Raw genomic sequence first — 129,778 nt, 5'->3', positions numbered from 1 at the left:
TATAGCAAATCAAAGAAAGTCTAATAGAACATGCAAACACCACACAAAAAAGCCAAGGGTGGACTAGGGTTCAGAAGACTGCCTATCTGCTGGTGGAGCAGTGTTAACCTCTAAGCCACCATACAACTGAACAATGAAAGTTGAAACCAGTAATAGCACAGTATGTCAAAAAAAGCCATTTAAAAGTCATAGTATTGCATGTTGAAAAACGTTATAAAATTCATTGTATGGTATATCGAAAAAAGTAATGAAAAAGTCATTGTACAGTATGTCGAAAAAAAGAAATAAAAAAGTCATAGTATAGTATGTCAAAAAAAGTGATAAAAAAGTCATAGTATAGTATGTCGAAAAAGTCATAGTATAGCATGTCGAAAAAAGTGCTAAAAAGTCATAGTATAGGATGTCGAAAATAGTGATAAAAATTCATAGTATATTATGTCGAAAAAAAGTAATAAAAAGTAATAGTATATTATGCCGTAAAAACTTACATTATAGAATGTTGAAAAAAGTGATAAAAAACGCCATAGTATAGCATGTCGAAAAAAGGAGATAAAAAAGTCATAGTATGTAAAAAAAAAAGTCACAGCATAGCATGTCGAAAATAGTCGATTGATGAAAAAGTCATAGTACAGTATGTCAAAAGAAGTCATAGGATATGATGTCGAAAATAGTAATAAAAAGTCATAGTATAGCATGTGAAAAAATGTAATTAAAAAGTCATAGTGTAGTATGTTGAAAAAAAGTAATAAAAAAGTCATAGTATATTATGTCGAAAAAACACATAGTATAGCAAGTCGAAAAAAGTCATATTATAGTATGTCAAAAAAGTGATGAAAAAGGCATAGTATAGTATGTGGAAAATAGTGATAAAAAGTCATAGTATAGTATGTTGAAAATAGTGATAAAAAGTCATAGTATAGTATGTTGAAAAAACACATAGTATAGCAAGTCGAAAAAAGTCATATAATAGTATGTCAAAAAAGTGATGAATAAGGCCTAGTATAGCATGTCGAAAAAAGGAGATAAAAAAGTCATAGTATATAAAAAAAAGTCACAGCATAGCATGTCAAAAATAGTAATAAAAAATCATAGTATAGCATGTTAAAAAAAGTAATAAAAAAGTCATAGTGTAGTATGTCGAAAAAAGTAATAAAAAAGTCATAGTATAGTATGTCGAAAAAACACATAGTACAGCAAGTCGAAAAAAGTCATAGTATGTCAAAAAAGTGATGAATAAGGCATAGTATAGTAGGTCGAAAGAAGTCATAGTATAGCATGTGGAAAATAGTGATAAAAAGTCATATTATAGTATGTCAAAAAAGTGATAAAAAAGTCACAGTATAGTATGTCGAAAGAAGTCCTAGTATAGTATGTCATAAAAGTAATAAAAAAGTCATAGTATAGTATGTCGAAAAAGTGATAAAAAAAAGTCATAAAATAGTATGTAGAAAGAAGTCATAGTATAGTAAGTCCAAAAATTCATAAAATAAATCATAGTACAGTATATTGAAAAAAATGCTAAAAAGTCATATAGGATGTCGAAAATAGTGATCAAAATTCATAGTATATTATGTCGAAAAAAAGTAATAAAGAAGTCATAGTATATTATGTTGTAAAAACTCACATTATAGAATTTTGAAAAAACTGATAAAAAACGTCATAGTATAGTATGTCGAAAAAACTCATAGTATAGCATATCGAAAAAAAGTGATAAAAAAAGTCATAGTCTAGTATGTAAAAAGAAGTCACAGTATAGCATGTCGAAAATAGTCATATTATAGTATGTCAAAAAATTGATGAAAAAGTCATAGTATAGTATGACGAAAGAAGTCATAGTATAGGATATTGAAAAAAGTGCTAAAAGTCATGGTATAGAATGTCGAAAATAGTGATAAAAATTCATAGTATAGTATGTCGAAAAAATGAAAAAAAAAAGTCATAAAATAGCATGTAGAAAGAAGTCATAGTATAGTATGTCTAAAAATTGATAAAAAAAATCATAGTATAAGGATGTCGAAAAAAATGATAAAAAAGTCATAGTCTAGTATGTAAAAAAAATTCACAGTATAGCATGTCGAAAATAGACATATTATAATATATCAAAAAATAGATGAAAAAGTCGTAGTATAGTATGTCGAAAGAAGTCATAGTATAGGATGTCGAAAGAAGTCATGGTATAGGATGTCGAAAAAGTAATAAAAAAAACCGCCATAACAGAAGTCAGAGTATAGTTTGTCCAAAAATTGATAAAAAAGTCGTAGTATAGTATGTTGAAAAAAGTCATACTATAGTATGTTGAAAAACTTGATTAAAAAAAATCATAGCATCGCATGTCGAAACAAAGTGATTAAAAAAGTCATAGTATAGTATGTCAAATAAAGTGATAAAAAAGCAAATAGTATAGTACGTCCAAAAAGTCATAGTATAGCATGTCGAAAAAAGTCATACTATAGTATGTCAAAAAAGTGATGAAACAGTCATAGTCTAGTATGTCGAAAGAAGTCATAGTATAACATGTCGAAAAAAGTGATCAAAAAGTCATAGTATAGTATGTCGAAAAAAGTAATAAAAAAGTCATAGTATAACATGTCGAAAAAAGTCATATCATAGTATGTCAAAAGAGTGATGAAAAAGTCATAGTATAGTATGTTGAAAGAAATCATTGTATAGCATGTCGAAAATGGTGATACGAAGTCATAGTATAGTATGTCGAAAAAAAGTGATAAAAAAACGATATTATAGCAAATCAAAGAAAGTCTAATAGAACATGCAAACACCACACAAAAAACCTAAGAGTGGACAAGGGATTGAACCAGGGTTCAGAAGACTGCCTATCTGCTGGTGGAGCAGTGTTAACCTCTAAGCCCCCATACAACTGAACCATATAGGTTGAAACCAGTAATAGCACAGTATTTCAACAAAAGCCATTTAAATGTCATAGTATTGCATGTTGAAAAAAGTTATAAAATTCGTTGTATGGTATATCGAGAAAAGTAATGAAAAAGTCATTGTACAGTATGTCGAAAAAAATAAATAAAAAACTCATAGTATAGTAGGTCAAAAAAAGTGATAAAAAGTCATAGTATAGTATGTCGAAAAAAGTAATAAAAAAGTCAGTATATGGCGATAAAAGTTATAAAATTCATAGTATGGTATATCGATAAAAATTCTTAAAAGGTCATAGTATAGTATGTCGAAATAACTCATAGTATAGCATTTCGAAAAAAGTCATATCATAGTATGTCAAAAGAGTGATGAAAAAGTCATAGTATAGTATGTCGAAAGAAGTCATTGTATAGCATGTCGAAAATAGTGATACGAAGTCATAGTATAGTATGTCAAAAAAAAGTAATAAAAAAGACATTGTAGTATGTTGAAAAAACTCATAGTATAGCATGTCGAAAAAAAGTGATAAAAAAAACGATATTATAGCAAATCAAAGAAAGTCTAATAGAACATGCAAACACCACACAAAAAAGCCAAGGGTGGACCAGGGTTCAGAAGACTGCCTATCTGCTGGTGGAGCAGTGTCAACCTCTAAGCCACCATACAACTGAACAATGTAAGTGGAAACCAGTAATAGCATAGTATGTCAAAAAAAGCCATTTAAAAGTCATAGTATTGCATGTTGAAAAAAGTTATAGAATTCATTGTATGGTATATTGAAAAAAGTAATGAAAAAGTCATTGTACAGTATGTCGAAAAAAATAAATAAAAAAGTCATAGTATAGTATGTCAAAAAAAAGTGATAAAAAAATCATAGTATAGTATGTCGAAAAAGTCATAGTATAGCATGTTGAAAAAAGTGATAAAAAAGTCATAGTATATGGCGATAAAAGTTATAAAATTCATAGTATGGTATATCGATAAAAATTATTAAAATGTCATAGTATAGTATGTCGAAATAACTCATAGTATAGCATGTCGAAAAAAGTTCTAAAATTCATTGTATGGTATATCGAAGAAAGTAATGAAAAAGTCATTGTACAGTATGTCGAAAAAAAGAAATAAAAAAGTCATAGTATAGCATGTCGAAAAAAGTGATAAAAAAGTCATAGTATAGTATGTCGAAAAAAGTAATAAAAAAGTCATAGTATATGGCGATAAAAGTTATATAATTCATAGTGTGGTATATCGATAAAAATTATGAAAAGGTCATAGTATAGTATGTCAAAATAACTCATAGTATAGCAATGTCGAAAAAAGTCATATTATAGTATGTCAAAAAAGTGATGAAACAGTCATAGTCTAGTATATCGAAAGAAGTCATAGTATAGTATGTCGAAAAAAGTCATAGTATAGCATGTCGAAATACTGATAAAAAGTCATAGTATAGTATGTCAAAAAAACACAGTATATCATGTCGAAAAAAAGAAATAAAAAAAGTCCTAGTATAGTATGTCAAAAAAGTGATAAAAAAGTCATAGTATAGTATGTCGAAAGAAGTCGTAGTATAGTATGTCAAAAAAGTTATAAAAAGGTCACAGTATAGTATGTCGAAAAAGTGATAAAAAAAGTCATAAAATAGCATGTAGAAAGAAGTCATAGTATAGTATGTCCAAAAATTGATAAAAAAAATCATAGTACAGGATGTTGAAAAAAGTGCTAAAAAGTCATAGTATAGGATGTCGAAAATATTGATAAAAATTAATTGTATATTATGTCGAAAAAAAGTAATAAAGAAGTCATAGTATATTATGTCATAAAAACTCACATTATAGAAAGTTGAAAAAAGTGATAAAAAAGTCATAGTATAGTATGTCGAAAAAAGTCATAGTATAGTATGTTCCAAAATTGATAAAAAGTCATAGTATAGTATGTCGAAATAAGTCATAGTATAGGATGTTGAAAGAAGTGCTAAAAAGTCATAGTATAGGATGTCGAAAATAGTGATAAAAATTCATAGTATATTATGTCGAAAAAAGTAATAAAAATTCATAGTATATTCTGTCGTAAAAACTTACATTATAGAATGTTTAAAAAAGTGATAAAAAAGTCATAGTATGTAAAAAAAAAAGTCACAGCATAGCATGTCGAAAATAGTCATATTATAATATGTCAAAAAATTGATGAAAAAGTCATAGTCATCGTATGTCGAAAGAAGTCATAGGATAGGATGTCGAAAATAGTAATAAAAATTCATAGTATAGCATGTGAAAAAAAGTAATAAAAAAGTCATAGTGTAGTATGTCGAAAAAAGTAATAAAAAAGTCATAGTATATTATGTCGAAAAATCTCATAGTATAGCAAGTCGAAAAAAGTCATATTATAGTATGTCAAAAAAGTGATGAAAAAGGCATAGTATAGTATGTCGAAAGAAGTCATAGTATAGCATGTGGAAAATAGTGATAAAAAGTCATAGTATAGTATAGTATACAAAAAAGTGATAAAAAAAAAACGCCATAACATACCATGTCGAAAGAAGTCAGTGTATAGTGTGTCCAAAAATTGATAAAAAAGTCATAGTATAGTATGTCAAAAAAAGTCTTAAAAAAGCCATAGTATATGGCGATAAAAGTTATAAAATTCATAGTATGGTATATCGATAAAAATTCTTAAAAGGTCATAGTATAGTATGTCGAAATAACTCATAGTGTAGCATTTCGAAAAAAGTCATATCATAGTATGTCAAAAGAGTGATGAAAAAGTCATAGTATAGTATGTCGAAAGAAGTCATTGTATAGCATGTCGAAAATAGTGATACGAAGTCATAGTATAGTATGTCAAAAAAAAGTAATAAAAAAGACATTGTAGTATGTTGAAAAAACTCATAGTATAGCATGTCGAAAAAAAGTGTTAAAAAAACGATATTATAGCAAATCAAAGAAAGTCTAATAGAACATGCAAACACCACACAAAAAAGCCAAGGGTGGACCAGGGTTCAGAAGACTGCCTATCTGCTGGTGGAGCAGTGTCAACCTCTAAGCCACCATACAACTGAACAATGTAAGTGGAAACCAGTAATAGCATAGTATGTCAAAAAAAGCCATTTAAAAGTCATAGTATTGCATGTTGAAAAAAGTTATAGAATTCATTGTATGGTATATTGAAAAAAGTAATGAAAAAGTCATTGTACAGTATGTCGAAAAAAATAAATAAAAAAGTCATAGTATAGTATGTCAAAAAAAGTGATAAGAAAATCATAGTATAGTATGTCGAAAAAGTCATAGTATAGCATGTTGAAAAAAGTGATAAAAAAGTCATAGTATATGGCGATAAAAGTTATAAAATTCATAGTATGGTATATCGATAAAAATTATTAAAATGTCATAGTATAGTATGTCGAAATAACTCATAGTATAGCATGTCAAAAAAAGTTCTAAAATTCATAGTATGGCATATCGATAAAAATTATTAAAATGTCATAGTATAGTATGTCAAAATAACTCATAGTATAGCAATGTCGAAAAAAGTCATATTATAGTATGTCAAAAAAGTGATGAAACAGTCATAGTCTAGTATGTCGAAAGAAGTCATAGTATAGTATGTCGAAAAAAGTCATAGTATGGCATGTCGAAATAGTGATAAAAAGTCATAGTATAGTATGTCAAAAAAACACAGTATATCATGTCGAAAAAAAGAAATAAAAAAAGTCCTAGTATAGTATGTCAAAAAAGTGATAAAAAAGTCATAGTATAGTATGTCGAAAAAGTGATAAAAAAGTCATAAAATAGTATGTAGAAAGAAGTCATAGTATAGTATGTCCAAAAATTGATAAAAAAAAATCATAGTACAGGATGTTGAAAAAAGTGCTAAAAAGTCATAGTATAGGATGTCGAAAATATTGATAAAAATTCATTGTATATTATGTCGGAAAAAAAGTAATAAAAAAGTCATAGTATAGTATGTCGAAAAAAAGTAATAAAAAAGCATAGTATTGTATGTTGAAAAAACACATAGTATAGCAAGTCGAAAAAAGTCATATTATAGTATGTCAAAAAAGTGATGAAAAAGTCATAGTATATGGCGATAAAAGTTATAAAATTCATAGTATGGTATATCGATAAAAATTCTTAAAAGGTCATAGTATAGTATGTCGAAAGAAGTCATAGTATAACATGTCGAAAATAGTCATATCATAGTATGTCACAAAATTGATGAAAAAGTCATAGTATAATATGTCGAAAATAGTGATAAAAATTCATAGTATATTATGTCGAAAAAAGTAATAAAAAAGTCATAGTATATTATGTCGTAAAAATTCACATTATAGAATGTTGAAAAAAGTGATAAAAAACATCATAGTATATTATGTCGAAAAAACTCATAGTATAGCATGTCAAAAAAAAGTGATAAAAAAGTCAGTCTAGTATGCAACAAAAAGTCACAGTATAGCATGTCGAAAATAGTCATATTATTGTTTGTCAAAAAACTCATAGTATAGTATGTCGAAAGAAGTCATAGTATAGCATGTCGAAAATAGTGATAAAAAGTCATAGTATAGTATAGTATGTCGAAAAAAGAAAGAAAAAAGTCATAGTATAGCATGTCGAAAAAAGTCATAGTATTAGCATGTCGAAAAAAAATAATAAAAAAGTCATAGTATAGTATGTCAAAAAAGTGATGAAAAAGGCATAATATAGTATGTCGAAAGAAGTCATAGGATAGAATGTCGAAAATAGTGATAAAAAGTCATGGTTTAGTATGTCAAAAAAAGTAATAAAAAAGTCATAGTATAGTATGTTGAAAAAGTAATAAAAAAGTCATAGTATAGTATGTTGAAAAAGTGATAAAAAAAACGACATGCTATAGCATGTCGAAATAAGTTATAGTATAGTATGTTCCAAAATTGATAAAAAAGTCAAAGTATAGTATGTCGAAAAAAGTCATAGTATAGTATGTTGAAAAAGTTGATTAAAAAAAATCATAGTATAGCATGTCTAAAAAAGTGATAAAAAAGCCATAGTATAGTATGTCGAAAAAAGTCATTCTATAGCATGTCGAAAAAAGTCATTATAGTATGTCAAAAAAGTGATGAAAAAGGCATTGTCTAAACACTCATAGGCTAGTATGTCGAAAGAAGTCATAGTATAGTATGTCGAAAAAAGTCATAGCATAGTATGTCGAAAAAAGTGATAAAAAAGCCATAGTATAGTACGTCGAAAAAGTCATACTATAGTATGTCAAAAAAGTGATGAAACAGTCATAGTCCATTATGTCGAAAGAAGTCAAAGTATAAAATGTCGAAAAAAGTGATAAAAAAACGTCATAGTATTGTATGTCAAAAAGTGCTAAAAAGGCATAGTATAGGATGTCGAAAATAGTGATACAAAATTCAAAGTACAGTACAGTATTCAAAGAAAGAAATCATAGTATAGCATGTTGAAAAAAGTGATAAAAAAAGTCATATTATAGTATGTCAAAAAAGTGATATAAAGTCATAGTATAGTATGTCGAAAGAAGTGATAAAAGTCATAGTATAGTATGTTGAAAAAATTGATTAAAATAATTATAGTATAGCATGTCGAAAAAAGTGATTAAAAAAGTCATAGTATAGTATGTCAAAAAAGTGATGACAAAGCCATAGTATAGTACGTCAAAAAAGTCATAGTATAGCATGTCGAAAAAAGTCATACTATAGTATGTCAAAAAAGTGATGAAACAGTCATAGTCTAGTATGTCGAAAGAAGTCATAGTGTAAAATGTCGAAAAAAGTGATAAAAAACGTCATAGTATTGTACGTCAAAAAAGTGCTAAAAAGGCATAGTATAGGATGTCGAAAATAGTGATACAAAAGTACAGTATATCAAAAAAGGTAATAAAAATGTCATAGTATAGTATGTCTAAAAAAGTGATAAAAAAGTCATAGTATAGTATGTCAAAAAAAGTCACACTACAGTAGGTCGAAAAAAATGATAAAAAGTTATAGTATAGTATGTTGGGAAAATTGATAAAAAAAGTATAGTATGTCGAAAAAACTCATAGTATAGCATGTCGAAAAAAGTCATAGTTTAGTATTTCAAAAGAAGTCATAGTATAGCATTTTGAAAATAGTGATAAAAAGTCATAGTATAGTATGTCGAATAAAGTAATAAAAAAGTCATAGTATAGCATGTCAAAAAAAGTAATACTATAGTATGTCGAAAAAAATCATAAAAACTCACAGTATAGCATGTTGAAATAGTGATACAAAGTCATAGTACAGTATGTCGTAAAAAAATTATAAAAAAGTCATAGTATAGTATCTTGAAAAACGTAATTAAAAAGTCATAGTAAAGCATGTCGAAAAAAGTGATTAAAAATCATAGTATAGCATGTCGAAAAATATGATAAAATAGTCATAGTATAGTATGTTGATAAAAGTTATAAAATTCATAGTATGGTATATCGATAAAAATTATGAAAAAGTCATAGTATAGTATGTCGAAAAAACTCATAGTATAGCATGTCGAAAAAAGTCATCTTATAGTATGTCAAAAAAGTGATGAAAAAGTCATAGTATAGTTTGTTGAAAGAAGTCATAGTATAGGATGTTGAAAATAGTGATAAAAAAGCCATAGTATAGTACGTCGAAAAAGTCATACTATAGTATGTCAAAAAAGTGATGAAACAGTCATAGTCCATTATGTCGAAAGAAGTCAAAGTATAAAATGTCGAAAAAAGTGATAAAAAAACGTCATAGTATTGTATGTCAAAAAGTGCTAAAAAGGCATAGTATAGGATGTCGAAAATAGTGATACAAAATTCAAAGTACAGTACAGTATTCAAAGAAAGAAATCATAGTATAGCATGTTGAAAAAAGTGATAAAAAAAGTCATATTATAGTATGTCAAAAAAGTGATATAAAGTCATAGTATAGTATGTCGAAAGAAGTGATAAAAGTCATAGTATAGTATGTTGAAAAAATTGATTAAAATAATTATAGTATAGCATGTCGAAAAAAGTGATTAAAAAAGTCATAGTATAGTATGTCAAAAAAGTGATGACAAAGCCATAGTATAGTACGTCAAAAAAGTCATAGTATAGCATGTCGAAAAAAGTCATACTATAGTATGTCAAAAAAGTGATGAAACAGTCATAGTCTAGTATGTCGAAAGAAGTCATAGTGTAAAATGTCGAAAAAAGTGATAAAAAACGTCATAGTATTGTACGTCAAAAAAGTGCTAAAAAGGCATAGTATAGGATGTCGAAAATAGTGATACAAAAGTACAGTATATCAAAAAAGGTAATAAAAATGTCATAGTATAGTATGTCTAAAAAAGTGATAAAAAAGTCATAGTATAGTATGTCAAAAAAAGTCACACTACAGTAGGTCGAAAAAAATGATAAAAAGTTATAGTATAGTATGTTGGGAAAATTGATAAAAAAAGTATAGTATGTCGAAAAAACTCATAGTATAGCATGTCGAAAAAGTCATAGTTTAGTATTTCAAAAGAAGTCATAGTATAGCATTTTGAAAATAGTGATAAAAAGTCATAGTATAGTATGTCGAATAAAGTAATAAAAAAGTCATAGTATAGCATGTCAAAAAAAGTAATACTATAGTATGTCGAAAAAAATCATAAAAACTCACAGTATAGCATGTTGAAATAGTGATACAAAGTCATAGTACAGTATGTCGTAAAAAAATTATAAAAAAGTCATAGTATAGTATCTTGAAAAACGTAATTAAAAAGTCATAGTAAAGCATGTCGAAAAAAGTGATTAAAAATCATAGTATAGCATGTCGAAAAATATGATAAAATAGTCATAGTATAGTATGTTGATAAAAGTTATAAAATTCATAGTATGGTATATCGATAAAAATTATGAAAAAGTCATAGTATAGTATGTCGAAAAAACTCATAGTATAGCATGTCGAAAAAAGTCATCTTATAGTATGTCAAAAAAGTGATGAAAAAGTCATAGTATAGTTTGTTGAAAGAAGTCATAGTATAGGATGTTGAAAATAGTGATACAAAATTCATAATACAGTATTTCAAAAAAAGTAAAAATAATGTCATAGTATAACATGGCGAAAAAAGTGATAAAAAAGTCATAGTACTGTATGTCGAAAAAAGTCATAGGATAGGATGTCGAAAATAGTGATAAAAAGTCATAGTATAGTATGTGAAAAAAAGTCATAAAAAAGTCATAGTGTAGTATGTCGAAAAAAAGTAATAAAAAAGTCATAGTATATTATGTCGAAAAATCTCACAGTATAGCAAGTCGAAAAAAGTCATATTATAGTATGTCAAAAAAGTGATAAAAAAAGTCATACTATAGCATGTCGAAAGAAGTCATAGTATGTACTGTATGACCAAAAATTGATAAAAAAGTCATAATATAGTATGTCGAAAAAAGTCATAGTATAGTATATTGAAAAACTTGATTAAAAAAATCATAGTATACCATGTCGAAAAAGTCATACTATAGTATGTCAAAAATAGTGATACAAAATCCATAGTGCAGTATATCAACAAAAGTAATAAAAAATTCATAGTATGTCAAAAAAAAGTGATAGAAAAGTCATAGTATTGTATGTCTAAAAAAGTGATAAAAAAGTCACAGTATTGTATGTCAAAATAAGTCATACTATAGTATGTCGAAAAAAAATGATAAGAAGTTATAGTATAGTATGTTGGGAAAATTGATAAAAAAAAGTCATAGTATAGTATGTCGAAAAAAGTAATAAAAAACTCATAGTATAGTATGTCGAAAAAAATGATAAGAAGTTATAGTATAGTATGTTGGGAAAATTGATAAAAAAAAATGTCATAGTATAACATGGCGAAAAAAAGTGATAAAAAAGTCGTATGTCGAAAAAAGTCATAGGATAGGATGTCGAAAATAGTGATAAAAAGTCATAGTATAGTATGTCAAAAAAAGTAATTAAAAAGTCATAGTATAGTATGTTGAAAAAGTGATAAAAAAACGTCATACTATAGCATGTCGAAAGACCAAAGAATCAGATAACGCTTGGTTACGTTGTAACCTTGGTTCTCTGAGTGAAGAAACTATCTCTCCAGCTGTAGGCCGCTCTGAGACGGTTCCGATCAAACTATTAGTGAGTCCACGCCAGCACAGGTGCTTTATAGGGCGTGGCCGGGCAAGCCAGTGTGGCTTAAAGAAGTATCTACGTACCTGACCTCAGGGGGATCATCCTCGTACATGTGGAATATGTAATGGTGGAGAGATAGTCTCGATACGATAGAGAACAATACTGTGAATGCTGCTGAATCAGAATTCACACAATGAACGGATTTGAGAGGAGAAAAGATCTCTTTGAATCCAACAAATTAAACACAAACAATGCCAGCTGTCAGCTGCAAACTGTTGCACCAGTTCTGCAGTGGGACATACATCAATGTTCATTACTTTATATTTTAAGAATTATTTCCCCAGTGACAGCTTCATATTTCTCAGGCTGATCGGAGGGAAGAATTCAGTGTTCCTGAACATAATTTATGACTACAGTTATTAACCACCAAGTGTGGCGGAAAGTAAATCTGTAACCACACTTAATTTGTTATTGACTTCAGAGGTGGATGGCAGACATAGTTGTCATGCTGAGTAATGCACCCTCCTGCTGAAGCCCCTGTCTCCTGATCTAAGACCATGGAAGCAATCAAACAGGCAAGACATGTGAGGCGCAGGCAGAAGCCTCAGGGTGGCAGGTTGGACAGTCATCAATTAATATACCAGTTTAGGAAGGAAGTTCTTTAGAATGCTCAAAATGATATGACTACACAGTGGTGATTATAGGGTCTGTTGTGGCCCTAGGCAAGTATTCCTAGGGGGCCCTTCAAAACCAGAGTTTGTCACCATTATGTTCTAAACTCTACAAATGCTGCTTATGGACCTTGGCTACGGCAAATGCTGCCACGATGTCCTCCAGATCTTAAGACCTTCCCACGTTTCACTCTATTGAAATGAGACCCAGTCCTGAAAGTCTCTCCTGGGACAGGAGCTAGACGGACCCGCACTCCAGGCTGGAGTCTCCAGTTCCACTAGCTAGGTTAACTCACAAAAAACATGAAAGAATAAACACCTTTAGTCTAACGTTAATGCTGGCTAGCCAAAGTTATTTAATTGTCTCCCCCATAGTTAAGGTTAAATGACATTCAGACTTCAGTTACACAACTCAATCTTCACTATCTGCTCTTCTTACCACTTTCTTGCTTACTTTTCTTCTCATCCTTATTTTTCTCTTTTTTTTCACTCCGAGAAGGATAACTCCTCTTCATCTTCCTTTGACTTTCAATTGGAAAAAATTCTATCATGCTTCGACGGCAATGACAGGGGCCCCTTTAGGTGTCATTGCAAATTCTCATTTGTTTGTTTAACGGGGAGGGAGGTTGCGTTCACTGTGATTGCCACATTTTGAGACATTGCTGTGGATTAGAGTTTGTCAGCCATTGGGGGCCCCCTAACGGCCTGGGGCCCCAAGCGGTTGCCTGGCTTGCCTGTTGACAAGCTGCGGCTCTGTGACTGCACATTATACACCTATGGTGAGCTTTAGAATTCATCCTGATAAACTAGTGGTGTCATTTCTAGAAGTGGTGACATTGAAATGTACACAGACTTTATGACAGGAGATATTTACCCTCAGAGACCGATGGATTTATCAAACTATAATGTTCAGCACATTTTATAATTACATAACACTGATATTGCCATAAATGTAGGTGAGTAAGTGTTTGAAGGGGTCACAGTTTGTGGATATGTAATGTCAGACTAGCTAGCTTTTATAGACCAGCAGGTGGAGCTGGGACATGTCATAGCTGTGTATTTTTTATTTGTTATTCATACATTATTTTGTCACTTTTCCAGTGTGAACACAGACTAAAAAACGTTTAGAATTAATGTGGATTTGGGGCACAGCTCCATATTTCACAACATGTCCCTAGCTGCGTCGCATTTGGTTTTCTGAATCTTTATTGGTAGATTTCTCAGCTTGTGTTGTCCAAACTTGCTCAGTTACTCATTCATTTCCCTGATCTGCTTCTCCTGGGTTAAGCCGGTTGGAGCTTATCCCGAAATGCACTGGGAAAAAAATTATTTGTAAGGGGGGGGGACCCCACCACCAAACAACAAAATGTCCCAGAAATGCATACTGCATCACCCTGTTGTGTTTCTAAAATGTGTTTTCTTTGAATTTGTTAACTTTAAAAAGCCTGATTCATTTAAAGATGAAGATTTTTAAAGATTTTGGATGAAAGTGAATGGAAGAGCATGGATTAGTGAGCAACATAACTCTTTACAACACTGCCACCTGCAGGCATGGAAGCTACAGACTCAGAAGATGATCTGACTGGCCAATATGAAACATTTCTCTTTGCTGAGACATTGCTGACTACCTTTAGGACGTCTCGCTGCTGTCACAATGAAAATAAGGCGAGGATCCGAGGTCTCCACGAGCCAAAAAGCCAGAGAGCAGAGCCCCGGCCTGGCTGTCCGTCCGTCTGCTTCATCTCCCCACCACCATCAGTCACTCATGTCAAACCCGTGGAGAACACTTTGGGGAACAGCCTTTTTATTAATCAAATTTGAACGTTGTGTTAGTTTCTCTTTATTCCAGTGCCACCGTGGTGAACACTCATGTTAAAAATAAAAAGTGACATTTTTTTTTCTTTTCTTCCCGTTAAAATGTATAATCATAATGAAGACAGTTAATCATAGGAACTAATCATAGAAACCGACATAATGACCTCACAGCATTTTGGATCAAACTCCTCTCCCTTCAGGCTAACTCAAAGAAACAGAAAGAACAGAAATGAGCCAGGGTAGACAGGAACAAAAAAAAGAAACAGATTCTTACGTATATCCACATTTTTTTTTTTTTTTTTTTTTTAGATATTTCCCATAGACATTATAGGTTTGGTTTGAAGGGGGGGATTCTGCTGGATTGTCTCACGTTTTGTTTTCCCTGTAGAGGAGCATCACTGCAATGCAGCAACAGTAAATCTACTGAGGAGAGTGAGAGCCCTGAAGACTCTACCTAGTGCACTGAGAGTAAGGGGATCTATCTGGACACACTTGAGTTGGGGTGTTGTGAAGTGCAAACCATTAGTTCTCTTAACCCTCCCTATTCTAGCTAACATCATTTACCACCCTGGCAAACAAGCAGTGGTAAACTACACCTGAATACATAGCTGGATTGTGTCCGGCCCTGTAAGTATACTCACAACATAGTTATTTTTCATCATTACAGTACAGTATAGAGCAATAGTTTTCATATACTTTTCATATCTTTTTTCATATTGCACCATCAGAGAATGGGACACAGAGAAAGATCAACAGAGACTCCATTTCCTAATTAAAACGAGATATGTGCAAACATGACTAAGGACTTTATTAACCAAATCAATTCTTCCCTGTAATATCCACAAATAAAAGTGATTTCTCTTTTTATATATATATTTATAGTAATAAGAATAATAAATCTTCACATTGGATCATTTCATAGTGTGACAAAATGCTCGACTGGGCTGTCCAGCCGCGATCGTAATCCTCATTGTCTTTTTAATTGGTCAGTCCCCATGCATCCATAGGAAATAGATTTTTTTTGTTTTTCTTCAAAAAAAGTAACAATTTGAGAGCAGCTGAAAAGTTTGGACTGGTGTCAATTGCTTTCATTCCAAGATTTCTCCCGAGTTTCATTCAGTGTTTCAGAAGGATATTCCATAGGAAAAAAATGACTCCAAATCGTCATATTCCACTCCAGAAAAAAAAAAAAAAAAAGATGTCGTGGTGAGAATAGATCATTTGGTATTCGATAATTAATGATCATTAATAGCTGACAACTAACAATTAATAATCACTGATTAATTATAAAGAGTTAACAATAATCAAGAATAAATAATGCTCCCTCGTTACTCAATTAGTTTGGCAAAAACTCCGGCTGGAGTCGTTTCCGATGAGTGAATCTTTTTCTCAAGTGAAACAAAACGAAAAGAAAAGAAATACAAAGAAGAGATAAAAGAAAGCTCTAAAATAAATTAAAGGAGATTAGTAAAAGTGACCCCGCCCTTGGAGAGGTGGGGGCTGTATATACAGAACTACGTGGTGAAAGTCAGTTTACTGCACTTGAGTGGTAAGTCCAGTGTTAGAGTGAGTTCTAGTCCCGCCCCAGGTGCCCCTGCTGTTATACCAGCGTGTAGGACTTTGCGTAGGGGTTGCTGCTCTGTTTGAGGTGTCCTCGCGAGTCCAGCAGGGACTCCTGGGAGGTGCTGAGCTTGGCGGCCTGGGCCAGCTCCGAGCCCTCTCTGTGGGGGAGCGTGGCTGCGGAGCCAGGCTGCCACTGGGCCACTGGGTCCCTGCTGGCCTGAGGGGCCTCTGTGGGCGTTGGGGGCGCCATGCGAGAGGGCCGCTTCAGCGAGCGACTCTTCTGGGGCTCCAGACAGGCCTGACCCATGGCCGCTCTCTCCCCACTAGCTGTCCCCCTGGATGAGCCCGAGCAGGACATGCCTCGGTTTAACAGGAAGTCCATGCGCAGGTATGGAGGAAGGTGAACCAACTCGCCCCCTGCAGGACAACACACACAGATCACAGTTAGGTTCAGGAGAAAACACATGCGCACATTCCTGCCCGACATCACCTCAACTCTCCCATATATTTTATTTATTAACGTCAATCTTAACCCTTGTGTGGTGTTCGGGTCTGTGGGACCCATTTTCAATGTTTGCTAAAAGAAAAATGATGCTATTCAAACTCATTGGCCTTGGCTCATTTTCTGGGAAGAACATAAAAAATAACTTATTTTCAATGACTGCACACCCCCCCCTACACATAACTATTACATATGAGGTGTTCGGGTCTACTGGACCCGAATGTATTTAATTGTAGGTGTCTTTCTGCACCTGCTATTCCCACACAAAGTTGATTGTTACATTTACAGTTACATTTCAAGCACGCTCACCTGTTCTGATTACGTTCGAAGAAATAAGCACCAATAATGATCAAAAATCTTGTTTCTATTTTTTTTTACCTTTTTTATAATTGAATTTCCTCGTTTTCTCACAAAAACCTAAACTGATCATAAATGTGATCTCACAGGGGTAAATGGCAAATATGAACCATAAATGATGTATATATCATTGGTAATTGAGCTAAAGTAAACATCTGTTAAGTATTTTTACATACATTGTTATGGCTGTATTGATTTAAAAGCCTAATAATGTGGTGGAACATTGGCTGTGTAACAAAAATATGAACACCTTACAAGGGTTAAATGTATGGGCTGAAGTTTTTCCAGAAAATTTGTGATGTGACAAAAGTTTGTATTTAACCCGACCCTAGGGGTTCTATCAAGATCGCGTAATCAATCATCATGATAAGTGGATATCTGTGGCTTTTGCTGTTGCCAAAAAGCTGATTTTCTTTTGTAAATGGAGAGACAGCAGTGATTCACACATTCAAGACTGGACAGATGCACTGTTGAAAATAGCTAAACTTGAAAATCTTCATGAATATAGGCTCTCTAGATGATCTACTGTATCATTTAAAGTGCTCATATTATACTCATTGTCAGGTCCATAATTTTTCACTTTGTAAACCTATAACGTGCACAAAAAAGATATATAACACAATAAAGGAAAGGGGAAAAGCCAAAAAGCAGAATATGAGCACTCTAAGTAAGTTATCAAATTAAAGTGTTATTTTTCAATGAAACATGTAGTCAGTTCTTTCCATACGTTACGTCATTTTCATTTTTTTCAATCTTAAATGTAACATTTTCAAATAGCATCAAACAGCAGTTAAATCAAGTCGCTGAAACAGGCTAACATTCCACTTGGAGCTGACTCAATGGCTGTGTCTGGAATGAGTCCCTATTCACGTGTTAGGGCGCTATTATGTGTGCAGCCATTTTTTCAGTTTTTTTAGTGTCCGAATTGCAATTCAAATTTGTGCAATACATTTTCCTACATATTATACAAGAATATGCTGGATCTGGACAGTCGATGCTGTACCAAAAATGATTTGTTAGCATCTCTATGAAGTATGGCTCATTTAGGTGTCAAAGCTCAATACTACATGTCGGTAAAAGAAACAAAATATACTTTCTCATTCCGTTTCATCACAGCAGCCGGTTTCCTCCCTTAGATTTGCAAGATTTGAAGTGACTACTCATGACTCTTTAGTTAGTGGTGTGAAATATGAATCATTTAATATTTCCGGATGTCTTATCGTATTTAACTTGGACTGAATTTTGATGTAATGCTTCCCCAGCTTCTCTCTTAAAGACTGTAAGCCTATTTTAACTGAGACAATCATCAACTTGAATGCATGTTGCGGCACTCCAACTGGGTTCACTGTCGGCATTAGAGTCACAGTTAATGGTTGTTAAACAGGAAGTTGAAGTTTTGGCATTAGTGTAATCAGCACCATAATGAGGCCATTTGTAATAAAAGATTAGCGTGCGGTCGGGGGTTCAGGCCCAGACCGTTCTGTGGCCTCACCCGGTCTGTGGGCCTTGGGCACGGCCATGTTCATGACCCGGCTGACGTCCTGAGGCTTGGGCGGGGAAGCAGTGAAGCGGCAGATGCCTGACTCGGACGGTGTGCTGGAGGTCAGGCTGTCGGTGTAGTCGTTGGTGCCGGCCGTCATCTGCTCAGAGGAAGTGTCAGAGATGAAGCACTCCGTGATGGTGAATTTGGCATGGCGCAGCTGCTCCTCCATCTTGGCGTGCTCGTAGGCTCTGGCGAGCTCCTCGTAGGTGGAGGACGCGCTCTCCGTCGACACCATGCTGCTCCGTGCTCGGTCTGGACATGGGCCGGGGTTAGTGGAGGGATTAGTGTCAGGAGTTAATGTGTAACTTTAGCTGTGTTCAAAACCGTTCCCCTATCACGGAAATAGTTCCCTATATAGTGTGTTCGACATTTTGTAGTGGTGTTCAAATTCTCAGCGGATAATTTCATTCACTATATAGTCCACTATAAAATACCCACAATGCACGGCTAATTTGAGCGTACATACGATGTACCCATAGACAGTAAAATAAATGGACCAACAGATCCCGTTGCTCTGGACAGAGACCAGTGAAAGCTATTAGAAGCACTTTTCCGGTGATGGCTAAGTGTTGCTGCGCAGCTGCATATTGAGCTTGCCGACGTAGATGTGACGTGAGCAACCTGTCTGAAAGTTGGAAGTCTTCTGGTAGCTGTGCCAAGAGAAATCTCAATCATTCCCAATCTAGCAGAGACGGAGAGCGTAGGTATATGTAAGGAGATAACATAGGCACAGGCTAATTATTGCTAACTAAAATGCTAGTTAACATTAGTAATTAAACTTAAACAGCGAATGTAAGTCAAACCTGCCTGCAAGCTTCTCCTGTACTATACGGTAAATCCTCTACTGTGCGACAGTAAGTCACGTGATTATGACACAATCGTTAGCCTATTTTTACAAAAAACGTCTGCTACGGAGCCATAACGTGAGGTACAAGGTAATGGAGCCCTTTATACATTGTTGTGTTTCTTTAGAAATAAACAATGGACAAATAGAGTCTTTAAACGCTTCAGATGTAAAGTTATTCTCTGTCAAAGTGACGTCAAAATAAATGGCAGTCAATGGGATGCTAACGGGGGGTGATGGCTTGTAAGCAACAAAATGGCTCCATAGGAGCTACGCTTTGTGGAGGCTGGCTTACCCCCTTGGATGTACCCTACATTTTACTCCTGTATACCACAATGCAACACGGTAGTGTTTTCCCGGAGGAGGAGAAGAAGAAGCAGAAGGACTCACGAAAATGTCAGTGTAGTGTCCAAAATCTCATTTGGTCATTCCCTATATAGTTCACTATTTAATAAACCCCATATAGGGAATAGTGAGTGAGTGAATGAGGAAACAGTTTAGAACACAGCTTTTGTTAAATGTCAGACAGCTGAAACTGATTTGTTGTTAGAGATGAAGGGTACTGTTACACTGTTGAAGCTTTGGGCGATTTAAAGCATCTGTGTCCACATATGTTGCTTACCTGTGTCCTGAGATGGGCTGACGCTGTAGCTGTCACTTTCCTTGTCGACAGAGCCTGCAACTCTGGGGGTGGGCAGCCTCCAGTCAGTGCTGAGAGTGTGGGAGGAGACAGGGGGGTGTGGGCGGTTCAGGGTCCACTGGCTGGCGTAGCGGTTGCGAGCGGCTGGGCCGGCTTTGGCTGTGCGGCGGGCTGTAGGGTCTGAGAACGAGGAGAACGTGGGGTGTTTATGGCAGGGAATAGAATGGAATAGATGTTTATTTCCATTTGCACAGGTACAGGGCCGCACAAGTACATTGGAATTTTTGTGCTTTGCTCTTAGAGTCAGTTCTACAAAAAATATAAGAAGAAATACAGTTAAGAAGATACAATGAAAATATAAAGCTATATATATATATATATAAATAAATAAATAAAATATAAAGTCTGATTGCTCCTAAAAGAACAATATTAAGAGAAAACAGCTGTAAGATAAGTTATAAGTTATAATTGCGAAAGTGCACCGGAAACATACACTGTATAAAAAACTGCTTGTGAATATACAGTGGTGCTTATAAGTTTATGAACCCATGCTAAAGTTGACTAAAAAGAGGAATAAAAAACTTGGAAATTGGAAATTGATCTTAATGCCTTATTTAAAAAAAATGAGGAAAAATCCAACCTTTATTGAATAAATGTGAATGAATAATGTATCGTAAAGAAATAAATCTTCTTCCTTAAAATACAGGGGGCATAAGTATACACACCCCTATGTTAAATTCCCATAGAGGCAGGCAGATTTTTATTTTTAAAGGCCAGTTATTTCATGGATCCAGGATACTATGCATCCTGATAAAGTTCTCTTGGCCTTTGGAATTAAAATAGCCCCACATCATCACATCCCCTTCACCGTACCTAGAGATTGGCATGTTTTTATTTCAGTTAGCCTAATAGCTGTTTTGATTTGTATTGAGAGATGATCTTATGGAAAGTACCCCATGCCAATCTCTAGGTATGGTAGGTATGGATCCATGAAATAACTGGCCTTTAAAAATAAAAGTCTGCCTGCCTCTATAGGAATTTAACATAGGGGTGTACTTACTTATGCCCCCTGTAGTTTAAGGAAGAACATTTATTTATTGACGATACATTATTCATTCACAAAGAAAATTGGTGGTTTTTTTTTATTAAGGCATTAAGATCAATTTCCAAAAGATGATTTTTTTATTCCTCTTTTTAGTCAACTTTAGCATGGGTGTGTAAACTGATGAGCACCACTGTAGATACAATAATTGTACCTAAGATTTTTCAAAGTGTTATTGCACACAGAAAAACATTGTTATGATGGACATGAGTAATGAACTGGTCATAATAGCAATGTTATGTCCCTGCATCTAATATCAGTTGCCACCAAAATGTAAGCTATGCAGCAATGTGCCAGCAAAGTCAGGGAAGATAGAGAAGACTAAAAGCTAGTGAACAATGCAGGATATAAAATAAAACTCAGCTTTACAAATGTTTTATGAGGAACTAAGTTGTTTTCGAAATGTTTGTTTACAAGAAAACTCCACAGGGCACCTTTAAGTACGTGATCCCCAAGGGTGTACATTACAGTGTGAAGAGTATGAGTGTGAGTGTGGTGGTGTCTCCAGTTGCCTGAATTAGCTCGCAGGCTTCGCTTCATTTCGTACCAAAGCAATAAGCATACCAGATGTAAACAAAAGGCACATCAAAGGTGGAAAAATACAAAATAACTAAAGGAAAAAGTGCTTGGCATAGGAACATATCTGAGAAAACAACAGGCACTAAACCACATGTATGTAAACAATAATGTAGAGCGAGCCTGACATTATTGTGGATTAGAACCCCCGACAGGGTGATGCAGGCTTTCAATCAGCCTGAAGGGGTTCAAATTTGCAGTAATGACTCTCAGGCTGTGAGCTAAACAAGGAGCTTACTAAAGTTAGCTCCCTGTTAGCTCTACCCTCTCTCTCCCTTTGTGATCCGCTGATCAGCTGCACGATCTGAAAACAATTTTATTGATTGTCTGCCAGTCTATGATCAGAACTCCGTCCAATGTCCATGGCAACGGTCTGTTGTACAGAAATAGAACCGTGGGATGCCGTGATTGACCAATTAGAATCTAGCTGTGTAATAATATATTTTCGGCCCTATTTTAACAATCTAAGCGCACAGCGTGAAGCGCCTGGCGCAGGTGCGTCCAAATCCACTTTTGCTAGTTTGACGGCGGAAAAAAGGGTCCGTGCGCCGGGCGCATGGTTCAAAAGGGTTGTACTTAGTGTCTTCATTAATTCATAGGTGTGTTTTGGGCGTAACATGCAATAAACCAATCAGAGTGTCATCTCCCATTCCCTTTAAAAGCCAGGCATGTTTGGACCTTGGCGCATTGCTATTATGATGGAGGATTTGCGCCATAATATTTTTTTTTTGTAATCTTTTGCATGTGTGTGTGCTGCTGCGTGTCCCTGTGTGTAACAAGTATAGTGTGCGTGGGCTGTGCACAAGCCTAGGCGCATTTTACTAATTTGCTGTTAAAATAACAATGAAATGCTGCGTTACTGACTTTAGACCAGGTTTTTGTTGGTCAATAGTGCGATCACTTCCTGCTGCTTCAAGATAGCAATACGGCAAGAATGCACCTGAACACACCTCCCTGTAAGACCAGCACGCCCATGGGCGCAAAGATGGGCGCAGGTGCATTTGCTATTTAAACGACGTGGGCGCTGGATGGGAAATTGACAACTGCGTCGGTCTTAAACTAGCAAAGACACTTGCGTCGGGCTTTGCGCTGTGGGTGCAAGATAGGGCCCTTTATGTGTTATGAAGTTAAAAAAAAAACGTCCGTACTGGACTTACTGGTTCCTGGTCTGGCATCAGACACATCTACCAGTGGCCCGGTGGCCTGGGACAGGGACTGGTAGTGGACTGTGTGGGTGACCGTGGACGACTTCTGTTTCTGAGTCTCCCCGAAGTCATTGTCAGTCAGCAACACAGTGGACCTGTCGTCTGTGGGACAGCAACATAAATAAGGTCAGCACCACAGCAACCAGGTTCATTTGCTGTATGCATTACTGTGAAAAAAACAAGTACAGTGTCTCATATGGCCACAACACACACATTGGTGAGCTTACCAACAGTTTCCATGGTGTCTCTCTCCTCGATCAGAAGCTGGGCTCTGGGGATGTCGATGTGCATGCGGAGCGTCTGTTGCTGTTTGTTAATTGGCTCTGCTGGACGTGTGTTTTTACTGGAGAGCACAAAACCAAAATAAAAATTTTTTATCAGAAACTCCTGTCGTAATTAGTCAAAGTGCTGTGTGCATGCTGAGATGGTTGGCACCCATTCTTACCTCATGAGCATCTCAGCCAAACTTTTTGCATCTGGAAAACAAACAGAAAAAAATGATTAATAATAATAATTTTACTTGACACGAGAGAATAGAGGCTAAAATCTGCCATGTTACGGTAGATGACCTCTCTCGTCTCACCTCGGAGCCTCTTAAGCCTCTGCTCCCTCCTCCTCCTCCTCAACACCAGCAACCCGATGAAGATCACAACGATGCCCACCAACACGCAGGAAATGGTCACCATCATCTTCAAACCTTCGCCGCCCCCAGAGTTGTCCTCACTCACATTGGGTGCCTTCACCAAAGGTGCGATGGTACCTGTGCACAAGTCGTAATACGTGTTATGACAGATACTGGTGCTTTAAGACATCATTGACATGGAACAGAACACTTGTCAGTGTTGTTGTAGAAATCCCAACAACAAAACCATGTCATTTGTGCCATTAAATGATAGCTGCTGATCATATTGTGTAAAAGTTGATCATCAGTAGCTTAAGTGTTTATCATTTTATTTCCAAGCGATCACGTACAGTGTTCCAGCACAAGCTGCTGCATTCTGTTAATATCAACACTTGATCTTTTGATGGGCAGTAATGCTGGTTTCCATTCTGCCAAACCGTACTTAAATGCAAATTAACTCTTCCTTCATAAAGAAACGCTCAGCCTGATTATTCTCTCCAGCTCCAGTATGTTAGTAAAGGAGGAAGTGAAGTGGTTGGTCTTGAGAACTGGTAATGGCAGAATACCTCTGAACTTCTGGGTTGAAATATGAGCTGGCAGCATCCTTTGACTACATCTACACTATTACACAAACACAATCTCCGTCCACACAAGAGTTTTAGTTCCAGTAGCAGAACTAATCTCCGTCCATATTAACACGTCTGACAGCACATATCACGTGACCATTGGCACACAGTGGGCATGTGTGTGCCGGTGTAAACAGGAAGCAGATTGTCTGACGTAACACTGCGGTTGAAAATCATGGATGTGTAAGTTGTAAATGCAGAAAAAACTTTGAAGAAAAAACAATAGTGGTGAAAAGTAAGAGCTTGGACCGACAACGAGGTGGAACTGTTACTAAGCCGACCTAACAGATAAAACATGCATCATCGTTTTCGAAGGTTCTCCGTTTGTGCCCGTCCAGACTACAGAGCAACCCTGGAGTTTTCAAACCACATAGGGGTTAGCAGTGTTTCTAACTGTCTCCGTTTTAGGGGTTTGGAAACGCCAGAGTTGTGTGGACGCGAGGCGTAAACGAAGCAAAAGATATTTGTTTATAAGCCAAAATGTAGTAGAGCAGATGTAGCCTGTATCTCAAAGGAGATCATCCAACTTTGTAACTCATGTGGTGGCATTCAGTAGGCTTGTGATGGAGGCTTCAAAGCAGCAACACACAAAGCAGCTACAGCCACTGGAGTCCGCATGAAATGTGTTTTTTATTGCCCAATTCATCAAGGGAGCCTCAATCCCCTCCAGCCTCGAGCACTGCTATTAAAAAAAAAAAAGTGATTTATTCTGCTTTGCCTCAAACTATTTCTGTTAGCCAGACTCAGTATGCTACAGTTACTGGAAACATAGGCGTTTTATTCAAGACTCTGTACTTGTCCAACCGTCAGAGTGTCAGTGTTCCCATTATACTAGCTCTGGAGCAGCCGGTGAATCACCAAGGTACTCTTTCCTGCTACATTCTGCCAGCCATGACAGATATTTCAGTGACTTTGTTCCATGCAAAGAAATGAGTTGGAAACGGTTTGGCCCCCCTGTTATCGTGTCAACTCACTGCCATCGTAGCTGAGTGTTGCGAACTTGACTCTCTTCTCAGCGTAGCCGGCGCTGTTGTAGACTTTCATCTGCAGCTCGTACCAGGTGGCCTCCTGCAGGTCGTACAGGATGTAGCTCTTGGTAAGGGAGGTGCGCTGTGCCGTGGTCCACGTGGGCGAGTCCACGGGCCGATACTCCAAGGTGAAGGAGGTGATGGGGCACCCGCCGTTATTCCAGCCATTCAGGTTGAGCTTGACCCGAGTGGCGTTGATGCCCGTGAACAGCTCCTGCTCTTTAGCATACTGAGGTTCTGTGGAGAGAGGGGACGCCTCAGTGTGTTAAGATAAGATAGAAAGAATGAAAAAACCTACAAAACCAGGAGATTTTAACTGTGTCATGCTCGGGTCAGGTCTAACAAAATGTCAAAACAAATGCCCATCTCAGTCGGAAAGTCTTCAAATAATTTTTTTTGTCTGACCAACAATCCAAAACCCCTTTGACTATCATATAAGACTAAGAAAACCAGCAACGTTTCACATTTGGACCCAAAACTGGCATTTTACTCGAAAAATGGCTTTAACAATAAATTGATTATCAATGTAGTTGCCTAATAATCTTATGATGATTCATTTCATTAATCATTTCAGCTCTAATAAAAACTTAGCTCAAAATTGGTTGAAAATGTAAATGTGATGCAACATGTTACTTTAACAAGTATTACATTTTGCAGTGTCCTGTTCATTGAATAATCAGTTGCATTATTAGGAAAAAAGATAGCAATAAGTGTCTAAATAAAAGACTTTTATTTTCGATTTTTTATATTCATAATTAATTCTCTTTAATTTTTCTTGCCATTTATAAGGATGTTATATCACGTTTTAAACAATGAGTATACTATGCTGTATTGATCACATGATTACAAGCTTACTGAGAAAAAAATCTAAATCAGTTGCATTGTCAAATGTTGAAGTCTGCTTCCACTAGATATATAAATCCTCCACTTGTAAGGATAATAAAATATTGTGATGGTGCAATGACTTTAGTTAAAAAAAATCACTGAAAATATAAATGATCACCTCTAATATTATGTTCCTCTCAAAAGTCAACTTGTTTGTCTATACCTTTCCCATGGGTCTTTGCTTCGATGATCTCACTGATGCGTCCTGGCCCCACTGCATTCTGCGCTGTGAGTGTGAACTTGTACCAGGTTCCACACTTGAGGTTCTCCAGCCGATAGGAGCGCTCACTGGGACTGATGGGAAAGTTACCCCACTGCTCGCTGTTATCCTCAGAGTACTGCAGAATGTAGCCTGGAAAAGAACACGTGGGGAAATGACTGTTAAGGAACAGGAAAAACAACAAGGAACAAAAACATTGAAAAAGAAAAACAGGGTTTTGTCTGTCTGACCTCTAATGGAGCTGCCTCCGTTGTCTCCAGGGATCCAGGAGAGGGTTATCGAGGTGGTGGTTGTCTTGGTCACTGTGAGGCGAGGCTGGTCAGGTGGAACTGAAGGAAAGGCCCAGAAATTAGTGATTGTAAGAGCGAGAAAAAAAATTAACAGCAATCCACAGGTGCAGCAGGCTCATAACATCACCTGTGTGTAGGTGTTATACATTCTGATGGGCACTAGTTTTTAAAGTAATCTTGGAGATTCTCATTAAAATAACTGTCTGTTAAGTCACTATCTATTATGAGGTAACACAATGGGGAGTGGTGGCCTAGAGGTTAAAGAAGCGAGCTTGTGACTGGGAATTCGCCGGTTCAATCCCCAGACCGACAGGATAAAATCTCAGGTCTCAATCGACTTACCTGGATAAACAAAGGTTAAATAAAAATAATAAAACACAATGTTTATTGAGCCTATGGTCCACTGATGAAAGCCACAGTATTACGAACTGTGGCGACATTCTCAAGAAAAATCATAAGACGTGTAAACGGTTACTATGGCCAAACTAAGAAAAGAGGATGACTACAGACTATGAAACTTCAAAACTTCAAGTCCAAAGAATAAGAAAAGACGTGATGTCACAGAAGTGACACTGTTCCGATCTCTGGGAAGTGAGATCTAAAAACACAGCTATATTATATAGCTTGCCGCCAAATAAAACGAAACAGAGATCTTGGAGACCATGGGCACATTTCACCATATGTTTTGGGAGTGTCCCCCCTGTTGGTGGGGACACATGGTTCTGGCAAAATGTTGCCTCAGAACTGACAACATTCGTTTCTGGGACAGTTCCCGCGACAATACCAATTCTGCTGCTGAATGACACTTATTCACTCCAGATTTCTAAATGTCAGAAAAGGATAGTCCTTGCTGGGCTAACAGCTGCAGAGAAAATGGTGGCGGTGCGCTCGAAGCCCCCACACACTTTGACCATTAAGCAGTGGCTTCTGACCTTTCTTGACATAGTTTATATATGGAACTTTCAATAGCCGCATCAATGGAGCTAGACAGGTGAATGTGGATATGTGGCTTTTAGTGGCAGAGACAATAAAAGGCAGACTGTGACTACAGTTGCCAGCCCACGGGGTCCTGGGGAGGGTGGGGTGATATTGTTTTGCGTATGTGTATATATAGGTTTATGACGTGTGTATGTGTGTGTATATATACTCCTTATTTCATTTTAATTCATTAATTAAATGTATTTGTTTCTATTATAATTTTTTATTTTTATTATTAATATTATATTTTTTTTAACCTTTTTTTTTGGGGGGTTACATGTATATTGTGTTACCTGTAACATGCTGCTTATGTGTTTAATAAATAAAAAATGCGGATTTTTTTCACATGTGGTTTGCTTACCTTGAACCTGCAGGTTGAGGACGGTTTTGTCTGACCCAAAGCTGTTACTGGCCACACAAGTGTAGTTCCCAGAATCCTCTGCTTTCACCGTACGAATAACAAGGCTGCCGTTACCATGGACGCTGCGCCGGCTGTCGATCACAACAGGCGCTGGGGTTCCATTGCTGAAACGTAGATGTTGTCAGTGTCACACGGTAACTTTGAAGAGATAAATTGAACTACTGTTGGAGACTGTATACACATGTAGCCATCTATCACGGCACCTACAGCAACACCTTTTACTGAACTCACATCTCCTTCAGCCACTTGATGGTCGGGGATGGATCACCCACTGCTTTACAAGGCAGCACAATGTCCCTCATCCAGGGAGTCGTTACTGTCCTGTTAAAGGTCAGGATCCGAGCCGGAGCTGCAAAAACACACACACACACACACACACACACACACACACACGCTTCATCAGCACACAGGGGAGATGCAGTAACAAACAGATGTGTTGCTGTTTGCTGAATGATTTCAGAAAGAGTTTCTTTCATATCGTTGTCCTTTCATTTACTCTATAACCCTTTGGCTCACTGACCCTTTCACATATGCACTGCAACCCTGAAATAATCTAGACATTGCCCGGCAGAGCTGTATGTGAGAACGCAAATGTCTGAATCAGTTGGGCCGGACATTAAAAACCCTCTACCCTGCCAACTCTCTAGTACAAAGCCTGTTGAGCCCATGTGTGAAAACAGCAGGTCATTGTCCGGAGATTCACAGTGAGCGAGTGGGCGTGTTGAGAGCCATTTCTATCATTTGGCAGTGCGAAACTGGAAGGAACCAAACATCTGAGAGTGAAGATAAAGAGTCATTTACACTAAGATCACAACTAAAATGTCTAACTGGAGAGACTACAAGGTTCGGTCGTCGGTAAGGGTCAACGGTAGACATATTCAAGGAACGGCAAGAGACACGCTTGTTTATGACCAGCGCCACCCCTCATCGGAGTATTTCCATTAAGTGAGAACAAGTCTGACACGGACAAGCTCCTGTTGTGTGCTACGTGTGAGAAAGGGAAACTCTGGACCTTGTCCAGAGTTCTTATGAGGAAACGGCTGGAGTCAGGGATACAGGCTCAGGGGCCACAGTCTGATGGTGTTTCTCTCTCCATCTAAGCGGTGGAGCATCCATCACCTGCTGTAGACCTCAGACAGGTCGTGATAGGAGCTGTGGGTCCTGACTCCAGACACCATGGGGTCTATCAGCATATGCAATCAGCTTATCAGCTCTCAGCAAGCATGTAAAGTGTCGACAGGGCCAAACACAGAGCTATTTACATTCAGCTGATGCTCCCCTACATGTCTTCCTATAAGGAGATACTGGGGATAAGATCATGTTTTTCACACATCCACACAAGTGAAGTTAGTTGTGGCAAGAGGGTAGTCCCCAACAAAGAATCTTGTTTGAATTTTAACTTACTGTGCTGCAGTGAATTTTAAAAATGTTATTAAAAGTAAAAAAAAAATAGACCTACTGTAATATCTTTACATTGTACACTGTGATTTCCTTCCTCATTGCTATTATAGCACTTGTGTTTCGAACTGAGAGTCCAAAAAGAGTCCCAAAACTATGCATCCCATTTTGCACATTATAGTCCCATCAGGCATGTGGACTGGGACACCGTTTGCCTCTTATTCAGACATAAACCTTTAGGAGTTTACTTCTCACGTTATTTACCAGTAAATCAGGCAATCTGCCTATAGATCAAATGTGGAACGCAGTACAGTGCAAGTATTTCATCTTTATTCGGCACTTCAAACTGTACCAAAGCTCAGCTCCACCTACCCTCTGCCATGGGTTTGACAGTGATGATTTCACTGGCGTTTCCACGACCTGCAGCGGTGACAGCCACCACCCAGATACTGTACTGACGGTTCCTGCTCAGGTTGGGGATGCGGTAGAAGAACACATCCGGGGCCGCTTCAAACTCACTGCTCACCTGGCCGAGGGAAGACATTCAGGAACGTCATTCATATCGTCATGTTATCCATCGACATTAAATGTTGACTTAATGTTAAAGGATAAGCCTGGTGACATTCTATATTTCTCTTATTGTCAACACATCCCATAAACACATCAAAACCAACAATGCATGTCTCCTACTAACAAATATTTTGTGTGTATCAAAAGCCTGGTATATCTTTTTCCAAAACTATAAATGAGCTATGTAGTTCTATTATTAGTGAATTGTACATAGCCTTTCCATCCATGATATAAATATTGGTTATAGCTGCTTTAAGTTGCTTTTTAACCAATGTGTGTTCAAAACTAATGTCCACCGATCAAAGGAAAATTTGGTTCCACTTTACTTGAAGGTATCTACATAAGAGTGACATGACACTGTCATGAACGTGTCATAGACATTATAAACAAGTCATAAACGTTTATGACATAACGCTTCTTTTAGTAAGTGTCATTCGGTTTTTGTCATGACAAGTTATGGTTATGGTTAGGGTTAGGGTTCATGTGTCATGACAGTGTCATGTGTTCATGACAGTGTCATGTCACTCTTATGTAGATACCTTCAAGTAAAGTGTTACCGAAAATTCTTTAGCCTCAGAGTTGAGAGCCACAGACAGGGTAGGAAAATCAGAAAGCAGTGAGAGACAGACTAACACATTGTTGATTTGGTCTTTTCATAGAATTTGTTGACAATAAGAAAAGTATAGGATAATGCCAGCCTGCCAAATGCTAACTTGTTCATAGATTTACAGGAACTTTAATTATGGCAAAGTACTGAATGTCTAATTTCATTTTTTATTAAACGTTCCTACCGTGGGGTGTGGGTTGGAACAGAAAACAGTGTATTTTCTGATGATGCCGTTCACTTTGAGAGGAGGAAGCCAGGACACAAACACCACTGAGTTCGATGCAGCTGCTGCCTTCACACCCGCCGGAGGCCCAGGAACTGAAAGGAAAAGATCATCTAGTTGATATATTTTTCCACATTAAGCTAATATTATTCCTCGGTAAGATTTGTACGGTGCTTCTTCCAGTGATTATAAAGCAAGATAACAGATGGCAAAATGTCATATTCCGCAGGACTTCCTGCTACATGTAAGTTAATTACAGCTCTCTACTTAATAAGCATGTTAAAGACCCTACTGCTCCCTAGCCTCTTTTTTTACCACAGGGGTTCATTCACTGCTGAGCAATAGTCTCAACTTGGCAAAGCTGCCATTTCTCCATTTAATGTTAAGAACAGACATGCTGTAATTCCTTGAGGCCCTACAGCAGCGAGTCAAACTCAAGTCTGAGCATCTCTTTGAAACAGCTTGACTGCTGCCCTTGTGATTTGATTTGGAGTGGTGACTTCATCTTCCTACCGTCCTCCTTGGTGCGAGTGTAGATCTGTTCACTGCGAACACCGTCTCCAGCTCTGGTGAAGGCCAACACCTGGATGCTGTAGTTGGTGTACTTCTCCAGTCCATCCAGCTCCAGAGAAGGCTTCGAGGTTGTCACATTCCTGATCTCTCCGAGCTCTGATGGACAAAAAAATAAAGTAACATTTAGTGAGGACACCACAGGTCTTGCTGCTTTTTGGATGCTTTTATATAGGCCTTAGTGGTCCCCTAATACTGTATCTGAAGTCTCTTTTATATAGACCTTAGTGGTCCTCTAATACTGTATCTGAAGTCTCTTTTATATAGGCCTTAGTGGTCCTCTAATACTGTATCTGAAGTTTCTTTTATATAGACCTTAGTGGTCCCCTAATACTGTATCTGAAGTCTCTTTATATAGGCCTTAGTGGTCCCCTAATACTGTATCTGAAGTCTCTTTTATATAGACCTTAGTGGTCCCCTAATACTGTATCTGAAGTTTCTTTTATATAGGCCTTAGTGGTCCCCTAATACTGTATCTGAAGTTTCTTTTATATAGACCTTAGTGGTCCTCTAATACTGTATCTGAAGTTTCTTTTATATAGACCTTAGTGGTCCCCTAATACTGTATCTGAAGTCTCTTTTATATAGGCCTTAGTGGTCCTCTAATACTGTATCTGAAGTCTCTTTTATATAGGCCTTAGTGGTCCCCTAATACTGTATCTGAAGTCTCTTTTATATAGACCTTAGTGGTCCCCTAATACTGTATCTGAAGTCTCTTTTATATAGGCCTTAGTGGTCCCCTAATACTGTATCTGAAGTCTCTTTCCCGAAATTCAGCCTTGGTGCAGAATTACAGCCACTAGAGCCAGTCCCACAATGAGCTTTACTTAGGATGTGCCATTTATGTGTCTGTTGCTTTAAATGCTATTGAGGAGGAGAGACGGGGGGGCAAGGTGGAGGGTGGGGGTGTGGCCTTGACCAGCTTGCGGCCACAGTTGTAGCTCTATTTCCTCATGGGTGGGCCAAATTCTCTGGGCAGCTGTGGGCGGCGGGCAAAGCAGAGAAAGGGGAGGTAACCTTTCCCCTTATGACGTCATAAAGGGAAGATTCCAGATCGGCCCATCTGAGCTTTCATTTTCTCAAAGGCAGAGCAGGATACCCAGGGCTCAGTTTACACCTATCGCCATTTCTAGCCACTGGGGGACCATAGGCAGGCTGGGGAAACTCATATTAATGTTAAAAAACCTCATAAAGTGAAAGTTCCATGCCATGGGACCTTTAAGCTGCCTACTCATGATAGGTGGCAAAACCTCTATGTGCTGGGCTCAAACAATTCCAGAACGTTCCTGCGCTGCGCTTTGCCTCTTTGCTCTGCGCCCTACCTTACGGTTTTGTTGTAGATCATGTGTAGGCAGCTTTAGCCAATGCAGGTTTCTTATTACAAATAAAGCCAGTGATATGACAAGCTGACACTGGTCCAAACATGTGACTAATGTATTATACAGCAGGTCACATTCATAAAAGTAGATGTCAGGTCCAAGGGTGTCATAGCCCAGCCTTGGATATAATGTCATATTCAATCACAAAGTCTAAACAACCCCAGGTCCAAGGTCTACTGTGGTGGCAGGCCTCCACTGGCAACCTGCTACCCTCAGCTACTGGGGTTTGAATTATTGATGTCTCTCTGTGTCACTCCCTGGCCATTTCTCTTCTTAACAATGTTTCTTCTCCCATTTTTTCTCTCTTTTCACTTCTCTCCAGAGATATATGAGCCCAGCTGCATCTCTTCTTGGAATTTTAACAATAAACCTTCACAGATCTTATTCCAAGTGGCAAAGAAAAAGAAGAATTTCAACCAGAAGTGAAAACAAAACCAACTGAGCTGTAAACTTTTATCACGGCTCTTGTTGAGTTTTGTGGGGCTCAGTAGTGCTATATTGATTCGAGACAAAACAAATGTAACTTTTTATTGGTCTTTGTTTTGACTGCAAAACAGAGTCAGTAGCCTGTACGTGTGGCAGTCCATTCAGATGGGATTATTCTGTTACTGTCTAAAATCAACCACTGTGACACTGAGCTGATTCCAACAACACTGGTGCCATAGACTATCTATCACTGGTGCACTGATACAACCGGCACCACTGTTTGTTAGAAAGGGTTTGTATCGCCCTCTGCTGGTCAGTCACATTACATCCTCTCATACTGATGAACTGCTCTGTGATTGATGGTAGAGATAGAATAGTAAATAGAACAGTTTGATTGCAAAAGATACATGTTAAGTGTTAAGTGTTGACCGTCATGGTATATTTACATACAATACAAGCCAAAGCATTTATAAATAATAAAACTGACATTTAGCTTTTAGTGATCTCCCACAGAGCTACGGACTGTTACCATGCAAACTAGTCGTGGCTGTCACGTCTGGAGCATTCATGTTGTATAGGCAGGCCAACATGAAGTGACAGTGCAGGGGTCAAAGGTAATCGTGCTGTCACAACCAATCCCACTGACACAATCCCGGCATGTGACAGTGGCATGGCATGCTGTCTGACTTCCACAGGCCCAGGCAGACTTTTGGCCAGTACTCAATTCAATTTTCAGTTTATTTATGAGTGGAGGTTAGTCAGATACCAAGAATACACTTGGGTAACTCTAAGCTATAGCTTACTCATTAGCATCAATAACTATCCTTATTACTTTATTCATTATATAAACTTAGCACTACACAATTTTTAGCTCATAACCTTTGCATTCAGCAGAGATTACTGGATTGACTCAAGACTGGACATCAGCAGTGAGCAAAGGAAGTAAACAAATTTGATGCAGTATTTATGTTTCCATTTGACCCAATTGATACACCAAGGTCCCTCTCTCTAGTCTCCTCTGTGTGGGAATCTGCAGCAGTTTTCTACATGTATTAGTAATAAAATAATCACTGAATTGCTAGTCACAAAACCATTGCGGGGCGACCTCTAGTAGAGTGTGAGTAGAGTGTGTGCCCCATGTGGGCTGAGTCCTTGGCAGCGGCCTGGGTTCGAATCCAACCAGTGGCCCTTTGCTGCATGTCGTCCTCTCTCTCTCTCCCCCCTTTCCTATCTATGCTATCTAAAAAGAAAATGCACTCCCAAAATAATCTTTAAAAAAGAAAACCATTGGCATTTAAACCATTTTGGGAGAGTAATATATTATCATTCATTCTCTATTCTTCCATCGTTTTCCTATATTTTCATCTTCTATCTAGTAGTTTCAATGATTGGCATAATTTAGGGCTGTCAAAATCGTTTTAGTTCATGGGCCACATGCAGCCCAATTTGATCTTACGTTGGTAGAACCAGTAAAACCATCGCCATGATGAGTCTGATAGTGGTGCCGAAAATTAGATTGCTTGAGCACTGAGAGGTGCTGTGAGCACACTAAGCACACTGGCTTCCCATTTTCCTCTGTGAGGAGATAGGAACTGGTCCACTTTTCTCCTTTTTGGCAAAGACATTTTCCCACCGGTGGCTCCTGCATGAAAAGTAGCCTGGGCTTGACAGTGTTTTGTCACGTAGCCTGTATGTAAGCACTTGGAATCCATAATATTGTTTGGTTTTACTATGCAAAGTCATCCAGTAGGCCAGATTGGACCCTTTCGCGGCCCTAGGGCCGTATGTTTGACACCCCAAATTATCCAAAAAGGAACCAATTTGGCCCTAATTGTTTCCTTTTTGGATAATTTATGTAAATCATGTATTAGATTTTACTAAAACGTTGTGATGTATTAAAATCAATATGTTCTCATATAATAAAAAAATTCTCCAACCCCCCTCCAGTCTGAGAGTAGACTCTTAAAGTGCTCATATTATGCTCATTTTCAGGTTCATAATTGTATTTAGAATTTAGTATCAGAATAGGTTTACATGGTTTAATTTTCACAAAACACCATATATTTTGTTGTACTGCACATTGCTGCAGCTCCTCTTTTCACCCTGTGTGTTGAGCTCTCTGTTTTAGCTACAGAGTGAGACCTCTCACTTCTGTTCTATCTTTATTGGGAGTCGCGAATGCACAGTAGCTAGGTAAGGACTAGTAGCCAGTCAGAAGCAGAGTATGAGGGCGTTCGTCACTGAAGTAAAGACTGAACTACAATAGAGCTGTTTGGAGCAGTTTGTGAACAGTGTTTTCCAAAGTCCCTTTGGGGTGGACTTTGGGCTTTTTCACTTTGTAAACCTATAACGTGCACAATTACAAGTACATTCAGTGTAAGTCAGCAACATGCATTGTGTGTATCCTTGAGGTCTAACAAATGCATCCTACTCGTAGAAAAACATGATTTACCTGATTTAAAATACAATCAAGCAGTTTTTAAATTTTTCCTTGTAAATATGTTAATGACAAAGCGCAGATTCGTGAGGACAAGGTACTGTACATAACAGTTAACATTTTTAGGAAGTGTGCAGATATACATGTGTACCTCCATCAGGCAGGTTGGCCCAGTAGATGACCCTGAAGCCCAGCAGGTTGCCGTTCAGAGCGTCTTTGGGAGGGGTCAGCCAGGATAGAGAGATGACCTCCGGAGACGCGGCTGTGGCCTGGACGTTCTCCGGAGGACGACTGGGCACTGAGGGGAAAGAAGCAGGAGGCAGACTATAAAAACAGTGGACTCACAGTAGAAACCCTAGGACTGACAACATGTAGCAGCACCCTCTGGTCTCCACTAGGCTGTGATATAACCTCACAAATGTCTCCAAAATTAAACCATGCTGTCAGCCTCTTTGAGAACAGGAAATGCACAGTGTTGTGTTGCCATCACCCATGTTAGGAATAGTGATAGACTGGCCGTTTTTTGGCAGTTTGCAGATTATCTGTATCTGCGTTTTATTTGCCTGATAACTGATAAAGTTAATTCATTAAAAAGTGTTCTACTTTGGCTCGGCTACAGCTCTTTGTCTGTCCTTCTGCTTCGGTTTCACTCACCACAGAGTCTGACCACAACACACAACACAACACTATCTGACTATCTTTTACTGTATATTATGTTGAAAGTTTCTAATTTATTAAATAATTGCTTAAGGCAGTTAAACAAAGTTTTGGGTTGGATCAAAAACCTTAATTTTGACTTATAGATTTTCATTTTCACTGTATATGCATATTGGATCCAAATATCTGTATCCGTTTTATTAACTACTAATAACCGGTATCAGTATTGGCCTTAAAAAAACAGTATCTGTCGATGCCTAGATAGGACACAGTTATCATTAATCCAAATATACTGATCACATCTATTATCTTTGAATACTCTGTTGGTTTTTGCTTAGTGTTCCTTTTTAGCAAATATCTTTTTATTATGTTATATCAGACTTTCTTTACTTTAATGCTTTCTTGTTATTCTTAGATTTATTCAGAATATTCTGTCTACCATCACACTTCGGTCTGAGTTTGGTATTGTACTCCTTTCTTACCGTCTTCCAGCGTGGTAGCAGCCACCTCAGTGGACGAGGGCCCTGTCCCAGCGCTGTTGCTGGCTTGCACCACGACTCCATACTGGGTGAACTTCTTCAGGTTGTCCAGCACCAGGCTTTCTGCATTGTCCCCTGTGGTCTCCACGCTGATCACACTGAACTGGTAGTTTCCACCAGAGCTGTATTCCCTGAAGCCCACCTGGTAGCCTCGGATGGCTCCATTCTGGAGGTGCTTCTTGGGCGCCTGACAAGGGAACGACACGGCTTATTTGAGACAATGGGGTTGAACATCTGTGCTCTTTTTTTATTTGAGTGCAAAAGAATCACATTTTACGAGACAAATTAAATGAGTCAGCGACTGAGGAATAAAATAGCATCCTCAGGTCAAGCACAATTTTGGTGGATAAAGAAAACTCTGTTCAGTCGCCTATGAACTTATGAATATATTACATTACGTTCTGATACCAGGAAGCGAGACGCCACACATATGCACAAATACGGTATGGTGTTAGCTAGCAGACACTCACCTAGATATATATACTGTAGACACCCCACAAGAACAAGGCCCACTTTTTAGCTATCTCGTTTGTTTCCCATACGCATATATCAAGAAAATGAGACACCCCCAGACAGCATGGAGCCACTCTCACGTCAAAGAGTGCAAAAAGACCCCTTTGAGTTATCAAACAGATACATTAATAGTGATTCAGCAATTTACATATACACGTCACTAATTTTCTACCACAGAGACTAAAGAGAGAATATTTCAAATGACACCAATTTGCCAAAAACTCTTATAATATACTGTTTGTGCTCTTCCTCTGAGTGCCTTGTATAGTCCAGGTTAGCTACTCTGTTTTGTTTTTTCTCTTATGCCTCTGACAGCATCTTGAATTAATGCGATCACATCTCAAAACACAGCCAACACAATCCTCTTCTCCAGCTGCATGGCTGAGAGAAAATGTGCACTTTTTTTCTCTTAAGTCACGGCTTCCAGAATGAGAGAGAGGAAGTGAAATGTGATTACAATTCATCATGTCAGGCATATGTTTAGATGCATTCTGGTGCCTTGTGTGAGATGAATACGCCTCCTTTGGATCTACACACAATTTGAATAAGACCAAAGGCCAAAATGACTCTACACATGATGGAAATAATAACTTGGGAGGTCACCGAAACCGCCAGACATGAGATAAAAGACAAAGATAATTGCAACAAATACTGTATATACACCCTCATTTATTCAGTAACAGCCAACAAAAGAAACACCTGGCAGCTAACTAGTCCAGCTTCAGTGGCAGGTTAAATGTTGAGTTCCTTTGTTCCTTGTTACTCATTGACTTCGAGGAGAGAACAGTGTTGGATTTCTTTGGGGATTTAAAACAGCAATCTTTCAGCCACAAGCCAGACCTCAGCGCTGTCATCCCTGATTGTACCTATCTGGACACAGCTACATACTCACCTCATGCAAATATACACACATTTCTAACACACAGGGTCGGATTAACTTACCCGCCAAGTGACTCGGATGCTCTGAGAGGAGAGGGCTTCTAGCTGCACTTCCTGGGGTGGTCCATCAGGAGCTGAGATCAGATCGCCCAACATGTACATATTATTATTAAGATAAGAAAGATAGAGAAAAACTTTATTGTCTGTCACAAGTGACAAAATGTTGTCTTTGACAGGGCAGGCTCAAATGACATGAAATACATAGAAGAACATAAGAGATACATATAGAAACAGTGTAAAAAAACATTGACAGTGCAAGCGTGTAGAAATGCAAAACAGTGCAAAAAGAAGCATGGATGTAGCTGTTGGATATGTTGTCTACGTATGACTGTAGTGTGGAATCTAAAACTGTACACATCCGACAACTGTCTCAACTATTTTTTAGAAAGGCTTTTGCAAACAACATTTTTTCTTCACAAAACCCCACGGAACAAATGTCCAGAAGTGATGAGTGTGGATGTGGCTATTTTAACAAATGTGATGGTTGTATTTATAGAGGTCTGCTGAGGGTGAGGAGAAGTGCTCTGTGGGGGGTGGCAGAGTAGGGAGATGAAGGGATAGGGGGTGTGATTTGCAGATGGGGTCCAGCCTCAGTCTATTGACCATGGTGTGACATTTACTACTGAGGCCGCTAATTGAAAAAATTCTGCTTTTAGTGTGGGGTCAGCGTGTGTTCAATAATGCAACAGAGCCAATGGGCTGATGTCACTGGGCTGTTAATGAATTGACTCAGTTGGCCCTTTACCTCTTTTTTCCACTCGTCTTTCACTCTCACCCTCACTTCTGTGATTTTGTTACTCTGATTTGTTGTCATAGTAACAAATTACAAATTACTTTTCTTACTGTAACTGTATATGATTTATGTACATGAAAATAAGAGTGAAAAGTGAGTGTCAGGAACATTTGTGTATGATTTAGTTCTGTATATATATATATAATGTAATTTGCAATGTCTCTGACTCTGTAAATAATATTGATAATGTTTAATAATGTGTTGTATGTGCACTGTTTATTGGAAAGCAATGACCTACATTTCGTTACATACTGTATGTGCCTGCCCATTGTGTCAATGACTATAAAATTGAATTGAATTGAATTGAATTGAATTCAGAATACAACACTGACTCATCCCTCTCACCTGCTTCGTCAGTGGTGATGGTGAGCTCGTTGCTGGCCTCGCTCTTGCCGATCAGGTTCTTGGCGAACATGCGGATGTTGTAGGTGGAGGAGGGGTGCAGGTCGATGATGGTGGCCTGGTTGAGCTGAGGGGATACATCTTTGGTCTTCTGAGCAGTATCCCAGGAGGCTGTAGAGGGGACAGGGTGAGGTTTATTGGGGTTACTAAAGTCAGGGGGGAGGTCAAAGCTAAGTGTATTAGGACAGGCTATGTTAAATAATAGCGCTGGGACAAAGTGAATGCAGGGATAATCAACCAAAACACATGATTCTCTCTACGCATTTGAACCAACGCTTTGTGTAAAAAATGTGTCTCACTGTTAGATCATACCATCTAATCTTAAATATACATTTCTTTTCTTGTACCTGATTTGTTCTTGCTTTCAATATCGAAGCCTGTGATTGGGCTGTTGCCATCAAAACCCATAGTCCAACGCAGCGCAATGGTCCTGTCCTTCACTTCTCTGATCTCCACCTCTGGGGGGTCCGGGGGCTCTACAAGGCACAACGTTAACCAACACTTTGTTTTGTTTTTTAGTGTTACTGAACTTTTTTGAAGAAACAACTTGCACATCCAAAAATTTCTCTGTGCAGGTGCGTAGGAAAATAAAAAACAACTTGGAAACAAAGGAACAGATCTCGATGAAGGTCCGGAGGGACCGAAACGTAATGTTTTTGTAAATAAACGGTGATGCTATAGCAAGAGCAGAGTGCGGGATTTGTTCCTTTGTTTCCAAGTGTTACTGAACTTAAAATGGCAGGTAAACATGTGCCATTATCTGCAATTGTTGCTAAGATTGAAAAGCTCCGTTACAGCCTTTTTTTTTTCTTTGAACAGTTGAAGCAGGTGAAGTTTTACCTTGCACTGTGAGCTGTATGATTCCTCTGTCTTCGCCAAAGGAGTTGATGGCATGGCAAGAGAAGAAGCCGGAGTCCTCCCTCACTGTGGGCATGATCTGATGGATGCACAGGAATCAGATGAGTTTCAATAAAAAAAAAAATACTATGCAGGTGGCTTTCCACTGGTCACTGGTAGTGATAATGATGTCATCAAATTGATGCCAACATCTGATATCTTTAATTTAACGCAGAGGCTTTCTCTCCAGTTGTGGTTCCCACAGTGTTTGACTTGTGAGACAATACAATGAAGCACCGGTGTGAGCCCTCATCACACTTCATGGCCTTAGTGTAGACATGAATGGTGAACAGTTCAACCAAAGGGTCTCTCAAACTATGTCATTAGCAGGATTTCACAGGATGTCACGGTAGAATCCATTTTGAGATTGTAAGGTTTGTTTTTAAGGCCATTAATGGCCTGGCCCGGGCATATTTGGCCGAGATTTTAACCCTTCGTGAGCACAACAGGTCATTTATCATCCAATCAACTTATTTTAGAAGTCCAGAGGTAGAAACGGTGGCCCCGAGACTTTGGAACAGGTTACCGCCTGATATTAACACTATTACAGATGTAGCTCTTTTGAAATCTAACCTCAAAACTTATTTACGGTACTTAGAATGTTTTTTAATACATAGTAGGGCTGGGACATTTTTTTCGTTCTTCCTCCTGCTTTTATGTAACCTTTTCTGAGTTTACTGTATGTTACGTTTTTATTCTTGGTCCTTGATGTAAGTAACTTGGAATACCTGCTGGTTGCTGTTAGGGCTCTATAAATAAATGCTGATTGATGGATTGACAGGCCTGAAGAGGTGAAAGTATCCTGTATTTAACCCTTGTGTTGTTCTCCTGGGTCAAAGTCTTTTCTGATACTTTTTATCTGACAGTTTTTTTTTTTTTACACTACCATCAGTATATTGTACACACCACTCACACCAATGTATTACCACTAGTTTTACACTATTTCTTTTTTCTTGAATTCATGGTCAGGAAACCTCATTTATATGAAATTATATAATTTTTTTGTGTTTGTGTTTGGTCAAAGTTTAGTTTCAGGATACTGTTTTGAAACCAATTAAACCGTTTTAGACCGTTTAAAAAAAAAAAAACTTCAACAATAAAGTAGTGAACTGATCCTTCATTTAACTTGCAAGCAGCGCTGTAATTATTGGACAATTTGGATGAAAGAATCCCAAATTTCTGATGTAGAAACTTTTAAAAATGGGTCAAATCTGACCCGAGGACAAGAGGAGGGTTAACAAGAAAAAAGCAAAAAAGTTGAGGTCAGAAAAAGTCAGAATAAATTAAGAGAACACATTTGCATGCTGTAGCTTTATATACTAAATAAATATCAACAGTTGGATTTTACACTTCCAAGTGGCACAGCCTCCTACCTGCAGGGTGGAGATGACTTCATCGCCCACCTCCTTGACAGAAACCACGTAGCGGCTGGTCTCGGGGTTGATGATGCGTTCCTCCTTCTCCCAGCGTACCATGATGGGCTTCTCACCGTGGGCCGTGCAACTCATCTTCTTCTCTTCTCCCTGCGTGGCCAGCGTGGTGTTGGGGTAGGATGTGATCATGGCAGGAACTGGTGCGGAAATAAGGCGGAGAAAAAGAGAGGAAGATATCTTGTTACATTTGTTTTTCTAGATGAACCACATTGGTACTTAAGTTATGACGGATAGATGTATTGTTCAAAAGAACAACACAAGCAAAGGACGTTCTCCAACTAAAATAACCTTTGACTAAGCCAGTAGCTATGGAGCCCCAAAGTGGTTAAATATTCAATAATTAAATTAAATAATTAAATAAGACATTATAAAATAAATAATCATATAAATGAATAGTCAAATATATAAACCAATGAAATCAAATGAAATAATTGAAGACATTATTAAAACTTAAATCATTATTGTGAAAAAATGAAACTAAGCATTTTTATTTTACAATGCACTTTTTCAAAGGTGCCCTTTTATTTAATATTTATATTTGTCCCGTTTCCTGACACTTTTATTTCACAATGTTCTTTTCATGACACTGGAGTTGTCATCGGTCCCCGCCCCCTCAACTTTCAGCCAATCACGAGCCCTTGGCCTCTCTTTGTGAGCTCAACAACAACAACAACAATCTAGCTTCAGAGGAAGCCAAACAACTTGATTTAGAGCAGCTGGTTAGCTGGCAGTTGCTAAAGGTGCAGAGAGAATATGATTGGCTGAAAGGTGAGTGGGTAGTGACTGGTGAGAACTTCACTGTCATTATTGGGAACAATAAAATACAAAAAGCCTTTTGAGAAAGGGATTTTTGACAACTAGAGTGCCTACAAGGAAACAAACATGGACACCAAAACTACTCCAATTATTCAGCATCAGAATCACGAATGTATTGGTTCTATGACATACGTGCATCATTTATTCATATTATATGAACTTGATGATTGTGGTCCTGTTAAAGCGATGTCTAAGTATGCTGAACAATCAAAAGCAATGCTGGTTTGTGGGATTTTAATCACCTGATGTGTTGTCTAACCGTGTCAGTTCAGCTATTTATCTCTCTCTAATGGAAAAACGTGCTGTCTTTTGTAAAATGAAAAGAAAACATTTTGACACGTTTTATATCAACTGCGTGGAAATAAAACATGCTTACATTAGATACACAGATAATTCCCAGCATTGTTAGTGTACCGTAACTGAACGTACAGCTTCTCTTTAAAGTCTCTTGCATCTGAGAGTCCTAAATGGTACAGCGATGCTCCAACAACACTCTGAAGACAGCACACTAAACGCACACTAACGACATACATGGCTCATTACACCCACAGCAGAGTGTATAACAACCCTCTGTCCCCAGATGCTCACACACACACTCACACCCATGTACACACACAAACACAAACACACAAAGCGTGACTCCAGTGATGTGATGGGAAGTGTCAGGCAAGAGGTTGCAAACATTTAAACCTCATCTCTTATTCACTCTGCAGCCATTTGGGGCTCGGCGGTGAAAAAGAACGCTGATTTATTTTGCATGACAAATATGAATTTTTATGTGACGCACATTTGGAAAAGTGAAGAAAAAAAAAAAAAAAAGCCCAGGCTTTATTTAAACGTTATCGTTTTAGTGCACAGCTACTTTCATTTTGCAGTGTAAGTGGCTCAGAGGTGGCACACTCCCAGCAGAGCGAGACGAAATGCAAGGGCGGTGAGAAGATCAAGACAGTTCTGTCCGTTAGGTGTGTGTGAGCGAGGATGTCTGTACTGTAAGCTTTAAAGACATGTCAGCATCCTGGATCTGGAGGGGAAATACATTAAAGCTAAAACACATATGTGTAGACAGCACATTTTTGCAGTTCCCATTTATTTTTTGTTACAGCACAAAATATACAGTTATTGATATGCTGATACAATGGGTAAACATTGAAAAAAAAATAATGCACTGGTTCAAAAATCACAAAACCTAATTCTAAAAATATGATTTATTTTTTAAAAAGGAAAATATTTAGATACAGATAGTGTGATATTTGATGTTTTCTGCTCAAATAAAAAAGTTATGTTTGGAAAAAATGACACCTCAAAGGGTCAAGTCTGAGCATGATCCGCTGGTGATGTAGAAATGCGAACCAACTGGAGTAGACCAACCATCAGAGGTTTGTGTGTGTGTGTGTGTGTGGGGATTGAGGGGGTTGCTTTTGATCTCACAGCCAATCAGAGCAGGGGTTGACAGCCAGTCACGCCCGAATACAGCTCTTCAGTTGGGAGAGGGGCAATAGAAAACAAAAAGATTATATATATTTTTTTTTTACAATTGTGTATTGATTGAAATGCAACACAATCATAAGATGTCTGTAGATGCAATCCACACCTGAGAGCGTTGGCACATTTAAGGATGCAAAAAAGCATATATGTATTTTCAAGTTCACTATAAAAAGCTGTGATAACAATATATGATTAAGAAGTTTTAGAGGAGACAGATTAATTCATAAATAAGATACGTTTTTTTATAAGTTTTATTCATAATTATTATTTATTCAATACATGTATTTAACGTTGCATTATTAATCATCATCACTGTTCTGTTCATTTATTTTTCTGAATCAGTTACTGACATCAGCATATAGAAAATCAATTTGCAGATTTGTATATTATTGTGTGTGATCCTCTCACTACTGAAGTCAGATTTCTGAATGTTTTAATATGTAGCAGCTCTGCAGTTAATATGTTGCAAACATCAAACTAAATCTAGTTTACAACACGGCATCTTGATGTGAGATGAATGTGGAAGAAGGCAGAGACACAAAAGCAAACAAATGCTCAACAACGGGAGTGTCGATGCAACATGAAGAGGGCTCAGAGATGAGGCACATGCGGTCTGTACGCCTGTGTCTCCATGTTAAAACACACATCAGCTGTAAATGCATGTGTGTACAAACGTGTGTGTGTGTGTGTGTGTGTGTGTGTTTGTGTGTGTGTGCAAGCAGCCCAGCTGAGTCACCCCTGAGGCACAATTTGTGACCCTGTAATTGTTGTGTTGATGTATTTCTTTAATATCCAGTGGAATTATGGGAACAGGACTACGGGGAGGAGCGACGAGAGAAAAAGAAAGAAAGAGAGGAGGTGAAGGAGGAAAAAGTGAGTCTCCTGTCTCATTAGGCATCAACTCCCCTGATATCTAATTCAGCCTTGAACACAACACATGGGGCACACAGCACACACACATACATGAGCTCCCTGTGAATGGTGATTTCATCATCCATCCTGTCTTATATCAATCACTTTGAATCATCATTCATCACTCATTCATCTTACCAATGAACTCTTTCTTTATGTGTCTCGCTGGATTTCAGTTTTAGTAATAACTTGCTGTATGCACTTAAATCAAGTTTTATAGGACATAGCTACTGGCTAGGGCTGCAACTAACCATTATTGTTATAGTATATGTGTATATCTCTCGATTATTTTCTTGATTAAACAATTACAGTAGTTGTTTGGTCTGAAAATGGTGAAGAAATGTCATTCAGTGTTTCCCAAAGCCCAATATGACGAAAAATGTCTTGTGCTGTCCACGACTCAAATATATTCAGCTAACTGTTACAGAGGAGTGAAGAAACAAGAACATATTCACATTTAAGAAGCTGGAAGTGTATTTCTTCTTTTTTTTATTCTTCTTTTCATAAAAAAGTTTTAAAGCTATTAATCGCTTATCAAAATAGATGGCGATTACTTTAATAGTTGACAACTAATGGATTAATCGATTTATCTTTGCAGCTCTTATACTGATACGCTCAAATGAAACATAAATAGTGAGCACTTTAATAGACTAAATGGTGCTCACTGTCTCTCACACACGCACACACGCACACGCACACACACACACACACACACACACACACACACACACACACACACACACACACACTGCTCTTCTTTAGAAACCAATACGATGCAATGTGTTTATGAGGAAGAGGGGAGGATGATGGCAGAGAACGGTGTGAATGTCAGTGTGTTGCAGTCCTAAACATGTCAGTTTTTCATCCTAACATTATTCCTCGAAATCCGGTGCAGTATGTGTAGCTTACATTAGTAAAAAAAAAAGGAAAGAAATGAAAACATGAGCATTATAGCTTTCAGAAAGCCAAAGAATAACAAGCAGAGTGTGTAGTGTGTGTTTCCTGCACAGCACAAAGTGTCTTTTATGTGGAGGTGAGGAGAGCCCTGTTCCTCCACAGCAACCCAGAGGGCAGTGATGATACGTTTAAGCCTGCAGGGGATTGTGGGGGATAGGCTGGCTGCTGATAGGCTGCTCCCGTGAGACAAAAGCCCCCCACCCCCCCTTCTCCCAGGCTCCCTTTCACCTGGCCAGGTTGCCATGCCAACCAGCATCGGACAGTCTCTCTCTCTCTCTCTCTCTCTCTCTCTCTCTCTCTCTCTCTCTCTCTCTCTGGTCTCTACTCTTAGAAAAAAGGGCCATTTCTAGTAGCCAGGAATAGAACATGGACCTGCCATTGATTTTCACAGGAGTATGATGATGATTACACAATCACGCCCTGAATGTCGCAATGCAGGGCCAAAAAAAGAAAGAAGATACAAAATAATACAAAGAAATTGTTTCTAACTGGTGGTGCTAGTGATGTGGAAAACAGAATTAGCCAAATGGAGGAGTCAGGAGGAGAATAATAATATCACACAGTTATAGCTGAATGGCTACAGTACATCAGTGCGGGGCTATCCATCGATGATCAAAGAGAAAGGAAGCAGTGAGACCATCTCACAGGTTCAATGAGATGTGATGAATTTTCAGAGGCATCATTTGAGCCAGCTTAATTGTTATTAACAACAAAAAAGAAAGGACTGAAACATCACGCTCCATAAGAAAAATGTGCAAAAAGAAAAAGGTTGACGATGATGATCATTCGGTCTACAACTGAGGTCATGAGCTTTCTGATGTTTGCGATGCACTAAACTGTATAAGTTGATGTGATGTCATTTTCTTTGGGCTGTATCTGAACTGGGATTGTTTTTCAAGTGCTGAAAATGTTTAATAAAAAAACAAAAAAAAACTCTGCTTTCTTCTCTCCAGATGAGTATCACCCATGTTGAGAACACTGGGATGCCGGTCTACATTTCCCTCCACACCGTGTCACTGGCTGCCCGGTGTAAGCCACAGGGCACCCTGGCTCCACGGGGCCACGAGGGCCAGACAAGAGAAGACGAGCTGAGATGTGTATAGCTCCCTTGCCCTGGAGGCACACTGGAAGTTTGCTGGGGAGGGACGGTAGGGGGGAGGGGAGCGAGCTCTGTGGCGATAGCGCAAAGATGACTGGTTCACTGGCCGCCTGCAATGTACTGAAATAATTCCCTTAGCTGCACAATTGGCTTGGACATGGAGCATGAACCGATGTATGCTTGCTGACTGTGCGGGGGTTGGGAGGGAGGGGGGCGGGGGTGGGAACGAGGGGTGGGGGGGGGGCTTGGATGCAGATGAGTAAATAAGATGAAAGAAAAAGAGATCAGAGGAAGAGGGGACTTCGTTATGGTTGTCTGAAGGACGTTGTGCTTGGGAGACTGCTCAGTGACCACAGGAACATTTAGCTCTTCTCTTCAGTGAAGCCTCATTAAGTGCTGTGGCCTCATCACTATGTCTGCCAACATTATGATGTCTAATAGGCTTGATTGGTCTTAATTGGCTCTGATAAACAGTGAGTGGCTGTTGACTGAGTCTGATAGCATCCGCCGTGGACTGGTAATGAATTGACTGAATTGCTTCTGTTTTGGAGGTAGGGATGCATGACTGGATATTGCATAAAAAAAATAAATAAATAAAATAAAACATTTGTTTGAGCCTCCACCTGCAACCAATGTCATGACAGAACCGAAAGTGATTACTAGGGAAGTAATGACTCATTTCAGGATTCGATACGATTCACGATTTTAAGTTCATGATCCGATTTTCTCACGATTTCTTTAACAGAATGAGCTGCTGACAAATGACTAAAACACATTCCTTTATTTATATAAACTGTGCAAAACAACAGATGTGTCCTTTATCAAACGTGCAACTGAAATTGCATTTTATCTTAAATAACAAAAAAATCTATAAAAAATAATTAGATTTTAAAACAAATCCCACATCAAAATAACTTAATACATAGAAAAAAAATGACTTCACATAAATATGTAGTGACATCTGAAGTCATACAAGTGAAATCTAAAGTAGATTACACCCTAGACCGTTTAAAAATTGCATCGCGATTCATTTTGTTACCTCAACCGGTTGTAATCTTTACACATTTATATCGATTTTTAACCGATTCACAATGCATGGTTGCATCCCTACGTACACAGACATGCACAACCTAATCCTGGTGCAGTGAGTGCAAGCAATTTCTACTGGCTGTTAGTGCATTGGCGGTGTTCATGCAGGATGATGCATGGTGTATTATGACGAGACATTAGCCTATGCACAGACACTCATAACAATGAAAGTGCCAAGCTAGGACATCACAATAGCTGTAATTCATTTCCCGGGCAGTCCACCACAATAGCCTGGCAGAGTGGGATCTATCTAAGCACTGTATTAGCCCATTACTCTTTAGTAATGGCTGCACTGTATCTGCGCCTTTACATTGTGTCTTTGCATTAACGTGTGCACTGCTTTGTCTGTCTCTGTGTGTTCTAATGAGCTTGTTTGCTCACCTGCGTCATGGATGACCCTGGCCTGCATATTCCCCATACGTGTGTCTGTACTCTACATCTCAGAGTTTCAGATTGAATCTATTGATTTTCCACTGTTTGTTTACTGATACATCAAGCCACACTTGGACAGCCAATGATACACGGCGAAGATCATACTATCCATCACATGAGTACTTCAGCCTGCGTCAGCTTGTGTGCCTCCCTAATTGGCTCCTAAGCCTCTTAAGTAGCTGCCGCTGCTCAAGTGGTGTAGGCTGGCCTGGATAAAGAACATAAAAACAGGACAGAGTGTACAGAACATCACAGTGGCCAACATTACTGAGCATTACCGCCTCGGACGTTATAGTGCACTGCAGAGGCTCAGCACTGTGCCCATTATGCACATGGAGAGGCAGGCGCGCGCACACACACGCACACACTCACACACACACACACACACACACACACACACACACACAGGGGAGATAGGATGAGGTGTGGCTCCCCTGGCACTCATGGAGATTTGGGTTACTACAGAGAGCAAAGAGACACAAATCAGGACAGCACAACTATCACAACAGCCTGACTCTTTACAGCATGCACCTGAGGGAGTGCTGACACACCCATGCACACACGCACGCACGCGCGCGCGCGCGCGCACACACACACACACACACACACACACACACACACACACACACACACACACACACACACACACACACACACACACACACACACACACACACACAGTTTTTCCAGGCTCATTTGTCAAACAGGAATCTGGTTGATATAGAAGTCCATCCCAGCAGTGAAACTAGTTCCTATGAAAGGTGTATTTCTCAAAATGAGAATGCAGATGCAGTTGCCTCCACTGGGTGACCAAAGGTGGAGAGCTTTTAAGACTGTGAAACCTCTGCCTGTGCCAAACACTGTTTGCCCTTTTATAGTGACATGTGGCTTGTTTGGTCTGACCAAAAGAGAATGATATAACACAGAGAAAAGCAATAAATCCTCACACTGAAAAAATAAACAAATAAATAAATGTATTTTTTTTAGTCTCCAAGTTTTGGAGGCTGCAGCCTACTCTGTAGGCTAATTTATGCTAATAATTCTGAGCATGGTACAAAGAGTCTACTCTACTTGTTCTGTGGTTTACCACTTTGCAGCCGTTATTGGGGGTTTTATTTTCTTTGTCAAGACCACATACAATGATCTTTTAGAATTTTGTAAAATGAAAAAAGGAGGATATGAATTCAATCTACACTCAGCTCTATTATGCAATTACGAATTGGAATCAAGAGGGCTTGAAGATGTGACAACCTTGTTCTCCAGTTAGCGGTAAGGATTTACAACAACTTCAGAGCATGGAGAACTTATCATCAGTGGGTATCAAAAGGATAACAAAATAACTTCAAATGGATATCTTCAAGGATATTGAATTGTAAATCACACTTGAATGACATAAGGGACTGCGCTGCGAGTTGGTGCCTCTGTGTTTGTGTGCATGTCTGTCTGTGAGCCAGTGTGATGGGCTGGAGTCAGACAGGAGGGGTCGTGGAGGAGTGGTAGCTTATTTGGCTGTGGCTGGCAGACAGAGAGACACTCAGCAGGGAGTACTGTGCTCTGGCTTGATAAGCGCCACGGGGGCATAAGCCTCATCTAGCAGTGACTTATCAAAATGAGAACCCAGCCACAGCGACTGGCTGGAGATCACACTCACACATGCAAATCGACAATCACATGCACAAGCAGGAACTCACACAGAACTGTGTATTTTATGTTGAGTTCAGATATACATTATTTGTGACATGGTTGTTTGTCACATAAGTGAGTATGTGGACTATCAAATCCCTGTTTTTACTGTAGCATCTCTCTTTTTGAGAAGCTATGGTGAATTAAATCATGTAGTAGACTCTCATGGTTTACTCTTTCAACCTAAAGAGGGGCAGTATTCCTATTGGAGGAAAAAAGGGTAATATTATGATAAAAACACTGAGCAGTAAGCAAACAGTGACATGTCTGAGAATTGCATAAATTCAAAGGAACTCTGCAAAAGAAAGTACTTAGCTTCTGTCTCACGTATGTAACGATTGTGTTTGTACAGGACCTATCGCAATAATATTACTGAACAGTCATTTGATCATCATTGTGATGATCTGTAATTGGTTGGAACTTGAAAAGAGCAAATCCATAGCTGTGCTGTATGTATGTTTGAGCGTGATGGGTGTTAGCTCCAATCCTTTGATAACGTCAGGGAGATTCAGAACATGGCAAATAGAACATTGGTCAGGCACAAAGGGAAGGACATGTATACATTGTAAGCAAGGGTTTGAAAGAAGAAGACATGGATAACCCATTCAACCCCCTTTTTTCCCCATCTCTTAGTCCTCTTTTCCACATGGCAGCTCCTGCCTGCATGCAGAATTCAAGGCTTAATGGAGGGGAGCTAAGTCCCTGGCCACACAGCGAATAAATGCTGTACGTTCTCCAAGAGATGCGGTGGTGGTCGCTGCGTGTATTGCTTTCGTGGGATTCATTCAGGCACAAGGCACAGAGCAAGCGCCGTGACGGCATCTTGCTGGTGTTCTGACTGTCACAGACAAAGCCGACTCCAGTTCAACTCACCTAACTTTTGTGCGTCAGTGTTTTTTACTTTAATGTTACCAGCAGCACTTGGGCTGGGCATCGCCAATGATTTCCCAAATTGATTCGATTCTGATTCACAAGGTCCAGATCCGATTACATTTCTGAGTCGATAAGATATCAATTAGGTTAGGGAAATTTCACTTGCAATAGCGAATTTGCTTGGATATAAAAGACATTCTCAGGGAACTTATGTTGTAAATTGTACAAGCAAGAAGCTCACTCAAATGTGTTATTTTATTTACCAGGTTAATGTTTACATTAAGAATTGACCCCCCAAAAGTTTGTAAAATATAAGGTACTTTTCCATTATGAAAAAACATCAAATTCTCGAATTTCACTTTCATTCAAACAAAGATCAGTTTAAATTGGAGAATTGATTATTTTAACGCAGCCCTAAGCAGCATTAAGCATGGAAAAGGAGATATGACTAGATAAAACCAGGTGTGACTAATAATTATTTGTGGAAAGCTGACTATAAGAGAGTAAACTGCATACTGTCAACACCCTAAATACAGAGATAATCTTTCTGCGGCACCTTAGATGCCCATTTTAATCTTGCATTCCTATCGTTTTAGGTGGCGTTTTCTCATTAGACTTACTTTTGACGTTGAGATACATGGACTTGCTGACATCAGCTCCAACGTCGTTGCTGACTCTACACAGGTAGAAGCCACTGTCTTCTTCCAGCACGTGCTTGATGAACAGAGAGCCGTTGACCAGCACCTCGATCCGAAAGCCTGAGTTGAGGACGATGGGTTTGAATTGAGGGACCCCGGCGCCTGTCAGAGAGCACAGAGTGGCTGTTGATCAGACTTAGACCAAAATACAGGAAAACTAACACTGGCTAGTTAATACTTTACTCCCTTTTTACTGAAAGTTTACAGCTAGCCCAATCACAATCCCTGAAGTTCAAACCCTACTACAATATGTCTGCTATAAAAAAAAGATGGTGCATCAATTTTCTATGAGCTTATGCGATATGTCAACACATGGTCTTAAATAAGCGTGGGGAAAAAGACATTGTGAGGGGTTATTGAAGAACAACAATGGAATGAGGCCATATCATGTTGACATACACAGCTGTGCGTGAGATAACTATCTCATGTCCTCACACATTACAATATTGCACTATTATGCTACTTGCACACTGGTTACTTATAACATATTTCTACTTTACTTTACTATATTATACATATTTCATATTTTACATATTTTAGGTAGGTTGTACATTTTATTCTACACTTGTATATACATGTACATTCTTTTTCATCCCTCTAAGTATATTTTTTTCAATAGGTATTCTGGCATTTACTATCTTATTTTTTATCTTATTTATTTTTTCTAGTGTTTTTTTGTATGTGTGTGAGTGAGTATGTGTGTATGACCAAGTAACTTGCTGCTTGTAACAGAGTAATTTCCCCAATTTGGGATGAATAAAGTCTATCTATCTATCTATCTATCTATCTATCTATCTATCTATCTATCTATACCTCTGCCAAAGAAGTTCAAATGCTATTTATCAATTAGAAGATCCTTAGTCAATGCTACTTCACTCCAAGCAGAATGGCTTAAACTAAGAGATAATGATTTATGTTGGAGGTTGGAATTCCGGTTACTGTTTAAATGAGTTGTATTCAGATTCTCAGGATGCCACGTCCTGTTTCTGAAAACATGGAGCCCATTCTTGGACTGCATTTACAACAGATAGTGACTGTGAACTTCTCTTGTATCACACTCAACACGTGTACTCGCTGTACCTGTCCAATGAAGCCCACAGTTGATGTATAGTATGTTCATTCTTAGTTGTCTTAGTTATGGTTAAACCTACTGTAGATACTCATCTTGTTTGAAAGAAAATTACGATGCCAGTACCCTTAAAGTAATACTGATGCCAATAATATTGAAATTGAAATGATCCTTCCACATTTTATGCATTTATTTTATTAGACGCCACAGTAGGATAGTCATACTTTTGAACATTTTGGTGGCATCTCAGCATGCTGAACTGCCAACTCTGTCAAATACACCGCCCTGGACTTCACCACACCACAGACGGTATGGGTTGTAGTTGCTGGGGTACTGGGCCAATCACACGTCGCATAAACGCGAAGAATGCTTGAGGTGATTGGCTGCGAGCAAAACCATAGAAATAATCTTTTTAGATCTGGGTACAAAAATGATTGAATGCAGGTATCATTTGACTGGAGAAGTTGTAATACCACTCAGTACTGGGTTAATTCGGTCCATACCTTAAAGGTATTTAGTACCGATTCCCAGCCCTACTGTCCCAGATACCAACATTTATTTATTCATTTATTTTTCATTGTTTGCTGACAAACTTCTAAAAACTGTTTCAGCACTTTATATGGTTACAATGTATTCATTAGTGGAGATACAGGGTTCTGTGGGGTGGGTTGAGGGGGTGATGAATGTCTGTAGCCATGCTTTTGGCTCTATGAGCCTGAAATCAGACACAGTGGTGCTTCGGACAAAATGCTAATGTCAGCATGCTAACATGCTCAACATGTAATCAGTGTTGGTCATCTTACTTTAAAAAAGTAATTAGTTACAGTTACAAATTACTTCTCCCAAAAAGTAATTGAGTTAGTAACTCAGTTACCACATTGTAAAAGTAATTAGTTACTCAGCAAAGTAACTGTGACGTTATTTTTTATGTTCTATAATGCTATTACGTTCTATAACATCTTTAAAGTCAAAGATGTTTATATTAACTGATTGAAGAATAAAAACACTATATACAGTATTTTAGAACATTTGGTATTTATTTGAACTCAATAGATTGCAGCCTGCCATATGATACCCATAATAAAAACATTATTAATATATTTCACAATTCAAGTGCAAGCAGCAGCAACAAGTGTCGTATTAGCATGTGTTGATGTGAGGTGCTTCATAAGATTGGAGTTGCTTGAGGCAGACGTGGATAAAGTATTTTTTCCTGGGCATAGCGTGCATGTTACATAAACACTCTTGCCTTTAATTTCAATGAGCGAGAAGCAGTGCCGGTACTTCCAGTTCGAGAACGCTACCTTTGAATCTCCCTGGCTCGTCGCATTGTCGCTCTCTTGTGTTTAGTGGTAGTCAGAGCGTGCAGTGAGACAGCGTGAGCAGGGCATCCGCCCACCCAGCCAATCATCATCGCATTTGCAACGGTGTCATCATTCCCACCCCTGCTCTCTCCAGACAGCTGATATGTAGCGACTCCTCGCGCTTCATTCAACCAAATTGTAGTAACGCGCCACTTTACATTCTCAGTAACGATGACGGCATTGCAACGATGGGAAAAGTAATTAATTAGATTACTCCGTTACTGAAAAAATCGTTTGTAACGCCGTTACTCCCAACACTGCATGTAATGCTAATAGCTGATGTTTAGCAGGTATAATGTTGGTCACCATCTCAGTTTACTGTGTCAGCATGCCAACATTTCTTATTAGTACTGTAGTAAACACAAAGTACAGATGAGGCTAATGGGAAAGTTATTAGTAAGTATTTGGCCATAAATCAAAAGTATTGGTCTAATTAACATTTTGACCTGATGATGGTGCTAGATGAAAAGTCAGAGGATCACCAAAGTCATCAAGATTAGCTTTAGATAAGCTTTGTGTTAACAGTTATAGTGTACGAGCCTCGGTCATGAAGTAAGCAACGAATGAAAGCAATGGATATTTATGTCCATACAGATCCTGTTTTTTTTTTCAGAAATCACTGTTATTGTGTCCAGCGAGGATGGGATCATGTAAATGTAGCCGTTACATAATCTCCCACCTATTTCCTAATCCATAGGAATGAAATGCTCTTCCTTGTACTGCTGCTGTTTCTCGTCTCACAGTGCTTGTTTGGACTTGAGGTGGGTGTTATTATGCATTCAAGCTCAGGGCTGTGGACATTATAGTTTGTTGTGTTGGCACAGAGAATACGCTTGCCACAGGACAAACAATCTTAACATACAATTCAGCATGATTGTCAAAAGAAAAGACAGGCAAGTTATACAGTTAAAAGTCTTTGTAAACCTCTAACACTTTCACCGAACCTGGAAGGGACAGTGTGTTACTACAGTATGTAATACAGTATGTAATATGTGTGTATGCACATGCATATTCATGTGTGTCATGCTGTGCGTTTACCTTTAGAGTACTCCCACTGGATGGTAGGAACAGGATAGCCTTCAGCTGAGCAGTTTAGTATCACTGCTTTTCCATAGATGCCATCCTGGTCCTTAGGTTGCACCACAAATTTGGGAGGAACTGCAAGTCAAGTAGCCATTAGAATACAATTATTCATCTCAAAATCAAACATATATGTCTACTGATCGCTAACAGCTCACATTGAAAGAAATCTCTCAAGGTCTTTCACTAACCAGTCGTCAGTGGGAAGAGTATACATTTTGGCTCATAGTGTTTTTTTTTTTTAATTGTATCTAGTGAGAAAGATCAAGGACCAATATTACCATACAGATAATCGTTGGGTGAACAACTTCAAGTCATTTAAAGATCTGATACTGACACTCACCACTATCTTAATTGTCATCAGAATTCACTTTGAGTGAGTCCCTAAAACCTTTAGTACAGTAGCAAACAGGACCTGAAATTAACACCCAACCATGTGCCAAATGTGGGTGAATTTTGCCATTGGTGGGCGAAACTGTCAGTCTACCTGCCACGTTGGCGGGTAGCCAATGAGAATTGAGTGATTCATTAGTTGTTTTTTGCCTCTGTTGTTCTTTTACATTTCAACCAAGTCCTCCAAGTTTCCTTGGAGCAGAGATGGAGGAAGAGGAGTGTGTCTGCTGCTCTTTTGTGGACTCAGACGAGCAGTCAGTACATATATGAAAACATAAATAAAAAGATGAAATATATATTCTAAGAGTCATTAATTGCATTGATTTCATTAATAACTTGACAGCACTTCAATGTGTATTCTGGATAAGTTCAAAAACGATGCTTGTGCATTTCCTGTATCCTGCGTTAGCAACAGTGGCTGGTGGCCAAAAAAGTTAACTTCAGGCCCGGGTAACAAATTACATAAGACACAAAGATCTCTGCTTGTGTCTTACACTTCAGTGCCTTCTCTTTTCCCCTCATCACCTCCACCCCCATTTCTCTCACCCGTCCCCCCCGTCCCCCCTTTCTCACCTCGGACGATGAGCTGGCTCTGGTGCTCTACGGCGGCGGCCTGGTTGCGTGCGATGCAGGTGTAGTTGCCATTGTGCATCAGTGTGAGGTTGGAGATTCGCAGGGAGCTGGTGAAGTCTATGTTGTCTATGGTGACGCCCAGGCTGGCTGCGATTGGCCGACCGTCCTTCTGCCAGGTGATGAAGACGGGTTGGTCGCCGGACATGACCACGCAGGGGATGAAGACTCGCTGGCCGATGGAAAACCGAGGGAACTCAAACGGGTGGATGGTAGGTGGAACTGGGGATGAGACATTCAAATTCATTTTCACCTCAGGAGGTTTACATCAGGCCTGTGGGTTACATGCCTATCATTTAGGATTAACCACCTGCAAAAATGAATCATAGCATTTACATTAAAAAAAAGGCAACATAGGCCTATATATACACATCATGGGAGTACTTTATAAAGCACTCCCATAGCAACTCATTAGTCACAATTCTCTCTTTATTACCTTGTTCCAGTATATAAGCATTAGTGATTTTGCAGAAATGAGAGAAATATTTTATTACCTCTACCCACGTAGAGCTGAATTCTCACTCAAACTGCATGCATATAACATTCTCTCTCACTGTCTTTGGCTCTCTGGGGACATTGTAGCCGTCGTGAGAACCAGATGCTTTGGAAAATTAATGATTTAAAATAACATTGGAATAAGCTGCACTTCAGCGCTTATTTAATTCACAACAAAATAGGCATAATGGGCTCCCGGGGATTCCCTCTCGGCAGCGGTGGAATGCTAAGCAGCCGAGAGGCAAATTAGCCGAGGCAGAATGGCGGCATAGCTTTGTCTACACTGTGCGATTTCCCCCTTGCACACTTGTTAGCACGTCAAGACCCGCCAGAGAGAAAGGGGGGTGGGGGTGTGTGCCCATTCGACATCACAAATTATGCAACGTCATTGAAGGGAGAAAGCCATCTGAGGTTATCATCATCTGACTCAGCTCACCGCCGCTGCATATTCAGATGAGCCCCAGATAAACTGGCTGGGATGATGGAGATGGTGCTTTGCTATCAGTGATGTGAGTGTGTTTTTTTTTTCGTTTTTTTTTTATAGGTTGTGGTATATAAATATCCCTCTGCATATCTGTGTTTTCTGCGACAAGGAAAAGTAGATACTGAGGTGATGTTTTCATGTATCTTTTAAATGCGACGAACAGCATGCATGCCAGATGGAAAGACAGAGGGTAAGACTGATAAAGTGATTCTGTCTTAGTATCCACAGACTGAGAGATTAATGATGGAATTGCCATGAACGTACTGGAGTATGATACAGTGTGTATGTACATCTCAAATAAATGGCCTAAACTGCTTATTTGACACTTGAGATTGGTAATAATCCTGATGGCGTACCCATGATTACACACAGCTACAGTGCCTAAATCTTAGGCAATTTCTCTAAATATAAAGTCCAGGCTTACAATCCAGTGTTGAGTCATGAACTGTAGTTATCAGAAGACAGATCAGATTGAGGTTCATACCTTTCACAGTAACATAGACGCTCTGGTGTGTGGAGAGCTGCGGCTGAACCAGCACATTGCATGTGTATTCTCCTTCATCCACATCCTTCTGCACATCAAAGAGCTTCAGGGTGCCGTTGTTCTCAAAGGCCCGCTGGCGGTGGTTGTATGGCAGCAAATTGGAGTCCTTGTACCACTTGATGGAGTAGTACGGGTAGCCAATGACACGGCAGTGGATGTACATGTCCCGCCCAGCGATGGCAGTGAGGTTCTTCATTGGTCTGATGCTGGCAGGCCCTTGAAGGACACATTGGAGAGACAACTCTCTTAAAATGATTTTGAGGCGGGGGGGTGGTATAAAATATCGCTGTGCTGTGTTGTGTGTGTTTCAAGACACCACAAGCATGCCTTTTACATGCCTTGATTAATTCTGATAGGAAGAAATACAAACATTGCCAAGATGTCAGACTGCCTGATATCGTTGTAGTAACTCAAAGAACAGGAAACCTGGCTCAGAATCATTACCAGTGGACCCATTCTGCTCTGTTTTTTGCCTTGTCAGAACCAGGGACTCGTGTACCCTTCTATGTGAGCTTGTAGTGAATATTACCTTACGCTCCCACCTCTTCTGGGCTGGCTGTGATTGCCTCTGACAAGCATTAGAGTGGAATGTTCCCTTTCCCTACTCATGAAGCTATTATAGAAACCATTACTCATGTTGCCAGCTTTCACACACACTTGTGAAAAACCAACAGAATAACCAATAGGCTTCCATAGCTCGGTGTCTATCAGGGAAATGGACTATTAGGCTTCTCTTTAGAGCACTATGAGGCTCCATAGTGTACTTTGAGCACAAGCATATCCTAGGTTGCTACTCTCTTTAGCACGATTAAGGAGCCAACGATGTGAGAAACAGTCATTACACTTTCTCTGCAACGGCACCTGTAGAGATTTATCTTCATTGCTTGGCTGCATTCGGCATCCATGGACCCTCGCTTAAGGGCTAGAGGATCGCCCTATTTAGCCTTACAACATGCAAGAATGAACACAATCAAATTAAACCAACCAGTGTACAAAAAGTACCCTTCCCTCTCCACAATAGAGAAATACTAATAGCCTTGCACAAAGCACAGAAAGCTTGAGCGCCCCAGTATTACCGCTACATGACAACAGCAAGCCAGCCAACCATGTCCCTGTAGAAAGCAGAAGGCACTACAGTCATACTGGAGCTAACAGTAAATCAGCCTAATGGCATCCCAATACAAAGCTATCAGCAGGTGTTGGGTAGGAAGTGGGCATTAGAAAAAGTTATGCTGACAACGTTGACGGATGAGTACAGGATGCTGTAGAAGTATCTGTCGTATTATGAGCACTGAATCTACAATATCAGGTTTCTAAATGATAAAACAAACTAGCAACACATCTGATGGCTAACAATAAAACCTGGTTGACAAACTTAGTCAGGCTTTCTTTCAACGTCTGCACATCCAGGCACTTTAATGTAGCCAATTTAAAAATGTATATAAAAAACAGAATAAATCAAGACATGTTGATGTGTATATGTGATGGTGTGTTGGAAGAGTTGATCTGACAAGCACCTCTTACGTTTATTCGCGCCTGGTAGGAAACTGTCCCGGCCGAGTTGTTGCAGATGCAGCGATACACCCCTCCGTCAGGCACCTGGGTCTGGCTGATGTTGAGGTGGCTGACCACATGGCCCTCGCCGTTGGTGTAGTGGGAGATGCGGTGGCGGCTGTCCCGTACCACTGGCTCGTCGTCCAGAGTCCACGTTATCCGGGGCTCCGGCGTGCCCTTTACCGTGCACGACAGCGACACAAACTCATTGATGTTGTAGACCTTCTCGCTGAATGAAGCCAGAATCTTGGGGGTACCATCTGGGCAGTGGAGGGAGATACACATGGCAATGTAAATTGTATTATTCTACACAGATTATTGTCATATTTGATCATTTTTTAAATGAGAATCTATTGTGAATTTCTTTTCATCACAATACGTTCATGTCTGCTGTATAGAGAGAAGAATCAGAGTGTAAAGCAGATAAATACAGCTCCTTTCTCTGGCTCCACAACATCATTGATTATCAATGTTCTCCTTATATTGGCGTGGTCATGGGAGGCAGACACTGCAGCAACCCAGCTTGTTTAACAGTATGCAAGCCTCTTTCAGAAAATCTAATAAAGCTGAGCTGTACTGCAGCACTCAATCCCACATACACAGTCTGGATTTGAACATGAACACACAGCCACACAGTTTGGATTCACATCAGCATTAACAAATACATGTAAACACAACATAACAGTGCTTTCCCTAGGTTTGTGGAAGGCTTAAGTGCATGTATTTGGGGAGGGGTTAAAGGGTCCTTCCTCAAAAAAATGTAATGTCACATAATTTTGGACGGTTTTTATTACCATATCGGTGTCTAAAACGTTGGAAAAGCTAGAGCAGATAATAAATAAATATTACTCAAAAAGCTTAAAGACAAAACTTGCTAAATCATTAGTTACATACATTTGGCTTAGGTGGTGCCCAAAACGGCTCGGGTGCTGTGCCTAAGCCTCATAATGATAGGGAAAACCCTGCACACAAAGTAATGTATAGTAACTGCTCCCACCCACCCGTCTCTAGTAAGATCACTGTAATTTCTGACCTTCCAGTATGACTTGAACAAAGTCCTGGGCGGACATCTTGCCGTGTCTGGCGAAACACTGATAGGCTCCTCCATCACTCTTGGCCATACCAGCCATGACCAGGTTCTCCCTGTTTTGGCCTGTCATGCGAACGCTGTTACTGGGGTAGATGAGCTCTCCGTTGCGGTACCAGGACAACTGGTACTCCTCAGAGCCGGTTACGCTGCAAGACAGCGAAACCTGGCTTCCCACGCTGCCCTTCACCTTCCGCGGGCTCACCACGACTTTCAGGGGCTCTGTAGGTTAGGGAAGTAAGAGGTCAGTAGCTGGTTTTTAAAAGAAGATTGGAATATTTGGCCTCATTTGTTTTCTGTAGTTTTACCATCAGTATTATTTTGCCAGGGAAGGATTAAAAACGCTCTGTGTAGCATCTTAAAGATCTGAATCAGCATCTTTAGATTCCCAAATTGTCCCTGTTTTGAGGCAATATCGCTGATAAAAATGAACCCGATGACTAACCACCAGCACATGGGCACTGACCTTTCACCAGCAGCCTGCCAACCACCTCAGCATTTCCGTACGCATTCCACACCTCACACACATATGTGCCTGTGTCGCTAGGCTGGGCCCTCTCTATCAGCAGGCCTGTCACACTCTGTCTGAAGCGAGTGTCGGGCTCCAGCGGCCGGTTGTCCTTTAGCCAGCGGTATTTGGGTGCGGGGTGACCGGAAGCCTTGCAGGGCAACTCCACTCGATGAGACGACATCACCTCACGACGCTCAAAGCTGTCCAGGATGTGGGGTGCTGAGTTGGTGGGATCTGCATGGGGGAAATAGGGTATAGTGAGAGGTTCGAGTTAAACTTGTTGTCACTTCTGAACAATTTCCAAACCCAAATTTTGATGCATACTGTATCACATACCACAGAGAGTTTAAACTGGGATGATTATTTATCCTTGAATACTGGTTTCTGGCTAAAAGCTAATATGTCTAAAGCAGGGGTCTTCAATGTTTTTTAAGCAAAGGACCCTTTAACTGAAAGAGAGACCCCCTTCTACATGTATTGTATAAGTTGCATTAGGGTGGCCTAAGGCCTTTAAACATACCTTTTCAGTGCATAGAATACTAAGCTATTAAAATAATAATTGTTGGCATCATTTTATAAATCATGTTTTAATGTTAAACATCCATGTGGCACATAGAATTATTAGGATTAACTGCATCTGTTGGTGGCTATCTTGACTATCTTTTTACCTATAGTAAGCCTATCAATGTTTTTTTTCACAAATAGGCTGATTTATATTTGCTAATAATATGTTGGATTCATAATAAGACATTTTACATTTTTAAAAGAATTTCAAGAATTTGGTGGCCCCCCCTGCAGTAACTCTGAGGACCCTCTAGGGGTCCCGGACCCCCTGTTGAGTATCTCTAAAGTCTAAAGTATCTATTGTGTGTGTCTACTGTTTCATGGTTAGTAGGATCCATATGATCCCGGATATGTAAACCTGCAACAAGCTCATCTGCTGCTAACACAGTCAAAACTGTGAAACTGAAAAGAAAACCATTGTTAAACATACAAAGTAGGGACTGATTAGCACTTAGTGTGTGGTGTTTATGTTATTAATGATGCCTCATATTTCAGATGTCCATCCTGTCTGTCCTCTGAAACAGCAGCAGTCAATACTTTTTGCACAGAGCGTTTGTTTTATATCTCTTTACCTCCACAAGTCCATGGTTAGCTGCTGCTCTGTGCACACAAGAAAATACAGCAGGCTCTATTTTCATGAACCCAGCGACGCAGCCAGATCAAAAACCATGTTCTGTGGTTACAGTCTGATAGTTGCACAAAATGGTTGCAAAAATAATTGATCTGCCGTGCGTTATTGTGGCTTGACAGTGACATCGTCACTCCAGTTAGAGACTGCATATGGAACAGATACCTGCTGCTCTCAGATGGCTTTAAAGACAGTCCTCAGCGTGAGGCAAAGGCCTTCACTAGGTGCTATAGGCTATGACAGACAGCTTTAGTCTGCCTAGCTGGCATTAATGCCTCAACGGCTTGTTAAAAAAAATCATCAAAGTTTGATCATGTTGCAGCATAAAGTTATTGTTGCTGTCACATCAATGAACTAAATTACACGTTACCAGGTAGAAATGATCAAAAAAACATTGCAAACCTCATTGTGAATCTGTTACATTCCATTCTGTGAAAACTCTGAACAAAGCCTCTCTCATCTGTTTTAATTGGTATCATAAATTGTTAGACTGTTTGCCTTCCTGAAGATTTATCTGCGTGAACCTACCTACTCTTCCTCTCCTCTGGTGCCTCTTTCTTATCTATCTACTCCCACGTCATCGAAGTGAATGGAGCGATTGTTAGAAAATGTATGTATCCTTGTGTGTCTCATTAAACCTTTAGAACATTGTGAACTGTTCCCTGCTTCGTGTCACCCTGTTCTCCGAGATCTCGTAACTGCATCCAGAATCAACTCATAGAGGTCAAGGCGGTAGATGATAGGATACGAACAACGAAACAATCGTGATCGGATTTGTTTCACAGCAACCACCAAACAGAATTCAGTAAGTTAGCGGTTTAACATTTTTAAGTGAACTCAGGGTGATTATTTAGCATCATGTGGGTTATAATGTCTGGAGGTTGGCAATTATGCTGATCAACCATACTTATTCATCATTGACCATGATTATTTATTATTGGCTTTTTATCTATAAATGCTTTAACATTGTAAATTTGGCTGTTCAGACTTTAGACAGCAACAGAAGACATTATAGTGTGTTTTGCGACAAGTCAACTGATCTTCATGTGTGAAATCGGTCCCTTTAAATGGTTTGAGGTAAGGGAGGGCATTTTTTGTCCTGAAGCCGTCCGCACAAACTGTGTTTGCACAGTTCTGATGACCTTTATCACATGTCATCCCCTCTTTAATTCATGTGTTCTTCCTGTCACTCTCCATTCTATTCACTTTATCTAGATAATTTTCTACAAGCACAGATTTATTTCCATATGGTCCTCTGTCACTTTGCACTATTTTTGAAACCGACCAAGCTCAACAGTTAAACTAAAAACTAAGAACAAACCAAAAAAAGAGGGTCTCATGCATATTATTGTATTTAGGTTGGTTTTGAAGACCAAATGTTACTTGTGTTGTGTCATTTACAGTAAAGAATACAGGCCTTATAGATATAGCTATATGTCAGGATATGTTGTTGCCAATGATGCTGATGCACAATTTGAACGGCGCAAAGATCGGTGTTCCTCTTACCTGAGACAATGAGGCGGGCACTATTGCTCTGTCGGGTCTCTCCTGTGTACCGATGGCGAGTCATACACCTGTAGTTATACAGCCCGTCTTCCATTTGCACATCCAGGATATACAGGGCTCCCGTGGATGTGATGAGAAACCTTGACACTGGAAATAAAGAAATAAAACATATTAGGTCACTGCACGTTATTGATGTACAGTAGGGTGCAATTTTAAACAGCTATAGTACAGCTCTTAATGAAACCAACAATGAAAGCAAAGTAACATTTCAAAAGTGTTACTGCCATTGTTGCAACATTGTTACTAGGCCAATCAGCACCAACTATGTCACCTTTATGTGACCTGTTAGTACTGTATATTGCCTCTGGTCTGTTGAACATTTTGAAAAGGTTCCTGTAGCTTGCAGTTTCTCTACCAAACACGTCTTTGAGATTGTCTATGGCCTGCAGACTAACCCTACTCAACAGAGTGCAGGATCCATCATTTGCCCTCATTTAATTAGTCCCCACTGACTCCCCACTCAGCTTAATTGTCTGGTGCAACAAGGGTTTCATAAAAAGAATAATAAAGCCTAGTGTACTTATTCACTTGTATACAACAGAATTACCACAAATATCACCTTGTTTTGACCCGTAACGTTGCTCTCCCCCCCCACAAACAATCAGTGTGATCCTGAAAATGCCCACTTGGATGAAATGCCCTGTGTCTCTGTGTTTTGCCAAAAGCGGTGTGTGAAAACAGTGTGTGTAACACATGAAATGAAGAAACAAAGCATCAGTTGCCTCCAGATTTCATCACAGGAGACAACGAGCATTTTTACAAACAAACAATATTCCACAGTCATACTGTGTGTATTCATTCGTATGCGCTGGAATCACTACCTTACACATTCTAAAAGAAGACTATACAGAAAATCCAATTTTAAAGTCTCTTAGCAAATATTTGCAAGTCAGTCGCCAAACATCTACTGCAGCCCATTTAGCTCAGCACAGCTCGGAGGCGCTGTGACAAGGCTGTGTGTTGTGTAGCTGTGTAACACAGCTCGTTATCATGTAGCTCATCGCTTCTCTCTCTCTCTCTCCCTCCCTCTCTCTCTCTATTTCTCTCTTGGGAGAAACTCTCTCTCTTTCAGTTTCTCCTTCTTTCTCTGCTCCAGCAAAAGTGCATGGAGCTGGGGATCACAGAGCGCTTTGATAGGGCATGGCTGCGCAGGTCGGTTGTGCTAATATCATGCAAATGTTATGCTAATTTGCGTGAACACATGGAAGTAGAGAGAGGTAGTCAGTGTTTATGAGGAGTGATGTGTGCTGTAGCCGGTGGCTGCCGGGTATTTCATGTCACAGATGATGGAGAAGCCAATCTGGGATGGGGATCAAATGGGGCCGCCGTACGGCAGGGGATTCTGGCAATATCGGTAGAGATATCATAATGCAGACTTTATGAGGTGTTGAATTACTCTCATTTAGTCCTGTCATGACAGTTTAACACTGATTAAGGCTGCTGGTACAGGGCCCTTGCATATTGCATGCAAGGATAATGGAAAGAGGTGTAAAATGCAAGCTATGATCATTGTTATCTGCAACATCTCAACAATTAGTCATTAATTAACTGCAAACATCTTCAAAATGACATTTGGTCACTGCCGGCCCTGCCTGTGATCTTGTGAAAATCACAAGAAGTCTTCCACTTTAGGGAGACATAACCGTCTTTTAAAAATGCTTTAGAGAGATTTGGGGAAAACAATCCTTGAGCTTACAGTCGCAGACAGCTGATGGAGTGAATGACAGAAGATGACTTCCAACATGTTTACGGATTACAGTAATGGTGCAATGAGAAAGGATGAATGAGAGGACAGAGAGAAATGGGGGGAGAAAACAGAGAAGGAGAGGGAGGAATACACAGAGGAGGGTGGTGAGGATTGTGAGCAAGTGATGACCTAGTTAGAAAAGAGAGACCATGGATTTGATATCCTGAGGGGTTTCTTCAGCTTGTGGTCGAGATATTCTCGCCTGTGACCGACAACCAATGGTAAAAGGAGGGGGACAGGAGAGGTAGTATACACCCGTATGTGTGTGTGTGTGTCTGTAGTCCTTAATCATATAATCACAGAGACAAGAATAATACCAAATTTGAATTTAGTTGGTTACAAATGCACTTTCATTTTACAAGAAAGGAAACAATTGAGAGAAAGCAAATATCAAAGGAAAACAGCAGAGCAGGCTGTCTCTCCTGTCTTTCCTTTTTTTTTTTTATCTTCTCCCTTTTTTTCTCTCTGAAAGTTGTCTGGCATCAGAAGTTGACAGGCTTATGAATGAGAGGAGCTTTCATTAGAGCAGACTGGCTGTCACTGTGACAAAAGGCCAGGGTTGGGAGACAGGAGTATGCCTGTGTTTTAAATGCACGGTAAAACAGACACGTATACACACTCACACATGTTTACATGTGTACGTGTGTGCTTGTCTCTTGCCTACCAGCCAATCAAACTGGCTCTGGATGATTAGTGAGTTTCTCACTGAGTAGAATGGGGTTCATTTAGAGGATGACATGCTGGCCTATGTTTGGTATTGGAAACATTGCACTTTTCACTAAGGGACTGTTCGTTATTTATTTCAGAAGCCACTGGAGGAGTTTTGGGACCTTTACTCAAAATAGACCTGACCCTCCCTTCACCAGCAATACATTTTAAATGACCCTCCAAAATTATATGGAAAAAAGGGATAACCATCCCCAACAATGTATTGATACTTTCTGTACTGGCTTGAACTTAGCAAAGACATACAAATAACCATTGTTTTTTTTACAGCCATGACATATGTGACTAAACCTCTGCATTCTCATCTTACGCATCCCACTCCTCTGTTATGGTGTGGTGGCCATTTCAGTAGATTTACTTACTAACATTGTTGTGGAAACACAATAAGCATGGAAACACACTTCCTGCATTACTGCATTACTTCAAATACTAAGTTACTCCTTTAGTAAACTAATATTCACATGAAATTAAACAATAAAACATTGAGACCATTCAGCAAAGCATACTGGGTAATTCAACACTGGTTGCTATGGACTCATCCCTAGGCTTCCTCAGTCATTGTATATTTTAGCATATAGGTAAAGCTGCCAAAGCTGAACATTATCCAAAACTCCATTTCTCAGACGAGCGTCAATTTGGGAGCTTATATATATATATATATATATATATATATATATACACACCCCTGGGACAGCTTTTCACTTCTACTCCTTAGAATAGAGTTTGACACCTTACACTTTTAGTAATGTATGCCCAACTCCCAGAAGTAGCCCAAAGTAAAGTAGCATATTGGTAATGTGTTTTTCATTCTACCTCCACAGCACATTATTATCAAGCGTATGAACCTAAACTACTACGACTACTTCCTGAGCTCAACTAAATGTGTACAGCTTCTACAATAGGTGCTCTCTGCTGTAGTTGCTGACCAATCTAGAAGTTTAGTGAAGACGTCACTTGTGTTTAGAATGCTGTAATCTGAAATGTTAAGTGTCACCATTTGGAAAAGTTACTAATAGACACAATCACAATGTTTGTTTACAATAACTTCCGGGTAAAAAAAAACCTGTATCACGTACATACAATTAAATGGCTCTGAGCAAACAGGGATGAGGAACAACTGGATATACTCTCATCTCCTTCATCTAAAATGCATGTTTGATGCTTTCATATGTCAACACTTTGGTTATGTTAGCCTGGAGAGCTAATGTACCTGTTGGGCCACAGACTAAAGAAAATGACACCACCCAAACTAGCAGTGAGTCCGACCGGCGGTGACATGTTGCTGTTTGTTAATGCTAGCAAAACAACACAGGACAGCAAATAAGCACAGCAGAAACGTTCGACAGGTCGGACCTCCATGTTTAACTATATATCTATAAACTAACGGCTGAAAATGAAAACAGAAATAAACAAGTTTAAAGATTCCACATATCTCCGCAATTCAAATCAAATGCCATTTGTCATACCCGGAAGTGCTTTTTGTGTTAGCGTGCACAGTGATTCGGTCTATAACAAAAGCATCTGAGCATCTTTTCAGCAGGAGGTAAATTAACATGTAAGTGAAACAGATGGTGCATTTTTAGACCGCTGCAATGAGAACAGGATGTAGAAGTGGTTGCTGTTCATTTAAAATATGAAAAAAATATCCAGGGCCCATTGTAATTAATTACTGTACATTCTTGATTTGTGGGTAGATTTCATTTCTTTCTTCCCAGCTCAGACAGGATCGATTGTCTCACACAGAGATATAGGCCTACGGGACTGGATTGTATTTGCATGTCCTTGTAAGCTGAGGGCATTTCTGTGTATGCTCCTACCACTGCAGTTATGTCAAATCCCACTGGCTTGTGCGCCCGCATATCAAAGTCTTTGCGTGCGTCAACATATATGTGTTTCTATGCGTGTGTGCATGCGAGTGAGTGTGAATGTGTTTATGCAGCATACTGCTGCATGGAGGAATGGTCAATAATAACGATCCGAGGCTCTCCACTATGCTTTTTCCCTGCTCCACCTACTGTATACTATCACCGCCTGAGAGACAGCATCCACTGTTCTTGCAGTGTTTGTGCGTGTTAACATGCTAGACATATGATCATGCGTTTGTGTCCACACCTGGATCTATTAGTGTATATTTCTAAAACTATGGCTTCGCTTCATCCCAGGTGGCTTGCTGGACCATCAGTCGTCTCCTCTTCCCTTCCTTGGGCCGCCCAGCTGCTTTGGCATCGAACACAAGTCCCTTTCTGTGGATCCGCACTCAATAGCTCCAATTAATCCTCATATAAGCCCCATATGAGCCTGCGAGTAGACTCTTTGTTCATTCAAATTGGGAGACTTTGCAGTTTTTCACTGAAACCTGAATTGCGTGCGAGACATAATAGAAAACAGTGAGAAAAAGGCTGAAGCACGTCCATATTGCAATGCTTTGCACCAAGGACAGTTTGAACTGGTGTGGATGTGTTCTCGCTGGACACACAGGTTAACGTGTGACAGGGATAAAGAGAGAAGGATTTCCAATAAGGTTGAACACAATGACACACGGTGACACAGCTGAGTACTTTGACCTACGTTTGCTGGGCGACCATCTGCCCCAAAACAGCTGAAAGAGTCACTGCGGTTGCCTGAGTCATTTCAATATTCTATAAATGAGACATGAGTGGAGGAAAGATGAGATGGAAGGAGGGGGAGGAGAGAGAAAAAAAAATAAAGGATCAAGAGGGAAAGAGCACCTCTGGGATACAACCACTCTCTGTCATCTAAAATGACTTACAAATTAGCTTACAGCTATGCGCGGCCAGGAAAAAAGAAAGACACAACTTTCATATGCTAATTCAGATCATGGCTAGGAAGAGTAATTATCACAAAAAAGTCAGCCCTGTCTGTCTGACAGATCTCAACAGGAACCAACTACCCCTGTGTCTGTTTCTTACACTGTCTGCTGTCTTCCTCAAATCCAATACACTGTTGCAAGAGCAGTAGTGAGCATAACACAATGTAAAGATATTGTGACAGTGACAAACAAGAACGTACTTAAACTGAACACTGTGTATATATTTGCAGCTCTGCATGCAGCACAACGCTCTAAGTTTATGACGATTTTCATTTATTATTTTCGTTGTCGATTAATCAGTCCACTATTTTCACAATTAATGGATTAGTTGTTGGGTCTATAAAATGTCAGAAACTTGTGAAAAATGTGGATCAGTGTTTCCCAAAGCCCAAGATGACGTCCTCAAATGTCTTGTTTTGTCCACAACTCAAATATATTCAGTTTACTGTCACAGAGGAGAGAAGAAACTAGAACATATTCACATTTAACAAGCTGGATTTAGAGAAAGTTTACTTTTTTTTTACATAAACCGATTAACCCATTCTCAAACTAGTTGGAGATTAATTTAATAGTTGACAACTAATAGATTAATCTTATCAGCTCTATGTGCTTTTAAAAACATGAGAATGTTAGGGCACACACTGCTCAGATGTACAGTACATTTCTCCAGCCCAAACTCCATTTGTTAACTGAGAACACCTCCACCTGCACTCTTTTGACTCTGAAGAACTTTGAAGCGTCTGAACAATCAACACCAACAGTCTGGACGCCACTTACAGGAAACTCATAGAGTCAGCTAAACAATGCAGATAAAAATTGCTTCCTCATCACTCTGCTGGCAGTGTCCCCGCTGTGCAACTGTCTTGGAGTGTATTAGTGAGGGGAGTGTGCTCCCTGGAGACAGTGTCACCGTAACCTTGGCCACTCAAAGTCATACAGCTTGACCAAAAAAAAAAAAAAGAAAGATAATGCATGCCGCTAGTACAGTTGCACACTAACAAAGCAACACCTATCTGCATGTAGAGATGAAAAAATCATATTGAGGTGGTAAATAAATAGAAAAGCAGAATGTGTGTTGGGTGATTGGGTGTACAGTAGGAGCTCGTGCTTTTCACTTTAAATATGTTCCTTTTGAAAATGTGTCTTAACAAGGTCTTTTAACTTGAACCTAAAAAGACATGGAAGCCTAATGTGTATAATGTGTAGAGTTGTTCCTCTGATACTGCCTAAATGCTGGAATTGGTATCGGCAAGTACGCAGGTCTTTGCAGCAATCCGATACTATGTAATTTAGCCCCGAAAAAAACTACTTTGAAGTAGTTTATTCATGTAATACTTTCTATGGTTATGACCAGTGGCGATTTTAGACCCTTTTTTGGGGCCCCCCTAAATTTCATCTCAGCCCCCCTAAAAATTATAATAATAAAAATCTATTTTAGTGCCTCAAGTGAGAGTTTGCAAACAATTAAAGGTTCAAAGAAACAGGTTTAATATCCTGTGTCGCTGTCGCCAATGCTATGCACCTGTAACCCAGTTAAGGAAAGTTTTTAAATTTTTTTTTATTTATTTATTGTTTACACCTCATTATCAATTCATTTGATTCCGGTAGTCCATAAAGGGACTTTCATAGTTTTTTCATATGTTCAATATTTTGCATTTATTTTTTTTATTTAGGGGCTGAGCCCCCCTAAAGGTCTGATCCTAGAATCACCCCTGGTTATGACTGACTGTCAAACTAGAAGAAAGTTCCATGGAATTCATTTTCTGTATGTGTTTGTTCATATTTTACAAAGGGTTTAACCTGAGCCACCCCCATACAACAATGATAGCAATCATATCACCTCCATACAGGCTTAGTAGTACACTGCTGTGAAAAAAAAAAAATATATATATATATATTTTTTTTTTACGCACTGGTAGCGGATCGATACTTGGTATCGGCTGATATGCAAGTTCAGGTATCGGAATTGGTATTGGGAAGGAAAAAATTGTATTGTAACATCTCTAATAATGTAGTGGATTTAGGTGTTGCCGTTGCATTTTCTGCAACAAAAGTAATTCATTTGACCAAATGCTAATATTCATACAATTTTCACTGACATTGTTTCCGTTATGGCGACCATACAGGAGAACAAATATATGAAAAAAAAACAGGGGTTAACAGTCATTTTTTATTTGGTTTAGCCTATGTAACGTTTACAAATGTACCAAATGTATTCTTGAAAAGCACTGTCAAATTTAATTCACATCTAGTAAAATGGAAACCCGGTTTAATTATGTGAAAGTGTAGCCATGATACCGCCATATGCGACGCCACATTGTTTGCCACTATGGAAATGTCACACAGTGACTGACGCCAGAACTGCCTGTGTGTAATCTGTGAGTAATAATGAGTGTATGATGAGCCCAGGAGGGTCTCTGTTGTAATTAGGCCTGGTCAGAGTTATTGGCACAGTGACTCCAGTTTGATCAGACTGGGATAAGCATCTCTATGGAGAGGGAGATCCCTCCAATTTAGAGCCCCTCTAATAAAAATCATTTGTCATTCTTACAGGAGGCACACTGACAGCTGCTGGGGTTGGCATGGCAACACACGGGCCACCATTCGCTTACCAAGCAATATTCCCAGTACTGTAAATGGTGGAGAGGTAAGTACACACACACACACACACACACACACACACACACACACACACACACACACACACACACACACACACACACACACACACAATCTTTGTGGGGACCCGTCATTGACATAATGCATTCCCTAGCCCCTTACCCTAACCTTAACCATCACAACTAAATGCCTAACCTTAACCCTTACCCTCACCCTAACCATAACCTAATTCTAACCCTAATCCTACAACCAAGTCTTAACCTTCAAACAGCCCTTTAAACTCGTGGGGTCCAGCATTTTGGCCCCACAAAGCTGTTGGGACCTCACAAGTATGCTGGATTTGGATTCGGTTTTTGGACCCCACGAATATAGTTAAACAAGCCCACACACACACACACACACACACACACACACAAACATCTCATAATCACATGATTGTCCATAGTTTACTTGCGATTAATCACAACTTAATCGCACATTTGTTAGCTGTTCTAAATGTACTTGAAAGGGGAAATGTTTCAAGTTTTTAAAGCTCAAGTGGTATTTGAGACTCAAACGTCATCGACAGTACAGTACAAACAAATAACTTTAGTCCTGTGGAGAGAACCATCTGAAAGGACTTTGAAACTCAACTTGCCATTCAAAAGACCCTTTTCTGTATCAATTTCTGCTCAAGAATTCAGTTTTTCAGTTTAGTTTATTTATGGAAGGGGAGAGCGCAATTTAATAAAACACATGATTTCCCATGGGTTAAAAAAGCCAGAATTAGCCAACAGGCTATTTTTCATCTGTAGTCCCATGCCTTCGATGTTAAAAAAAGGCTTTTTAAAATTGGTTTGTTTTTTTCAAGAATGGTTTGTTTCTTTTATTTTCTCTTCTGGATGTTATCATTGAGCACTTCATGGTTTCTGCTAGCCATCTACAATGTTACTGCCGCACAGCTTCCTGATTTCCCAAACTACGGCACGGGACGAGGCCCAAATCACAGAATGCACCTGATGTTTCTACCTTTTTTCCCTGCTAAAGTTTGTTATTTCTGGAATCTTTCCTTGTCCATAAATGCCGTAAATCTCTCCCTCCCTTCCATAAAGAGGTTGCAGTACATTGGGGCCCCATAAGTACACAAATACAGTACTACAGAAACACACACACAAACCAAGCACCTGCCCTAATTCCTCATCACACCTGGACTTCAAACTTGATCAGCATATCTGGATCTAGACCCTATCTGCTCACTACAGACTCGAGTCAGAGAAGAAGGCGGAGATTTTTTATTACCGCTCCTAATCAGCGGCAGCATCCCTCTGCTCATTAACCAGACACACGCTAGCCTGAGGCTAACGGCCTCATATGTCAACCACAGATAAAGATGTCATCTTCTGCTTGACTGAATAAACCGCTATTAAAACTAGATGCAAATAGACCTTGAACGATATTCAAATCAGGAGGCAACAGGGAAGCTTAAAGCCTGGGGCGCTTGGCCTCAGCGTTGCCCCACATTCTCTGTCGTGTTAAAAGGAGGAGAGATTTTAGATACTATCTGTCTTCAGAGTGATGTTCTACGAGACATCCTGCATCGCTACAAAACTATACAAGGAGATGAATAAAAACATCAGTAATGATACATGATAGATAGTTTGAAAAAGCAAGTGTTCATCTGTGTAGGGTTTAACATTTGAAGGCCACAATCTTAAACAGAATTGGAGTTCTTTTCAGGTAAACTTTGCTTAAGACATATTGGACACACCAGGGACACCTGCAAAGTCAATCCAATGTGAGAGCCAGAGCGACGGCTGTGAGTTAAAAATAAATAAAAATGGATCCAAATCGATGCAGGAGAACCAGCGATATCTTTTTTATTCCACACATTCTGCTTTCTTGTCAAAACCTGCTTCCTACATTACCCACAAGGCACCTCGCTTTGCCCAGTTCTTTTTACTATGCAGTGACGAACACCTGTAAACTTGCATGTGTAAAATCGGTGGAGCTCAGCATGATGAAATACTGCTCCTAAGTTCAGCAAACTGTCAGTGGTGGAATATAACTAAGTGCACTGACTCAAGTACTGCACTTAAGTACACATTAGAGGTACTTGTACTTTACTTGAGTCTTTTCTTTACATGCCACTTTCTCCTTCTACTCCGCTACATTTCAGAGAGAAATATTGTACTTTTTACTCCACTACATTCATCTGACTAGTTACTTTACACATTAAGATTTTAGCACACAAAACACATGTAGTTTATAAATTTGATGTTTTATTCTAAAGTGAACTAGCCAACAATATAACGGCCTACAAGTCCAGCTGAAATGATTAGTCCATTAAACACACAAGTATTTTTTATTTTTACAGTGTGGTATTAATCCTTTTACTTAAGTAAAGGATCTGAATACTTCTCCCACCACTGCAAACTGTGGACACACAACTGACTGTGTACACGGAGCAATGCAACTCTATCTCATCTAATAGAAACAGAATCAAACAATGGACAGTGTACGAATAGGGTTTATTTGTACAGGATTTATTTGGCAGACAGTGACATACTATGACAGCATGTCTCTATACTCCCCCGGACTGTTTCGAAGGCAGCTGTGTAAGCACTTTTCTTTCTACCAGACAAATGTTTGTCTGCTGAAGTCAAAACTGAGGAGGGATATCAGCACCACAATAGCTTTGGAATCAGTGCCTGTGTGTTTCTATCAGCAGTGTGTGTGTGTGTGTGTATGGCTGCGTGTGCGGCGTAATTAGCCAGCACTGGAGTCGAGCTATTAAACCCCTGATGGTTGTGTGTTTACAATGCTATCATTGGCCTCTCTCTAGCCAACACTAAATGAACCACTGTTGAGTCTCAGCTGTATAATCATGAATATTCATCACTCTGTGTGTGAGAACCTCTGTGTGTGTGTGTGTGCACTGCACTGGCAGGCATTAAGGAAGCTATTACTATCTACTCAATCACAATCAGTCACTTTGTCTGGATGATAAGTCAAGCTGACAACAATTCTACTTATCACCAAAGCCAAACACAACCGCCTTTTGTTTTGGGAGCGTAACACAGAGCAGAACCTGTATCCAGCCCTGCAGCTTTTCACTTCAAAGTGCAATGCGCCAGGTCAGGGGTATCTTAGTGCCATACAATCTTTCCTCACTGTTTTGTTTCTTTACACACATGCTTCCCCTCTCACTCATGCTTGATGAAAGCTCAGGATTGAAGACAAAAAAGGCAAAGATTGAATACACCTTTGTGCCACCTGGGGAAGAGAAGTAACAGCTGCAACCTTGACACACTCAGAAATTATGTTCGTGCACACACACGGGCCATTTTCAATGCAAAGTAATGTGGGTTTAATGCAAATGTACACATCTCAAAGTGGTTGTTTAATTACATTCCCTGAGTGAGAACGAAGCAACCCTTCAAGCCCATGCTAAACAGTGTTAAAGAGTTACTCCCATAGTGCCGTTCCCTTGGGACTTCATGGCACCACATTCCTGCTTATGGAAAAGGACTTAAATACAGTGCTCATTGGTGTTTAATGGTAATTTGCGATGGCAAGTGAAGCAGGCGATGCCGCTCTGTGAGTAAAGCAAAGGGGGCAAGAGGAGGATTAGATAATCAAACAGTGTGACACTTTAAATAATCTCTGGCTCCTCTGGGGGAGGTGAGACTTAAAGCCAGAGCCCTTCTGATTTAATTGTCTGATTTCCCCGTCATTACGGTTGAGGGCCTCAGTAATTCAGGCTTATTAAATATTCAGGAGCCACACCGAGGAGGGGAGGGATGGAGGGAGCGGCGGGAGAAAGATGAAGGTGGAGAGGAGTGAGAAAAAGAGAGTGGGAGGAAGTTGTGGCAAGACGGGATCCTTTGTGCACTGCTTGACAGAGATCTACTTTGATCCCCACTGTGAAGAAAGACCTCTCTTTTGTTTCTTAAGGATGTCTGTACAGGGAATGTTTTCGCAGGTAATGATTCGATGTCTTAACATTGGTGTGGATTTGGGTAGATGAATTGTTACAAAAGGATGGTGTCATTTTTACTGTTGCCATGTTTGTGCGTGTCCTGTAAAAGCTGTAATGTAATCATTAGGGCTGGGTATCGCTAATAATTTCCTAAATTGATTTGATTGCAATTCACAAGCTCCCGATTCGATTACATTTCCAATTCAATGTCAATTAGGTTAGGGAAATTTTAGTAACGACACCAATTTATCTTGGATATAAATGTCATTCTTAGAGAACTTAGGCTGTAAATTGTGCAAGCAAGAAGTTACCCTCAAATACTTTTTATAATGCAACAGGTTTAAGAATTGCCCCCCTAACTTTTGCTTAAAGTACTTTTCCACTCATACGGTACATCCATGGTAAAAAGGCATATATTAAAAGCTCGATATCTGGATTTTATGAATCAATAACAGCTCATTCAAACTTAATTCAAACAAAAGATTGATTTTAATTAGTGAATTGATTACTGTAACACAGCCCTACTATTCATGTTAGCACTTATACAACTGTGTATATTGCTAGACTAAGAAAAAATGTCCCTGCCCAATTAGCAGTTATAGAAAAAATAGAGTAATTTATTAAATATGTATTGATCTAGATTTCATTTTGGACTTTTTGTCACTTTCAAGGGATTTATTTTGGATCATTGAGCTCAATAGACAACAGAGTAAAACCTCAAAAGCACCACAATTTGCCAATATAAAATAGAGTACTATTTTAGTCAAATTGCAAAGGGAAGATGTAAAAACTAATGCTTAAAATGAAATGTTTGGCCAGGTGACTCATTCTCTTTAGATGGAAAGAGCCTCTACCCCTTCATATCCTCAGTGGATTAGGGAGGTTATGCCATATCTTAAACTAGAGAAGATAAGATACTCTCTCCAAGGGTCTGTTTTGACGTTTCATACTACTTGGCAGCGTTTCTTGACATTTGTAGAGAAAATGGAAGCAATGAATGTAACCCCATAATACATTGTATATTCCTGTTATTGAGTTCTCGTTATTATTATTATTTTGTTTTGATCTCATTCTTCTTTCAGTCATAAAGTGACTTGCTTGTGTTGTAGATGAGTTAGATGCTTGGGAGAAGTTTTGATTGTTTGTATTTTGTTCGTATCTTGTACACTCTGAAAACCTTTAATAAAAAGACTTTGGTAAAAAAAAAAAAAAAAAATGAAATGTTTCTGTGTAGACCCCCCCGCTTCCCCCCAGACTGCAGATGAACCAAACTCCAGTGCACCTCCTTATAAACACGTTGAGAGGAGCTCTCCATGGTGCTGAACTACGCTGCTGAGCAGCAGGCAATAGCTGGAATTACCCAACATACACAACTGTTTTAATATACATATATGACTTAAAATAGATTAATCAATGAGAGAAAGGACTGTGCATAAGCTTAATGGACAGAGGATATAAAAACAAAGATACAGACTGTTAAATTAAACATGAAATGTCATTCACACATTGGGAAAACCATCTTTCTCCGCTCTGTATTAAACTGACAGTGCTGATGTATTAGACTCAAGCTGTATTTTTACTTTCTAATGGAACTAGTGTAAAATTCAAAAAAGAAAGCCTGACAGGTTAAAACCACTCTGACGTGCTGTGGGTATGAAAGTGTATAAATGAAAAGAGTGCAAACCACATTATAGTGATTGTGAAGAAGGAAGTGAAGAGACAGAGTGCAGCTCTCTAATGAGTCCCCCTGTCTGATCATGGCCCAGAGCTACAGCCTCCATCCACCACATCACACAAACTACATCTGAACATGACATTTAGCATTCAGTTCGTAATTTTGTTCAAATTAGTCTGACAATGGAGTGACATCATTTTACTAACCTCAAATGCAAATCAGCTTGTTTAAAAGGATTTTCTGGAATCAAGTAGCATTATCCTGATCCTAATACCCCGGTGCATTATTCAACTATTGTCATTTATTAATACATACAATATATAAATAATTAGTCTGGATCAACAGATGCACATTTCCAGGATAATTTTCCTGACATCCTGATCATCGGCTCTCTGTGTGTTGTCGTTCTTAAAGCAGCCATATTATGCTCATTTTCAGGTTCATAATTGTATTTTAAGGTTGTACCAGAATAGGTTTACATGGTTTAATTTTCAAAAAACACCATATTTTTGTTGTACTGCACCGCTCTCTCTCACTGCTGCAGATCCTCTTTTCAGCTGGTCTCTGTTTTAGCTACAGAGTGAGACCTCTTTTCTTCTTCTTCTTCTGTACTATCTTTGATTGCACTGCACATGCCCAGTAGCTCAGATGTAGATCATGTCAGCTAGCTAGCTCCATAGACAGTAAAAGAAAGGCTGTTTCTACAACTTTGGTCAGTTACAAGGCAGGATTAGCTGGGAGACTTCTAAATGAGGGCGCACATGTAAGTAGTTCTTTCGTAGATTATGGTGAACTTGTGTGTGTTGTAGCAGTGCTTTGCTATTGAGGACGAGGTAGCATGCTAGCATTAGCATTAGCGTTAGCATGCTAACGCTACGAGCTAATGGCTGTGGTTAGCCTGCTTGTTTCGGCTTGTGACGTCACAAGCCGTGCCGATTTTGAACAGCTCACCCAGAGACTGAAGGCAGGACACATTCAGAAACTGTATCTCACTCTAAACAGCATGGATGGATTTTTTTCAAAGTTTGTATGTGTGTGGAAGCACCAGAGACACAAAATAACACCCCAAATCCCAGAAAAAGTGATTTTTTCATAATATGGGCACTTTAAACTCTGTTCGATTTGGAAAACAACAACAAACTTCAAACTACAAACTACATGCTGAAAATGGCAAGTTAAAAAAAAAATGGTGCAACAACACAGGCCTGCTTGGTTCTTTCAGGGAATGACTTACAACAAATATGTTTACGGCATTTCCTCCATAACTGGGAGGTTTTGGGACTGATTGGTGGGATTGCTGTGGACCAAGTACACACGGCAATACATTTTTAACCATGTATCCAGCTAATTTAAATAGCTCACGTTACTGTATGTGTGAACAGTTGATTTCATTTAATATTGTGTGTGGCGTAGAGCTGGGTGATATTGAGAAAATCAAATATTACGATATTTAGGGCTGACTATTGATGCTTTCACAAAATATTAACACAATAAATGAGAGTTTTGACAAATAATCACCAATAATAGGGATACAATGACTTAAGTGGGTAAAGGCAAATAATAAGACAGCTAAAACAGTCTGGTAAGTTTAGAAAATTACATCACTTTACTGTAACAACACTTGTGTCATAGCACTATATTACGATATCCAAAATTTAAGACAATATCTAGCCTCATTATCGATGCTGATATAATATCGATATATTGCCCAGCCCTAATGTGGCGTTTTCTTTTGCGGCATGCAAATGTTTAACCAAAACAACTTTCTCCCCGAGTCCATTTTGCGTCGCTGCGTCCGGAGCTTGGCGATTGGAAATTTTAATACCCAAGTAAAGTACAACTACCTCAGAACTGTAATTAATGATAGTACTTGAGTAAATGTACTTTAGTGTACTTACATCCCACTACCGGCAAATCATGATAAACGCAAACCCTGTGGCTGACTCACACACAGACAACTTAAATCCAATTTATGTTTCCTCTCACCAACCCCTTAAAATACAGACATAATAACACGATTTTTCAATTTTCCCCTTCTGGTTATACAGTATATGACTACCCCAAAACCCCAAGAACATATAAATTTAACACAGGTAAAAGCTCATTTTTAAATGCAAAGCTGCAATATAGACCAAAGGACTAAATAATTTAGTGCTTCACAGTTCATATGTGCACACTTTTCTGTGTAAGCTTATTTCACTAAACTAATGTACGCACTTTTCTATTACTCAAAGAGAGACAGAGAGGATAGAGATTAAATGAGCATCTCCATCTCAAAACAGCTGATTATCAAGCTTATTATATTGTTTATACAAACTTCTGCCTGGTTTACCTACCTGCTGTTTCTGATTAATGAAGACAAAACCTGTAGCTGCAATACAGCCAATATTTATGAGGATCTGCTGGGACATAATTGCATTTACATGTTGGAGTAATTATGGTTGAAGATGTAAACTGATGAACTCCTTACAGACATACACATTATGAATCTTCTGGAAAGTCCACAAATAAAACGTGTTCTCCATATGCACAGATAACAGGTGTGCGAGTGGATGCTCCTCTCTCAGCAGGACTGGCTTTTGACCAACTTCCTTGTAAAGCTTGCAGAATGTGCCGTAGCAACAGTTAGATTAAAAGGTGGTTTCACTGAGACCTTCATTCATTTATTAGTCCAGCTGGATATTTAGAAGAAACTGCACACTCACACTAAGATCTGGTGCACATTAGTGGAAGAGAATGGGGTTTTCAGGGAGATTAAGACACCAACAGGTTTTGGACTAAGGCCTCATTCACACTGACTGCATCGGCCATCCGCCGGTCCGTGCGGTCGGACACGTCGAGATCTATCAACGATCAGACGGTCGATTGTGATCTAATTGTGAAATATAAAGTTTACTTGTGCTACAGTGGGGAGACAATGTTTTGTTATTTATTGAGTGGCATCCAATACAAATTCACATTACAGTAAATGTAGGCCAAGGGCTTCAAGCAACTAGAGTGAAATTGTAAAAGAGCCTAAAATATATGCAATTAAATCATCATTTTAACTACATTAAAAGAGCATGACCCAAACTGAAGGCATATCAGCTGACTAACATCAGCAGTACAAGAAGTCTTATAAGAAGCCAACCTGACTCCACACACCGTTTATCCCCTTTACACCTCCAGAGGAGAGAATGGAGACACGCCCCTCTTTTACTGGACGACTTGACTACCATGTAATCAAATTCTCACAGCAGCCTCTACTTTTCCTATAATGGCTCAAAATCACAATAAAAATATTACTCTCCTTCCCTTTATATCATGGCTTTTCAATTTCATCTCCCTATATCATTCTTTGTCATTGTCCCCTCTGTCTCCTTGCTTTTCATCTCTTGCCTTTTCCTTGGTGTTTTCCTTCCCTCCCCCCCACACTCTCTCCCCGCACAGCATTAGCTTGCAGTGGTCAGGCCGCTTGACAGCTGCTCCACCTGAAGAATACCAATCAATGTTGCTGTGGAGACAGAATCACGCTCCCCTCCTTTTATTTTCCACCCTTCCATCGTCTTGGTCTTGCATGTGGCTGTTCGTGGGCTGAACGTGAGCCAGTGTTTGTTTGTTTCTCTACAATGGAAATGTGATCATTAAGCTCGCACAGGGTGTGGATATTTAGATGCTATTTAAGGTCTTCAACTGATCTATTACAGCAAAAGGTGCTAAAGTGCATCCGCTGCTAATTTATTTGAGGTGTGACTAATTGAGTTGCGGATGCAAGCCCCGCGATGTCTCAGACTATCGCTCCAGATGAGCCAGGCAGGCAGACAGGCGTGGGATGGAAGTGTCTATCCCTGCTAACACATGACACAAGAGTGAGCACTGTACAAATCATGCTTCTCAATATAGGAGCACACTCAAACCGCTACTAATCACCATTAAGGGCTCCTCTGTTCATCCATGCAGAAAAACACGTGTTGAAATCCTGTTGTTATATATTTCTGTTTTTATTTTGCTATTTATTAAACGGAAAGCTCAAATCAAGCAATCATAGCCGTGATATAATATTAATATTCAACGGTTATGACGTCTAATTCCTTTGGACAATAAGTATCAGTCCACACTGAAAAAACAAAAACGTTAGACTGCCGAACTGATAACTGGTGTCACGGAGGGAAGCCATTTATTCACACACACACTACCATGACAAAGAGCTGGTTAAAAATCTGCAAAGTATTTCTTTAAGTGTACGCTATATTTAGAATATATTCCTTTATGACAGGGAACTGAAACTGTTATCTCTGCTCTCTTTAAAGCCACCAGACTCCATCGACAAAAACAGTAATTTTACTTTGCAGAAAACGGGAGTTGCTGTTCTACCGCTGCCTCGATCGGTTAGTTGCTGGTTAGTGTCTGGAATAGTTAGTTAGTGTTATTGTACGCCTTTCTTTAGGGTTAAGCAAAAGCTAGCTGCTAGTGTAGGATAGGTATGTGCTACCTTTCATACTGTAGCCACTGCCTTGGTATGTGCAGGCACCCAGCTCAGCAGGGCCTATTTTATTATGAACATGGTTATTTATTAATAAAAAAAAAATCCATTTAGATTGGAATGAGACTTTCATATTGCCACACTTTATGTGCCCGTTTTATAAAAGCAATAGCTCACTTTAGCCCTGTGATGAGCTATTGCTTTGGCTTTTGTTTTCTGTTGAAACACAGTTACCAAATTGTTTTTATAAAAACATAAATCCTACTACTTTGAAAATAGCTTTTGATCATCTAGCAACAATTCCTCCTTGATAGCCTAACTGTCAGGAGACCAATCACATCTTCCCTCTAATTGCTCCAATCTACCTTCCCATACAGCACACACTCCCACTTTGAGCCTGTCCCCAAACATGGCCCCAACCCTGCTGCTACACATAATACTGAGCAGTGAAATGGCTCCCCACAGACCCATCGTCAGTGGCATTACTGCCAGGCCCGCCAGCCGAGGGTTAAGTAAATATTGGGCAAAGCAGCTGCTCTCAGAGTGCCATCGTCTGCCTGTGTTCCTGCCTGGTCCCAGCCTGGTATAAATCACACACAGCAATTAGTGCCACGCTGTCCCCCTGCCCTCGTTAAACAGCCCTGCCTGCTGACGAAGCCCATAAACACCAGACACCAGCCTGCATGGCTGGAGGAAGGAGGGAGAGATGGATGGATGGATGGATAGATGGACACTTAAGAGAAGGATCACTGTTTCAGAGAATGAATTGCAACATAAACCAGTGTTCACTCTGATGCTAACACCTTAACAAGACCACAAGTCTACAGCCGCGCTAGCAGCTCTGACAGCCGTGCTTGAGCTAATGCTAATGTCAGCCGCTAACATGCTCACAATGACAATGCTAACATGCTTATGCTAAGAGGGTTTAATGTTGACCATGTTCACCATGTTATAAAGTAAAATGTTGACTGTTGGTGTGCTGCTGGTTGCACTAGTGAAAACGTGAAGGGATAGCCAACGTCTTTAGTTTTAATGCTCCGGGGACAATTGAAGTATGTTCCAAAATGTGTGCTAGTCAATCTTGTAGATGTAGAAATACTTTAAATTGAATACAGGTAAGTGGAAGTTAGTTCGGCCTGATGGTGACACTATTTGAGAAGTCAGGGGATCACATAAGCTATTAAGACACATTGTCTAAGCACCATGGATATTTGTACTACATTTTATGACAATTTTTCAAGTAGCTCCTGAGACACCTGCTGGTGGTGCTAGATGTCAGGGGGGTCAGAAAAACATGAATGTCTGTCATGACCATCCATCCAACACAGTAGCTGAGTAGATATTTCAGTCTTGACCAAAGATGTTGTCTGGCAGACCAACAGACCAACATCCTTAGAGCTACTATGGCTAAAAATCTATGATGTCTCGTCACTGTCTGAGGCATTATTCTTAAATCATAATGTAACAGGTCTGAAGTACTGCAATTGTAAATAAGTTGGGTTAGGAGAAATCCCAATTCCTTGCAACACTGTTGCTTTTGATCTACAGTAGGCAAGTCCACTACTACTTGGACTTTGTCTGGATGTGTCTGGATATGACCATTAGAGATGATTAAAAAAGGAAAGGGACCTTAATGATGAGCTGATTCTGTAGCAACAGTTGGAAGACTTGGCAGTAAAACCAGTGACTGACCACATCACTGGTTGTTTACGGATATTACGATACGGATACTCATATGACAGGATAGTTGGTGTCTGTATTTTCAGTTCAAGGCTTGGCACACCAGGATTTTTTATCCAAAAGGAAAAAAGTGGAACCAACAGGACAAGATGAAGGATAACTGAATCCAGCAGCAGGTGATTCTTCCATGGCTACTTTTTTTCAGACCCATTAATGTGTGCAGCCTTCATCGAGGAGGAGAGTAGTGTTTGGCAAAAGATCAACTGTGCAATTAAAGCATTGGTGTGTGGGCAGAGTGGCTGTACTTTGTTTAGTAAAAACCTTTTTCACATTAGCGCGCTCAGAAAAAAACTGGACCAAATCAGGAAGGTGTTCTGAGACAACACGAACACACATGTGGCCAAAGAGAGAGACAAAGACAAACATAGGCAGGTGCAGCTGTAAAACTGAATGGATCATCTTTTTCAATTATACTGTGTATTTGTTACAGTGAATAGAACCATTGCAGTGTCAGATCAGAAAACAATATAATTTATGCAACAAAAAACTGAAATTTGTTACAGTTTTAGAAGACACTGACAAGTGATTTCGTCCTGCTGACAGGTTTGTCAGACAACAACGTTGTCTTTTTAGAGGGCATTTGTGTTGTTTAATTTGGAAGACTTGTTCGAAAGAGAGGGATGTGGCGACTGGATGGAGGCTGCATAGCTAAAAACATTCCACAAACCAAATTAATATATACATCATAGTACAAGATGTGATAGACTTAGGGCTGGGCAATACATCAATATTATATCGACATCAATATATGAGGCTAGATATCGTCACATATGACACAAGTGTTGTCTTTTCAATGTTTTAAAGGCTGCATTACAGTAAAGTGATGTAATTTTTTTTTAACTTACCAGACTGTTCTAGCTGTTATATCATTTGCCTTTACCCATTAGTCATTGTAGCCACATTATTGGGGATTGTGTATCAAAACTCTCATTGTGTTAATATTTTGTGAAAGCGCCAATAGTCAACCCTCCATCATCGCCGCAATATCGACATTGATGTATTAGGTCAACAATAATAATATTTTTTCCATAGAGCCCAGCTCTAGATGGACTTCTAACTTTCAATGGAACACAGAAACACATCCTGCCTTGCAGACAGGCGAAGCAGATTCTTTACTCCAATCGCCATCAGTTAGTGTGATCCGAAACAAGTAACTCAATCTCATTTAAAAGGACAACAAGGCATTAGAATACGTTTCCTCTGAGCTGTGTGCAGTCTATTGTATTTGTATTTATTTATTTTACATCTAATATACTGTGCATACACTATGAACTGTGATCAGTTGAGAAGATTGTCTTAGCTTGGCAGTGATAGCACAAAGACCATGTCTTTAAGAGCAAGTATGCCCTGCTATTCTTACTTAGCTCATATGAATAAAACAGCATGAGCCAATGATGGTCTAATTTATGATGCATGCTCTGAAAAGTGATTATCAATGATCACTGAGCTGATTTTGATAATTCATCAGCTGTGATGCCTGTGATCTAAAATAGCCAATTAAACCTTCAATGTAATTTAGCTCCACAACAGCAAATAAAAGGACAAAACCAGCGTCTGGTGAGAGGAGAAATAGCCATCAGCACCCCTATTACCATATTGCTCTAAATTACTACACTCACCGGGGGAGCATTTAACATGCCACCACCCAGTGAAAAAAAAAAGGCCCACAAATAACGTCAGAATGAATGTAACTGATTTACATTCGGCTTTCTTTGTGATTGTGCTACCAGTTGCTGTTGTGTCCAGGCTAATTAGGAGGTAATGAGGGTGTAATTGGGCATTGCATTGGGCACATTTAGAGAGAGAGGGATGGTCACAGACAGACAGACAGACAGACAGACACAGACAGACAGAGACACAGACACAGAGACAGACAGGCAGGCAGGCAGGCAGACAGACAGACAGGCAGGCAGGCAAGTAGGCAGGCAGGCAGACAGACTCAGGTGCTGAACGACTCGTCTAAGGGATGACGCTATATGGGCAGACTCACCACCACCACCTGAGTGCCACTCACAGACGACAAGGCAGAGGAGAGGGGGATGAAGGAGGTGGGAGGACTGATATGGAGGAGGGGGATGGGGAGATATGGCTGGAGCAGGTGGAGAATGCTGCTTAGCAGGGGTGCTAATGGTGCTGTAAATGTAAAAGGTTGTCATTCTAGGACTGTTTGGTTTGTACACATGTGGTCTCCCGGGTATTCTTAGTCAGAATTATTTTATTTCATGTCTTTATTCCCTCCCATTTGTTTTTTTCCCCCTCGTTCTTTTTCTCTCGCCTTGCCTTGTCTGCTCTGTGGTGCGTGCATAGATAAGAATTGTAGAAAGGAAAGGACAATTGTGCAACAGCAATCTTTCTGAAATATGCCCAATTTCCCTTCTCTCTGTCTCTGACAGACTGAGACAGATTCTCCTGTTTAGGTGCATTGTGAGAGGGAGAGCGAGAGAGGTGAGCTGGTTACTGTGGCAACCAGGAGAGTGACTCTTAGGCAATGGCATATGCATAGGGGGGAGACAGCGAGAGAGAGAGATGGAGGGAGAGGAGAGTGCTGGTGAAGGGATGTAGTAGAGGGAGGGTGGTGGTGGTGTTGGGGGGGAGGGGGGGTTGGGGTGGAGGAGGTTGAGTGCAGGAGGCAGATCAGAGGGAGGTGTCAGTGGGTTACTGCGCACAGAGAGATTCACCCTCTCTTTCTACCCTGGCAGAAGAAAGGGAGGCAGAAACAAAAGGAGCTGTCTTTTGAATGGTCGCTGTGCTGGATTGGACTGTCAGCGCTTCCTCCTAACAACCTCACTTAGCTTGCTGCTCCCACTCCCAGACACTTCCTTACTCTATGTTTCTCTCTCTCTCTCTCTCTCTCTCTCCGTGTTTCTCTTTCAGACCACATGCTTCAGACTATTGCAGGTGATTCTCGGATTGAAATTTACCGCTGAAAAAGGTTAATTGTTGGGACTCAACTGCTGGATTTGAGCATTAAAAATGATAAAATATACTTCACATGTGTGTACATTTTGATACACTTGATTGCAAAGGATTTCTATTAGGGCTGCAACAAATGTTTATTTTCATATTCAACTAATCTGCTGATTACTTTCTCAATTAATTCATTGTTTATTCTATAAAAAAATCAGAAAACCATGACATTTTTTTCACATTTTCCCAGAACCCACGGTGGCGTCATACAAATGTCTTGCTTTGTCTCACTAACAAACCAAAATTCAAAGATATTCAGATAACCATATGTTAATACAAGAAAAAACAGCAATTTCTCACATCTGAGAGCCTGGAAACATCAAATGTTTTGCATTTTTGCTTGATAAATAACTTAAAGTGTGCCTAAGTAGCTTTTGAAAGAAGAAATAACACATTCTTCCTCTTACAAATGAAAAGTTTAACTTAATCTTAAATGCACCATGGCTCAATTCAACACATTTTCTTTCTGTACTTAGTCTGATATAACTAGCAGCTTATGGTGACATTTGTCTACTGATGTCACTTGTGGCTACAGTGGCTGCTGTCTAACAAAAGTTACATACTGTAGACTCTCTTTGAAGCAATTCTTTGTAACTTTTGCTGAACAGCAGCCACTGTGGCCAAGTGACAATTATGGGATAATGTTGAATATTCAAACATAGTGTAACACTAGCACAAGTAGAGAAGAGCCATAATGTCACCCAACAATGTCACTTACACAGAAATATCTACCTAAACTTTGCTAACATTAGCTAATATTAGCCATGATAAGTTACTTGTGAGTACCAAGCTAGTCTGTAGCAGCGGAGTGCACTGAACTGAGTTTTGTTGCTTATTAATTCAACGTTTTATTTAGGAAGAGGAGTGCGTTATTTTTTTCCTTCTAAAGTCACAAAAGAACCGATTTTCAAAATAGAAGCCGATTCATTTATCGATCTAGAAATCAAATAGTCAGCTAATCGCTGCAGCTTTAATTTAAATAATCAACGCAAATCTTCTGCATGCAAGACAATTTGATTATTACAGATTTTGTCCTTACCTGTCATGTACACTTGCCATTTTTTGCTTAGATAAGGGCAATTAACCCATAAACTCTTACCAGAGGCGTTCTGACTTTGCTGGCCTGGTGTGAAGACAAGAGGAGGATGATAGTAAGTACCCTCTGACCTTATGACAGGAGCCCACAGAGAAACAGACTGCCAAAGACAAACAGAGCCATGGGGTGGGTGTAATGAATATGCTGCCCCCTGTGGTGGGGATGACCTTATAAACAACAACAAACTGTCACTATGGCCAGGCCTGCTGGGAGCTGCCCTCTGTGCAAGGGCAAATGGCCTAGACAGGCAGGACTGCCAAGGCTCACAGCAGAGACTCTTATTGGATGGTGTAACACAGGACAAGCTTTTTGGCTGAATGGATTTATTGTACACCAGTTTTAACAATCAGTCAATCATTTAAATTCATCCCTCACTCCTAGGTACCTTTGTGCTGGGGAGAGATGTGTATGGTGGACTTATGGTGTTGTCATTCATTGTCTATTTTGTTATTATTTCGTAATATGGTCTTGAATATTGTAGTTGCTGTGTCATCTTTTCGTGATTTTTGTCTGGGTGGGTGGTGATGACGAAGGGGGGCTGGGGGGATTTGTTATGTTGCAAATTGTATGTTTTGTGTGTGGTGGTAAAGTAAAATAAAACTCACATTCATCCCTCAACCAGCTGATATGACCACGTGAGCTCTGCGTGTTGAATGTGGCACGCATCTGTCATGTTGCCCTTTCACGACGCAACGTTTTACAAAGCGAGGCTGGCACATCGTGAGTTATTTGTCTTTTTACCCAGGTGGATCATCAGACATCTCATCGATGCCGCTGTGGTATGAATGTGCTCCTACTGTGTCGCGTAACGCTAAGTGACTGCTTTTATTATACACGACAAACGATACTTGCAATCGCTGTGATCTCAGCCAGGCGTTGGGAATCAAACAGCAGAGGAGAGACATCCTCACGTTTCAAAGGGGGACTTTCATGTCACCATGAAGGAGACGGGAAAGGGCGGCGGTGGAGGGTTAGAAGTCAGAGCGAGGCATATGGCATGTCGAATTTTTTGGGCTATGAGAACTGACAGGTTAACTGAACATTTGGCAGGGGGTAGCGAGTGGTAGGGGTGCAAAGGGAGAAGACGCGTAGAGGAGAGGTGGGGAAAAAAAGGTGGAGGAGGTGTGTGTGGGTTCTGGTAAATGTGTGTGTGTGTGTTTTGGATGGGAGGGGTAGGTGGGTAAGCTTGCTAAACACTCCCATCTGTTCGTATCCCGAGGCGCTACCAGGGCAGTTAGCTACTGTCTTATGCAGATGAGGTGTTGCTGTGCTGGCTCCTTCCTCTAACAGCAGATAAATAATGATATAAATATATTTGAATAATAGGAATGGCAGGATCGGGAAACAAGGAGTAGCAGGGTCAAGCGGTTTCCTAGGGAGCGGTTGCTTTTTACCATGCGATGATCACAGCTCTCTCAGGATGTGTGAGAGCCGTAACTATGTCCTCATTAGGCTTTGCCTTCCTCACTGTCCCAGGAGAGAGATCTGCTTAACAGAGGTCCTATATGCACATTGACATGCATTACATGAGCTATGAAGATATGGTGGAGTTTTAAGCAATACTGATAATGTAACTATGGACTTTTGTACTGCAATTTTTTTCAGTTGATATCAGTTTTCAAAGTATGAGCGTATGGTACTTTTTTTTAACTAGATGTTAATATACTGGATATAAAACCTGTTTTCTTTCCTACCAGTAATACACCGTGACCCAAGGCTGTCTTAATCTATTATAATAAATCTGTAACCAGTTAATTAAACCATTTACATTCATTATTCTAAACACTGGGTAACTGGTTGGCCTTTCTCAGGGGGAAAAAACACATCTGTGTAAATATACATTTTGTGTTTCTGTTAACAGTGGAGTCTGGCTTCTTTAGAAGAAAAAGTATTAGATAGTCAGCGCGAACAGTGACAGCCAACACGTTGAATAGACTAACTACAGCCACACAACATTAGCAGGAAAGAATGTCACCGACATCACGATGTAATAGAACACAATTTTCAAATCTCGCTTTTAGTGATCTAAATATGTTCACACCATGGTCAGTGTGCACTTTAGTTTCTGTGATTTGTTACTGTAACTGACTGGAGATCAGTAAGATTATTTATTTTTCATATATTAATGTTCACACCAGGCCTGTCGTTCTTTGCTTTGTTGTTCCTTTTTCAAATTTTATTTAAGTTAAGTCATGATGATTGTATTACATGTTTACAAGGCTTGAAATTACAAGTCATAGCATTCTTCTGTGACTGAAGGTTTTTACAATTCAATACTAAATAAAAACTATTTATTCATATCAATTTGTGCATCAGTTCCTCTCATTTCATCATAACATGTAGGCCTGGCCTACATGAAAGAGCTGTTAATATGTTGAATGTATCCAATGTTGTGTTGGTCATTCTATAGAATGATTTAATGCTTGTATATAGTGAATAATACAGAAAGAACTAAGGAAAAAAATCCCGTGCAAAATCCCGATCGCAATACTGGTCTGTAGATTAATCCCAATTTGAAAATGTTCCCATATCGTTCAGCCCTAGTGGTGATTACCAGTTTATAAAATGGAGTTTGCTTTATAGAAACTCTGATCATTAAACTAGTACAATGTAATGTAATATAATTTTTATTTATATGAACATACAGCGTGGCAGCTTGTAATTTGTTTATTTATTTTATGGGATTATTATTAGTTACTAATCTTCCTGTAGTCCACACTGTCCTTGAATTTCTCAATATGTCTATAGTCCCTTAAACTTTTGATTCCAACCTACACTAGGGACTTTTCAGATTGAATGGGGTTTTAAGGGGTAATTAAGTGAGATTCTTGCATCACCCACGTCTCTGTTCTTAGATACAGTCATGTTATCCCGCTAAATGATCGCATATTCAAACGAGGATAAGGAGCTTTTGATGGAGTGAGGGGGATAAGAAGAGAGAGAGGAAAAAAAAAAAAAAAAAGGTTGAAGTGGAAGAAGGAAAGCAAAGCCCGGACTGATTTGAATCTGGTAAACTGTCAGAGAGAGGGATTACCCCCACCAAATCCCTGGCAAAAATAGAGGCCTGAGTTATTTACTAGCCTTACAACCAGCTGCAAACCATCTGTACTTAATTGTAAGACACAAACTTTATGAAGATCAACTGGGGATTTGGCTACAAAGCCTCTTACGCCACTGAATTGGTGTCCCTGCTTCGAGGGAGAGTATGGGAGGGCACTCGAGACATGTCACGTGTTCTCCAGGACACGGACTCCACTGCTCTCTCTAGTATCTATTAGGGCCCCGTTCTGCTATATCCATAGACAAACCTTGTGGAATAAAGTAAGGTGGTATACATGCAACACCACTGCTTGCTTAGACAAACACCTATACAAGACATAAATGTGTCCACACACATACACTTACACACACATATATACACATGACTGGCCATGGCCTGCATCAAATCATTTAATTGGCTTGAGCCTGAATTTCTTTTAGCATTAGGCCAGTCATGAGATCCCGATTAGCTGCATAATTGACCAAGTAACTTACACTTAGCCATGGAAGTTAGCATTGGGAAGACAATACCTAAGCTACAGGCCCCAGTACAAAACACGCATGTCACACATTGTTTAATGTAGGTCGCTGTTCTTTATGTTGTTCCTGGCAGCCACCTGAAGACAGGAGATAAGAAGTCCTGTCCAAGCCACTGAATGGCAGGTAGCCAGCTTAATCCTATTTAACAAGATCTGGGCTGAATCTGGGGTGGGGAGTTTTGGTGGGGTCACACAAGGAGCCCGTCGGGGTCAGGCTGTGGCTTTGTGGGAGGTTTGGTCCCGGACATTGTGCACACCACGCTTCTCTGCCTGTGCTCATCCCTAATCACTGAAATAAATGCCTATCAAGTGCTTGTGAACAAGAACGGTTTTAGTTGTTACTTTGTTGTTAAGTGGCAAGAACAAAACAAAGGGGAACAGGCTTTCCTCCATGAGTGCATCACTCACAGAAGGGTCACCCAGGAACAAATACTGTGGGATCTAAGCTGCTGGCCGCTTTAACTCATTTATTTTCTTCCACTGCGCTAATTCCTCCCATCTCCATATGTTAAGGGTGGAGAGGGAGGGGTGGAGTGCGTGTGTGTGCGCGAGTGTGTTGTATATGGGCATCGGGGGTGGGGGTGTCAGGGATTAGGCCATCCTGTCTGGACATATGCCTTGTGCAATCACGCTGGAAGGGCTGGTCATTGTGTATCTCTGTCCAGTCCAGGTCTGTGGCCCCTGAGTGACCCCCCCCCCCCCAAAAAATAAATAAATAAATAAAAACAAACACTAACATAGGATGTATTATGTTGTAGAAAATAGAGAACTGTCCCAGCCTAGGTACATACAAATATAAAGTAGACCAAGAACATTTAAATTTGAGTAAAAAAAAACAACCCTATTTTAATAGACCCCCAACCTAAAAAAAAGCTCTGAAACTTTGTCTCATGTAGCATGAATTCAGAATTATTTTTATGTTTCCATGTTGTGTTAGTGGAAATTTGGGAATGATATGTGGGGATTTGCTAATGCTGCCATATGCAAGCTAATGATAGTAGTACTAATTTCTCTGCAACTCCCTTCAGAGTTTCTCAACAAAGCAATCTGTATCACATACACTAGGAACTATACGGTAAACATCCCGTAAATCACAATAAACTCTGTTAGATATAAACCAGAATTCATGAACTGTCAACACATGCAGTCCCAAGTTCAGTGAAGGACCTGCAGTTTTGTTTTCCGCTTTGTCACATCATAACTATAATAAACCTTCACCCCTGCCCACCCCTCCACCCTCCACCCCTCTTCATTAGTAGGTATAATCCCTGATGGCCCATCTGCCAGACGCCAAAGCCACAAAACACAGAGCAAACAAGGCTGGAAGAAGCTGGCCATTATGGGGCCTCTCTGAATGGGCCGAATGATCACTTACTGTACATAGACGGTGTGTTTGCTCAGGCCCTACATACGCACACTACAGCGTCCCCATTGTCACATGGATAAGGAACTATTTGAGCTTCAGGAGAAGGATTGTAGCTGATGGCCAGTGCACCTGCCTCTGAAGAGGCTAGGCATGTGTGTGTGTGTGTGTGTGTGTGTGTGTGTGTGTGTGTGTGTGTGTGTGTGTGTGTGTGTGTGTGTGTGTGAAACTAGACTGATACTACCCAAGCATTCAGCTGCACTTTGTGCTTTTATTTTACAGCGTGCTATCTAAAGGGCCTCCACCACATTAATAATTCAAAGTTCGAAATGTTCTCTTTCTGAGCTCAAAAAAAGCCTTGGTTAGGAATCATCTTTTCAATGCTAACTGAGAACCAGCACTGTTCTACTGTAGCAACACAGACTGACGGACACAAAATGGCTGTCTTGGACTTAAAGAGGCAGTGAGCCAGAGCAGCAGCAGCCTAGACAGAGCAAACCTTTTACTGGTCTCTCTCTTCCCTCACTCTTATTGAGAGAAGATTAACAAATTGCCAGTAAACCACCACTTGATTGCTCCCCCCCACCCCCACCCCACCCTCCTCCAATATACCCACATTTGGGGGTTGCATTGTGAGCCCCAGGCCGCCTAACCCGCATTGCATTGTGGGAATGTAATCCTGGTTTGTGGGCTAAAGGGATCAAGGCACTGGAAGACACAATGTAATCAGGAAGGAACGTCTACACCCCAAGAATCAGACGGCAAGATTTATCCAAGCAGAGCTTTATCCACAATGTCAATTAGAATATATGTTGGGGCACATTAATTGATGCATGACACGCTTACTGAATGTCGGCCACTCACGCATGCCGAAGACAACACACATACATTTTTAAAATGTATACTTACATTTGTTAGTAAGTGCAAGTGTGTAATTACACACTACTTTTCACAGTCTCATCCAATTATTAATTTCTTTTTTTAAGAAAAGGAAGAATTAAAGAATATATATATATATATATATATATATATATATTTTTTTTTTTTTTTCATGGTTGCAAATCATAGTTTTTTATAGGAAATGAAAGAAGGCTAATTTCAAAAACGTTTTATTGAACATTTACCTCAGACGAACCATTTATTTATGAAGAAAAAAGTTCAAATGACAAAATATGAAGATACACGGTTTCTGCCCGACAGCGACGATATATATATATATGTGCTCACAAGTGTAGGAGGGGGCCAAAATGTGTAAACATAGCTGATGAACTGAGGCAAATGTGTGTGTGTGTGTGTGTTTATTGTTGTGTGTCCCAGATGTGTCTGACAAGCTGCTGTACCTGCACACATGCACAGCACTGCAAAATGGAGACCAGGGAAAAACACACACACACACACACACACACACACACACACACACACACACACACAGCTGTTAACTACACATTGAAGAAACCTGCACCTCACTAACACTGAGAGCACAGAGGTGACAGCTTAGAAAAATCAAGCCAACGTGAAAAGCAGCAGAAACTGACTAACATACAGTGAGCTTAATAGCTGCTGAGAGAGAGAGGAGCTTATCTTCCCACCACAGCCAATATGAGCTGCTCAATTAGATGAAAGGCTCTCTCCCTTTCTCTAATTTTTTGTTCAATTTCTCCAGGCAATTTATTTAGGGTGGGGGGAGAAGGAAAAAAAAAGGAGCGGAACCCGAGCAAACCCTATTGGCCAAACGCACGACGAGTCATAGCAAGCTCCAGCCAATCAGGTGGAGCTGACAGCGTCAACTCAGGCCCTCAGCAACAACATGACTATTTACTGTATGCAAGGGAAAAATCTATTTGGGGTTCATCACTGCTCGTCCAACAAACCACACACACTCACTCACACACACACAAAAACATTTGTCTTTATACATGAATTTAATATATTTATTTGATTTTAGTTGCATTTTAAATCTGCACTCTTAATTTGGGACAGTGCTATGTTAAAACTAAACCTGTAATAGTAATATTATTTCTGACGGCTGCAAAAAGAGCAGTAGCACTATTAAACATGTTTCCTTACTGTACCTTTCAGAAGGCAGTCAGAGATATTTTAATACAGTTCACTCTGTATTCTGCATTATGGATTACTGTAACTCGGATTATGCAAAGGACCCTTCACGCGTTCACTTATCTGTTTAATTTCTTTGTCCTCTGAATAATTTTTACACAGACTCCCTCGGTATTGTATCTCTCTCTATAGTTGCAGAGTGGAACTAAAGGATTATGCAAGCATTTCCAAAAAATTCTGTTTCCTCTCCTTAGACAAAATAATGTGAAGAGTTGGTTGGCAAGGCCAATAGAACCTTTTCTTTTCATGTTTTCTTTAATACCAGGAGTTTGCATGTAGAACTAAATTCTTTCAGTTCAAACATATAAATATATCTTGAACGAAATATTGCATAATTATTTTTTAAATCTTGCATTTAAATAACAGGAACGTCTTGGTTATTATCACAATATGTAGCACTAGCATAAATCTAAATCTACCTGTTTTAGTTTTTAATTGAATTAACAGAAACATAAAGATTTAATGATTTAATACATTCCTAAAATATTATATAATATAATAATATAATATAATATCTAAAAAAAAAATGGGCAGCTTTGCAATTTCCTTTTTGGCCTTGAACATGTCGCACATTTGCTTTTCATATTTTTTACAATTTCTCAAAAATATCGAAACTTGTATTCAGATAGTAAATTCAAAAAAATCTTTATTGCATGTGTAATTATGATATATCTTTTAATTCACAATGACTAAATTGTTGTAATAAACAAAGCATCCACTGTTTGTAAGTTCAATCAGTTTAGTTGATAAATGAATACCATAATGGCGGAAAAACCTTAGATAACAAAAAGATTTAAAAAAAAAAAAAAAAAAAAAAGGGAATATCTTATATCCTCTATATCTTCCTTCGAATCACCTTTAATAAACACATGAACGGCCTGTCTTGTCTCTAGGCTTCCCAGACCTGCTGATTCTTAATCATCCCTTCTCACCATCTGCTCCTCCACTCTTTTTTCACAGTCAAGGTTACACATCACAGCTCCAAAGATACTGCTGCAGGAGTGCAGCGATACATGACAGGGCACCTGGGCAAAGACAGGCAACGCTTGCAACATGCATTGCTTGGGGATGTCACTTCCCTGGCTGCCTGAGATGTCCATCTATCAAGGTGATTTCCCATGGCGACTCGTCTTGGAAATACCTTTCCTCAGGTCACCTTTAGACTCGCACCACTGAATTAATTCACTTCATTATTTGTGGTTTTGATTAGCATCGCAGTGGCAGGGGGAGGAATCTGCATTGCTGTTATCTTCTGAATGACTTGTGGGACAAGGCTAAGGTTGGTGCCTCCTTCTTTACCTCCGTGCAAATTCTGCTTCTAGTTGCTTATATCTAAATTCTTATGCAATACGTTTTTTTTTTTTTTAATCCATCCTACTATCCTACAACTAAGGTGATTTTGTGGAGAGAAAACAATCAGATTTAAGTCAAACTGAAAGAAAAATATCCTGCTGAGCTTTCGAATCTAAACAACCATGATTTATTGAAATGGTAAAATGTCCGTGTCAACAAAGGGAGGCACCGGCGTTCCCCTGGCACAAACAATCACACGTCAGTCGCGGCGATGCGGTGATGTCCAATGACATTTCATTTCTTGCTTGTCCATTGTTATAAGAACCGTCGTGAGGATGTGAAACTGAGGGCCTGCATGTCATGAGTCTGCATTAAAGCTCAAGTCATGGTGTTTTTCCCCTCTTTCTTTTGCTCACTTCCTTGCCGTAAAATGCAGCACAGACAGGGATAGAAAGAGAAAGAGAGAGAAAGAGAGGGGGAGAGAGAGAGAGAGGGAGGCTGTGAATAGGCAGAGTGAGTGGCATGCATGGACAGCCCCTCTGTCTCTCAAAGACACTGCAGCAGCTGCATGCACGCGATAAGAGCAACCATTCACAGTCAAACCCCTCCTTTCCCTCCTCCTACACACCAACACACACACACACACACACACACACACACACACAAACACACTCTTCTCCTCTTTCCTTCTGTGTCTCTACCACACACACGTTTATATGCACATCAGCCTCCCTGCAGGTTCCTGCAAAGATGCTGAGATTTCAAGCAGCATTTGTCGCCAGTCAAAGGTCTTCACTGCAAATCATTTTGTTTTTGTCAAAATGTTCTCTGACGTCAAAGTGCAGCAGGGTTGAACATGGATGAGATGGAGAGGTGTGTGTGGGGGGAATCACCTTTCTTTTTTTATTGCTAAAAGAGAGCAATCACGTAGCGCTCAGCAGGCAGCAACACAGGTGTTTCTACAGCGCTGGGAATCTAGCTGTCCGCCCCATCTACCCGCTGAGTCGGATTTTTGATTTCTTTAATCTGGGTTGGCTGTCCAATAATGACAGCAAGATGTTTGAATTACTATTTGTGTTCTGTACTTGAGGTCCTGTCATATTTGTGCCACGTCTGCCATCATTTGCCGTAGAGTGGGTAAGATCGTTGTCTCTGCACCAAAACTGCAACTTGCATTATGTCACCTTGCATTCCAAAGATATTTAGGCCTGAATGCATCATCCATGTCATGTTGCTTCCTCCCACCCAGACAGAAAGTGTTCTCTATGGACTAATAGCTAGGGCTGCAACTAACGATTGTTTTCATTGTCGATTAATCGGTTATAAAATGATCAATTATTTTCTCAATAAATCAATTAGTTGTTTGGTCTATAAAATATCAGAAAATTGTGAAAAATGTTCATCAGTGTTTCCCAAAGCCCAAGATGACGTCCTCAAATGTCTTGTTTTGTCCACAACTCTAAGATATTCAGTTTACTGTCACAGAGGAGAGAAGAAACTAGAACATATTCACATTTAACAAGCTGGAATCAGAGAATTGTTACTTGTTTTTCGTAAAAAATATTATTTAAACCAATTAATCGATTATCAAAATAGTTGACAATAATTTAATAGTTGACAACTAATGGATTCATCAATTCATCTTTGCAGCTCTACTAATATCCCTCCATAAACACATACAACCTGCCTCAGTCCACTCTCAGCAGTCTAATGTTAAGCTTCCAGGCTTGTGCTTTACATACAGCTGGAGCATCAACATCTTATCATACATGCAACATGAAATCTTTTTTTTTTCCTCTCCAATATATGACACATAAATATATCTAACCACCATTGACATTAATGCCAATCACTTTGATCCACCGATAACATCCAGCCCCAAATCCATACAGTCCACAGAATGTCTAACTGCCAATTAATTGGTGGCTCCTTCCACGATTAGCTCTTGTTGCGCTTATAGCTAATCTGTAACTTGGCAGGGAGCCACACATGACCTGGCTTCCGTCCAGGTCTGGGAGCCGTGGAGGAAGCAGCCATGAGCTAGCCCAGCGCAGCGCTGAGCAGCCTGGAGAAGATGTGCCAAACTGCAGCGGCACAAAGGAGACCTCACTGTTTATCAAAGATTAAGCAGTGTTTAGTATCTCTCCCCCGACCCTCCTCCTCCTGCCTGCGCATATATATATATATATATATATATATATATATATATATATATATATATATACGTGCGCACACGCACGCACGCACACACACACACACACACACACACACACACATGGTTATTGGTAAAATACAACAACTGTTTATGTATTTTTATTGTATTTAGACAACAGAGTGACAACACACACACACACACACACACACACACACACACACAGACACTGCCACCACCTCCAGCTCATACCCTAATTGTTCCCAGCCCCGAGAGTTTAATAAAGAACAAATTGGGGTTATTGGTGAGCAAACAGCACAGTACGGAGGTGGGAGTATGATCCTTGCAGCGCCAGTGCAGTAAAGAGACAGAAAGGGCATCAGCCAATTTAATTAGTATCTCTGTCAGTCTCGGGCTAAGACTGGAGCAGCAGACTGTGCGGAGAGAGATGTAGTGAGCACAGCACACAGAGAAGAATCTAACGCTGATGTTTTACAGTGCTGCCAGACACATTTCTAACCTACTGATAAGCATGTTATTATCACTGCAAAATCATATATACAGGCATGTGTTCTACCTGTGATGTTGCAACTAAGCATGCATAACATTGCTTCACTGCAGTGTAAGGTCTGACACAATCATATTAGCCTGATAGCCTTCCAACCATGACTTATTAGATGGTTCTGAAATGACTACAGCTGTTGGGGGTAATTGAAGCAAAATAACCATTACTTATGCTCTGCTTCCAGAAAGCCACTCATATTTTATTTGTGGAAGGGTGGACAGTTACAATTATTACATCATTTACCCACTCAAATTCACACATGTACACTAACTGTAGTAATATTATAATGCCGTATCTTATGTAATCTTTTTTATATTCTTTTTTTACTCTGATCTATAATTTTCCGAAATATTATGTCCTTTTCTAAAGCAATTTGTAACTTATTTTTAGTAGTAACAATTATTGTTGTATTTTTATTAAGTTTTATTCTATGAAGCATTCGGATTCATATCCATAACCCATTCTTGCAGCTGCCACTAGTGGTCATTCTTACAAAAATGGTTTACAAAAAAATATTTGTAGCAAATAAATACGTATATCTAACTATGTACTGATTGATGCATATCTCATCTTTTAAGTAATATCATTTTATATTGTTTTAATGGGGCTATTTTACCCTGTAGCTTATCATGCTGCCTGCAACCTGCCAAGCTAAAGTGTATCTATCGTCATGTTCCCATAATGCTTTGTGGCAGCTGCAGCCAGATTCATGCACACAGGTATTGATTTTCTTCCCAGCTTTTTTTCCTTCAGTGCAACCCTTTATTTATCTCACTAAGCCCCTGCCACTGGGTGTGAGGAGAGAACCAGCGCGCAGCTTTTGAGAGGACACAGTGAATCCAACATGAGCGACGCTTTACCACATAACCTGGATTTATTTCCATGTATATGTTATTTATCTATCTTTATCTAGTATAATCCTGCTCTGTGTGGGATGCATGTGTAGGTATGCATGTGTGTGTGTGTGTGTGTGTGTGTGTGTGTGTGTGTATTTGTGCTGTCCGTCCATCCGTCCACACAAACACTCCATTCTCCACAGGCCACCTGACCCATTTTTCTGTGTGAATAACAATACTCCAGCCAATCATGGGCAAACAGAATGGCGAATGCTGGAAAACAAAAAAGCCTCTACATCCAGCCTGTCACATGTTAGAGTCCCAAACCTGCCTGTCGACAGAGCGAGGCAGGGATGGAGAGAGAGGAAAGGAAAAAGAGAGAGAGAGAGAGAGAGAGAGAGAGAGAGAGTTAGTCATCCTCTCCCTTCTCTCCCCCTACTTACCTCCCCTCCTTCTCCCTCCACATCTCCACCACAGAGAGACCAGTAAAACCATTCCCCACCCAACCCAGCCCATAGCTCAAGGTTGTGCTGCGCCAATAGCTGCGCTTCCTACATAGCATGTTAAGAAAAGGGCAAAACCGACAGCAAGCGAAGTGCGAGGCTGCTCCCAACAAAAGACATTCATTATACCACACTACCTCTGGCTACAACACACAGTACATACTGTAGCAAATGATTACCTCCCGTTCTACCCTCTAGACAAATGTTTACAGTAGGGCAACAGTGAAACTGGAAAGTCACTATACATCTAAAAATACACTTTAGCTTTAATGCAGGAAAGCAAAGCATTTAAATGGACATGCATAACCTCCCTTTTATTTTCATTTGTGCTGCTATTACATGTTGAAATGAATTAAATATTTATGTAGACTCAACATTTAACACAGTGTGGCCAAACACTTCTGCCTCAGGACATCTCAGGGTTGACTGAAAGCATCCATCGTGACAAGGAAGAGTCGAAAACAAACAGGTCAGCTTAGCTGTGCTTCCATCAACTGGGCAACCCCAAATTCACAGACATCTGCATGGCTCCGCAGCAGCCCGGCTTTGTAAAGGAGGAGAAAGAATGGAAGATAAACTGTGGGCACTGTGGAAACACATGATAACGTCCAGCAGCCGTTCGATAGGAACTCTTGATATTTACTTCAAGGGACCATTATACACAGCCAATTAAACCGACATAGTGTGGCTGGCTCTTCTCCCTCTCGACAGTGGCTGCGGGGATCGAGACTGGCTGCAGAAATAACTCCAACACATCCCAAATGTCAACAAACATGAAAGAAACTGTGAAATGCGCAAGTGTTTGAGCAATCTGCAAAAATCCTTAAACAACTGCCTTTACACCCAGCAGCACTGGGGATGGCTAATATAAGATATTAACTGGGTAACCTATAATCACTCAGAGTTCATGAGGAAGAAATAAGTAGACGTTAAAGGCGTGTTCACCCATGTAACAGTTTGTATGTGTGTGTATGAGATAGTGATAGAAACACAGGGTAAAGCATGAGCAGAAAAAAAAGACAAGCTTGAAACAGCGGAGGGATGAAGGAGGACTGAGCAGAGCAAAGAGAATCTGTGTGATGGCCGACGGCCCTTGTGCTCAGCTCGTGTGCTGAATGAAAAGAAGCCTGTGTGTGTGTGTGTGTGTCTCTGCAGTAGTGCTGGGGGGTCGGCTCCCTCTAAGCCCTACTGGTGCTGAATGCAGAGCAGGCAGCATCAGGGCCAAGGCAAATGACTACAAGGCCTCCTCAGTGACTGCAGCGCAGGCTGCACCTGGGGAACGGCCCTGCACAGCAACACAGCCGCAGCCAGCCACAGGCCATCACATCGCATCCCAGAAAGCAACCCTACAGGAAGTACACACAATTTCACCAGGCATGGTCCACAACTAAACTACAATGTTTTAGATTGAGGTGATTTTTAAATCTCTTCCTGCTGAGATCTGTAAACGATAATCACTCAAAATATAATCACAGTGATCATCTGGGCTTTCTTATCTTTTTAAATTGCAAACAGTGCTACTATACTGCTAAATACTACTATACTGTATATGTAGTTTTTTAAAGGCATGCCAGCCATTTTAATTTTACATCCACCAGACCACAGGACCCTTCACACACACAAACACACACACACACACACACACACACACACACACACACACACACACACACTCACTCAAACAAAAACACACACATTCTTCCTCCGCTTCATTCCACCATTACCAACACCAGCCATTTCAAAACAGCGCTGGCGAATTCCACACATACTGTACAGGACACAGTTTCTAAGCACCATCTTAACATAAAGCCAGTGTTACGAATCAACACAATTCTGCCAATTTATTTTCTAGCCTACAGTATATAACTCTCATCTCAAATTAATTCCTGCCAATCGGTTTTCCTTTACGGCTTAAACAAGAAGGAAAAAAAAACAGCTGTTTCTAAAGCAAGCAGCTTTCACATGTACATTATGTGTTTCCATACGTCCACGTTTACTCATTGTTCGACTGACATGTTTGATTGTCCCACAACAAATCCCCTGCTCATCCGCCTGCTGTGACGTCTTGGGTGTCAGAGTTTGCCACAACCACATGAGCACACCATTAAGGTAAATCAGTCTGAGCTTTTAACTGCACTACCACAGCAGATCGGAAATATAATCAAAAACAAGATGTCCACAGATAAAAGCTAAATAAAGCTATCTCACACGTTTCAAAATACTACATCAAGTTTCATAATGTTGGGAAATAAACAGGAAACAACCCATCTCACTGCCTGTTTCCTCACTGATCCCTTAAATTCTCTTCTGGGCCCTGAATTCTGATCACTGTTTCTGATCATCTCTGCTGGTCAAACAGGATGCAGCAGTAATGTCAGGAAACTAATGTGTTACTGGTGCTTGTGGTCTGGGCTTTTGATTAGCCACATGTACCATGTTTACACCAACAATGGTAGAAATAGTAAATTATCACAACACATTTATATCATGCCAACAGGTATTGTCAGTAAAGTAAGTATAAAGTATGTATAGGTGGCGGAAACCATAGACAACAAGTTGGAGTCAACTGCCATTTTCCTCCCTCCTGACTGGGGCCTTATTATACAATGATATACTTCCTTCTATTGTGTCCATAAACCATAGTGAACCAGTACACCCATCACAATCAGACTTGGTCTTGATTGGTTGCTCTCTCTAAACAATAACCAAAATCCTCTTAATTAGGACAGTTTGCAGCTTTTCAAATTGTGCATTGCCCCACCTTGTCTTGATATTCCATGAATTGCCTTGAATACAGATGCTAGTAGCAAATGACACACAACTGCTTCCATAGTTATCCCCAACTAAGAGAGACTGGTCATTGTATACTTAGTAATTTATTTGGACAACGTGATTTATAAGTCCTAGAATCTAGATTATAGCTTTACATTCATGGCTAACAAGAGTTTAGCCTTATCCTGGCTTTGACACATTTAATTACGTTGCTGCACAGAATAGAATACGAAACCATATCCATTCCTTTATTAACACATGGTTTAATTTAGTTTAGTACTGTAATTAGAAAAATGTGTCCAGTTCAGTGAATTAATTAAACTTGTTCCTAAAGCAAATTAACTTGTTAAAAAGTTTCTTGATACAGATGTAAGGGGAAATACACAAGACAAATGAAACTGTGCTGCCTCATTAGCAGATGTTATCTTTTTCTTTACCTGGTAAAACAAGTTTGAGTCAATATTAGAGCATGGACTGGATATTTTCAACAGTGGTTCTGTTAAAACCCCAGACCATGATAAAACCACTATGCTAGACAGCTATACTGCACTGTTACTTTTATTGGATGTCCTGACTGAATGCATTTTTCATCATAATTTTCCATTTTTTTCTAATGGACACCAGGGCTCTTTAAGTGGTTCTTTGTTAATCTAACCTGCAACAACTCAAATAGGTCTACGTCCAGTGAGACGTCCAGGTCTGTCTGACGGCTGCTGCACATCATGCTTCACCTTCCCTAACTAAAATAAACAGCTCAATTATTCATGGCAAAGACAGAAAAGCTATATTTCACAAAGTTTTTTGTTTGAGTGTTGATATTATTTTTATTCATTAAAAATTAAAATGTCGAAGCTCAGTCATCGAGATGCCGAGTTAAGCCATCTTGCAGTGAGCTGTCAGTTACTGTGCATACAGACTCACAGACGCGGACACACATAGTGCACTTAAAATGTGTGTAGTAGAGGATAAGGGGAGTGGACGGTGCGTCAGTAGGATGCATGCACTGAGACGTGAATAAAGACCATTTGCTCGTGGATTCATAGGCTTCCGTCATCCATTATTTAGCATGGAGAAGAGCAGTGGATTGGTGGCTGGATGATTTTTCTGACAGCGTTTACATGGCTGATGGCTACAGATGTGACGATTTTTACGGCTCAAGATAACCACTTTGTTTTGACAGCGCAGAAACCTTTTTTTCCTCTTAAAGATCTAGCATTTGAAAATACTCAGTTAAACCCTGCAGCCATACTGTAAAACTATTTAACAATTCAGTTATAAGTTCAAAAAGTCCAAACATACAAACGTATTCAAAATGAGAATCCTTACAGTATAAATTCCATCCTTGTACGTACCCATATCTGAAAACATGCTTGCGGCAAATCCATTTATGGACAATTAAGAGATTGCTATAGATTTCAACATGGCCGATTTCGCCTCAGCGGACAAATGTGAAACGTCAACAAAAAAAAAAGAGTCACTAGCCAGCATTTGCCCTCCATCCAAAAGTAAAATGACATTAGCTCTTGTCTATTGAGTTTGCTAAATGTCCCACATAAAGTGAATTTGCCCCCCAGGGCTAGGAAACAATCACGCAGGCGAGCGTTCCATTTAAGTGATTTGAATGATCGGAGTGCTGCAGTGCTTCCTATCAACCAGAGAAATGGGTCAATACACTGAGACTAAGTGACATGGCTGGCAGCCTGCGCTCTTGTGGAAGACCGGGCAGAAGAAAAAGGAGCGGGACCTCACTGTCATTGGGTCAGACAGACAAGGATACATACACAAGCACATTGAACTGGCTAGCTGGTACTAGCACGGCCTTTGTGTAGGTTCATGCCAGAAGATCTGTACAGTTAGCTCAGCCCACACACACCTCTGCTATCACAAGGCTCATCACAACTCAGCACAGAGGCCAACAAGATCCTCATCAGATACTTAACACTGATGCCAAATTTTTTTTTTTTTGATGCCAAAACCTTACTTGTTGACGCAGACTTTTAACTTCTCGCAGTAGTTACTGTAGTAAAGGAAGAAGCTGTGACTTACTTTCAGCGTTGATTGACATTGTGTCTTTCTCCCAGGAAACAACAGTGATGTAGGCCTCCACTGAGGCAGGGATAATGCACTTGAAGACCGCCACATTGCCTCTCATGGCTTTCTGGTCCTCCACCCGGACAGTGTAGGGCTCTCGTAGGACTGGGAGGAGGGGACAGAGAGGTGTTCTGTATAAGATGGAAAACTGCTAATACTGAACTCAAAACATAAGCTACTTCTCATAATGGACCATGACTGCAGAGTTTAGATTCTCGGCCCAAGCCCGAGTCCGACCGACCGAGGCCGTTATTTCCGCCACTATCCTCGGGCCGGACCCTTGATCAAGCATTTTTTTTTTTTTTTATCCATTACCTATTTAGCCTAATCGGGTGGGGAGAAAGCTATGCCATAATCAGAAATATTATAAATATGTATATATAAGCTATATAAAAGTAACAAATGTGTACAAAATGTATGCTGCAGTTACAAAATGCAGCACTGCATGCGCGGAGTCTCCTCCTCTCGCACGCATCACACCGGGCCTGCTGTGCTGTATTGTGTATCTTAAGTGCAACATGGAGCTTGGAGATGTAAAGAAAAAAAGAAAAACAGGAGAATTACCTTTGAGCAAGTGTGGAGGAAAGTCGGAGGTATGGAAGCAGTTTAAACAAGTCGTGGGCAGTGACAACAATATGTTGTTCATCATTGTTTCTTTTTTTACGTTTCTTCATTCAGATCCATTTGCGATCCGTTCCATTCTGAATAAACTAACAGCACAGTTTACAGGCTTCGTTCTTGTTGTATTATTCTAAACAGATTTCTGCAGTTCAAACAACTCTGAATTGTAGTTGAGAACGTCAGTTATAACGGCCCACGTATTAAAAAAAGTGTCGGGTTTAAATCGGGCTCGGGCTCATAATTACAGTTAATGTGTCGGGCCGGGCCGGTCTCGGCGCAACGTGCTCGGGCTCGGGTAGGTTCGGGCTTGATTTTTTGGGCCCATCTCAGCTCTACATGACTGCAACAAAGTAACAAAGTGTAGACATTCATGAGCAGAGAAACTCACCAGCCTTAATGTGGACATCCTGGCTCCTGATTCTCCCTGAGGGGTTCTCCGCTGTGCAATAGTAGGTGTTGTCGTGGATGAGCTTGCTGAAGCTGGAAGGGGGGATGTGGAAGATCTGAAGGGTGCCATTGGGGTGCACATGGCGGATCCCTGGCACATCATAGATCTCCTCGCTGGTGGCCAGGTACCAGCGCAGTGAGATAGGGGGCACGCCTGCGGCGGAACAGGGCACCGATGTCCCTGTGGTGCTGGCAAACACTACCTCTTGCACAGATGCATTGACAAAATATAAGCTGGAACGTAGATCTTCACAGAAAACTGCATGGAGAGAAATGAGAATAAAAACAGAAATGTTAGACAAGCTTTTTTACTTCCTATCAAAACTTGAACATTCTATGGCAGAGGTTTTTAAATAATTAAACTGACAATCTCTACCCGCTATTGTTAAACCCCACCACATACCAGAATAACTAGTATATCTGACACAATTGTGCTATCCTGCATCGTTGTCTTTCTATTTAGAATTTAGGCCAAGAGTGTTTTTCTCTGATTGACCATTGTGTTTCACTGCAGTAGAGGAAGGTTGTTGTCTCTGAAAAGACATTGCAGCAAAGCTCTGGGAGAGCAGCTATGGATGTGAAATAAAAGAGCCAGCAGAGTGCCAGACCTGCTTTCACAACATGCATGTCTGTAGCCACACCCTTCCTCTAAAGCATGCACATCTGTGAACACTAGAGCTCAAACGATTCATCAACTCGATTTACAGAAAATTTACCTATTTTGTGAAAAAACACTCTCTGGTTCCAGCTTCTTACATGAAACAATTTTTCTGTTTTTAAATAATTGTAAACTGAAAATTTTGGGGTTTTGGACTTTTGGTTAAACAAAAAATGTAATTTGACAGTGGCAGATTGGGTTCTGGGAAGTTGTGAGGGTATTTCTTTAACTATATTTTGACTATTTTGAGCTAATCGATTGATCAAGTAAACGATTGATCTGCAGACTTATCAGCCCTACAGAACACCGGTGTTTCCACTATAGTTGTACACCACCGGGAACCACAGCCAGTTCATTGTGTTTCCCCTATATTCATTTTGCAGTGGCGCCATAAGTCCATTGAACGAGGCAACTGTCTGTGTTTAGTTCATGTCTGTAACAGCAGGTAAGTCAAGTGTTTTATCTAAACTGACTAAAGTCAGTTGAACAGGTAAAGTGAACATAATTTTGTCGGTAGACTAATGGTTACAAAAAGGCTCGGTAGCAAACAACACGCTAACATGCTAACGGGTCCGTGTTTTTGTGTCTTTAACTGAGCTAGACTGGAGAATATTCGATTAAAACAGATTGGTATAGCTGTTTTGCCCTCATTGTTTTCTGTGAAGTTTGCTGGAAGTGATTTAATGTTTTATGTGGAGTGAGCACAGCGCCAAACTCCGCTTAAAAAATAGTTACATAGTACAAATGCTATAGTGTAAGGAAAAAACAGGAGTAACAGGCAAACCAGCTTAAGAAATTACACATTTTCCTTTTAAAAAAGTGCTGTGCGGTGGATCCAATACTTAATATTAACTAATACATATTTAAAGAAACTTTAAAGTGTTAAATACAACACAAACTAATTTGCATCTATGCTTTCATTAGAATTAAAAGCTGTCGTAGCTTCCGTTCCCTTCAAAAAGGTGTCCTCTTGGATCTAAAAAGGTAATCTATCATTGTAACAGTTATATTGTTGCTGTGGTGTCAAACACTCACTGAGAATCAGTTTCCATAATTACAATTTGGACATTGGCAAAGAAATGACCCTAAAAGCTGGTATGCAGTACATTTGTCATGTTCATCTACATAGTGTGCAGCAGAGGATGTTTCCAAGTCATCTTAACTAATAAAGCAAGTCAATGTAATGTGATGCACTTCTCCTGTAGTAAGTTACTGTGCTGGATAAAAACTGACACTGCAACTCTGTGCTTTAATGGACAACCCACACTACTGGCACCACGCCAGGATATGTATACTGGCTGGATCCCAAGGAGGGGTGGAGGCCTTTTTATATATTTCCTGTTGTTTTAGTTGTAGGGAAAATAAACAGTTATAATAGTAGATAACTCCGGCCCCCTGTTAGTAGCATATTACTATCGAAGCTTCTTTCTGTACTATTGTTGTAGTTAATATCTGCATCTGTCTTCAGCACAATCTTAAATGTCTCTACACTTTCATCTTTTCTTTACTTGCCTTTGGTTTTATCATGTCAGTTGTTTTGTATTATATTTTGTATTGTTGTTTGTTATGTACTTGTTATTCATGTAAAGTTGTTGTATCTGTATTGAGGCAGATTTCAAACCATCTGCCTTGATTGGAAATCACTTTGAATCAACTTCTGTTGTTTTAAATGTGCTATATAAATAAAGATGACTTGACTTTCTGATGGACAGGTAACTAACTGAATCAATCAATCATTTCTGTATCAACTAACTAAATGAATAGCTTATCAATCATTATCTCTAAAGGTGCCAGTGCATCCAACCACAATAGTGTTGTACCTATTGATTTTAAGGGAAAAAGGCAAAAAAAATCTATGGTAAACAGTTAATCCTCGCCCCATCATTGTAAAACAACCATTATTGTCTGTGCAAAATATTAATATTATTACCTTTTAAGAACCTGCATGTTATTCTCGTAGATTTTTCCACCAGTCCTATCACCTACACAAATTTATGAATGAATCGCTGAGATCTGAGGACCTTAACATAGACAGGATGTAGATGAGTTAGTAGACTTAGTCAGTTCCACTTGCATTATAAAGATCAGCTCGAGCTGAGCAGACTGTCGAACAACCAGACTCTGGTAAATAACGTTTGGGTGCTTTCACAGCGGTCTGGCAGCGGCGATTCTACGGTTTATTAGTACAGTTAATCTCACAGCATGCTACTACTAGCCTCTGCGCCAAGCTGCTAGCTGCCACCACACTGAATGAATCGCGTCAAAGTTAATTTGTTGACGCTGTGTCACGCATGACTTTGGGGGGGAGGGGAGGGGTCTGTGTGTGCTCTAACATTACATTGTTGATTTGGGAAAAAAAATGTAATTCAGATTTTCTCTACCTGGGTGGGTCTCAATCTACCTGGGCAGGGTGCCCAAGTAGAACCTACGTATGGGAAACATTGCAATCATACTCATGGGCCCAAATGTAAAGCAGTGTCTACTATAGCACTGGCATCACTTAAGATATATTAGCTATTAGGCTGGTGAGTAACATATTGTGCTTTAAAAGATTAGATCTGACTGAGTTCTGTCTTTATAAGGCCATACAAGGACAATGGCAGATTGGTACTACAATGAAAAATTAGCAATGTGGGTAGTTGGAGCAATCACAATTTAGAAAGAGTTGAGTTTGATGCAGCTGAAATGCTACAAATGATGGGTGGCCGAGTTGAAAAATGATAAAACGATCAATCCACAGTGAACAAACAATGATACACGTAAAAAAAGAGGTACAGTATGAAGTTCCATGAACAGCCACTGCCAGTCACTAACTGTAAATATTTCAGGCATCTCCACTGTATTGCCACAGTCTGTGCTCTGTCTAACGTGGGCTCTTCCCTCCTGTCGCCAGCCTGCCTGTGTGCGACAGCTGCCAATCCCCCCTCCCCGGAGACCAGAGAACGTTTTAGCGCTTCATAAATTCCTAATGAGCGCGCTCAAATCACCGGCCACTTCCACCCACTGGTCGTTCAACCTGTTACGACAAACAAACACCACGGAGTACACATGTTTCCGCACATTTCTAGCTGCACTCACTTCACACATGCAGTACTCTGAGGGCCAGGTCTGGAGGTGTTGAAAGACAAGCAGCTGTAGTAGTTTCTTATCCAAGAGGAGGTAAAAAAAAAAAGGCAGAGGAGCCATGGCACACGTCAGTTATAGGGGAATTTTTTTAATTGATTGCCAGTTGGGCCATGCTAAAACCTAAACATTAATTACCTCAAAACACTGATCGTTAGATGGAAAGTCAAACACTGAGGTGTCATTTTACCAATAAACAAGTAACCTGACAACAGTGAAGACCTGAAGAACAAGTGGGCTTGGCAACCCACACATACTTGTGTTTGTCTCTAAGGGCCCTATCTTGCACCCAGCGCAGCGCAAAGCAAAGCAAAGCAAAGCAAAGCCCGACGCAAGTGTCTTTGCTAGTTTAAGACCGACGCAGTTGTCAATTTCCCGTCCATTTCCCATAATGGTACATAAAGAACTTATCAAGGGTTAATTTACAGTCATGTAAACACACAGAGTAACAGCTTGTCAGTGGTTTTCTCAAGTAGGAAAATCTGCCATCAAGATGATCATAAAATCTCAGCATCTGTTATGATTAGCAGGGAGCTATACTGTGACATATTAGCTCTTGTCATCTGCATTGAATTACATTACATTATATGTCATTTAGCTGACGCTTTTTTCCAAAGAGACTTCCAATTAAGTGCATTCACTCACTTTAAAAAAAAGAAAAGATAAAGAAAGTCTTAACTGACTCTAAATAAAAGCAGTGTAACTGTAAATGGTGGAACTAGAAGAGGAAGTTTTAACAGTGTGATGGTGGCTGCAGTAGCTGACACTAAACCAGGACAAACAGCCATCATGCAGCCTCTGGTCTGAGCGTGTTTGAAAGGTGACTGAGCGAAGAAGAGAGGCTGCCTCATGAACTCCTTTTGTCTGAATCCGCTTTGCACCAAGTCATAAAAAATTGAGACCCCCACCACCACCTCCACCTCCATTTCTGGGTGGCTGATTCCTTAAGATTAGAAAGCTTTGATGGACGCAAAACCTTGCCAGATCCCAACAGTTCGGATAGATACCGTGGGAGTGCATTTATTTTTCAGCGCAGTGCCAAGGAAAACAGTGAGGGCGGGGTTTGAGAGGGGAGGCGGGAAAGCTGGAAAAGCACTCCCGACAGAGACACGCAGGCTGCTATTAACAGAGACAGACTGGGAGAGAATGTAACAAAAAGGAAAAGGATAGGAGATGCAATGACAGAGGTCAAAAGTCCATCACAGGTGTATCACACAGCCTCCTTCAAATGATTACTTTCTTTATACGGTGTTCCTTTTCTCTTCTTTCTCTTTCTCCAAGCTCGGTCTGTATTCCTTTCTAACCTCCATCTCTCCTTCACACTCCTCTGACCCTGTCTCTCACATTCTGACCTGCCCCACCTTTACATGAGGATGCAGGTGCAAAAACAAACCATGCATGTGAAGGCAGAGAGCCAGAGAGGAAGATGCACTGCACTCAGCTGCCCGCTGACTTATTCTGCTGATCTGTATTTATCATCCACTGGACCTTCATCAGTCCCCTGCAACTGAAAAAACAGCACAGTCTAAAATCTAGGGGTGAGGAAAAAAATCGATCGAAAATTGATTCTTTTCCCCAATATATATATATATATATATATATATATATATATATATATATATATATATATATATATATACACATTTATTTTTTTTTACCAATGATTCACCTAAATATTTTCTGGTTATGCGGTACCGACGGCAACTACATCATATCCGTTTCCAGCAAAACAGACGGAAAGCAGAAAATGCAGAGAATCCATGTTAGGTACTTCTTTACAAATGAAATAAATGTCAGACTAGCTGACTGACATGTGATCTGCATTCTTCTTAGAAAAGAATTAGTTTTGAAATGCCTCATGATATACTGTCTGTGTGTATTATTCAACTTTTGTTTAAGAAGGAAAAGAAAATCGCAATACTTCTAGAATCGCAATAAATGAAAATCGCAATACAAATCAAATCTGCACCCATGTATCGTGAAAGAATTGAATTGGAACAAAAGCAAATCGTCCCAGCCCTAGTAAAATCTAAGTGCTGTATGATATGTATGAAGAACAACACATACATTTCGCTGTTTCCTGGTTAAAGAGTAAAGAGCGCTGTTGGGTAAAGAGATTTGATTTAATAACAAATCCTCCTTTATGACACGTTGGCCTATTTGGACCAGGGCTGCTCCCTCTTAGTCATTTTGGTCTTAGTCGACTAAGATTACCTTCGTCGATTAGTTAGACAAGAAACAGTTAGACAAGACAATGAGTACATCTCTGGTAAACACAAGATTTAAAGTGGGGCTTTTGCATGATTCTTTGTGGAGAGCCTCAGTTTTACAGATCTGTCGATTAAATCAACTGAACGATTAGTCAAAAACATTATGAGTATTAGGAGACTTATTAGGAGAATGTCTTTAGTCGAGGACCCCCAAACTTGGACCTTGTGTCCAAAAATGCATTCAAATCAGTTTAATGTGGACACTCCTTGCAGTTTATTTCCTTCAACTCTTCACTGAGACTAATAAAGCAGAACAATTACATGAACAGAATTAATATTTTGGGGGGATATTATATGAATATTTAGTTGTAAATCAATAGCACAAGACAAACCAGCCCAATTTATCATAATGCTTGCTTGCTTGCAAGCAAAGGAGACAGTAAGTAGGTGGCTGTTGGCTGCCATCAAGTGTGTTTATGTACTGCACTGTTACGTAATAATCTCATTAACGGCTGTCAAAAAATAATAAGATGTAACACATACAAATGCGCATCTCAGAGCTGTGTAACGCATTGTTTTTGCAGACTGAAGAGGCATATTTGTGCGGATCTATTGATAACACTGGGAACACAAGAGCAAGATCAAAACAAGAGCAGGCGGAATTTTGAAATGGTAGATGAAAGATTTATGTGGATCCTATCGATAGTCGGTCAGCCATCAGTCTGGTTGGCAGATTAAGGCTGCCACGCTTTGGTCTACAAAGGGTTTCTGTCTCTGTTGTTAATGCTGCTTTTCTGAATGAATTATCTTCTTAAGATGTTGCGACTGATTATTGAGTAGAACTAAAAACTATGATTGGGCTTTCATGCCTTTTATTTAAAGTTCCTTCTCGTGTCCTGAGATTTTGGACAAAACAAGTTATTGCATTCTTATCTTATATTTAATTCCTCAAATGTACAAACTGTTCAAATCCTTAAAGTCATTCTATCTCAGTCTTCTTCCTTACACACCTACTATTACAATATTATGCTGAACACCGACGCAATCCCATGCCTATGATGCCCACACACACACACACACACACACACACACACACACACACACAAACACACACACACACACACACACACACACACACACACACACACACATAGTTTTCCAAGAGCCAAAACCACAAAGAGGAAAAAGTGATATCGTTCAATTATGAATCCCACACATGTATAATAGATGCGCTCTCTTATTTTTCCTGTGTTTTTGGTCTTAGCAGGGCTCAGAGAAGGGGCAGGAAGCGGGGGGGGGGGTCCTGTTGGGTTAGTGAAGTGGGTCCCTTCTTCTCCCTGAGTGAAATAATGCTTGGCATAGTCCCAGATGTCAGCACCTATTTGTGGCAGGGCCAGCTGAAGCCTCTAATCGCGGATTGCAGGTGACTCCCAATGCAATCGTCCCATTGTGGAGCCTCTGCTGCTGCATTTGGAGCTCAAGGGCACCAGACACGCTTCAGTCAAGGAGAGTGCATGCGGGCGTGTCAGAGGGATGTGAGGGGGATGAGCATTAATGTCTAGTAGCCCACAAACATGGAGGCTGACATGGGGTTGGTTGACAGGTGAGACAGTGAGGAGTCAATGCAGGGAGCAATGTTGCTGCTTTAGCCTGCCGCCATTACAGAGAATGTTATGAGAACAGGCACCAGTTGCAAATATACTTAATACTATTCCAGAAGAATGAACAAACAAGCCTTTTATGCCCTCTACTGTGTGTTCAGTAAGACCCATGAACCACCACTCTGACAATGGCCATCAGTGGTAGCTTCCAAATCACCGAGGCAATTTATTTAAGTAAATGTCTGATCAATACAGGTCCCGCTAACACACAACATAAATAGGCTTATGCATTAGCCTGTGCATTAGCGCACTGATGTGTCAGGGGCTTTTTGCTCAACCTGTGTTTATCTCAGCCAAACACCATTAATCAACCTTAGATTAATGTGCTTGGGAGCCTCTTGTTGAAATGACAAAAAAAACTAATTGATGCATTGGTTGACTGCTTTGTTTTCTGCAACAACATTCTGATATTCACCCTTTCTCCGCCGCTAACGTATATAAACATTAGAGTCCAATTGGCTCTGAGCCACAGTGTGGCCTTCACCAGGTCAGAGATCTCTGTGGTTGCTACAGTGGGCACCAGGGCATCAAGACATTAGGGCAACTCCATTGGGCCAAACAAGCACTGAGCCACACTGACAGCTCATGGCAGGCGATGCAGGTAATTAAGGCAGAGCTCTGCAGAGAGTGCCTAGTTGAGAGGAGAGTGGGGGCTGGGGGATTGCAAAAGGGGGAGGGTTAGGGAGGGCTGGAGACGGGGTGGAGGACAGGACGGCCTCTTAATGACAGTGAGTAAGCATCCAAGCCCCCCTTCACCCCCACAACCTCCACCCCCTCCTCTCCTGGCCTAGGGGCTTTCACAGTATTCGGTAAAGAGAAGTGCGGCTCTGATCCGAGATGCACAGATCGGAGAACAGGGTCCTTTCACTCTCCCAAATCACCGGCTCCCATTTTGCCCTCATGAATAATGTTGAGCGGTGCGCTTAGTGCCATGCAGCCGCTATGTAAAACCAATGATACCCTCCTCTGATGTCAACTCTCTGGAGGGCGAGACGAGAGTCACTGTGGAGTGGGTTAGTTGATGCATATGAACGCTCATTTACATGAGCGCCAGCAGGAGAGGAGGGAGTTCCCGCGTAGTGGGTACTTTGAAGACCTTAGTCAGTTAAATCACCAAGGTGGAAATGGACAAATACTACAAATCGACTGAGACAGAGGGAGAGAGAGAAATAAGAGAGAGAGAGAGAGGGCTAAGGAGTCAAGAGGACCTCCTGTAAATAAGTAAACAAACTCTAGCTAGTGCCACTGAAGCTAATGTGCAAAGGCACATCAAGAGAAAGGAGGTAAAACAACCATATGAGACATTTATAATGCTTCATTACGCCTCCTAAGTGACACAGCATTGAAATGACAGGATGCTTCCGACGAAGCAACTTCGAATATTATTTCACATGAATATCAAAGTGTGAGTCAGAGCTTGATGTAGACTCTACTACATGAAGCTCTGATTCACACTTTGATATTGTGGAGCCACAGAAGTTAGCTCACATTACAGAGCCAATTAAAACCTATAGCATACATGTATGCCTGTCCTTTGTCATCTTCTGACATTAATCGAATCTGGGCCATGGCAACGGACTTAATGAAAGCAATGCTAGGGGTACCGCGCTACTGATGGCAATTTTGCCACACCGGTCAGTCAGTCCACCACTTTTGTCCAGACTGATATAACTCAACTATTGGATAGCTGCGATGGTGAACCTGATAACAAATAGGGCTGTGATGATAACTACTTCACCGCAACACCGCGATGACATGACACTGCCGCGGTGAAGACATCATCACCATTCACCCCATTTTTGGGTTTTTTTTGGATTTCATTGATTTTCTGGTGAAAGTTACATGAGTGTATATGTTGTGTGATATGAAATATATATAAAAAAAACACAATAATCATTGTTTAGTTATCATTATTGGCTGTCTTCTCTCTTATGTTTAAGGGATTCTGGAGATTTCTGGCTCTGCACCAAGGGGATCGACAGTCTATTTGGGGGATTTCTTTTCTGTGTCTGATTATTATTTTTTATTTCTACTTGTGATATCCACAGATATTGTTCAATTTAATATATAATACACTGTAAGGAAGGGAAGGACTCAGCCAGACATTTCTCTGTTCTCAGCTGGGATGGACAGCATAGCGACACAGTGTTTTACCAATTCAATTCAATTCAATTTTATTTATAGTATCAAATCATAACAAGAGTTATCTCGAGACACTTTACAGCTAGAGTAGGTGTAGACCACACTCTGTGATTTACAAAGCCCCAACTATTACTACGATTGCCTAGCGATCAGTTTCTCTATGCAAATAGCTTAATCCTGACAAAACACCCCGTTTGAATTTCAGCATGCATGCATGTTTTTGGAGCTTTAACATTGTTAAAACAAAGCAGGGGAGTAGGGAGAGGAACAAGGTAGCGAACTGCACAGTGGCCCTGTCTCTCGGCTCAGCTGCTAGCCTGCCGCGCTGCCGAACCTCTGCTCCGGCTGTGTGTAGCCCTGCCCTGCATGAAACACTTTTTTTAAAATCTTGATTGACAATAGAGCTTTCTGAACCTTCTGTGAAAAAGGTCAAAGGAATGGAGACAAAGCAGCGTGACCGTAAATGACAGCGAAACGCAGTAAAGACTTGGACTGAGCTGAAAAGGAAAACTGTACTGCAACATATGTCTTTCAGTTTATGACAGGTGTTTATTCTGTTTTGTCAAAAATAGTTTGGTGCCTAAAATGCCAAAAAAAAAAAAATAGTTTGGCACAAAATGGCTAAGACACATACCATACCATCATTTAAACTTATAAAAAACTGAGATTGCACCCTGTTATTTTACAAACCCTCATACAAGACAGCTCTAAAGAAAAAAGATGTAGAGTAAAAGTCAAATGAAATGGAGTATCGTGTGCATAAAAGACATTGAGCACGAGTGCCTATGTATCGCTATATATGTTGTTTTTACACTTGGCTTTAAAAATGAGCCAGATATAACATTTTAATTATTGAGCCTTAGATGTGCTGATTTTGCACCTTTTTTTTTTACTTTTGAACGGAGCCAGGCTAGTCGTTTCCCACTGTTTCCACTGTTTCTGCTAAGCTAAGCTAAGCTAAGCTAACCAGCTGCTAGCGGAAGGTTCATATTTACAATACAGACAGGATGACATATCAAACCTCTCATATACAGTAACTCTCGAAAAGAAATCAAATAAGCGTATTTCCTGCTTACTTTTCCTTTGGTTTGAGCTGTTCCCTTCTGCATTTATATAACTATAAATCACACAACTAAAAGAACAATGGCAACATTTTAGTTATGTCTTGTCATTGAACAAAGTGCTGGAGTACATTTTTAGTTAGAGCTGTTAGTTATTGACTTTCTTGTCTGAACAGTTCTACAGCACTTGACTCAAATTTGTATGTAATATAGCTATTGCAGCACAATATGCACTGTGCATGCTTTTAGAGAGTGGAAGAGAGGCATTATTTCTGTTTCAGTAAAATTCCTCCCACCTCTGCAACTATACTGTCAAGTGCAACTCTGACTGAGCTGACAGACAGAGAGAGGGAGAACGGCGGAGAATCTCAGGTGAGCCGAGAGGGAGGACATTAAACCCAGCAGGGAGGGATAAACCAAGAGATTAGCTGAAGGAGGAAGGCTGACAGCTTGAAGATCATCTACATTATACTACAGTACAGCACAGGAGCCTATAGCCAACATCGTCCTATCATATAGAATAATTCTAATATTAAATAGAAATCTGAGCAGAGTTTTACGTAATTTCTCCTGGGAGAGTTGCAACAGTGCAGCAGGGCATGAAATGAAGAGAAACCTATTGAATTCTACTTTAAAGGATGGTCTTAGCCATTAAAAACACTTTCACTAGTCCACTCTTCTAATGTGCACTTGTATGAAAAACTCTGTAAGTTCCTAATGACTAATCTGTTTTTTCTTAAGTTGTTATTTTTTTTATGAATAAATTTGACTTAATTTGACATATGACTGAAGGCAAGTGGTGACTAAACATGTTGACATGAATGACTGAGAGCTAAAATGCAACATGGGTGGTGAGCAAACCACGGGCCAAGAATGTGAATGAGAAATGTTTAATGGAGTTCAGGCAGCACTGATATGTTTAGCCCATCTGTTTAGTTTGACTTGTTTTTCGATTAAAACTGTCCATTTAGCGCTCAGGTGATGTGTTCATGTCTGCAAGATGTGGGTCCATTTAAACAGACAGACAGAGAACATTTTGGAAAGGATGAACTGGGAACTGAAGAGGCATTTCTTGCATTTAATGAAATCCAAAACAGACCAAGAGAAAACAATGCTCTCATGTTTCTGTCCGATCAGTGCACTTGCACCATGCAAGCCTTGGAGAGGTCTCCACCATCACAAGTGTGGGGGATATGAAAACTCTGCTTATATAACAAGCACACATATATCAGCTTCCTTGGGCCTTGTTTGAGGCTGTGAACCATTAATCCATGCTGGGGAAGCAGTGAGATGCTGTACTCACAAATGAACCACTAGGATAAGAATTTGCTATTCTAGAATACATTATCAAAAAATGCAAAAAGGCGGTAGCCGACTAAATTCTTTCAGTAGTGCAAAAATGCAACATAGAGGACAATATTCTAACAAAAAAAATGTGTTCATCATTTTTTTTTTGCAGTGTTGTGCATCTAGCACCTCTACCTGAAACATGTGATGTTTATGCAAACTTTAGCACTGAGTTACACAGTTTGGATGACACATTTTTGTATGCAAGAGTGTGAGTGTTGCCCTTGCTTACATTGATTTCTTTATATCCAAATATAGGTAATTTCATATCTCGATAACTATATATATATATATATATATATATATGTAAATTCAATAGATAGTCTATATGAAATAACCACACGGTAAAGACTATTTTTCTATACTCCTTTGTGAATTAAATACTTGACAAATGAAAAGGAATATTTTCTCATTTTATTCAAGAACTTTAGTGCAAAATTAACAGAACGTGCAAGGATCAGAATGTAAAGTGTTATCCTAATATTGCCGTAATGCAGTTTGGCAGCTGGTATTTTGACATCACGATAGAAACGATATAGAAAAATATAAATTTTTGTCTGCCCGAGGTTTCTGCTTCAAGGAAGTTTTTCCTTGCCGCCACTACAATACGTGCAATGCTCTTTGGGGAATTTATGGGTCTCTGTAAATTCTAGAGTGTGGTCTAGAGTGTCCTGAGGTAACGTCTGTTAGGCTTTGACACTATAAATAAAATTGACTTCATCGCCCAGCTCTACCTACATCTTAATCACAGTGGTGTTCATTTTGCATTGCATTTGCAAGTTATTACATACGAATCTATGTACTGTATATGAATCACAATAAAAGATAGGAGACATTGTTGAATGTTTTTTTTCCGTTGGCTCTGTAATAGGCTGCAGTAGGAATTGCCGTGTTGTTCTGCATCATCTCGAGGTGGTGAAAATAAAAGCCATTTGCAGGATGGAAACAAAGAGCCGAAATAAGCAGTTGACAGTGGAGGGCAAATCAAAGTCCTGGGGTTAAATGGGATTGTGGGTCAGATGACTAGACATCGTTGCCGTTCCGCCCACAGCCATCCCCCCCTACAACACTCGCTCCCTCCATCCCTGCCTCTCCTCCCCTCAACAGCCCTCCATTTCCCTCAAAGGCAGGAGTTTTTCATCTTCAGTAACCCCACTGCAGGGGAGAGTCCTCTCTTATTGCTACAATGCAAACACAGAGTCAGCCACTCTATTACATATGTGAATCTGTGTCGGTTTCTTTTTTATAAGAAATCTTGAAGATTGTTCTTGAACTCGATTTACCTTCAATCAAGACAAAAGCACATCTGAAATCACAGAATAGTCATAATAAAAATACACCTTGTGATGCCAGAGTGGCATTAAATGCTATAGTGGGCATTCATAATAGGGCCCTCGTTATTTAGTCCTACAGGAGCCTGTCTATATAGCCCTATTATAAATCACCCTGATGGATACACGGTCAATTGAGAGTAACAGAGAAAGGCAATGGTGAGAAAATGGCAGCGCTCTGCATTAGAGCTGCACTCAATCTACACACAAACGAGAGGGATCCTTTATTAATCATGTTTTTCTTTGATTGCTAGACCGCACACCGTACATCAAAAACTATGTTCATAACTACCTCCCATTGTCTCCATGCATACATCTCTCCCTGTCCTATAACTAGATTGTGTATCTCAGACAGCCTGCCTGGTGACAGGGGGCTCTGCCAACACTGCCAGGCAGAAAAATACACATCAACGTATTCAGAGCGTTTAGTACCCAGGATTAATCAAATTATAATTTAATCATCTGATCAAACAGCAATTAGCATAATCACTTCTGGGGAAGGCCTGATAGAGAGGAGACTGCAGCGGAATGGAGCTGGGGGCTAGCAACACTTTAATGAAACATTTGCCATAATGTTTGAAAATGTTACACATCTCGGGCTACAGGAACAGATCTGGATTTTGAATGCTAATCAGCGCGGTTTGGTTATGCCTAATGAATATGTCCAGTAGTCAGCCACAGGGGAGGACATTGCCAGAAAATATTTATTTCACAAAATATTTATTTTTACTGTTTATGTTTCATAATGGATACAGTATATGTATACAGTATATATATTTGGACTCTAACAAATCACATTATATGCATGTATGTGTATGACTTAAGCAATGTCAGTATCTTATGAACAGGGAATACAGTGAAGAAATAGATGTGGTTATTATATTAGTGTCATTATTGGCCTTGTTAACTTGTGGTTGAGGAATAAGTATGAAGTTATAAACAATATGAATACTGTATTTTATATTAGAACTAATTTACAAAATACCACTCACATGATTTACAGTATGTGTTGTTTAAGCCCCTTGAATACTACAGTATCTTACACTTTTACATGTCCAATCTCTAAAAAATGTAAGATAATCATTGCTGAGTGAGTAGTAATCATGGCAATGCAAAACAACTGTTTCTTTTGTACATCTCAAAAGACATATGTCAGATTTAAAATGTTTCACAAGTACACCAGACCCTTTGTTAAAGGCCAAAACGTTTGGACCTTGGAAGTGATATGAAACTATACAGTATAAACAGAAGATTATGAGAAACACTTAATTGTGAGATATACAAATGTCGCTATTGTATATTACTGATATATTATTATTGTAGTTAAAGGACTGTTGAATTGTCACAGGTTTTTATGCAGAGCAATATTGCACATGCTCACACAGCACCATCTTACTTTACATCTAGTTTAAAGCTGTTTTGGCTGTACTTGATCATTAAGAGAAGAGATGGGGTCTCTGTGTCAGTACTTTACTCACTTCCCTCTCTTCTTAGTGATATACAGAATGGAAATTTTTCACAGCAGATATTACTACAGCAGGCTCAATTCCATCAAGTGTCCCAGTAAGCTATTTCAGTGAGTCAGCATGCACAATACCAGGGCCTCTCCTAAGTGGAATGCAGCCATCAGTAATGGCTTTGAATACACCTGTGCTTTTCCTACTATGGCATGTCAACATGTCTGCTGTGAAAAAGGTCTATTAGTAATACAATTGGACACAAATTGGGCTGATCTCTCTGTGCATGCAGACAGGAGTCTGGATATGAAGAGACCCCAACAGGGCGAGTCTCTGTTTGGCAACACTAACTTTTTCTTCTAAGGATAACATTCACAATGCAACTACAGTGTTTTGCATTAGAAAAAAAATCATTTTGGAGACAATGCAACGTCCTCTTATTAACAAATGAGTCAAAATATTCACATTGAATATGTGCAAAAGTTCCACTGGCAACATATTTAGCACATATATTCAATGTAAACGCAATCAAGATACACAAAAGGTTCAATATCAACATTTGCTGATGCACCAACATTTCTCAAATTTTGATTCCAAGAAAGTCAGCTCAGGGCATCTAAAGCGTGATAAGGGTTTAGGCAACTAAAAAGATTTTACCAGATCAAGAAAATAATGTTGCTGGTTAAATATGTAAATGACAATGCAAGACTCAACACAAACCCTGATCTGCGGAGGAAGATCAAGTGCTGTGTTTGCCCATTCTGCAGCGCTTTATGAATGTCACCCTGTTTCTGACTAAACACTGCCAGTAAACATAAATTATTTTTGCAAATTGTTTGGGTATGAACATTATGCATAATGTGCAGATACTTTAAAGAAAGTCTTTATCCTACATTTATTATCTTCATGTATTTATATCTAACAACAGCAAATAAGCAGACCTCTGTTCTAACTTCACTGAACAGAACAAAGCTCTGTGCATGTCTAGCTTAATAATGGCTGTGTTTTTCATGATCTCAAAAGGGACCATGACTGCAACAGGGTCTATAATGATAAAGGATGTACAGCAGATATCATATGTATTCAGAGGTTCCTCTGCTATTGAATAGTGGGTGATTTTAGCTGAGCTCGAGCAACCAACCAGTCTAAAAAAATGTCCATGTTTGGGTCTGAGTAGGTAATGTCATAATCTGCTTTTTAGTTTGTCGAAATGACAAGATGTTGAATATGACAAGAATAACTAGCCTGCTGGTACACCTTCATCTGTCATGTTCATAGACTGTATAAAAGAAGTAGACATACCATCCGGGTCTTAAAAATGAAGCCAATGGAGAATTGCCTTAAACCTGCATTCTTTCTAATTGCCAGCAGGGGGCGACTCCACTGGCTCCAAAAATAAGTCTGTTTCTATGAGAAAATGACCCTACTTCTCACTTGATTTATTACCTCAGTAAACATTTTCATAATGAGTTTATGGTCTCAATCGCTAGTTTTAAGTCTTATTCAATCCAGCATGATGTTCGTTTTGTAAATCATGGTCCCATTTATTTTAAAATAGACGATTAAGCAGAGGATGCTTTACGGCGTGGCCACCTTTTTGATAGGAGAGTAGCAATGCACATCCATGGCACTGTGTACATTTAAATAGCCGTGAACTTGTTTTGGGTGTCCATGTTTTCATTATAGAACTTTGATCCTTTCATAGTGTGTTTTCACTTATGAATATTAATTGCTACATTTAGGTTGCCTAAAATGTATTGTTCAGCATACTAAAAGAATCTTTAAGGAGTAGGCTGTTTTAGGCATTTTTTTTGCTAGCCGAAATTATCATTTTTGAACTACACATGCACCTTGCTAATCAAACTAGCTAGCACTAGCATTAGCTGGTAACTTGGTGTTAAGCTTAGCGCTCCTCAACAGCTCCACCCTCTCATCCAAATATGGTAATTTCTGGCTCCAAAAAAAACAAGATGGCAACAGCTAAAATGCCAAACTCAAGGCTTTGTAGATGATACAGTCAATAGTCATGTTAGACATCAAGTGTAAACTAGACAATGAGTAAAGAGCAATGTCCAGGGCCTTTTATAGAATGGCCTGAGCTCAATTTAGCTTACGTCTTACTGTATCTGCGTGGCCACAGCATTAACCTACTGCCCTATTTAATGATGAAAGCCTACAGACACAAACAACACAACTAATTGGCATCTTGCTAAGTCATCATCAGTCCAGTTCACAGATGCCAAAAACTCCAAAGTTTACATAGTTTACTCACCAATACTGTATTACTGTCTTAGTGTACCAATGCCATTGTAAGCGAACACTGGCGAAACATGTCACACAAAAAGTCAAAGGATTTCTAGTAATAAGGTTTACTATCAAACTAAATTCTAGTGATGTGTCAGTCAATAACCGCCTCATTCAAATAGAAAAAGTAAAAAAAAACAAAAGCAATATTCTGTCCAAGTGGGCTTTCTGGCCTTGGATGCAAATTCAGTCAGAGTTTATGAGTTATTAACAAATTAAAGACCAGTAATATGTTATTGTGACATCCATGTGAAGTGGCAGATGTACAGCAAATGCCAGATGTGGTAAGCATCTATAACACTTTATAACACAATTAATTAACACAATTAATTTTATCAATGAAACATTCACAAGCTTGGAAGTCTCTTAATAGCTGTGTTGTATCTGGCTTTCAAATGACCGTATTAAATTCAACTTCATATTTTTCTAGACATTGAATAAATCATCACACTGTTCCCACATCTGTCGCATCAGTGATTGTTATCAAAAGCAATAGAAGGCATTGCTTTAACAATATTTAACCATACACATGTACAAATACAAACGCTTATAAAAGTAGATTGTGGCACTCAATATGTACTGTGGGCTATAACTAGGCAAAATGACAAAGTAAAAGCTTTGTCTTTTTCCTATTGGATACACAATAAAGATTGTTGAGTCTTAATCAGTCAGATATGTTGAAAAGGGCCTAAAATAGCCTTGTTTCTGCATGGAAAATCTGGCTGATTTCATATGATTCTTTAAGCTTTAGATACCACATAACACAAGCTGACTCGGTGTCCCTTTTCCCCCTCTCTTCCTCCTCTTTTTCTGCCTCACTACACACTATCATCTCCTCAAGCATTCTGGTCTGGGTTAAATGAAACCTTTAACAGTTCAATGTGCATCCATTAACATATGCTTGAGTCTACTCTCGTCTGAACAGCCAAGCTAAGGCGCAAGCACACACAGTGGGGTGACACAAAAATCTTGACCCAATGACACTGACACATCCTGGTGTGATTAGTGATTCCATGAAAACAGCATGCCACTAATACCTTCTAATATTAATCCTTGTGCATGCTATTCATTAATAATGAAGATAAAAACAATCTAAACTTCATTCAAACAATCCAAATACATGTTAATAAGTCTATTTTACTAATTCTTTGTGGAATTAGTAGAAGAATCTTCAGAAAATTTAATTAGTTTGATTTTGTGTTGTGATACCACACTGCGTTATAGTGAAAAGGGAATTGCCTGTGGTGACTGCAAATGATCATAACATGTATAAATGTGGGTTAAATGAATGTATGAATATTCTACCACTGTCAAAAATCAGTATATGCTGAATACACTGGTATCATCAGTAAAGACAGTCACTCTGGTCAGAACTAAAACAAGACATGACTACGACTTACTTAAAAAAGAATAATCACAGTATTTTCAGTGGCCTACATTGTGTTGACTGGTGTGCTGATATTAATGTGCTGCTGAGGATCTGAGCTCAGCTGTTGTTTGCTGATGTGTGTTGTTGTGACCCTGTCAACCCGTCCTGACTCTATGTGAAGTGACAGATGTATACCAAAGGACACCAGTCTGCACAGACCTAGTTTCCCACTGGCCCTAATGTGACCTCTAAGCAACGCTGGTTTGACTGGTGATAATTGGCCAAATCAATAAAATAGTAACAAACTTACAATGTATGCAACATCAAATAATCAAACTCCTCTTAAAGACTGAACAATGTTTCCCTTTTAACATAAAAAAATGCAGTGCTTTATCTTGATGAAATGTCTATAAATGTTGGTGAAAAAAAAGGGTCTTAACATCGTGTTCAAACCCCAACCCTGTCTCCTAGAAAATACAATTACACTGCATACTGCTAATTTGTTTGGCCGTTTTGAGGGAAACTAAATTGCAGCATGTTGCACTGGCAACATTTTGTTTTGAGTGAAGGAAGTGCTACATTTTTGTACCGTATGTAAGAAGTAAGAAGGTGGTTGGGGTGGCTGGTGGGTGATCAAAGTGGACTTAGACACTGCAGACCATGGTGAGGTTGAGGCAACAAAAGCACTTTTGTAAAGGTTGTGAAGATTGCGGCCTTGGTTAAATAAAACAAAAACAAAAAAAGTCCCTTTTGACTTTTTCCCCATCTTTTGTCCACCCAGTAGACTACAGACATCTATTAAAATAAATGAGTTGCTCTTAATTGGTAAAATTATATGGCTACACACCACGTGTGTCGCGTCATATCTTCATTGCAAACCCAGCTCTCCTCTCTGTGCTTGACTGATTATAATCTCTGTCCTCATCAGGGTCAATGCTGTCCCTTGGTTACTCCTGATCAAAATGAACAGTCTAACTGCTGATGACAGGTATTCAGATGCTCAACTGTTTTGTATCTTTAATACTCCAGAATCGTTGTTCAGCATGAAGGAGCTAGGAGACAGTTTTCTGTGTTTAATTTGTTGCTATGATGATCCGATCCGGAATATTTTTTTAGAAAGAAACGGGATTCTGCTCCTAGATTAACCATGTTTGAAGTCTGGATCAAGTCAAATGGAGAATGCTTATGTTTTAATAAGCGGAGGTACCTTTTCTCCAGCAGCCCCTCGTCATCCTAAATGGAAAGCTAAAAATACACATGCACAGAGTGATACCAAGAGCCAATTGAGGAGCTCCGCTTTATATTTACACAGCTTATTAGCGTCCAATTGAGCATGTGTCAGATTCCCCCCCTCTGGCGTAGCTGAGCAAAAACAACATTATGCCATTTCCCCAATTTTATCTCTTCATAACTAGAATATGTTGCTCCCATTCCATTTAGGTTTTAATAGACACTTCTGCAAGAGCACTTTAAAAGCTCAAGCACCTCTGAAGTGAACTCTACAGCAGATTTTACCCTCTACAGCTGTGAATTGTTTATATCTGCTGTAATGAGCTCGCAAATGTGTCCTCAAATTGGCAAACAGCAATTCAGAGCAAATTGGAATTTGTACAGTTGATACTATTCATAAATGACCACTGCAAAGCTAGTGGTTGTAACCTTCTAAAGATGTATTCTACTAACAGGCAATGCAAATATCAATCTCTACATAAACAGCCATGAAACCTAAACAGACAAAAATCATTTTAAGCATTTGAAAAATAAAGCATTTCAATCAGATCATGTGTTGAAATGACATTTGGCTCCCATAACTATTATGGGGAAGGACTGACGGGCTGAAATCTATCAGGAAGCATTGTCAGGGTCACCTGAACAGAGTGCAGTGTTGCTCAAGCCCAAAGCCCACACTGCAGCAACACTCATTACCCAGGTCTCCATAGAGACAACCTCAGCAGCCCGTACTGGCCCTAAAAGCCTTTATTTCAGCAAGCTACATCTCTCTGTCCAGAAGAGGTGCAACATGTAAGAATCTGATGGAAGCTGCTCATTAAGACTAATCTTTGCAGGTCTGTTCGGGGAAAACAAATGTGCAGCAGAGAGAATACCGTCTAAGATCAACAATCACAATCACTTTCATTTTGCCTACAGTCAATTTAGCATGGTAGAGAAAGAAGCAAAATACAAAGAGAGGATTGTCATAATGCACTCTGGGTAATTGTAAATGCTGCCACAAAAAAAAACACCTTTGAATCTCTGAATCAATAGAAAAGGTCAGTGTCAAATGAGCCGAGTCTGTCGATATGAATGGCACTGCATCAGCAGCGACCACAAACGTAGCATTCATCACAATTACAAGTGCTGCTGCTGCCATTCAAAGTTTCCATGTAGATGTCTCTTAGCAGCAGCCATTTTGAAACGCTGTTGCCTGGACCAACGAGACTGAAAAAAGCCATTCAAAAGCAAAGCAATAGATCGTGCTCAGCAAACAGAGATTTCAGCACAGCATGAGATTTGAAATGGACATCAGTGTCCTCTGTTTCTTGAAATTGTCTCGCCTCAGTTACAGAATGGAGTCTTTGCTACACCACCGTCACTGCTTTAACTCCATTCTCTCCTATAAATAACAACTGCCTTCATTGAACCCTTCAGCATGGCCACAAAATGGTTTTCCTGTCATCTAAGCTTGACGCATTGCCATCTACTCTCAGTTTGCATTGTGTCCCCTTTAGATTTTTTAAATCCCTTCCCCTTCGTCTACCTCTCAAAAGATCTTCTAAATACCCCAATTTTCTTTCAAGCTGATTTCTGCCCCCCAACACACGCACATCCCACCCCCTACCACACAGCCCCGTGTCCTCCTCATTGCCCCTTCCTCACACACCCTTCTTGTATTCGCTGTAAAAACCAGTCACCTTTAGTCCAACAACAAATACAATAGGCACTAATAAACCTATCTTTTGAGGAATTCACTGCACAAAATAGGATCTGGATGCATTTTGCAAGATGTGCACATGGGCAAGGGTGATAAGGGCTTGTCTCTTTTTTTTCCAATCCAAAATGACTCCATGTCTGTGCTTCTAATATGGCGGGTGCAATGCCAGAAAAAAAGCACAGCCAACCTATTTAATCCTTTTTCTAGAAGAAGTACTCGACAGATCTAACAGAAAGCATGCAATCATGCTTACATGCCATTTAATACTTAGAATAAAACATGTACTTTATATAGGCTATTATAATGCATGCAAGTAAATATAGTACATTTTTCATCAACATACTTCATGGTTTAGGAGTGGATTTGTGAACTGAAAAATTAGTTTTTCATCTTCATCCATTTTCATCCATGGAGTGAATAACTGTTCTGTTTGAATGTAATTCACAGGCAGGTTTGAGATTTAAACAAACAAATGGTGAATGCACCAGGTGTACATGCAAATGTGTTACAACAAAATTATTATTATTAAGATCCTTTTTAATAAGCCACATGTGTGAAACAGTGAAAGGTAAACTGTTAATATGCACATGAAGCATCTAAAAATGATGTATGAAAATGCACTCAGACTGAGGCCCAGTGCAGTTTGATAAGAAAAAATGAATAATCCTTTATTGACAAACTGATAATGAAGAAAAATAATTTAGAGGTTTTATCTTGGGGCCTAGAATTTCCACACAAAAAAAAATAATTGCACAGAAACTAAAATAACAAACATTAAAAAATGCCTCCTTCCTCATGCAGTACAGGCTGCACCTATCACTCAACCTACATTTCTCCTCTCTCCCTCTATCTATTTGATAAAAGGGTAATCTTAAATGTTGAAAATGCATGAGTGCTTAAACGTTCACACTCTTCATCTCTATAAAGGTTAATGTGTATAACTATTCAACACCCAAAAAGACCCACTGTCTGTGTCAGGACATAGCAACAGCCTGTTCATGGTTTAATTTTCCAGGACAAAAAAAAAAATAAAATAAAATCTATATCTTCAATGTGGGAATGCTTACAGGCTATTTAGGATATTATTTGAACACTCTGTCCGGCGGGATAATTAACATACACTTATAGTTTAACATGCACAAATGCATCACCTACCATTCAAGATGCACTGGGAAAAGATAAGAGCCAATATCCACATGCCCCGCTCCGTTCAATATCCAAGCTTATGCTTTTTCTTCTTCTCTCCCCGCACTCTTTCTTCTTATTTCTTCCTTTTATTTCTTCAACAAGTCAATTGCAATGAAAGAAAGGAGAGCTTGCAAATCTCTCTCTCTCTCTCTCTCTCTCTCTCTCTCTCTCTCTCTCTCTCTCTCTCTTTCTCTCGCTCTCTCCCTCTCAATTCTTCACGTTGGGAAGAAGATGAAGAGGAGGAGGTTTGAGCGTCTTCCTGCTGCTGATTGTCTTCTGGTACGGCGGGAGATAGTGTATGATCCACAACTGTGCGTCTCCCCTTTCTTTGGACTGACCGCACCGCACCGCACCGTGCCGGGCCTCAGTGCAGCCGTCCCCCCGTGTCGGAGCGCTGCTCTGCTTGGAACATGAGGGAGCTCGGCTCGGTGCGCTCCGTTCCAGGTGAGCTGTGCCGCTGCTGCTGCTGCTGAGTCAGAGGCTGGAGACGCATAGGACAAACGGTCTATGCGCACACCCAACTCCACGGTTAAACAATTAAAAGAACAAACCAAAAAACAAAATTCGGAATAAAGAAAATAATCGATAAATAATAAATAAATGAATAACTTAGAAATCTATGCACTGAAAATAGCCAAAAATGTCATCTCAGGTATATGGGAAAAAATGCGTAAAAGTTGAATTTTTTTCGAGGATTAAAAAGCGCATGGAGTTGATTGTTAGCTGCGCTGAAAACTCATTCTCTCTTCGCCGCCTCTCTCCGTCCGGCGAGCAACAAGCACACGCATCTTCCCCCTGCAGCCGCACACACAAACTGCGCACACTGGTCCCTGCGCTTAAAACCTGCCCTGCCTCAGAGCACTGTGGAATAAACCCTCGCCTCCTTCGCAGCCGATTTTCTCCCTCTCCATTGCCTTAAAGGTGCAGGGGTGGGGAGTGAGGGGGCGCACAGCTGAGCCTCTGAGGAAGCGTTTTAAAAAATAAAGTCTTTCTTTTGTTTTAACACAGACGCGGGATCAAGGTGTTCCACTCAGAGAGGAAAATCTGCACATTAACATAAGCAGGAGAGAATTATCCCATGCTGGACATCCTTCTATGGTTTGCTGGTACAGCTGTAGTGTAGCAAGCTGGAGGATGGATGCTGAGGGAGGGAGGGATGGAGAGAGAGGGAGTGA

The 129,778-nt window shown here is 39.7% G+C and overlaps 1 protein-coding gene across 2 annotated transcripts; it reads right to left on the bottom strand.

Moving 5' to 3' along the window:
- Window positions 1–14,438: 14,438 nt before the first annotated feature.
- On the bottom strand, window positions 14,439–129,459 carry LOC116058201 (Down syndrome cell adhesion molecule homolog). Of its 2 annotated transcripts, none has more exons than XM_031310927.2 (33): window positions 128,571–129,459; window positions 105,762–106,079; window positions 104,708–104,857; window positions 63,605–63,751; window positions 60,862–61,140; window positions 60,342–60,617; window positions 59,272–59,568; window positions 57,695–57,970; window positions 56,175–56,453; window positions 55,167–55,286; window positions 51,618–51,797; window positions 41,592–41,788; window positions 40,162–40,258; window positions 39,669–39,797; window positions 39,265–39,432; window positions 38,130–38,200; window positions 36,618–36,861; window positions 35,630–35,776; window positions 31,180–31,335; window positions 30,628–30,761; window positions 29,639–29,792; window positions 28,100–28,217; window positions 27,809–27,972; window positions 26,410–26,508; window positions 26,123–26,311; window positions 25,021–25,311; window positions 23,382–23,558; window positions 23,244–23,274; window positions 23,026–23,141; window positions 22,742–22,900; window positions 19,898–20,095; window positions 18,381–18,683; window positions 14,439–16,446 (listed from the first exon to the last, which is right to left on the bottom strand). In XM_031310927.2, exons 1-33 carry the CDS (start codon window positions 128,611–128,613, stop codon window positions 16,067–16,069), a joined length of 6,087 nt encoding a protein of 2,028 aa, XP_031166787.1. In that variant the 5' UTR covers window positions 128,614–129,459; the 3' UTR covers window positions 14,439–16,066. The 2 variants fall into 2 exon arrangements, with proteins under 2 accessions (XP_031166787.1, XP_031166788.1); XM_031310928.2 differs by having other exon boundaries at window positions 22,751–22,900; window positions 128,571–129,458.
- Window positions 129,460–129,778: the final 319 nt, after the last annotated feature.

This window comes from Sander lucioperca, chromosome 13 (genome assembly GCF_008315115.2).
Source record: "Sander lucioperca isolate FBNREF2018 chromosome 13, SLUC_FBN_1.2, whole genome shotgun sequence".
NCBI classification, from domain to species: domain Eukaryota; kingdom Metazoa; phylum Chordata; class Actinopteri; order Perciformes; family Percidae; genus Sander; species Sander lucioperca.
This window is presented reverse-complemented; position numbering and strand designations above follow the sequence as displayed.

Bases quoted from the DNA above. Each gene is read 5' to 3' on its own strand.
- LOC116058201 (XM_031310927.2), bottom strand. From the start codon at position 128,613: ATGTGGATATTGGCTCTTATCTTTTCCCAGTGCATCTTGAATG. The intron at 104,858-105,761 runs GTGAGTTTCTCT...CCCTCCTCCCAG, and splicing joins GGATGTCCACATTAAGGCTG to TCCTACGAGAGCCCTACACT. The intron at 22,901-23,025 runs GTAAGCTCACCA...GCTGTCCCACAG, and splicing joins AGACACCATGGAAACTGTTG to ACGACAGGTCCACTGTGTTG.